Here is a 142,880-nt window from a genome sequence, read left to right on the forward strand (position 1 = left end):
AGCCCCGGTACTTTCTTTTTTTAGGATTTTATTTATTTATTTGTCAGAGTGAGAGAGCACAAGCAGGGGGAGCGGCAGGCAGAGGGAGAAGCAGGCTCCCCACTGAGCAGGGAGCCCGATGTGGGACTTGATCCCAGGACTCCAGGATCATGACCCGAGCTGAAGGCAGACACCTCAGGGACTGAGCCACCCAGGTGTCCCATTTGGTGGTTTCTTATAAAGTTGAACATAGGTTTGTCATATCACTCATTAATCCCACTCCTGGGCATTTACTCAGGGGAAATGGAAACTTGCGTGCCCATTGAAAACCTGTATGAAGATGTTCACAGCGGCATAATTTACATTTGCCAAGAATAGTTAATGACACAGACATCCTTCAGCTAGTGAGTTAACTGTGGCCCGTCCTATAACGGAATACTGTGCCACAATAAAAAGGAACAACTGATTAATTCCATCAACATGAATGGATCTCAAAGGACTTCTGCTGAGTTAAAGAAGCCAGCTATAGGGGCGCCTGGGTGGCACAGCGGTTAAGCGTCTGCCTTCGGCTCAGGGCGTGATCCCGGCGTTATGGGATCGAGCCCCACATTGGGCTCCTCCGCTATGAGCCTGCTTCTTCCTCTCCCACTCCCCCTGCTTGTGTTCCCTCTCTCGCTGGCTGTCTCTATCTCTGTCGAATAAATAAATAAAATCTTTAAAAAAAAAAAAAAAGAAGCCAGCTATAAAGACTACACATTATTGGAGTCCATCTATAGCACTAGTGAAAAGCAAAACTATAGGGTCAGTGGAGGCCAAGGGTTCGGGGTCCCAGGAGGGGATGACAATAAGGAGCAGTACAAGGGAATTGGAGGTGAAGGGACTGTCTGGTGTAGATGTAGGGTTGTGGATACTTACCTGCATTTGTATATCCCTTAGATTGCTCCACCACAAAGTTTGATTTTGCTATATATATAAATTTAAAAAAATAATCAGCTCGATGTGGGCAGAAAAATGAAATGCAGACTACAGCAAATGACTCTAACGGTACTGTGGATTAATCGTGTGGCCACACTAAAGCTAGCAGGGAACAAAAGACTGTGAGAAACGGTTTTGACCTGATAATCCAAGACTAAAGACGGAAAGTCCTTACACAAAAACTGGGCTCTGGCTGTTAGATCTGTTTCTCCCACTGGTTTGGATTAGCAACTCTAAAACTACTGGAGGGGATTATGCGAAGTGAAGTAAGTCAGTCAGAGAAAGACAATTATCAGAGGGTTTCACTCATATGTGGAACATAAGAAATAGCAGGGAGGACCACAGGGGAAGGGAGGGAAAACTGAAGGGGGGGAATCAGAGGGAGAGACGAACCATGAGAGACTCTGGACTCCGGGAAACAAACTGAGGGCTTTGGGGGGTGGAGATGGGCTGGCCCGGTGATGGGTAGTAAGGAGGGCACGGATTGTATGGAGCACTGGGTGTTATACGCAAACAATGAGTCATGGAACACGACATCAAAAGCTAATGACGTTCTATACGGTGGCTAACTGAACATAATAAAAAATAAATGAAACTACTGGTATATAAACGAGTTGAACAAGGAGAAAATGCACTGTAAATAAGAGCCAGTTTCTCGCTGATGGAGGAAAAAGTTTATAAATAAGGAAAGAGGGAGATGAGAAGGACCACCGTGGTGCCGGATTGAACTTGAAGACACTGACGAGGAGCATGGGTTTTTTAAATGCGTACACAGAGAGGCACAGAGATATGTGCAGGCGTGTAGATAAACGAATCAACATCCATACATGGTTCCTAAGTGTAGCTACTGAAAGAAATGAGAATCAGTGACATCTCACCAGCAATGGGTACGTGGAGTACTCAGATCTCTTTTTTTAAATTTTTTTTTTTAAGTAGCCTCCATGCCCAACGTGGGACTTGAACGCATGACCCTGAGATCTAGAGTCACGTGGTCTACCAACTAAGCCAGCCAGGCGCCCCTCAGATCTGTTTCTAAATACCATTTTCTGTAGGTGGAACCAAGGATCCTTGAGGAACTAACTCACTCCAGGACTGGGTCAGAGTAAATGCAAAATGAGGCTGGAGTATCTTATAGTGCCAGAAAATAACCAAGCACTCAGACAATGGGGCACGTTGAGAGGACCCAAGAGAGACCTGAAAGGAAACAACTTTATCAAAAAAATGAAATGTTGAGAGTGCCTGGGTGGCTCAGTCAGTGAAGTGTCTGCCTTCAGCTCAGGTCGTGACCCCAGGGTCCTGGGATCGAGTCTCACATCGGGCTCCCTGCTCATTGAGGAGTCTGCTTCTCCCTCTGCCCCTCCCTTCTGCTCATTCTCTCTCTCTCTCTCTCTCTCTCCCTCTGTCAAATAAATACATGAAATCTTGAAAAACAAAACAAAAAAACCAAAGTGTTGAATTACAACCCAAACGTAAAATAAACAGCCATGGGACCATATGGGTATAAGCCAATTCCTCTTCCTCACCTCCATTTAAAATTTTTTAATGTTTTCCTAAAGATTCAAAAATAAAGTAAAATTTCTTAAGAGTTTGAAGTCCTCCATCTATTGGCCATACCTTCTGTCCTTTTATTTCATCACATCTGGTTCTCGAACTACCCCCAACCGTGAGACGGGCATGTGTGTGCGATAGTGACCTTGCTCTCTTCACACTGAAACACACCCCACCTCTCCCTACGCCCCGCCTCTCCCTCAGCCTCCCCTCACTAATTCTTACCCATCTTTTCTAAGACTCGGCTCACACGTGGCATTCACTGGGAAGATGTCTTTGAACCACCCAACGCAGATGTGACTTCCACATCTGTGAGTTTTGTTGGCGGAAGACCCCCAGCCCCCAGAACACGGTTCCTAGCCCGGGGTAGGTGCTTGAGAGGTACCAGCACAATACATCAATCACTGAATGAAGAAAATGGCATCATGAGGCCTCAGCCTTCCAGTTTAATTCAGGGTAAGTACATTGAGCGTGACTTCTTCGGTTGACTTAATTCAGGCTAGATTCATTAAGCATGAATTCTTCCGTTCACTGCCTCCGTATGCAACAGAAGCTCCTTCCAGGGCATACCCCTGGCATGCGAGCCAGACAGTTTCTCTTCCTCCGCAGGCACACGCTTGTATGTGAATCACAGAAATGGTACCCTTCGCCGTGCCTATAACCTGGAGAAAGAACAGAAACTATTTAGTTTTGGAAGAAAGCCTCAAGCTCCCCATACAGGGGAAGAAACAATTCAGTCTAACCAGGAACCCCCAGCCGTCATCACTCGAGAATGTTCACTGTCCCATGCTCCTCCACCCAGCCTTGTCTCTCCGGCTTGCTTGTTAAACAGGAACACAATGCCGGTCTTTGAGAGCTTGTCAAGAACAGAGATTTATGATGTTATGTGGAGGCTGAAATCAAAGACTTCAAATACCCTTGGGTTGATAGACCTCAGAGAGGCTACTGTGCCCCCGGAGACCGATGATGGGATTGTCAACGTCCTTTGGTTTTTATCTTCCTGGGACAGGATTCCGCTGAGAATAAGATGATACTACAGCTCCCCGTCTGGGGAAGGAACATCTACACACATATCGGGTCAAATATAAAAGTGTGCACAGTGTGCCCCAAAGCATTTAAGGAGTGTCACCAGCTCTCTGAAGTTCACCCCTAATGCCCAGGCTTAGAATCCCCATCTTCAGGATTATCAGCTATGTCTTAAAAATAAGATTAAAGGTAGAAAATTCAAGTCCCTAAAAGAAAAGACCCAGAATAATCAGGGGCACTGGCTGAGGTAAGAGAGGTTTCCAAAAGAGGGGAAAAAATCCTACCTGATTCAAAGCCAGCCCTGAGGAAGCCTTCTTTTCCTGCCTCTTAGAAGCTGGGAGAGAGAAAGCCTACACTCAGCCTGGAGAAAGAAGGGTCTCCGTGCTCCCTATTGCCCAGCCTGCCCACATTGGATCATTACTAGAAGTCACCAACTTTGGACCCAGGCTCAGACTAGTGATAGGGCCATACTCACCCTTTGTGAATAACTCAAGGGTGGGAGGCAGGTTCACTCCCTTACTTCACCCCATTCATGGGTCCCAGGTCTGTTCACACTTTCTTCAACATGCCCCTCGTACTGGCCAGTAGTCGGAACGGGGCTTTTAGCAGAGCGCTTTCATCAACCTGCTTATCGTGGGCTCTTGCACCCTATCTTCTCACCACATGGTCCAGGCTACCGTGAAAGGCCTCCTGCCCATCCTGTCTTCATCACAGCAGCTGTGACCATAGCAGGCAGCTCTGCCTTCGGGGCTACCCACCCCTGGGAACGCTAGTATCTCTTTGCCCTAGCTCTGTCACCAAGAGTCACGCTGTGAGCAGCCCCGTAAGTCTCTCCTTATTCTTCCCCAAAAACATTCTCTCACAGCCCTACATAATCTACTCTTCTCTGCTCTTGGATGAAACATCAGCCCAGTGAGGAAACCAAGGTTGGGCCATTATTCTGAGTGATGCAACAAAACCAGTCATCACGCCCGCTGGGTCCACAGTGAACGGACTCTTGAGGACCGAAAGCAGAAAGGAGGAGGACGGTGGCTTGGGGGCAGACTGCCCTACCCAGCTCCTGTCCCCTTGGCTTCTCATGGGTCAGTTCTGTGAAGTGGTGCTTCAGAAGACACAGGAGCCCCAAGCAGTGAGACCCAAGAAGGGACTATTTGATTGGGTGGATTTATTCATATAAAGACAGAATATTAAAGGAGGAGAGAAGTAGAAGTGGAGGATTCAGGTGTGTGAGCGCCACACACAACATGGCAGTGAAAGAGAATGGCTGGCTTTCTGGAGGAAGCAAGGTTCAAACTCTAGGTGACCTGCCGGACCCTCATGGCGCTCACCCAAGCAAGCCGATTGTCTCCCCCCAAATGCAAGTAACTGTAGTTCTCTGTAAAGCCTCCGAGCTCTTCCATGACACTCAGCGCTTATGTGATGTCAGGAATGAACACCAGGCAGGCAGTGGGGCCCCTGTCTCCCTCTCTCCCTTTCTTCTTGCCACCCCTTGCTCAAGACATGGAGCAGAATACACCTTCAAGTTTCTTCCAAAATGCCATGGCTCTAAATACATGAATTGCCTCCTTCTGGAAAACCTCTAAGTTTCCTCCTTTCCTGCTCTTACAGCCAGTCACTACTCATGGTCTCTGGAGAAGGAGGTTGGCAAACTTTAGTTCAAACACATCTCAGCAGGGGGAAGCTTCAAGAAAGGAGAGCAAACCTGTAGGAATGTCATCAGATTGGACAAGAAAGCAGGTCACGGTTTAAGGGGACGCCAAAGAGGGTTTACCTGGCATTGCATGAGAGATGAAGAGGACGACGAAGATGAGGAGGAGAAATACTTTCATAGCGTCGAGTCCGTGAAGACCGCTCCGAAGTTCCTTGAAAAGAGAAGACCAAAGCTGTAATAGGGCTGGATAAAAAGTCATTTAGAGCCTCGTCTTTTATAAGTTTGAATGAGGTGACTAAACACGGAAGAGAATGTCCATTGTGATCAGAGCACTAACTGAAATATATGGTGGACAATGGATGCCCGTAAAATAAACAAGGACAGCAATTAGCGACGTCTGGTACAGGGCTGGGGTCATTTCTGTCATTAGCATTTAACAAATCAAGGCCCAAGGAAGAACAGGAATGGTAGTAAAATGAAAATGCCTAGGATTCATGGAGCATTTACTCTATGAAAAACCTGGGATGGTTTGTATGACCTTCTTCCTGGTTATTCTCAGGGAACGGTATCATCTGCCACCACAACTCCGAGGACAAACACAGTCACAACAGGACCTTGTATTTTTCCAATCATCTCTCTAGTGCTTTGTAGAAATCACCTCCCTCCGCTTATGACTCACCTCCCAAGGCCCTATTCCCCCTGAAGAGGTGGTCCTTCTGGTCTCCAGAGATCTGAAATCTTTTCTGTGCCCAGCCATGTCATGCGTTCTTAATAAAGACGGGTCCTGCCTCATCTGACCAGGGAAATTCTCCTGTTCCAGCGATGACCCTGCTGATTCAGGTCCCATCCCGGCCACGGTGATGTCTCATGACTGAGACAACCTCGTGCTCTTGGCTCTTGTCCTGCCAAGCAAACAGAGTTTCCAGCGTAGGTGTAAGTGGAGGGGCTTTCCTTCTTACCCAAAGCCTGAAGAAGAGCAAGTTCTCTTCCCAAATTAGGCCCTTGTCTCGAGGCAGGGGATTTAGTGCAGCCCACCTCCCCCATTTTACTTCACCTGCTGCTTCTCTTCTCTGTTCCTGGGGTCTGGCTAGCTGACCTGACCCAGAATGTCACGGAGCTCAGGAAATCCTCACCCAGAAAATCTTGGGTTCCTCAAAAAACAATGATCCCCCTGATTCTGAAGGAACCGTGGTCTACAAGTGTCCTCAGGAGTGGCTGACTCAAGGATTTTCATACCTTTCCCTCTTCTCCCTAGATAATGGTTGATAACTTGCCTTACATTGACATACGTAAGTAGAAGCAGTCAAGACGAGCATACTGAAGGGGATTATTATCACTTTCCTGAAGCCAGAAGCAAAGCAGCTTTCCTTTATGCAGGTCCTAAAAGGACCCCTAAATGTACACGCCAGAAAAATTAGACCGGAGATATTTAGTACAGTGATAAAGCTTGATTTGGTAAAATCAAAATCAGAGTCAGAAGTCTGGGTCCAGATCTGAATTCTTTCCTGCTGCAAGATATTCCACTAGCCTCTTTACGTAAGGATTGGCTCTTAGAATCAAGTAAAAATTATAAATTTTAAAAGAATAATAAGTTGACTAATAATCACTTCCCATAGACTGGTGATAATTTAGGCATCAGGGCTTAAAAATAAAGGTTTTTATGGTATTACCCAAGCCAATGTAAAAATTCGCTGTATATAGCAGCAATGTCCACAATAGCCAAACTGTGGAAGGAGCCGAGATGCCCTTCAACAGACGGATGGATAAAGAAGATGTGGTCCATATATGCAATGGAATATTACTCAGCCATCAGAAAGGATGAATACCCACCATTTACATCGACATGGATGGAACTAGAGGGGATTATGCTAAGTGAAATAAGTCAAGCAGAGAAAGACAATTATCATATGGTTTCACTCATTTATGGAGCATAAGGAATAGCAGGGAGGACCACAGGGGAAGGGAGGGAGATCTGAAGGGGAGGAAATCAGAGCGGGAGACAGACGGTGAGAGACTCTGGATCCCAGGAAATAAACTGAGGGTCACGGAGGGGAGGTGTGTGGGAGATGGGGTAACTGGGTGACGGGTATTAAGGTGTGGTGATGAGCACTGGGTGTCATACGAAACTAATGAATTGTTGAACACTGCATCAAATACTAATGATATAATATATGCTGGCTAACTGAACATAATAAAAAAATTCGCTGTATAAGGAAAATGTATAAGAATAAACAAGAATATTTTTATAAAGAGTGACAATGACGTCTTCCACTACCAGTTATTATTGTTTATAATGACAATGACAATGACGTCTTCCACTACCAGTTATTATTGTTTATAATGACAGTGAGGCTTGAAATATGTGGCAGAGCCCCCCACAACAGAAAAAAGCACCAAAACAGAGAAGCCACGAACAGACCAAGCAGACACAGACAAGCAGTTTATGATAAAGATGGCCTTTATGTGAGCAGGGAGGGAGGGCAGTGGACTGTTTCTCTGATCAGTCGTGTAGAGTTGATGGACTGTTCACTTGGAGAAAAACTATTTGATAATCAAAGTGGAGGCATGAAAATAGATTATAACTTTTTTCTCTATAATTTTTAGATGTTTGAGTCTTTCATACAGAACAAGTATGCATTCCTTATATAACTGAAAAAAATAAAAAAGTAATACTTATTATGGAAATTCCTAAAATGTCAGAATGATTAAATATGTTAGGATTTTTAGAGTCATACTGAATGTGTCCCCTTAAAATTCATAATTCCCAGAGTAATTCCCAGAATCATGAAGCCTTATTTTCAGCATGATGGTATTTGGGTGGCCTTTGGGGGGTGATCGGGTCCCTGTAGAAGAGACCCCAGAGAGCTCCTTGTTTCTACCATCAAACAGTCAACCATCCATGAACCAGGAAACGGTCTCTCGCCCATCAAATCTGCCAGCCCCTTGGTCTTGGGCTTCCAGCCTCCAGAGCAGTGAGAAATAAATACATAGGCTGTTGTTTAGAGGCCACTGGTCTATGCTGTTCTGTTACAGCGGCCCAAGCAAACTGAGACATGTACCCCATGCAAAATATGTGATCTCTGTGTGATTGATGATACTGTTTAAAATGTTACCTGCAATGGTGAATCTCTAACACTTGTCCTCTGGCTGGATTAGTTTTTGCTTACATATTTTGAAAGAACTTTTAAGTGCTTACAATTTAAAAAAAAAAAAAATTTTTTTTTTTTTTTTTTTTTTTTTGAGAGAGCACAAGCAGGGGGAGCAGCAGGCAGAGGCAGAGGGGAAGCAGACTTTCTGCTGAGCAGGGAGCCACATGCGGGGCTCGATCCCAGGACCCTGGGATCATGACCTGAGCCCAAGGCAGACGCTCAACTGACTGAGCCACCCAGGCGCCCAACTGCTTATAAATTTAAAATGGTTACATCTTCCTGGTTGATTGAAATGTTATGCAGTAACCGTCTCTTTACCCAACAGGGTTTTTCTGGTGTGGTGTCTATTTTCCTGGATTATGCTACCTTTTCATTACGATGCCCCTAGTTCTCTCCCTTTTTTCTTAACATTTCCAAGTCCTGAAACTTTGTGTCTCTTGTAAATAGCATGCAGCTGGCGTGAGTTCTCTTCCCCAGTCCAATCATTTCCATCTTTCCATTGCTTACATTTATTGTAATTACTAATACATAAAGATTATTTCTAACATTCTTACTACTTGTTTTCTTTTTCTATGCTGTTTTGCCTCTTTTTGTGCCTTTGTTAATGGATTTCTTGCTTCTTTGTTTTCTTTTCCCATTTTTTTCCCTCTACTGGCTTGGAAGTTACATACTAAGTTTCTTTTGTGTAAGAGGTTGTGCTTGGAATTCTACCATGCACACTTGGAAAAGTCTAAATTTCACATATTATCCTGTCTCCTGATCAATAGAAGAACCTTAAGATTCCAGTTGTGATCACCTCCTTGTAACTCATAGAAACACAGAAAAGAATGGTGGTCACCAGGTGTTGGGGGTTGGAGGACACAGGGAGATGTCAGTCAATGGTCATAAAGTCTCAGTTATGCAAGATGGGTAAGTCCTGTGCAGTTGGTGCAGGGAATTACAACTATTAATTATTAATATTAACAATATTGTACTGTTTATTGTAAATTCGCTGAGATGGGCATCTGGGTGGCTCAGTGGGTTGGGTGCCTATCTTCAGCTCAGGTCATGATCCCAGGGTCCTGGGCTCGAGTCTGGTATTGGGCTCCCTGCTCAGTGGGGAGCTTGCTTCTCCCTCTCCTTCTGCTAGTCCCCCTCCTTATGCTCTCTCTCTCTCTCTGTCAAATAAATACATAAATAAATTTCAAAACTAACGTCACAGACACCAGGAATAGTCAAGTCCTGTAAGCTCTGTAGGCAGACTGCATGGGAAGTCAGTGCCCGTGAAGAACGGCAGAGAAACTCACATGTGTATCTGGATATCTTTACAAACACTGGTTTGCAGCTGGTGAAAGTCTGTTGTCCATGTACACACATGCACTGAATTTTCTTTAGCTGTTCATTCATGGGGGACCAGGTTGTACAGATGGCCCTCGTTATTACTCATCACAATTCCTGCCACACTCCTTTCTTTTTCCTGTGACTGTGTAGGTTTTGGACGGATGTTAGTCAAACTTATCTGTCCTCTTTGTCCTCCAGCTTCCCGGTCACCCTGCACGACCTCCTGCCTCCCCTCCCCACCACGTCCAAGTTTGCTTTGTGAATTGCAGAAAGCCACAGCCGTATCTCGGTTGGCTCCCTCTGCAGAGGCAGGACAGGGACCTTCGTAGTAGAGCGGTGGCTTGCCCTTGGGGTTCCTCTCCGGATGGTCTCTCGGTACACCTGCGTGTGGCCAGCACCACACCCCTAGCGCTGGGCTCCCTCGATAGCACCTTCCCACGGAGCACCTTACCTGCTGCACCAGGGTCCCAGGACCAAGCCGTGTCCTCACATCCCCTCACCCCACTCTAGGGGATCCTTTCTTACCAGCCTCCCTACGATTCTTGCAGAAAACTATAACTTCCCTTCCACGTGGATAGAATATTACAGACCAGCCAGAAGAAAAGTCTTCGATTATGCTCCTTTAACTGATGGTGTCATCTTGTTATTTAACTAAACCGAGTCTGGGTTCTACATAAATTGTGTGTGAATGGAAATGCTTTGCAAAGTTCAAAGCGTGATATAAATTGTATTCTTACATTGCGTCCCTCTCACTGACCACCCTTCATGGAAGATCGTAATGATACAATAATTGTTAGTGAGACTTGCAGGTTGTTTGCTTTTATTTCGACGAGGGAGCCATGCTTTGGGTTGCAGGGTCAGGGCTCCTTGGCTGCCCTACTCCCATCAGCTCCTCTTGACTTTGCAGCAAACAGTGAACGCCCGGCAGGGACCTCGGAAGGGCTCACAGTTTGGCGTCCCTTGCTTCAGGCAGATCCCACCACGAAGGTAGCAGGGTCTTTCAAAATTGAATGCCCTGGTGCGGTCTGCAAAATGCAAAGGTGTTAGTATGAAGCTCAAGGCGTGGGGAGGACGGCCGTGGGGAGGACCACTGGAGAGCTCACGGATGGAAGCCCTGTCTCCCAGCCCAACACCGACCACCAGCATCTTGGCCCCAAGACCTTCCCCTCTCATTCTGCCACAAGACATCACTGTCGGTGACAAATTGCCCTTCCTGAGGTGGGAACAACTGGGCATTAACTGGAGGGGGACCTGTGCCACCCGGTGCCCCTTGCTAGTCCCCCCAGCCCCCGCCCCCCGACACCAACCCCTGCTCTCACAGAACTGTCTGAAGGAAGCCTTGTCCCGCAAGATTCAAGGTCACCGCTGAGAACTGAGCGGCAAGCAGTCCCCAGGCGGGCGTGTCAAGGATCTTTGTCTCCCACAGGAGATCCAACCAGTTCAGCCGCAGGGGGGGGGAGGGAGCAGGAGACAAGGACCCAGCAAGCCCTTTGCACAGGACGTGTTAAAGTCCCTTCTAGGGATTCTTAACCTTGTCAGGAAGTTATTTTTGGGTGTAGAGACGGCCTCCGTGCAAACCCTGGGTGCTTTACTCTTGGCCTGTGGTGGATTGGGGAAAGGACAAAAGAAAGCAACGACAAGGACGGGCATCGGGGCTCGTATTTACCGGGCAGTACCTGCAGGACCATGAAGGCCGCGGTGAGGGCCACGTGGAGGAGTCTCATGGCTGCAGAGCTGAGCTTCCCCAGGCCTGGCGGGAGAAGGGAGGGCACAGAGTCAGAAGCCCAAGGTCCGGTGGCAGACGGAGCCACAGCGGCCCAGGGCCTGGCGTAGAGATGGACTCGTACTGCCTCGGCCCCGCTCCTCGTGGGGGGGGGGGAGCGGCCACAACAGCTCCCCGAGCCCCAGCCTCTCGCCTTGGTTTTCTCTCAGCCTGTGGGGTGAGGCACCGCTATAGGTTTTTTTTTTTTTAATCAAGTTTTTATTGTAATTCCAGTACAGTTAACATACAATGTGCTGTTAGTGTCCGTGTACAATACAGTGATTCCGCACTTCCTTATATCAGCCCGTGCTCATCGCGACAGGTGCACTCCTCAGTCCCCATCACCCGGTCACCCACCCCTCACCCACCTCTCCTCTGGTGCCAGCAGTGTGTTTCTTGGTTCGTCTCTCTTTTTTCCCTTGCTTGCTTGTTTTGTAAAATCCATTCAGTGGGCACTTGGGCTCCTTCCATAGTTTGGCTATTGTAAATAATGCTGCTATAAACATAGGGGTGCATGTATCCCCTTGAATTAGTACTTGGCATTTTTGGGTAAATACCCAGCAGTGCGATGATGGGATGGTAGGGTGGTTCTATGGTTAGAGGCACTGCTATCTGACCACCGCAGGCGAGGCTGGCATCCATCCAGGCAAAGCCGAAGCTGCAGCCCAGGGAGGCGAGTGGGGGGCCGACAGCCAAACTGCTACAAAAGGAGAATCAAGAGAGTTCCTCACAGGTAAGGACGTTCACTAGAAAAGAGTTTGAGGCAAGCTGACTCGATGGTCCAGGGCTCCTTACAGATCTAGAATGGGAGTGGCTTGGCTCTAACCCTCCCAGACAATCCGTGTTGAAGGAAGACAGAGTTCATGCTGGTTAAAAATCTGGGGGAAAATAGGCCCAATTATTTCTAGGATTAGAATTTTATCATTTACTTTCACTTTAATCAATTACTTTTCTGATTATAAAAAATAACACGTACACACGGGAAAACTGTAAATAATAGAGAAATGTAAAAACTGAAAGGTAAAAACAACCCATAGCCCTACCTTTCAATTTTAACCACCATTTACAACTCAGAGTACTTCTGTTCTTTTCCCTTGGGAATTAAATTATGAAAATATTTTTTAACTTTAAAATATAAAATTATACTTCATAACCAGATCCATTGCAGTTTTTTCCCCACTACAAAATTATCTTGGACATTCTTTAATGTCTATTCAAATACATTCGCCTCACATATTTGTGTGACTACACATATATCTTTAGAAATTCATAAGACTCTTAACTTTTGTATAAATCCCTAGACATGGAACATCAACCTACCCCCCGCATTTCAAGTTTTATGGGTGTTGCCTGTCTGCCCACTCGAGAAACCACTGTAATACTTTATCTACTTACTGACAATGTGTAAAAATACCTTTTAACTGTTGATATTCTTATCAGTACTGGTTATTATCAATTGCTTCAATCTTTGCAAATCACATTAATGAATAATAGGATTTCCTGTTTGCTTTATTTAATATATCTTTTTAACATTATTTCTGAGGTTGAGCATTTTTTAAAAATGTTCTTTGTTTATTTTTTCTCTTGGTACCTGTTTATACAGTTCGCTTGTTTCTCTATTTTCCTATTCATCTGTTCTTACTGATTTCTGAGAACTCTATGTTTATTTAAGGTCATTAATCCTTTAACACATGTCTTGCAAAAACTGGTCCTGGCTTCCTGTTTGCTTTGCTCCCACTCATCTAGCAGCCAGAATTCGTGGCTACTTTCAATGATTGCTTTTTACTTTGCTCACGTTTGTTTTTTTCTCAAAGGTATTTGTTTTGTCTGTTTCCCTAATTATGTCTGTATTCCCGGTCAGTTTCATCCTCAGTTCTTTGGCATAGAGATGGAAATTGTTCTGACAAGCTGTGACAGATGTGGGTTCCCAGCAGTGACATGAAGATGGGATCATGCCCCGCCCAGAAATACAAATTTCCAGAGCGCACCACGATGCCCCCACGCTCTAATCCTGTGCTGCCTCGGAGGAAAGGCACGTGTCTGAGTTCATGTCTCTGTTCTCTTAAAACACCGAGTCTTGCACAGAAGAGAAACAAAATCACACATGATGGGAAGGGACGGGACCAGGGATGGACAACGACCAGGCCTACCCTGATGCGACAATACCGACAATACCGGGAGGAGGGGGACACCCTGGAGAAAGCAGATGGGCCATTTGCACACTTCACCAGGTGTCAAATGCCCGGAAAGGCTCAGGTTGTGGGGTGCATTCTGTTCTTGTCCACTCTTCCAGGTGTCTCTTCTTGTGCCCTGCTTGCACGGTGTTAACTGGCATTAATACCATGGAATAATACTCAGACGGAAAAAGAATGAAATCTTGCCATTTGCAATGACGTGCATGGAGCTAGAGAGTATAACACTAAGTGAAATAAGTCACTCGGAGGAAGAGAAATACTATATGATTTCACTCATATGTGGAATTTAAGAACCAAAACAAATGAGCAAAGGGAAAAAGTAGAGAGAAGCAAGCCAAGAAATAGACTCTTACGTCTAGAGAACACACTGATGGTTCCCAGAGGAGAGGTTGGTGGGGAGATGGGGGAAACAGCTGATGGGGATGAAGGCGCACCTGTCATGATGAGCACCAGGTGATGTATGGAGATGTTGAATCTCTATATTGTACGCCCGAAACGAATATAATACCGCATGTTAAATAACTGAAATTTAAATAAAAACTTTAAAAAAAGAAAAAGAAAACAAGTTCTATGCTGATTTTTAGCGGTGCAGAGATCAAAGGTCAACTGTATAATCTTCCTAATAAAATGTCTTAATGTGACATTAAAAAAAAGTCAGACCTCCCCTCTAGTCCTTGTTGGGATTCACGGCCACTCTTCAGTGAGTCAGTCTTACAAACTGACTTTTTAACTACTTCATCAAGTTAAAAACAAGTTCATTGCTTTGTTAACTGACACTGCATTGAAATGACAGGTTTTATTTAAGAAAATCTGGTGGTGGATGATTGAGTCTTTCGAAGAACAAGGTTTCAGCTCCAAGTTTTTGCCTTTTTTGAACGTATGCTTCTTGTGTCCTTCAAAACATTCCTTCGTCTAGATCCAGAAAACTTCCTGTGACTTCATTTCTAGAGATCTTACCACTTTCTCTGTGTTTGAGTCACATTCTTCTCGCTTGGCATTTTATAACTGGCCCCTGTTTGCACAGAAAATGCTATTGGTGACACACAATGGTTCTGTCACTTGCCCCCCTGGCTGGACTTTGATTGATGACTTCTCAATGGTTTTTCAAGCATAAAATCATAAATCTGCAATAATTATGATTTAACCCCCTTGATTCTGAGGTACAGACTTGCTATTTTTCTCCTCTCATTGACTTGCATAGACTCACAATCATTGGAGCCTTCAGAGATCGCCTCGCCCAACCCGCTTGCTGAACAGACGGACTAAGATATGCTCCCTCATTGCTTAATAGGGTCAAGATAATGTCACAGCCAAGCCTGCAGGAGACGCCCCTCATCGTGCAGGATTCCTTCCCAGTCACCACAGTGCAAATTTTGCCTTATTTCCCCCCATTTTCTTCTTTCTTGTTCTCTGATTCCTCCCTCTCTGTGTCAAAGAGCAACTTCCTTAATCCCAAAAACCAAACAAGATTTTTCAAAAATAGATTTTAAAAGAAGGTTTTTTAAAAAATAGACGCCTCAGTAGTTTTTTGTTACACGTGATTTCTTCCATGAAAACCTTTGATTTTTCTTCCAGGACTTGATTATGAATTTCAACTCATGCATTCAGCACAGGCTGTGGTTTCTGGCCAGATGTCCCTGGGGGTCAGAACCCAGGCTGTGTCCAGTGAAGGGAGGGAGAGGGTTTTAGGGACAACACTATCACTCAGTCTCCTGTGACCCCGGGACTGAGTCCCCCACTCTCTCAGGGCCCGGAGTTGACATGAGCTAGTTTATGTCAAGATTTCCATTTGACAAGTGAGATCCAGAGAAAGTCCACTTTGGGTCTAGGAATTCGGACTATTATGGTTTATAAGCTTTGAGAGAAATCTCTGGAGGATGTAGGGAAGGGGAGAAAAATTTGTCAAAAAGAAGGGGGATTGCTATTTTTAAGGAAAGAAAGTAGAAATGAAGGGAGGGAAGAGGACAGGAGGAGAGAAGGAGAGAAAGAGATCATGGGAATTTCATAAAACGCTTCCTGGCCCCGAGTCTGCTCCCCTGGCAAGGTGCCTTCCGGAAGGGCAGGCCACAGAGCAGATGGCCCAGGTAAGCACTACTGTTCTCTTCGCCACAAAGAGAAAACAAAATCCTGGCGGTTCTGTTCTCAGCCCAGTCGCTGGCCTGCGGAGGTCTGAGCTGACTAGCACGGTCCTGAGCAGACAGGTCTCACTGAATGACCCTTCTCTGTCTCTCACTAGAAAACTAGAACCGTCTCCTTGATCGTGAACCAGCTGGATGGCCTATGAGCTGTTGACCCATATGTCACCTAGGAGCCCACGAGGTCTTGAAAATTTGAGACTGGGTCTGTTTACCCTTCGTCTCCTCAGTGTTGAGTTCCTCAGTATAAATCAGACAGAGAATAACTTTAGCTTCAATAGGAATAGGGAACACTTTCCACAAAGCCACAGAAACCTGGAATTCACCACAGGTTCCTGGGCTAACACACCACCTGTCTGCAGATGTTCACCAGGCCCTTCTCTTCTCTGCTCTGAAGGGCCTCCGACCCTCGCTCCTCAGATCGGGGAGTTACTGCCCCCCCTTGGAGCACACCCCACTTGGCAATGTTCTGCTTCCAGTGAGAATCCAGGCAGGTGGCCTTTCACGCTCCCAATATTTTACCTTAGGTCAGTTTAAATGAACTAAACTACATCGTCTCACACCTGCAGAGAGGTGGCTTTTGGTCTTCGGCCTCAGAGCTGAAAGTCTGAAAATTAGCACCCATGTGTCCAGCGACGGGTAACAGGCATCGTGCCCTCCCCGCGAGCAGAGCACGATGCTAGATGCTCTCCATGCCCCTTGCATCTCGTCCTTGAGGCAACGCTTAGAGATAGGGGCTCACAAGAGATTCTAGAGATGAGGCAACAGGGCCACACAGTGGCCAAGCAGGAACGGAACTCCACTCTGAGTCAAACCTGTGCTCCCAGCCATCGTGCAAATTCACTTCATGCAGCCTAGACTCTCCCACAGAAATAGCTCAGGGGTCTCGAGTCTATTACGCAGAAACTAGGCAGATGTTCAGATTTGGGATGGTAGTGTCTGGTTCCAGCCCTGCCTCTGACTTCCGAGTCATGTCCCCTCGATCCCTCACCTAGGAAATCACGGGACTGGAGTAGGTGGTGACATCCCAAAGTGCCCTCCTCACTTCTGAGAGGCCTGCGTGGACCCACGGAAGACAGTGAAGGGTGAGAAGGTGCTTGCTGGGCGGATGGGACCCTCCTCCTGAGAACGGGGAACTTGGCCTTGAACACAGAGCCCTGTCCCAGATCGTCCCGAGTCTGCTCCCTGCCGAGCACTCACTCACCTCTTCTCCCTCCTGTGGGCAGTGAGGCGGCTTCCTCAAGCTCTTCTTCATTCTCCAGAGCCTGTTCCCGGAGGTGCCCCTACTGGCCTGACCTTGTTCCGATCACACAGCGCTAGTGAACCAGAGAATCCACTGAGTGGGTCATTTCCAGAGGAACGGCACGCTCCTGGCCGAGAGCCAAGGGCCAGAGACAGGTATTCCTATTAGCATCGCTAAGTGTGGCTTTCCCCATGGAGGCCTGGGCCAATCAGCAAAAGCTCTGGGGGACGGGAGCCCACGAAGCTGCCAGAGGACTCAGCGTGTCCCTGCTTCTCAGGAAGGTCCTGGGGGAGCTACTTGGCCACACCAAGAGCTGAGCGGGCACCCTGGTGTAGGAGGCCGGAAGGGCTCAGGGGCCAGAGTGCTGCCTCAGAGAGCACGTTGCAAGAAGGGGAACTAAGACCGTGAGAAGTAGGAGACATGGAACAGATGAGAAGGGGGGGAAATCAACTTCTATGAAGTTGTGGGACTTCATTAGGGCTAAGATTGTAAACAAATGGAAAATGTAAGATCTCTGCAGAAGGGAGTAAATTGAAAGGAAATAGTGAAACATAGCAGAAGCCAAAAAACTTAAAATACGTCTAGGAGACGGATACTGAAAGAAAGCATTGCGCTATGATCAGACCAAAGCTATAGCCACAGAGGTGAAGTCGGAGGGCCGTGGGGCGGGCGGGAAAGTCATCGGCCTGAGAGACGTGAAGTGTTGTATCTTCGCGGCTTGGTCAGTGCGCAGACGGTGCTCTGGAGGAGTGCATTTGAAATAAGTGGACACAAAACAGTTTGGGTCAAAAACCACAGAAAAATCATTTGGGAATATTATTAAAAAGTGCTCATAAGGGGATGCCTGGGGCTCAGTGGGTGAAGCGTCTGCCTTTGGCTCGGGTCATGATCTCAGGGTCCTGGGATGGAGCCCCGCATCAGGCTTCCTGCTCAGAGGGGAGTCAGCTTCTCCCTCTGCCTCTGCTCCTCCCCGTGCTCGTGTTCTTGCTCACTCTCCTCTCTCTCTCTCTCTCTCTCTCTCTCAAATAAATAAAATGAAATCTTTTTGAAAAGAGTGCTCATAAAAGAAAATATATCATTACTGAGTCCAGTTTGGACTCACCAAGGGCAACACCGGAGTCAGAATACCTGGGTTGTGGCTGCAGAGACACCACTTGAGCAAGTAGTTCTCAGCTGTGGGCCTAGTGTCTCATCTGAAAAATGAGAAGACTAAATTGGAATTTCTGGGCATATTCACAGGAGTGGCCCAGCAGTCAAGTGAGAGGAATTACAGAGACAGAAGTCAGGTGGGCGCTACCAGCACTCCCCTGATTCTCCATTTCTACCTCTCTTCTTGCCCCATTTCTAAGGACACAGTATGCTCAGCTCAGCTCCATTCATCAGGAAAACCAGTCGCTCTGATCCTGCAATTTGCCAGTTACTTATCCAGAACCAGGGCACAAACTGAACAAAATATGATCTCAGAACGTGAGGGGCCTTGGGCTTGCTTAAATGAATTAACTCTGTAACAGTTCATGGCTGTAAAGTATAGTAAGCCCAAGGGGTCTTACAGGAAGGAACACTTGTTGCCCTTTCTGTGTCATGGGAGTGGGGGCAGTGGGGTGAGAAACTGGGACATTTTTGCTAGGGGGTTAACACTTGATCTCTGTCCTAAGAGATGAATTGACATTTATGAGGCGGGCACAGTGTGAAGCTAGTCCAGACAGAGGAAGACCACGGGCAAAGATCTAAAGACACAGAGGTCGATGTGAACTTGGGAAATCACAAGTATGCCCTTCGGCTAAGGTACAGGAGAAAGGAAATATTACAGGATATACAGAATCAGATCTTGGATGGTTGCATTTGTCCTGTAAGCAAAGAGAAGATGTTGAAGGATTTTAAAGAAGAAGACGACATTGTCAAATGTGCAATTTAGAAATAACTTGGTGGTAGTATATAAGACGGATTCAGGAAGCCCGGTAAAGGACTATTCCCAACCAGAAATTTCTTTTTAAAGTGGGAAAATAAAGATGCAGAAATTCTCTCAGGAAATCCCCAAAAGAAGAAGAAGAAGAAGAAGAAGAAGAAGAAGAAGAAGAAGAAGAAGAAGAAGAAATAAAAGTATAAGCTTCATTATCTGCAAAACTAGTAGATATCTATTACTCCAAAATAAGATAAATAATAATGAAGTGTCTGGATGTGGCTGGATGGGAGGGAGACAAGAAAGGCTACCTGCGTGTGGGGGTCCCAGATAATGCTATCAGAGCACAGTTGTACGAAATCATGCCTTCACCCCAAAAGACAAACCAACAATCCCTTATCGGAAAAGGGTGGGATCAGGTGAATGAGTGGGTACGGGAGAGTCTCTGAACCCCGACTGCACCACAGTTCAAGGAGCTGGAAGGACGTACTGAACAAGGAGTCACACGAGAGTCCGTAGTTGCAGCCAGCAGTCTGGTTACAAGGCAGCAGGATTGAGTCTGGTTATGAGAAGGAAGATGGCACACGGTATCCCGCCCTGATTGATTAGCCATTAAAAGAACGTATTCATATCTAGAATCCTGTGTCGTGGGGACGACTCCCAGGAGCCTGAAACCCACTTCTGTCTACTCCCTATAAATACCTCTTAAAAATAGATAGATGCTCTGGGAATATTTCACCTGGACAAAGATGAGTCATCGTCAAACCAAACAAAAGCTCTCCAAAGACGTTACCCAAAAACATGTTTTTAAGTGATGGAGGAACAGGAGAAACAATTGGTAGAATAGAAACGCCCCGCTGAAAATATTGCCGTGAAATGGACAAAAAATCTGACCTAACAGCGCGCCCGAAGTCGATGAAGATGATGAAGCAAGGACTTGATCTGAAACAGAGCTAACGCACCAGTCAGAGCACCTTAACTCCGGAAAGAGGAGCTTATGTAGAGCCAGGGGAGGCCGTGAAAGACGGAAATAAAACGGCGACAGATGGGAGGCTCACAGGAGACACTGCTCGGTTTGGAGACGGAGCCGAGGACAGGACGGAGCAGAGGGGGTAAAATGTAATGGGAATACATCAGAGTTCACGTGGGTGAGCAGAAGAAACGACAGACACGGCAGAGAGAGGAGGGTCGCCATTCACAGAATCAGTGTCTCTAAGAAGTCGTTGGGAAGACTTTAAAGAAAATTTTGAAAAGCATTTTCAGGTGATTAGAAGACTCCAGTCTACAAAATTAAAGTGATATCTCAAGAAAATTTGGCACAGAGGAATCAAGAACAAGTTCTATCTTAATATCTCTATAAAACTTCTGGATTTTTAATATAAAGCATCTTCAGAATAGCAAGGCAAGACAAGTGCCGATATTATCAGGAAGGTCCAGACTTGTGGGAAGTGGCCTTTCACGCCGGAAGACAACCAGCAATGCCGGCAAAGCCCTCCAGAACAGCAATGTGAGCCCGTAAGTCTTTGACCCCAACAACTGTCTTCCGTTATAAAGGCAGGGGCACTGTTAGCCCAAGGACTCCAGCGGTACCGCTCCAGTGCGGGGCTCCACGTGGGGAGGCGTGCGGGGGGCCTGACGGCCGAGAAGGAGGCGCCGTGGATACAGGCGATGGGAGTGAAGCTGAGCTGGTGGAGGCTGGGGCTGCAGACCAGATGACGCGATGACGGTGCAGGACCCAAGGCAAGTGTCACAGAGCTGAAATGTGGGATTCCACTTGCCAGGGATGTGAAGGAGGGGGAGACAATGCCCCTTGCTGCTCTCCCCCTGCTTCTCTAGCTGGAAATCAGAAGAAATCCTGTACACGGGAGAAATCAGTGATCACATACCGAAGTAGAAGAAAAGTGATATTCTCAACTAAAATTGGGTAGTAGAGGGGGGTGGGAGGAAGCGAACATTGCTCATTAGGTCACCGTACACTATGGGGAACCCACAGAGAAAAAGTTCCATTGATTCCTTTAAAATTGTAATGGAAAAAGGTACCATTTACGATATCAACACAGAAAATATTTAGAAACTTAATAACGGATGTGTAAGAAATAGATGAATAAAACTTTTAAATTTAGTGAGGACACAAAATAAGATATTAACAAATACAAAGGGATACCACATTCAGAGACTGAGAACTTCCAAATCATTTTAAGTCAAATTTTCTTACACCTATCATCTGTCATCTATCTAGCTATCTTCCTATCTCACAAACGCAATAAAGAAAACCGAACGGATTTTTATTCATTAGGAAAACGGACTCACTCAGAGTAAATCCGCAATCTTCACGCGTCCGCCTCTGATGTGGCTACGCTCCCCCGGATCCTGACTTTCTGGATTTGCTGCTCCGGGCTTTCCAGGATTCTCCAAGGCTGTGTGGAGCTGGGAGGACCCCCTCCCTGGGCAAACCTCGAAGTCTAGCTTTTGCTACGCCTGCTCCTGTCTGTGGTTGCCAGACCCCAAATTCAGATCCCAGAGACGCTCTTCCTCCACACCCCGGCTGCTGGATCCAGCACAAGTCTCAGAACAAACCGAAGCCCTCCTGATGCAGTGTAGACGCAGGATGCTTCTTCTGACGTTCTGCCTGGAAACTCTAGCGCCCTACGTGACCGTCATCAGCTTCTTTCTGCAGCACTGGGAAGTTGGGAGTCAGGGCCCGGGAGAAAGCGACGCAGACGTGTCAGAAACGGTTCTGTAAGCAGGATCGTATCCCGACCAGAGCACTCGATACTTCCCAGCACACCTCGGGGCTTGTGATGATTCGTTTCCCCCTTCAGGGTGCCACGGATCTTCACGTCTGTAACGTGTGGATATGCCCACATTCGCATTCCCGTGCCGCCAACGGCCTCCGGGCTTCCTGACCGCCTTCTCCAGCCTCCGCCCATGGGGAGCCTCGGCCTCACACCTTGAAAGTTTGGGCAACAGCCTTTTACTTCTTTTCTCGGTCCTTCCTCTGTTGCAGGCTCACATGGGGAGAGGGGAGGGTCTCCTTCCTTTCAGGACACCCCAGAGGGCATGGCTGGCTCCCTCCAGAGCCCCCAAACTAGACTGAGCTCGGTCATACTGCCTAGAGAAGGCCACACTTCCCCAGAACGAAGAATTACACTGAACACAAAACCAAACAAAACAAGGTTGGCTGTTACCCTTGATGAGGGAACAGAAGGCAAGCTGAGGACAAAGCAGAAGCTGACACCCTGCAACCCCGCCCCCCGACCGATGTATGCAACATTCCTTGGCACTCCTGGCTGGGAGAGAGAGCGAGGAACAGGAGAAAGGAGACTCTGGTGGTCTCATCTGTTACAGACCAGGGAGCTTCGACTCCTGAAGCTGGGGAGCCCCTCCTGGAAAACGAGTCTCCCCACCAGATAGACTCTGCACTTTCTGGAGCCAGATAATGCACATAAATATATATTATATATATTCATGCATGTATTTACATATATTATACATAGTACATGATGAGGGAACAGAAGGCTGACTGAGCACAGAGCATAAACTGACACCTCCCCCTCCCCCCACCCCCACTCCTGGGTGGGACCTGTGTGACATTCTTCCAGGAAGCCCCCAAACATCTTCATGTGAATGCCTTGCTAGAGGGAAATACAGCCTTCACTTGACAATGGCCAGGCCTCCTGTAGCCTGTGAGTCTTCTTTAACATATGAAAGGACTTTCTCAACCTCCCTCTTTCCTCACCTCCCCCAACCTCATAGTATATAACAGCCACCCCTCACAACCCGGGGCAGCAGCTCTTTCTGCCCATGGGTCCTGTCCCCGTGCTTTCATAAACTACCATTTTGCACCAAAGACATCTCGAGAATTCTTTCTTGGTCATCGGCTCCGGACTCCACCCCACTGAACCTCACCGCTATTCCAAAACCACATCAGTGAGACTGAATGAGATCAGTCATCTGAGGTCGTCTGCGGGGGCACGTGATCTGATGAGCGCTGGGTGTTACACGCAACCAATGAATCGGTCAACACTACATCAAAAACTAGTGATGTAGTCTATGTTGGCTAATTGAACTTGATAAAAAATAAATACATAAAAAAGAAGAAAGAAAGAAATAAAGTCGTCAGCACATTGCCTAGAACCCAGTGTTAAACAATAGCTATTGTGAGTTAAGGCAAAAACTGCCCTCTAGGACTTTTTATTTTGACCCAAGTGTTATTTCCACCCACGCTTTCTTTCCAGCACTTTGCTTTAGGACACGTTAGCATCTCTTTCATTTTTTATTGTTTTTTACAATGATTCAGCTTAATTCTGGGGGTGGTGGGGAGGAAGGGAGTTCAAAATGATTCATGCTTTTTTAAAAAGTAAAAAAGTTCAGAGAGTAAGAAAAAAGCGTAAGTGATGTGAAATCCCAGTTGAATGTTTAACATCTTTTCAGACACTGAATGTACTTACACATTTCCTCAGTGGTACCACAGAATGTATGCTGATCAATACCTGCTTCATTCATTCAATAACCAGGCAAGGACAATTCTCTATGACAATAGGTCATATGGTCATACGCATTTGGATACATTACCATGTCTGCGGCTGCAAGAAATTGCATCCTCAGAATATTCCATGATTTATTTAGTAAATCTCCTATAACACATATTTAATTGATCCCAGCTTTCAAGTGTTATGAGCAATAACATGATGAATATTTGAACATATTTGTTGTGAACTGTCCAGTTAATTCCTTTGGACGAATTTCTAGAATTGGTATTACTAAGTCAAATGGTATATATTTTTTAAGTATGTGTATAGTCAAATGCTCCATAGGAAAATTTGCACGAACTCACAGTCCCAACAGGAGACCATCAGCATTTCTCTTTCTCCATGTTCTCCCCCCAAACTAGGTCATAACAACCTTTTCAAACTTAGCCAGTCTGAATCTAGAGGTTGAAAACCTTTTATAAAAATCAAATATTTAAATTGCTGTGTGGGTGTGTAACGTCTTCCCACACACAGCAGAAGATCACAGTCCAGTAGCAACCAAAACCTCAAAGCAAACTATGCCACCGCATCCAACCACAACAACGAAGCCCAAAAAATACCTAGAAAAAACCATAAAATATATTTGCATGACTTAGATGGAGAAAAGATACAACTATCCCCTGGATAATAGAGAACACGTCCATGTCAGGAGCACAATTTCCTCAATGGTAAAGAGACATTATTATAAGCCACCTATTCTCTATATGAATATATAAATTTAATTCAATTCAATCAAAACCCAAATGAACTTTCTAAAAACAGATCAAGGGGCGCCTGGGTGGCACAGCGGTTAAGCCTCTGCCTTCGGCTCAGGGCGTGGTCCCGGCGTTATGGGATCGAGCCCCACGTCAGGCTCCTCCGCTGTGAGCCTGCTTCTTCCTCTCCCACTCCCCCTGCTTGTGTTCCCTCTCTCGCCGGCTGTCTCTCTCTCTGTCAAATAAATAAATAAAATCTTTAAAAAAAATAAAAAATAAAAATTAAAAAAAACGGATCAAGTATCATTTCTTTTAGTTCGCTGGGAACGATGTAAACATCTGACCCTAGCTGGGAGCGCAACTAAGAGGGAGAGCGAAGACATTAGTCCCAAATTATTTTATAAGAATAGCCACAGTACAGAAGTTCGACAGTGAGGAACAGTGCGGAAAGGGGCACATTAGTTCAACTAAAAGGAATAGAAAGAGAACCATGTAAGTGAGAATTTAGGATTTTAAAGGAAGAGGGGAATTTCGGACATGTTAATCACTAGTTTAAGGAAACAGTAAACATTTGACCGGGAGAAACAAAACGTGATCTCCAATGCATTCCTTATATCAAAATACACTCGATCACAGAGGTTCATGTGTAAAGACAAAATCAATTAAAACACATTTGTGATTTTGATATAAGGTAGAATTTTTTTTTAAGATTTTATTTATTTATTTGACGGAGAGATAGACAGCCAGCGAGAGAGGGAACACAAGCAGGGGGAGTGGGAGAGGAAGAAGCAGGCTCCCAGCAGAGGAGCCTGATGTGGGGCTCGATCCCATAACGCCGGGATCACGCCCTGAGCTGAAGGCAGACGCTTAACGACTGCGCCACCCAGGCGCCCCTAAGGTAGAGTGTTTTAAGAATGTCACAAGTATCAGGAACCACAGAAACAAAGAAGTTGGACGATGTAAAATTTCAAAAACTCCTTACTTATAGCACATTTAAGCAGATTTTAAGCTGCTCTATGTAAAGCAAGCAGTGTCTGTAAACATGGTCATGAAGACGGAAATAGAAAAATATGGAGAACAGACATAAGAACTCAGAAAAGTGAGTATTCGGGTGCCTGGGTGGCTCAGTCGTTAAGCGTCTGCCTTCGGCTCAGGGTGTGATCCCAGCATTATGGGATCGAGTCCCATGTCAGGCTCCTCCGCTGGGAGCCTGCTTCTTCCTCTCCCACTCCCCCTGCTTGTGCTCCCTCTCTCGCTGGCTGTCTCTCTGTCAAATAAATAAATAAAATCTTTAAAAAAAAAAAAGAAAAGAAAAGTGAGTATCGTGAGACTATTTTTATAGGGACACAGAGCCCTATGGATCAATAGAACAAGAATGTATAATCATAATGAATTATTTAATTGTGCAAGAAAAAGTTGAATTAGCAAACACGGGTATCTATTTAAGAAGAGATTGAAATGAACTGTAACCCACCCAGGAGTTTTCTGTTTTAAATGTTTCCAGTAATTCTTTGAAACTTAGTTCTTAGGGACAGACTTTCGTCTATGCAAAAATCTTTGACATCCCGGAAGTATTTTGTTTCCTAAGGTTTTTGCAAAGTCAAAACCAACACAAATAGTGAATCAACCAAGAGCAGAGACAATTGCTCTTTTTTCTGTTGTCATTCTTAGTGTGACCCAGAAGTCTGGTATTTCGGTAAAGATGTGTCACTGGAGTTACGTGAATTGCGTTGAACTTCCTAAGCCCCAAGTCAATACCTAGAGCCCATGCTAGACTTCCCTTAGCAAGTGTCGCTTACGGTCCTGTCATACAGTAAAGTGACAAGTGTCATTTCTACAGTGTAGGACACCTGCCCCAGCCCTGCCAACTGCATGGCCAATGGCCAGCACGCACCGTAATACATCTCTAGTGAGCCCTGCCTTTACCTATGAGATTGAAATTAGACCCACAGCAGTCAGCTCCGTCCTTCCGCCAGGTGACCGTGGGCAGGGTGATGTGCAAGAGCGTCAGAGCCGGAGTCGGAAGACCTCAAAAGTCACTCGAAAACGATGCCTCATGCTCCATGGCTGCCATCTGGAAGCCCACACTGTGCCAGGAACCTCACCACCATTATCGCTTGAATCCTCAAATGATCCTGGGAAGGAACCTCTGTCATATAAGAACTAGTATCTATCCCTCTTTTGAGCATTAGGAAAGGGAGACGGGGGTGCCTGGGTGGTGCAGTCGTTAAGCGTCTGCCTTCGGCTCAGGGTGTAATCTCGGCGTTCTGGGATCGAGCCCCGCATTGGGCCCCTTGGCTGGGAGTCTGCTTCTTCCTCTCCCACTCCCCCTGCTTGTGTTCCCTCTCTCTCTCTGTCAAATAAATAAATAAAATCTTAAAAAAAAAAAAAAGGAAAGGGAGACAGGTTACGTGGCTTGTCCAGGGTCTCAAAGTCAGGACATGCAGAGCCAGACTTTATGCACACACCACTGATTCTGACCCTGTCACTCACCTGGCAGGTCGGCCCCCCTCTCTGAGCCTCAGTGGGGTTACGGGATAGCCCTGGGGTCTTCTCAACCCCCCATGAGTAGGTTCATGCTCTGCTCTGGCGACTTCTCACAGAGGTCTGGGGATGGGGCACAGTTCCGGCGCAGAACCTGGGCTGTCAGGAAACCGGAGAAGGTCAGGGAGCAGGTCCCCCCACTACCCACCTACACCCAGTTTAGATGCAAACAAGACTGTTCCGATCCACCCAGGGACAAGGCCTCTGCTCGCTGCTGCATCTTTGCTTGGAGACGGACAGAGTCTATGACACAAAGAAGCAGACTGGAAAAAATGGAAAAATTGCCGGCCTTTCACCTTGCAGTCGGTCTGCAGGCTGTCCGGGCTCCAACTCAGTCTCACCCGGAAGGGCTAATTCGCAGAGGATTCTGGGAATTAGAGTGCTGCCCTCAGTTTACCTAGAGGAGACTTGGCTAGGGCAGGAAGAGTGCAGAAAGAGAGTTCTGGCAAGATGTTAATATACAGGTTCCCCTGGGCAGGCGCAGGGAACCAGGTGGCAGATGTCAACCCTCGAGGACTTCTAACCACCTGCCAAAGCTTCCCAGGCACCACAGTGCCTTTGAATATGAAATTCTTAACTGCAAAGTCCACACGAGGCATTCAGGCCCTGATCAAATATCATTCAAATGTCCATCTTTTGTAACAAGTCTCATTCCCTGGGTAATCTCTTTAAACGTAGGGTGCTAAAGACTGTCCATTTTAGAATGACCTCCAAATTTATATCTTGATCTCAGGCCACCCCAGACCCAAGCACATCTTTTCTGGATATGGTCCTGAGAATCTCACTCCTTGTGTCCAGAACTAAAGTCGTGACCCTGCGTCCCCCACCCCTGCCCCTCCCCTGGCCGCTGCGTCTCAGAACATGAAGCTGAGCACGACCAAAAACATTTTCCTAATACCTCTCATCCCATGTTCTCCATCGGCAAATGCCATTGTCTCTCCCTTCAAAATACACTCTGAACTGGACCTTCTGCCACCACCATCTCTTGTCACCCGGGCTGTCCTAATTAGCGTAACTGCTCTCCCATCTGATACTTGGGGCCACTGCTGTCCTGTTTCCTGCTCAGTGGACACAGGGAGATGTGTCACTTTCCTCCTCAAAACTTGGACATGGTTTCCCATCCCACTTAAAATCTCGAGTACTTACCACGATCTGCAGGGACTGTGAGACTGGCTCGTAATTACCTCTGTCCTCCCCTCCCACCTCTCTGCCTCAGTGCTCCGCTCCAGCCACACCCCGGCCACCCGGCTTTCCCAGAGGAGACTGTTAGGGGCTACACTGAGCTCCCCCCAAATTCCTGTGTTGAAGTCCTAGCCCCACTACTTCATCACGTGGCTACTTAGAGTCTTTGAAGAGGGAATCCAGTTACAATGAGGCCATCAGGATGGGCGCTAATCCAATACGCCTAGGGTCCTTCCAGGAGGACATCAAGACGCTGACCCATTCCGAAGGACGAGCATCTGAAGATTCAGGGGGAAGACGACCGTCTACAAGCCAAGGAGAGGGGCCGCAAACAGGTACTTCCCTCAATGGCCTCAGAAGGAAACAACCCTGCCAATACCGTGATCCCAGACTTCCAGCAGAACTGTGAGAAAATAAATTTCTGTTTTTTAGGGCCCCTCAGTCTCTGGGTTTGTTACGGAGCTCTGCTAGCTGATACGGATGCCGTCACTCAGGGGCCCTGCACTCGGGTCAGAGCACTGGCCCTGGCTTTGGACAAGAGCAAATTCTTCAGCAATGGTCTGTAGTCCAACAGTATGTATGACGCGAAGGGGTGGTGCTGTTTAAAGGTGCCTTCTTGCCAGGGGTCATGAAACATGCCAACAGCACTACCATAGCCTCTCCCGAAAATCCTTGCGGGGAATGCTGCCTTGCCTTCATCCCCCCAACCCCCCAAATGCTTTTCACAAGTTCTATAGTGAGGCACAAACATTATTTAAGTCTGTGATCCAGAAACATCCCTGAGCTGGTCCACAGAGCACCACGGTTCTCACAAGACAAATCTCTGAACTATGTAGTAGAGACAGTCCCTTACAGATGGGGAGGCTGGGACAGATCCCAGAACTATCGGGAGAGACGATGAACGGGAAGCAGTCATGGCTTGTACGTGGAGGTCAGAGAGAGGAGAGCATTGACGGTGACCCATGTCCAGGTGGTGGTCACGTCCTGCATCAGCCTGGGGCTTCAGGGAAGCAGGACGTTTTGGAGGTCAGAGGCTGGCTCAGGTTTGGGCATGCTGCGAGAGCGGCCTGCGGACGAGGTATAGGTCACTAATCGTGTTGGAAAGAAGGGCCCAGGACGCTGCAGACGGGACAGGCCTCATGGAGTTCCCGGACCACACTGGGTGCCGAAATTTATGTACTTCATGCTGCAGGATGAGGGACTCCTGTCCTTGGCCACCTATGCGCAGTGGCTTCCCCCCGAGACTCCTCTCCCGACCTGCCAGCCGGCTATTCGTCGAGCAAGGAGTTCTCTGTGTGCTGACCGAAATTCATGGGACCCTAAGTGCCACATGCATGCACAGCCAACACTCGGTACCCTACTGCTCTGTTTCTTTCCTTCAGGACCCTCAGCGAGCATCTGACATGGTCCCGTTTTTGCAGCTCCTTGCTTATGGCTTTCTTCCACAGGCTCCAAGTTCCCCGAGGGCAGGGGCGGGGGGTTCCAGCTGTGCCGGTCTACCCTGTGTCCCTGCTGAAATGCCACGTTCACATTACATAGCTATCCCCTGATGTTCGGGTAAAACACGGGCCCCAGTCATTCTGGGCCCACCCACAATGGGAGCTGAAAAGCTGTATCTTGCTTTTCAAAATAAAATCAAGTCTAAAAAATTGAGGATTAAAGCCATTTGGCAATTTTCCATTCCTTCCTTTGCAGTTTGGATTCAAATGTTTAAAATTCCGAGCACAAGGGGCATCTGCGGGGCTCAGTCAATTACGTGTCTGCTCAGGTCACGATCCCGGGGTGCTGGGATCTGAGTCTCACTGTGTCTGTCTCCCTGATCGGCGGGGAGCCTGCTTCTCCCTTTCCCTCTGTCCCTAACCCCGCTCGTCGTTTCTCTCTCTCCCTCTCAAATAAATCAATAAAACTAAAAATAAATAAATAAAATAAGATAAAATAAAACTGAGAGCACAGACTGGGCATTCAGTGTGGGGAGCCCCGATCTGACAGTGCAGAGCGGAGAGCGCCATTCTGGGCTCGTAGCCCAGCTCTTAGCACGTCCTTTCCCGTGTGAGCTTGAACACATCGCCTCCTCCCTGTGCCTCTGTTGCCCTCCTTGTAACAGGCATAAAAATAGTACCTCCTTACTGAACAATGTAACAAACTAACGCCCCACCTGCCAGGTGCTGGGATGGCACAGTGCTGCCTGAACGTTTGCGACTGGCGTCACCATGATACCACCATTGCTACTACCACCAGCTGTGCGGGTCCTACCCTGAGCTCCTCCTAGAATGTGTAAATCCCACAAAATTCCATTGCCATTTTCACCGGAATTTGACTACTGACTTCTGTGGTTTTCTCTGCTCCCCCTGCCCTTAGGAGCTGAATGGGACCAGCCTGTTTCTGTTGCTCCTTCTGGAGAAGTCTCTCAGACAATTGCAGCCCCTGGAGGAGAGCCCCAGGGACACTTGGTCTCCTGCTTGTTCTGCAGAGGGCTTTGCTCTGCCGTGATCTCAGCCACAAACCTTACCCGCTGTTCCCTGGAGCAGAATGTCCACGAGCCACAGCCTCCCCCGCAGCCCCAACCCTTCCAAAGCCACAGAATCCTCGGCAAATGAATAGTCATTCACATCGTGTTTTAAAATGTAGGTTTTATTATTATTTAGACGTGGTAAGGCCGACAGATCAGGAGATGACTGCCATTGTAAATGCAGTTTGTTACTCACAGCTCTCAAAGGGAGGGGGCCACGCTGGGGGCTGTGAGGCGCCTCTGGGTCAGTCAGGAGGCAGAGGCCCAAGGGAAGAGCATGACAAAAGCCTTTACGGTGCCTTTGACAGGAAGGAACAGGGGAGGCCGGGGAAGCGGGTTTCGGATTGGGAAGTCTGAATAACCAGCGGGCTCTGGAGCCTGGGGGCTGCCCCTTGTTGCCTGGCACCTGCGCTGGGGTGACGAGGGCAGGTGGAGGGGGCCCAGAGCCTGAGAGTCGATAGAGGAGGTGGTCAGGCTGTGGGCTGGCATCAGCTGGTCCGCACACGAAAGCCGTTGGAGTAGTTAACGATCTCCAGGAACCAGTTCACCGGGGTGGGGGGGTGGGGGGGGTGGGCAGGGCAGGTCCTCCAGGGTCAGCCAGGCCCCAGGCGCCAAAATACCAGAACGCAGACACTAGAGAGCATGGCTTTTACTGCCTCGAGTATGATGTGGAAAGCACGGCTCTTCCTCTGTGTAAGAAAGGGGACCACCCGCTTTCTTCAGCGGCCCGCCTGCCTTGTGGGCAGCACAGCCTCCCCGTCTTCCCAGACCCTGGGTTTCAGGTGCACAACCCCTGAACTTCTGTGTGCCATCCAGGCCATGCCTCGGACTCCCGGGTCACCTCCAGAGATGACGTGCAGGATCTGAGCCCTTCTTTGTTCTCCGTGTTGACAATAAGTCAGTTTCAAGGAAATGTGTCCAGTCCCTGCATTGGCAGAGCACAAGTGGGGTCACTGGCTTGTGAGTGGCCAGGACACAGGGCTCGATCCTCCCGGAGGCCTGATGCCCACTGTGACACCGAAGGTCGTGGGGAAATAGTGTTTAAAAATGAACCACGATGGAAAGCTATGTGAGTTGCTAGTTCAAATACGGGAACACACCCATCGGGATACCAAACCTGGGGTCTTTGCCCTGCTAGGAGCTTGTGCTGACCTCACGGCCAGATCTCGAGCAGAGTTCTTCCAGGTGGGGAATGAGCAGGGGGGTCGGAGAGGAAGCAAGGCAACTTTGGGGCTCGACAGAGACGTGCTGATTCTTGACAGTGAGCTGGGTGACACTGGTGAACACATTCGTCCACGGAACATTCAGATCTGTGCTTTTCGTGTTACGCAAATTCTGCTTCAATTGAAAGCTGTCAAATAGAAAGTATAAGCCTTGTAAAAATGTCTGTTACGTCTAGAATTAAAAGTGAATAATCGAATAGGCCGGGGGAGGAGGCGGGTCAAGTATCACGTCTATTTGAGTTCTCACGGAAATCTCTGGAGAATTAAATGACTTTCTTAAGTGCACTGCAGAGGCCAGGTTTCTCGCTGCTTCAGTTTTGCCCACACAGCAGAACTCTTCAAGACCCTTGGCACCTTTGCTTGTCTGCCCTGGCGGGCCCTGGCCTGGGACATGGACGGGATCAGCGGCGGAGCCCTGCGTCTGCAGAGGCCCCGGTGCAGCTCTGAGACCACAGGCTAAGAACAGAAGAAAGGGGCAGCTTGTCTACACCCACCAGCCCAGGACACAGCTAGCTGCAGGTGGGGACCTGGAATCTGCCCCCAGGACAGCCCAACGGAGTGAGGGGGCAGAGGCCACGTTGAAGACACAGGCTGTGAGAGCCCCAGCAGGGAGGCCGTCATAGGACACCCACCTCTCTCCTCAGCCGGACACAGCTAACGGAGACCAGGTGCGTCCTCTCCATCCCGCTCCCACCTGCTCCTCACACACCCCGAGCCTCCTCTCTGCCCGGATCGTTTTGCACCTGCAACCCCGGCAGTGAGCATGTAGAGAAGGCCCTCTGCAAACAGCATGGGGTCACGGTGATCTGCAATAGTGACACAGCCCTTCACCGTTTCACACACCCTCTGCTGCGGGTCCCGTCGCTCCCTTCTCTACACCCACCTGCGAGGCAAGTACAGCCTGGGTACCGCTTCCGAGGAGACCACACATAGGCTCATGTCAGGTCTCCCCGCAGCCCGGCTGCCGGCAGCTGTGGGGTTTCTCCTGCTTCCTGCACACCCCCCTTCTCTGAGCACTTACCCCAAGGCGCTGGGAGGAATGCACGGAGGGACACGGGCAGTGCGCTAACTCACCTGGAACCGGGGTCTCCAGGTGCTCGGTGCCCCGTGACCACTATGCACACCATTCTCCCTCCCCAGGACAAGACGGGCCAAGGGGAGGTTACAGGAAGGGGGGGAGGGGGTAAGGGAGAGAAGCCACGAGCAATGGAAACCTGTTTCCCAGCACCGACATCACTGCGCGTGGTACCACACAACTTAAAATCGTAAGAGGGCCGGCTGGGGGGCACAGTCCCTTGACCATCCAACTCTTCACCTTGGCTCAAGTCTTGATCTCAGGGTCGTGAGTTCAAGCCCCACACTGGGCTCCGTGCTGGGTGTGGAGTCTACTTAAAAACAATAAATAGGGGCGTCTGGGTGGCTCAGTCAGTGGAGTGTCTGCCTTCGGCTCGGGTCATGATCCCGGGGTCCCGGGATCGAGTTCTGCATCAGGCTCCCTGCTCAGTGGGGAGTCTGCTTCTCCCTCTGCCTCTGCCCCCACCCCTGCTCCTGTGCTCTCTCTCTCTGTCTCTCAAATAAATAATTAAATCTTAAAAAAAAATAAGATGAAATAAAATAATAAGAAAACCTCAAGGGTTCTTCGAGGGATCTTCAGCATAGACTAAAACAGCGACAGTCAACTGGGACGGCGTGTATGAGAATGAGGGGAATTGCTGATATCAACATACTCAAGGTTATAGTATTATCTATATTTGACAAATGGAAAAAATTGTTTTTATATTACAACCTTCAAGGAAGTTTGGACCAAATCTTAGCTGATGAAAATATGCAGCAAATTCAATGATTCCCAGAATCATTGCGTGGAAGACGGGAGGATCTAAGTGTGGGGTTTTCATGTTTATCAAAAGGGATGTGAGCTTTTATGGCTGCAGGAGAGAGAGAGGAAGGCCATCCCTGGTGGAGTGTCCGCGAGTCTCCTACCACCAGGGGGCGACAGCATGCCCCACGGGCCCAGACTCCTCTGGCCCCTTCCCTGCACCACGCCAAGGATGCTGGATGGTTTACCACTGTGCCCACTCAAATGAAGGCAATTTTGGGGAAAACAAAAGAATCTAAAACCCGAAGGGACCTTCGGTTGGAGAAAAGACACTACCACAAATCCTGGCAACACCGCCCCTCCCCCCTCACTGGCCACGGAACCCGGTTCTGCCCACTGCCTCCTCTTGGCAACCACATCCTCAGAGCAATGCTTCCTAGACGTTCCCTGGTGACAAAATTTTCTTTTGAGTGTTTGTGCCAATGCATCAATTAAGAAAAAGTAGTAATACAAATCAGTCCTATTTTTATTATTAGATTCAACAAACATAACATTTCAATAAATGCATCTTTACATGTATTATAATACATGTATTGTAACAAATTATTACATGTATTACTATTATTATTATTATTACGATAAATATAATTTCAATAACCAGAACGAACATAACAGAAAAAAAAAGAAAAAGAATCTCTACACACTCACGCTGTTCGCTGGAAGTGTGTTACAGGCATTGAACAGAGGCGATCATTGTTCTGCCGTAACGTTCTGTACTTCCTCAGCAGGGAGCAAGCAGAAGGCATGAGTGACACCGTGATTACCCGGGGTACAGACCCATAAACACAGGCTCCCTCTGGACCTGAAGTCTGCTTTTTGCTTGTTAATGTTTACCCGAATGTGACGATAGTTCTCCTGGCAGGGAGTACTTGGATCTAAACTATTCCTATGCTTTGTTTCAATACGCTGATTAAAAAAAAAGTCTCGTGGGGGTATCCACAGGAGTGGAAGCAGAAGTGTCAAAAACGAGCAAACCCGTCAACAAACAGAATGTTCTTTTTTAATGTTTGTGCAAAAATGCAGACAGTTACTCTGTATTTTTAGATGCCTTCAACCCTTCCACAGTTCCAGTAAGTCGTGGTTTAATTTGAATTATCTTTCCGAGAAAGAAACAGATTCTGGACCTGTATTTCCTATGCACTGATTTTAGTTGAAGGAATTTAAAATTGGAACGCTCGACCTGTACCAAACATGGTGGTAACTTTTTGCTGCTGTGAACTTATGAAAAACATCATAAGCACCTGTAGAGGCCTGTTTTTCCAGGCGTTTAACTTTAATTTTTGTCCTTTATTCTCATTACCCGAAAGTATTTTTTAATATTTTATTTATTTATTTATTTATTTGAGAGAGAGAGAGAGAGCATGAGCAGGGGGAGGGACACAGGGAGAGGCAGACTCCCCGCTGAGCAGGGGATCCCAGGACCCCAGATCATGCCCTGAGCTGAAGGCAGACACATAAGCAACTGAGCCACCCAGGCGCCCCGTTGCCTGAAAGTATTACGATCATTAAAGCCATGGCCTCTACTGCGCAGAAGCTTGCTGCTTTGGTGTAGGCCCAGTTTACTTTTGCTTTTGTTTCCCTCGCTTCAGGGGACAGATCCAGAAAAATGTTGCCACAGCTGCTATCTGAGAGGCCACTGCCTGTGCTCTCTTCTAGGAATTTGATGGTTTCAGGTCTCACATTCAGGTCTTTGATTCATTTTTAGTTTATTTTTGTGTATGGGGTGAGAAAGTGGTCCAGTTTCAATTTTTTGCATGTAGGTGACCTGTTTTCCAACACCATTTGTTGAAGAGACTTTTTCCCGTTGGATATTCTTTCCTGCTTTGTCAAAGATTAAGGAAACACTCAGCAAAACTAAAAGGCAACCTACTGAATGGGAGAAGGTATTTGCAAATGACATAAAGGTTAATATCCAAAATCTATAAAAAACATATACAACTCAACACCCCAAAACAAATAATCCAATTAAAAAAATGGGAAAAAGGCATCAACAGACATTTCTTCAAAGAAGACATCCAGATGGCCAACTGACACATTAAAAGACATTCAACATCCCTCATCATCAGGGAAATGAAATCAAAACCACAGCGTGCTATCAGCTCACACCGGTCAGAATGACTAAAACCAAAACACAAGAAACAACAGGTGTCGGTGGGAATGCAAACTGGTGTAGCTGCTGTGGAAAACAGTATGGATGGTCTTCAAAAAGTTAGAAATAGAACTACCCTGTGATCCAGCAATCGCAGTCCTGGGTATTTGCCCAACAAATACAAAGCACTAATTCAAAGGGCTACATGCGCTCCTGTATTTACAGCAGCATTATTTACAATAGCCAACCATGGAAGCAGCCCCGGTGTCCATCGATAGATGAATAAATAAAGAAGATGTGGCATATATACAACGAATATCACTCAGCCATACAAAGAATGAAATCTTGCCATTTGCAACAACATGGATGGAGCTAGAGTATCATGCCGAGAGAAATAAGTCAGAGAAAGACAAGTCCCTTGTGATCTCACTCACATGTGGGATTTAAGAAACAAATGAGCAAACGAGAGAGAGAGAGAAAAACCAAGAAACAGACTCTTGACTACACTACAGAGAACACACTGATGGTTACCAGACGGGAGAGGGCTGGGGACAGGGATCGAGGAGTGCACCTGTCGTGACGAGCGCTGCCATGTACGGAGGCGCCGAGTCACTGTATTGTACGCCTGAAGCTAACGGAACGCTGTAAGTTAACCATACTGGAATTAAAATTAAAGAAAAAAACAAACCAGTGTGTATATCAGGCAAATAAGCAATTCTGGCTGATCAGTCACAACATAAAGTGACTAAATCTGTTTGTTAACTTACAGAAAATTTAAGTGTTCCATCGGTTCGATGTTTTTGACAGAACGTTTCCTCTTGAAAACTGTAATTTGCGTGCCATTGCTTATGAACACCTTTGAGATTCTTAAATGCTAAAGACAATAATCTCAGATTTACCACACGGGCCTTCACACGACTGCATCGCCAGTGAACCAGTGTCAATTGTCCCGAAGACGGTGGGGAATCATGTCCCCTTTCAGCTACGAAGAGCTAGAGATTTCTGCTACTTCAGAGAGGACATGTTACATCTCAGAAATCTGGAGGGGAGACTATGGCACTCTACCAATAAGAGGAAAATGGTAGTTTAATCGAATTCAAGAAAAATGACATTACTAACTCTGGAAAGTGATGTCAAGTTGACCTTCTTCTCTGATTGGTCTACTATGAGGCCCATATAGGTAAAAATGATTTCACTCATCTGTGGACGATTTCTTCATTAAATAACACTTCTTAGAAGCTTCCAGACCCTCTGGTTTGTTTTGCTTGGTTTTCCCTTCTGTAACAAGAAAATTTTGAACCATGATTACTATTTTGCTTTTCCATCACCCTCTGTGAAATCCGTCACACACAGTTTAGTTTGTTTTCATGTGGTTATGTTTTTGTTTTTGTTTGGGGGTGCCAAGCAAGGAGATTAATTTTTTTGAGGATTCAGATGAGAGTCAGCACAGGGTCTGTGTTCTGACGACGTACCTGGGATTTGTTTGTGATAATCAGATGTGACGAGACGCGCAGACAGGATACGATTGTCAGGAAGGAGTAAGCTCCTTCTCACAGCTCCCAAGAGACAGGAGGCACAGGGGGCCACGCGGGGCCCTCTGGGGAAGCACCAGGGTTGGTAAGGACGGGGAGAGAGCAGAGCATGGCCGAGAACCTTTATTGGAGTTCTCATGGGAAGAAAGAAGGGATTCGGGACGGGTAAGCTGAGTGAGCCTAAGGTTGAATGGTTGTACGATTTGGGTGGGTTCTGCGCATTAGAGCTGACCCCTGGCTGCCTGGTGCCTGACCTCCACTGACTGAGAACAGAGGGAGTACTTGATGAAGAGAAGACTAGTATGTGGGCTCGGCATGGGTTGGTTTGTACGTGAACAGTATACTCGTGGGACCCCGTTTGCACACTCTAGGACTTAGCTAGCCCGGGGAGGGCAGTCTGTCCAGGATCAAGGCCTCATATACCAGATCATCAAGAATAAGCAGTAAGAAAGTGTAGTCAATAGATTCTCAGTAGTAACACTGCCTCCGCTCAAATGCTTCCAGTGGGGGCCACTGAGGAAGCTTTATTCCCTTTCCATCTTGTGTCATCCTGTTAAGTCTGGGGGCACTAAAAAGGTGACACCAGGCTTCACTGACAGAGTCATGTGTCTTCTCCGTCATTCCGTCAGTGTTTGCTGAGGCCCTGTGATGGGCAAGGCCAACGGGGGCTCCTGAGCCAACCCCTGCCTCCCAAGAGCTTTCCCGAGCTTTCTCGGGGTGGCCAACAGGAACGTCTGCAGTTCCTACGTGGCCCGGCGAGGGCTTACAGGGAGCATGGGCAAGTTGAACCGAGAGGCCCCTACGAGGGACACTGAGCTGAATTCCGAAGGGCGTGCAGCTAGTTTGGGGGTGCGCTTTGCACGCAGAGTGAGGGACTACGGCGGGATGGACGGCAGGGTGTGTGAGATCAGTTGTCGTGGTTTCCAAAGTCAGGAATACTCTCCCTGCCGGGATGGAATGAACTAGGATGTCTCATCAGGGAGTGGGGTGCTGAGCTGAAACCCTGACTTCCCTGTTTTCCCTACTGCCATCGAAAACACTTTTATTCTCACTGACCAAAAAAAAAAACAAAAGTATCAGGGCCTGTCGTGTACCAGGGACTCCCTTAGCCGCCGATACTACGCTGACGAGCAAGAAGGCCAAGCCCCCTGCCCTCTGGGAGCTCCCGTATTTCGGAAGCAAGAAGCGTCTGCCCGGTGGGACACACAGTCAGGGGGAGAAATGAATAGTTAGCAGTTCAACAAGGAAAGGTCTAATAGAAACAAACATAGAATTGAATGTGAGGTACAGACGCGAGCCGCCAAGAACAACAAGCAGGTCCAGGGAACACAGAGTGAGGAGGGTGAGTAATCCCTGGAGTTCAAGGTGTGCTGCGCGGAGACAGGCAGGGCTGTGAGCCCTGGGGCCATGTACCAGTGCCGCGGTCAGGACAGCTGCGCCCCGGTCGGAGGGCCAAGGGGCCGGGCCAGGGAGAGCTGCAGACAGACCGGCACACGGCCGTCGGGTACGTGCGGAGGGGCACAGCCTTGGTGTACCCCAGGAAGAAAGGGCAGGCAGGGACAGAGGGCAGGGCCTGAGCCTGTACCATCTTGAAGGCCATAAACAGGCATCAGGAAAAGTCATAGGTGAGTCATCAACAGGGAAACTGCACGACCTGATTGACATCCTGGAAATATCACTTTGGTTGCTGGCTGGAAAGGGGTTGAAGAGAGAAAGGATGGAAGTAGGGGACCAGTTAGGAGGCTGCTGCGGACCAGGGGGATGATGACACCTGCACTCAGACCCTTCCCCAGAGACAGGAAGACAGAGTCTGCTGCGCGGGGGAGTCACAGCCATGACGCCACACACCAGTAAGCAGCAGGCCCAGTTCAGAGACCCCATTCTAGAATGTTCTGTTTACATCATCCCTTCCAAAACTTCCTCTCTCTGGCCTTTACCTTAGGGTGAGTAAGTAAGTCAGTGGTCCATACCTGGTGGCTCATGTTCAGTCGCCTGCATTGGGTGGCCCATGTTTGTGGCACATGTCCACTGGTCCATATTTGGTGGCCCATGTTCACCAGGCTATGTGTGATGGTCCATGTTCAGTGTCCCATGTTCAGGGCCCCACGTTTGATGGTCTGTGTTCAGCAGCCTATGTTTGGCCATCCACGTTTGGTGGTCCACACTCAGTAGCCCATGTTCACTGGTCTGGTTCAGTGGTCCATGTTCAGTGGCTCATGTGTCACCCTTAGAGGTGAGCTGAGAGTCAGAGGCATTGCCAGGATGTATTCTGATAGAAGGACAGATGCAAGGATAGAGCTGGACAGGGCTAACTAGAGCTCGTCTTCTCAAAAATTTTGAGGTCATTCCAAAGTCAGAGTGTGTAGAGCTCTGGTCCAGTGGCATGATAAGCAAGAACAAAAACTCAAGTTCACATATTCTGTTTTTAATCAATTAGTTTTATTAAGGGGGTTGGTTAAGAAACCAGTTTTTAAAACTATGTTCCCAGAAGTCTTTCTGGTGGAGAGAGATAAAGTCAAAGTTTTGTTTTTTTGTTTTAAATCTTATTTATTTGAGAGAGAGAGAGAAAAAGTACACAAGCAAGGGGAGGGGAAGAGGGAGAAGGAGAAGCAGGCTCCCCACTGAGCAGGGAGCCCTCTGTGAGGCTTGATCCCAAGACCCTGAGATCATGACCAGAGCTGAAGGCAAATGCTTCACGAACTGAGCCACCCAGGCACTCCTGAAGTCGAAGTTGTTAACAGAGGTTATGTTTGAACATGAGTTTCTACACAACTCTTCCTCTGTTTTAAAAGTTAACTCACTGTTCAAAAATAATAGTAAAATGTGTACATATGACAGGATTCTAATACTGCCAATGGATTATGGGCATCATAACGATATTTTCCTTTAAGTTGGTTGCTCCTCAGATTCCCATTAATTTTTTAGTAAAATATTTTTTGGCCGTTCAGCTGCCAAAGTTTGTAAGCACCTTAGAAATCATCTTGACCATTTGCAATGATGTGGATGGAGCTAGAAGGTATTATGCTAAGTGAAATAAGTCAGTCAGAGAAAGCCGAATGCCATATAATTTCCCTCATATGTGGAATTTAAGAAAAAAACAGATGAACATGGAGAAGGGAAGGAAAAATGAAATGAGATGAAAATGGAGAGGGATACAAACCGTAAGCGACACTGAACTCTAGGGAAAAAACTGAGGGTTGCTGGAGGGGAGGTGGGTGGGGGGATGGGGTAACCGGGTGATGGACATTAAGGAGGGCGCGTGATGTGATGAGCGCTGGGTGTTATATGCAACTGATGAATCACTAAACTCTATCCATGAAAATATAAATGAATGAATGAATGAATGAATGAATGAATGAAATTGTCTTGACCTAACCAGATATTCTTCCGGAGGCAGAAGCAGGAACTCAACAGCATAGCTTGTTTTACCATTAGCTGTATGTATGTCCATCCCCCTGACCATTTTACTCATCTGTGAATCCATTGACTTGATCCAAGTGATAGGGTGTGTTTACAGCAGAATTACCGCACCAAGACTGGAGACTCCCAGCTCCACACCTCGCGACCTTGCCACAGCCTTTCAGGCATTGAGCAAGCCCGAAGCCGGCTGGCAAGCCCTTTCTGTGCGGTGGAAGAGGCAAGAGAGCTGAAACAATACTCGTACTTCCTGGATCACTGGTGCTCGGCAGGTAACACTCAGGTGTGCCCGGGGAATTTAGAAAACGTTATTTCAAATCCTACCAGAATTATTTAAATGATAGCAGTCTTGACAATCTTATTTCTACCTCTCATGAAAGGATATGGTTTGAACTGGTTTTTACTTGGTGCTGTTTGGACCATGTGTTCTGAAATGAAATGCGAAAATATATTCACAGCATCCAGAACACAAGTGGCCCCTGATACCCCTCTTTTCTTCCCCGTGGCTCTCCCTTCACAGTAGCTTCCGGTGGGGCCTTCACCCTCTCCACCACGCCCTTAGGAGAGCCTGTCACAGATCCCAGCACCTTTGGGATTTGGCCATTTGCAGATTCTGGGAGGATGTGCAGGGTGTATGCCGGGTGTGGGTAACGGAGGTCTGCAACGGAGGGGGTGTTTCGAGGCCCCCGTGCCCACAGGAGGGGGCTGACTGGGAAGAGCATGGGCCACGGAGTGAGTGGGGTCCAGCTACACAGATGTCTCAATCCAGCTGTGACTCAGGAACCCTGTTTGTTTGACGGTGAAGCCATAGACCTACCTTCAGACGTGAACATTCGGTCCTTCTTTCTGGGCACCGATCATGTAAAAAACACCCAAAGGGTACAAACTCTCAGTGACAAGGTGAGTAAGTTCTGGAGAGCTAATGCACGCGTGGTGACTGAGCTGAAATTAGCTAAGAGGGTAGGTCTTCAATGTTCTTGCCCCCCCCCCCACACAAAGTAACTGAGTGAGCAGAAGGAGATGTGTTAATGAACTTGATGTGGTGATCACGTCACAATGTATATTAAATCACCACCTTGTATGCCTTAAAGACAAAAAAGAAGAAAGCAAATAGGGTGTAGTCCCTGCCTTCCAGGTGTTCCCACGTACATCCCCCAGCATCTGTCTGGAAAGCCTTCTATCAAGACGGAGGTCTCACCTGTTTCTTCCACCAGAAGAGAGGCTCCTGGCTGAGTTCACTCTCCCTGCAAGAGGGAGACGTGGAATGCACACAGCCCGTTACAGCTGCCCTGGGCTTGGGCCGTGGAGCGGACTGCCCCAATTTGCATTTAGTAAAGCATTTTCCCATCTCTTTTGCCATCTGCTCTCAGGCAGAGCAGGCAATGTTCTACGGTAAAGGAAAATAAGAGCGGGGCAGGAAAGTCTCATGCACTCCTGTCACCATCTAGCAATCAGTGACTCAGGCTCTGGCTCTCATTGTCCCAAACACCGAGGCCCGGGGTTCTTGCTGGATGGCCCCTCGAGTCTGGCCAAAGGGACAGAGATGGCCAACGAGGCCACAACCACAGCTCGCCAGGCCACTCACTGTCACTCATACGGGGAAAGCGGAAGCCTGGGGTGACAAGCTCCCAGACGGCACTGTTCCAGCCCCGCCACGCCCTCCATGCACCCCCGAGAGCTCTGCCCTCCTGCCAACATTGGAAACGCAGGCTGGAGGCGGCGGGGGATGAAGTGAGCGGGGTCCTGGGTCAGATGAAAGTGAGGTTCTATCCAGTCACCCTTCGTCTCCCCAAGCCTGAGTCTCATCTCAGGATGGCTCCCCCCAGCCGGCCTATAGCAACGGCCCCAGGCCCCGTCCCCTCTGCCTTCTGGCTACGAAGCCAGGCTCTGCACTCGGCACCCGTGGGTGGAGGACTGGGGCCTGGGGTGCGGTGAGTGGAGGGCGGTGCAAAGCTGGCGGAGAGAGGGAATGCCAGCCGCTGAGCTGTGTGCACGCACGTGTGCATGTGTGTGTGCGTGTGTGTTCACCGAGTGCATGCGTGCAAACCCTTCTGCCGAGCCCTCCCAGTGCTCTCTCCACGTTCTGTCCAGGTTTCAGCTAAAATGCTTCCTCCTTCAAACTAACTCCTCTTTCATCTCCTCATGCTGCTTCATTTTATCACATGCCGATCCTTGCCTGCATATCACACACACGCACGCACACACGCATATCACACACACACGCATATCACACACACACGCACACACGCGCACATGCACACACACGCACACACGCGCACATGCACACACACGCACACACGCGCACACGCGCACAAGCGCACAAGCGCACACGTGTGTGTTTGTGTTTGTTGTCCGAGGTTAAGCTCATCCACTAAAATAAAACATCGAAGAGTCAAAGGACCTGGTTGTCCTTGAATCCACGTGAGTCGACTCAGAAAGACAGCAGGGAATTGGCTCGAGCTCACGCACACACAGGGAGGAGCGGGCAGACGGTCCTCCACAAGGCTGCAGCCCAGGGTCCCAGAAACGTCCCTCCCTGCTGCAGCCCGAGCTGTAGACGGTGAGAAGGCCACGCTCACGCTCACGTGGAGCCTGAGAAATCTCCGGGCTCCTTCCGTGTCACTAACGCCTCCCGAAGCTCACAGGAGTTCCCCGCGGTGGCAAAGCCAGACTCAGGCCACCCCCGAAGGGGCTGCAGAACGTCCAGCCCCTGCAGCTCACTGCCGATGCCCCAGCCAAAGAGGGTCTGAGACACACACAGGGTGATCCGTGGATGCCTTCAAATGAACGGGAGAACTAACGAGGAACCAGTGATATTTATACTGATTAAAATGCAGCGGAGTGGGGGGGCATTGGGGGCGCTCAGTCGTTAAGCGTCTGCCTTCAGCTCAGGTCATGATCCCAGGGTCCTGAGATCGAGTCCCACATCGGGCTCCCTGCTCAGTGGGAAGCCTGCTTCTCTCTCTGCCGCTCCCGCTGCTTGTGTTCTCTCTCCCTCTGTCAAATAAATAAATAAAATCTTTAAAAAATAATAATAAAATAAAATGCACTGGAGAATTAGAAGAATATGATATCCAACACCTAACAATTGTGTTTGGCTGCGGAGAGTAACGTCTGGCGTGTTCGTCTAAGCGGAAAACTTGTCTGTTAACAGTCTGCACTATTTCCTAGCAGCGCAGCACCTTTCAGGGTCGTAACTCATCGTCAGGTGTATTTGTGAAGCCGATTGTTGCTCATGACTTGGGAACGAGAGCAAGAACATGCCCTTCACTTCCCGTAGCCCTTGCCTCACTGCGTGGTGGGCAGACCTTGTTTCCGGTCCCGGCCACCTGCAGGCGGGGCCGCTCAGGGACAGGGGCTGACGGGCACGTCTAGGACACAGGCCGGCACAGTGAGTAAAAAGAAAGAAATCTGTGTGTGGTCCGCTCCTTTGCTAGTCACCCTTGATAAGATCAAGCCCACGACATGCCCAGCTGTTTCCACTGATGGTGCAATGCCTACACCTCCTGGAACCAGGGCAGCCACGGCTCCGACGGCGGGTGCAGTGGTCAAACCACGCAGCTGGGACAGGATGGTAACTGTACTCCTCAGAGCAGAGGTCCTCAGCCGGAGGGATCTGCCTGCTGGAAGACATCTGACAGTTCTGGGGACATTTTTGACTGTCACAGTGGAGGGGGCCCCCAGCATCTAGCAGGGGATGTTGCCCGATGTCCTGTAACACACAGGACAGCCCCCCACAACAGAGGATTATCCAGTTGAAAATGTCCATTATGCTGAGGGGACGAGATGCTGCCTTAAAGCAAAGGGTTCAAGCCCGAGACCTAAGACCATGACCCACCTTTGGACATGTTCCTCTCCGTGGCTCCCCTCAGGTGGTGGCACCCACGCCGGTATGGTCTGGCCGCAGAGCACGGGCCCGGCCCTGTTGGAGGCGAGGAGGTCCAGGGTAGGAGGGTGGCGTGGGAAGTAGGGATCAGCCAGTCTGTCCAGCTTTTTCTGGAACCACAGACTCTGAGGGCGACAAGGAAACTTGTCACCCTCAGACTGGAGAAAAGTCCCAGCAGACTCTGTCCGCCTTCATCTGGAAGAGAGAAGGCTACACTTCTCCCAGGTGGGGGTGCCACTGGGCTCCTCACAATGCTGGCCATCCCTCCAAACCCACCCATGGCCTTTCGGCAGCACGGATACAAAAACAGATTTGAAAGCCCTCTGAACATGGCTGTGGGTTGTACAAGGCACGGCGACCTGCCTGAGTTTCTGGGCGCTCGCAAAACCCTCCCAGAGCCAGCCTCCCTCCAGGGACCCCAGCCCCTGCTGTGCCCACCATGGCTTGTTGCAGGGGCTGAGGTCGTGGCAGGGACTGGGGGAGCTCACGACGATCCTTCCTCGGTGGTCAGAAGGCGAACTTGAGGGGTCACAAGAAAGGCTGTGCAAAATGTAGATCTGAATTACTGAATGAGGACAGCCACTGGACAGCCACGCCACAGTCCACCAACCAGAAACTCTCCGTGATCCGTGTCCAGCGACAAACCCAACTCACTGCATAAGGAGTAGCATGAGCACTTTTGCATGAGGAAAGAGGAAAAAGAAAATCTACGTGTGTCTGCACAGATGTGTCTGCAGAGAAAAGAAGCACAGAACCTAAAAAGAAAATCAACAAATGAGAACAGTATTTACTCCAGGAAAGAGAAGGGGGCAGGTCGTGAACAAATCTTACCTGTATGAATTCTGTACACTTCCATTCTGTCTGATTATTTTATAAGCAGAGCATTATGTATTGTTCTAAAAATTTTAAGGTTAAAAAAAATTACTTTTTATAGGTGGGGCTCAGCTCTGTTTACCCACATATTCCCATTAGCAAATGCCACGGTCACACACAAATGAAAACAGTCCACACGTGGTACTAGCATTTGATATATAAGCATACTTGTTGTGTACTGAGAATAAATGACCATTATCCGGAGACACGAATGGGGTCAGACAACTTCCTAAAAGCCACTCCAGCTCCAGTGCTCCAACCCTCTGGGCCCCCAGTGCCTTTAACCCAAAATGGGGGCTCTTGATGGTCTGGAAGAGAAAGAATTCAACCAACCCCAACTCAGGAGAGCCCAGGGGGGGCCACACTCTGGACAGGTAACAGGAGTCCAAACTCCATTCAGGTGAGGTCCGCACCTTCAGAGAAGGGGAGGAGGGCAGATACCCACACAAAGAATAAAACCAGTAAGACCCACCCGCACTGAGTGCCAGGCCGGGTTCTAATTCTGTCATAACAATTATTTCTTACAACAATCTGAGGCAGTAGGTACTGTTATTGCCACCATTTTACAGATGGGGAAACTGAGGCATAGAACATAACTTGCCCAACCAAGGCCACCCAGTTCCTTTGGGAGGGTAGCACTCTGTGCTGTGCTGACCAGTCCGGAAAGCGAGGAGGAGGAGTGAAGGTTACTGTGAGGCATGGTCTCCGGGAAGGAGGAGATCCGTTCCAGAGCTCGGACTCCAAATGCAGAGGAGGTAAAGGACCTTGGAGATCAAACGGCCCTCAATTTGTTTCCCGGGGTTGTAGAAGCGTGGGGGGGGGGGGGTTGGCCCGGTGATGGGTATTAAGGAGGGCACGTACTGCATGGTGCACTGGGTGTTATACACAAATAATGAATCATGGAACATTGCATCAAAAACTGGGGATGTACTGTATGGTGACTGACATAATATAATAAATAAATAAAATAAAGACAATAAAACAAATGAAACTTAAAAAAATTTTAAAAAAATCAAACGGCCCAAACTCACCTCTCTATAAGCAAGTCACCAAGGCCCAGGAAGGGACCGGTATGATTCTACTGGGGCCCTGGTTGGCGACTCTAGCTTGGTTTTCCAGAAACTGGCAGTAAGCACCCAGCAGCACCTGCTGATTTGCTGTGATTGGACAGCCGGGCTCGGAGCCAGGGAGCTCACGGCAAGGCGGCAACGGTTTCCTGAGGCGCGGAGACCCGGCATTCAGCATTCAGCACTCAGCACGAGCCTGGCCCTTTACAGCTTAACAAACAGGGAGCAGCTTCATGGGGGTGGGGCTGGGGTCCTGGGGGAGGTAGTGCACCCTCTTTCTCCTGCTAAGACGGCAGCTGCTCCGTTACCACTCTGAAACACTTTCCTCTCAACACAGTTACAACATACAACTCGCCTTGGTTCTGAACACTTGGCAAGGAGGGCGGACTTTGAAGTCCACCGAGGGAGGTGGAGAGGGTGTGCAGAGACAGAGTGCGGGACAAGCTGCCTCCCATGGGTCCGGGTGCCCAGCTCGGGGGGGCTCGGCCACAAGCCAGCCTCCAGCAGGGTGAGCTCCTCGAGCGGAGACCAAACTCTGCCTCCACATTGCACACCTGGTGGGGACTCCAGAACCCAGGTGTCCTGCACAAAGATCATTCCTTCTCATCCTTGGATTCTTTCTTCTCGCCCCACTGTAGCTGGGCGCCTCTTCCCCACTTGCCATGTCCTGATGTGCATATGTCTTGACCATTTCTCCCTATCCTTAGGAATCATCGGACCAGAAACCAGAAGGCTCAGCAGACATCCAACCCAGAAACTATGAAGTCTCGGGTAAGTCAGCTTCACGTGGTTGAACCTGTTTCCTCATCTAGAAAATGGGAACCTGGGGACAATGGATCTAGTGTTCTCACCTCATGGCGCTGGGATGATGACTGAACAGTGTGGGTCGGGGCTGTGAATTAGAAGCTTTCTGAACCATGCAGACGCACAAGGCCAGGACGACCGCTGGCTGGTAGGGGGCCTCCAGAAGAAATAGGTGGCTACTTGATGGGATGTTTTTCCCAAACTAAAGTCACTGAAACACCTTATTCTCTGTGGTAACACTACGCCTAGCATGAGAGCTCACCCAGACTCTAAAAATCAGTGACAACTGTAGATGCGTGCGGGAGCAAACCCAAAACCAGTTAAGGATGGAGGCATTTCCAACCAACAAGCCCCCCTGAGCTTTTATTATGGGCCAAATATTGTCATGTGCTTAGTTTGCATAAAACTCAAAGGTGAACTGATCTGATACAAAGGGAATAAATAGACAAACAACTTTAATTCAAGGCAGAGAAATAGTACCATGAGAGACGTATGAAGTTCAACAAAGATCCACAAGGAGGAAGACGTTACAGCTGTTGCTAGGTCAAGAAAGGCTCAGGAGCCTTGAAGGGTGCACAGAATTTCAGCCTGTGTCTCTAGGGAAGGGTCTCCCTGGCCCAGGAAGTAATGCCAATGTATGACGGGCAGGAGAAGCCGGGTGTGGAGGGGAGTAGCGATGTTACAGCAGAGACATAGCGGGAAGCGCAGGCAAGAAATGAAAGATCAGGGGCCCCTGGGTGGGTCAGTCGGTGAAGTGTCTGCCTTTGGCTCAGGTCATGATCCCAGGGTCCTGGGAGCCCCGCATCAGGCTCCCTGCTCAGCAGGAAGCCTGCTTCTCCCTCTCACACTCCCCTTGCTTGTGTTCCCTCTCTCCCTCCCTCCCTCTCTCCCCCTCTCTCTCTCTCTCTTTCTCTCTCTCTCTCACTGTCTCTCTCTCTGCCAAATAAATAAATAAAATCTTTAAAAAAAAAAAAAAAAGGAAAGATAATCCAGGGAAAGTTGCCTAGATTCAAAGAATGGATGTCTCCGATATCCGCTAAAGATTTCAGATTTTCTCTTAGGATAAGAAAGAGTATTTGGGGTTCTTTCAGGCATTGGCCTGCTCAACGGACTCCTTTTGCAGTGGGAGCAGGCAGTCAATTATGATTTAAATTCATGTTTCCTTGCCCAATCCTAACTCACTGCTGTCTGGCAGAAAAGCGCTCTCCCCCACTCAAGTAGGTCGTTAGCCTCTGAAGCCTACACACCAGCGTCTACTCCGTGGGATTAACAGTACCTGCACCATATCGTTGTTTGGGGAATTAATGTGACAATAGCTACGTGAGTCCTAGGCTTGGAGACACACCTTTTTGTCCAAGGGATCACCACCACCTTATCTGGTAGGGACTTCTTTGCAAAACAAACACACCTGCAATGAGGAAATGCATTCCCGAATTATCTCGCAGAAGAAGACTCCATCTGACAGATGAGGAACTCTAGAGGTGGGAAGCAGTGGCTTGCCAAGGTTGCATGGCCACTCTCCCACAGACCCGAGACCAGAGCCCGGTCTCCTCCCTCCTGCCACTAGCTCCCAGAAACGAAACACCAGAAGGTGATGAAAAGTACCTGAGATATCTCTCTGTAGCAGAAGACGCTGGCCCTCCATGTTCATTCCTGTGTCCCATCCCCTGAAGTCCAGAGTGTAAGTGTTGAGGATATGTGCCAAGATCCGCAGTGTTGTTGGCTTGCAGGGAGAGCAGGGAGTCAGGCGCAAGGTCGAGGAAGTCACCTTTTGCTGACAGGACTTTGCCTCAACTCTAGCCCTAGCTCTAGCCCTTCAACCTACTGTGCCTGAACACACAGCTAACTGACCGAGGACTCGGAGCTGGTAACCACCCATTATCTCCTTTTCCCCATCAACCCTTGCCTGGTGTGCGTCCCACACTCCATTTCCATTGCCTTCACGTAACTAGTTATTCCCGGGTTGCTGAAATCAATGGACACTCTTTCAGTCTTCGCCTTACTAAACACCTTCTTCCCGGAAGCCCTTCTTCTTCCCTTGGCTTTCATGACACCACACTCTTCTGGGTTTGTCGCCTCTGAATATTCTCCCATTATTTTGGGTCAGCTGATCCTACTCTACCAGACCATAAACATGAAGTCGCTCAGGGATCTTTCCTTGGACCTCCCTGCTTTCTCTCTGTGCCCTCACTCTGGGGCATTACATGCACCCCTTTGGCCTCAATGATCACTTCAGGGCTGATGGCTGTCCCATCTGAGCCTCCAGCTTACACCTGAGCTCCAGGCTGAGAAATCCCTGCTTGGATGGCCCCACATTTCTCAAACTCCACAGATCCAAGGCTCAACTCTTCATCTGCATCTTGTCCTTGCAAATGGCAGCCCATCCACCTGGGATAATGTTTGCCTGACTCTCTCTCCCCACACCAGACAAACGTTCCAATTCCTCCTCAAAAGTAGCTCTTAAACCTTCCATTTCTTACCATCCTCACCACCACCTAATCCTAGGCTGGATTCACGCAACCTTCTTCTAACTTCCCACCTGCTTCCAAATCAGGCTCCACACAGCAACCAGGCAGATCTTTGCAAAACATATATGGAACCATGTTATTTTCCGTCTGAAAACCTTTCAATGGTTGTCCATCCACAGATGAATAGATAAATAAAATGTGGTATATACCTAAAATGGAATATTATTTGGCCTTAAAAAGGAAGGACTTTCTGACACATGCTACAACACGTGTGAACCTTGACAACATTAGGCAAAGTGAAGTAAGCGGTCACATCAGGACAGACACTGCATGATTCCTTCTCCGTGAGGCTCCTGCAGTAGTCAGACTTGTAGAAACGGGAGGTAGAATGGAGCTTGCCACGAGCTGGGGGGAGGAGGATGGGGTGTTATTGTTTCATTTCATTTTGGGTAGATGAAATATTCTGGAAATGGATAGTGGTGATGGTTGTACAACAATGTGGATGCATTTAATGCCGCGCTGCACAATTAAAAATGGTTAAAAGGGTGAATTCTATGTTGGGTATATTTTACCACAATATGTATTTATAAAAATTGGGGGGGGGGGCACCTGGGTGGCTCAGTGGGTTAAGCGTCTGCCTTCGGCTCAGGGCGTGATCCCAGGGTCCTGGGATGGAGCCCCGCATCGGGCTCCCTGCTCAGCGGGGAGTCTGCTTCTCCCTCTCCCTCTGTCCCTCCCCCTGCTTGGGCTCTCTCTCTCTCATGAATAAATAAAATCTTTTTAAAAAATTAAAAAAAAATTTTTCAACAGTTTCCTCTCGTCCCCAGAGGAAGATCCCCAATTCCTAACGGTGCTCTGAGGCGCGGAGACACAGGCTCTCCGTCCTGCCTGCTGTCCCGTCCCCCACCGCCCCTCGGTCTTCTGCTCCAGCTGTGGGGCCTTCTGCGGCTCCTTCTACGCAAAGCCTGTAAGGGCTCTGTCTCCTCTGCCTCGAACGCCCTTGACCCATCTCTCCCTGCGCCACTCCTTGTGCCTGGATTTCTGCTCACCCTTTAGGTCTTGGCTTCAGATCCCAGGCTCTGGAGGGACTAACCGCACACCCAGATGAGGTCAGGGACCCTTGTCTTCAGAGCTGTTGCCCATGGTCCTCTTCCAGGGGATTTAACACTGCAGAATCATTTCCTGTTTGTACGCCACGCTCCGATCGAGAACTGTCTTGTCCGTCCTCATGTGTGCCGAGCACAGCGTGATGAAAACGCTTCCCATGTGCATTTGTGGGATAAACAGTGCCGTGCAGATGGTACCCCAGAGTCCAATCCTTCCCTCTGTATGGCGTTGCTTCTGGTAAATTCCGCAGACGGTGTGGGGTTGGCATAGAGAGCAACAGGGGGAAGGAGGGGAGGGTCCACTCCCAACCCCCAGTTGGAGCTAAGCCCTCTGCCCCTGCGGCCCCAAGAGGGCTTCCAGGACCATGATTCAATCTAGCCACGGCCATAACCATTGTCCCCAGGAGCCTGGGAGTTCTCTGACCACAGGAACCCAGGCCTTATTCACCTTTGCCTCCCTCAGACCTGGCCCGGATCCTCTCCTAGGGAAGACGCTTATTATTAATATTGGTTGAATAAATAAATAAATAAACGAGAGAATAACCTGTCTAACCTACTTGAGCCTGTTTTTTCTGTGAAAAGGGAATTATTCACTCCCCAAGGCCTTCTTCATAAGGTTGCCATAAAAATGAAAATGGCATTAGGTGTTTCCTTAATTTTAAAATACCACCAAATGTAATATTCATATTTCTTTTTTTTAAAGATTTTATTTCTTTATTTGAGAGAGAGAGCATGTACAAGCAAGGGGAGGGGCAGAAAGAGAGGGAGAAGCAGGCTTCCTGCCGAGTAGGGAGCCCGATGTGGGACTCGATCCCAGGACCCTGAGATCATGACCTGAGCCGAAGGCAGACGCTTAACCGACTGAGCCACCCAGGAGCCCCAGATTCACATTTCTTTACCTACTTTTCAGTGGAGGGGAGAGACCACATTAATTATTATCATTATTATTTAGTGTACTTCATTATTTTATAGAATTTTTTATATTAAAATTATTGATTATAAGATTCACACCAACTTCGAAATGCTAAAATGAAAAAGTGTGCATTGACAAATCGAAGAAATGCATCAAGATGTCTGAGAACATAGAGCACATGGCATTGCGTGGTTTGTGTTTATTGGGGGAGCATATTAAAAAGACAGATTCTAGACTATTACTGTTGGCAATTCTAGTTCAGGGGCTGTTTTGTAAAGACGCTCCAGGCGATTCCAGTGGACTGTCCAGTTGGGAGACTGGTCTCTAAAAAAATCCATAAAATATTCACCCTGTTCTTTTCTAGGGCAGAAACTAAGAATGGTAGAGAGCCTGTCATCTGCCCAAGATCACACACAGCCCGCTAAGCTCTGACTCAGGACTGACCTCCCAGCCCTGTCCCCCCGGGGCTTCCCACCTGACCATCCTGCCTCCTTCTGGCTCCAGCTCAGGCTTTCCCAGGTCCTGAGGACCCCGACAGTTCCCGACTCCTGACATCATTATCTATTTTCGAGAAGGAAAGTCAGTGTACAAATTACCCATGGGAAGAACTGGCTACAGCAGGAAGTGGTCTAGGGGATTTCCGTTGGGCAATGATAGTTCCACACACAAAACTGGTTTTACTTCCCTCAGGGTCTAACAATCCTTTTGCTCCACATACCAAAATACACTCCTTGGGTTTCTGGTATGCTTTCAATGGCCTCTGTTTTCAACCATGTTAACACTGAAAATCAACCCAGCAGGTAGGTGTGGTTGGCCTTAGTGGGAAACAAAACAGAAGTCCCCCTAAATTCAGGATCTCAGAGAGCCCCGTGTATGCTTGCATTCAGAGCTTCTGGAAAAGAAGGCCATGCACAAGAGTGAACAGAGTGATTGGACCTTCTGGGGAGCACTGCCCCCCTAGCCAGGCCAGAGGGGCCAGAACATGGGCTCAGGACAGACACAGACACACCAGAGACACCTCCAGTGGTCCCCATTTCACCGAAGCGTTAGGGCTTTGAAGACATGTCCTCACTCTGCATCTAGTCTCTGTATGTGTGAAACATCTGCTTGTGTTGAGCTGGATTCCTTGGCCCCTTCGTTTCTAACTCCCAGAAACCCTTTGTCAGGCAAAACCTCATTCGGCAGGCCTGACACAGACAGCGGATGTATCTGGGCTGTTCTGGCTGAAGCAGGGCAAGGTCCAGAGCGCGGGTCTCGCTGGGACTCAGTAGAACCCCCAGTCTCCATGGAACACGGGAACTCCGCGGAGAAAACCCTCAAGTGCCTTCCTGCTCGGGAGTCGTAAGGCTACGATTCTAATTGGCAGCACATGGCAATTCTGGGCATCACTTTGGAAAGTTGGCATCCACACCGGGCTCTGTCCTCGGTCCATGCTTGAGCCGGGATGGGCAGGCTTGCGGCTGCCTGCAGGGAATACACTGGTCATGAGCATAAATGTTACCTTCATTAAGTGTGCTTACATTCTAGGGAGGGATCCTGCCCAACCTTCAGTTCTGGTGCAGAAATCAGAGGTATCAGCCCCTCTTGGGAGGACTCCTGGCAGCTGGGGTGCAGGCTGAGCCGTCCTTCGGAGGCCTGCCCTCCTAAGTACAGGGACGCAGAGAGGAGAGGAGAGGAGAGGAGAGGAGAGGAGAGGAGAGGAGAGGAGAGGAGAGGAGAGGAGAGGAGAGGAGAGGAGGAGAGGAGGAGAGGAGAGAGGAAGGTCCTGAATTAGAGATTTTCCTAAACTCTAGAGTTTCTATCGATCTTGCATTTCTTCAAAGTGCACTGAGACTTTACTCAGCCTTAAAAAGAAGGGAAATCGGACACTGGCTGGAGCATGGATGAAACGCGGAGACTTATACACACTGTGTGAAGTTATAGGCACTTCTGTGAAGTTCAGAGCAGTCCAAGTCACAGAGACGGAGAGCGGCGGGGCGGTTTCCAGGGGCCAGGGCAGGGAGAGGGGCAGGGAGAGGGGCAGTGTCTAACGGGCACAGAGCTCCACTTTGAAGAGATGGCTGGTTCTGGGCATGGATGGTGGTGATGGTTGCACGACAGTGTAGATGTACGTAAAACCCTGCACTGTGCATTCAAAAACGATTCACTTGGTTCATGTTATATTTTGTGTGTCTTACCACAATTTTCAAAAATAAATATTTTATCAAAAGTATTCTGCCATAGGGGAACCTGGGTGGCTCAGTCGGTTAAGCGTCCAACTCTTGATTTGGGCTCAGGTCATGGTCTCAAGGTTGTGAGATCGAGCCCCGAGTTGGGCTTTGGGCTGAGCTGGAAATCTGCTCCAGGTTCTCTCTTCCTCTCTCTCATCCCCTCACCCCCTCAAATAAGTAAATAAACAAATCTTTTTTAAGCAAGTGTTCTACCACATATAGAACACAGATAAGCTGTAAATGATAATAAAATAATGATCCAATGATACTGAATAAGAATGATCCAATGATACTGAAAATGTCCACGCGAAAACTGGAAATAAAGCCAGCCTCACGGCAGCGTTATGGCTACTGCCTTTAGAAACTCACGCAGGTATAAGCCCACCCCGCTGTGCAGAGGCAAACGTCCCAGACTGAGAGGGAGCACGCGGCTAGCGAGACCTTCCCGTGGAGGTCGGGATCGCTAGCCATGGGACGTAGAACTCAGGCAACTTCATGATCTCGTTGATACGCGTCGTATCGCTTTAGCTTTTTACAGAATGTGTGTTGTTTGTGTAAAGCGTCCGACGGCAGGGAAGACGCCTGCGCCCAGCACCGTCCTCACAGCCTGCTCCACCTCGTTCAGTTCTGGGTCCATCCCGCGCCAACCACTATTCTCTGTCGGTCTGGGTGTATCATGTAGGGAAACCGGGACGGCAATGCACTCGTAACGTGCAGAAGAGGAGAAGCGAGAGCTGATTCGACACCCCCCACCTGTCAACCACTGTCTCATCTTCAGCCTGGGAAATCCACACGAGCCTCTGGTGGCGTCACGGCTCGTTCATCCCAGCTCACAGAGGAGCAGCTGAGTGCCACGTTCCAGGGACCCTGCCTTTGGGCGGAGGCTCCAAACTGCCCTCCAGTCTGTCTGACTCAGGGGCCGATTCAACCCCCTCCGTGGCCTCGCGTGGCCCTGCAGACCAGACGCACGTGCAGGTATGGACGTCCCCACCTGGACCTGGCTGGGGAGGGGCTCGGGCAGGCTCTGCCCTTTGTTTCCTCCATCCCCGTACCGAGGGGCAGATCCCACAAAACCAGGGGAGACCAAGCCCCGGAGCAGCGCCCTGTCGGCCCAAATCCATTCAACCCCACCACGAAAGGTGGCATCGCATCTGATCCTGGCAGGCTGGGGCCCCAAGGCAGGTGCTGCTACCCAGCGCCGTCCCCCTCCCTCCACCTGCCCTCCCTCACCTCTGCACACAGGTCTCACGCTCCCAGAGTGTGACCAGGACACAAACAGCTCCTGCCTTGGGGCAGTGGCAAGCAACGTGGCCTCTGAGACGTGTCCTAGAGACCTGCTGGCCAAGGACATGAGCCCAGCAGACCATGGTCAAGGTCTGGTGCACGTGAGAACGCAAGGGAAAGGGCTGGAAACTGTGCCCGCTGCTTCTGGGACACGCACAGCCGCAGAACAGAATGCAGCATCCGATAACTGAATAATCGCACAGAATAAAAATGTGCAGAGTGAATACAGGTAGGACGGACTCACGGCCTGCCCCTCCCCGCCCCCCCCCCCAGCCCTTCCCCTTCCCAGTTGTAAAGGCTGTTAACACTGGGTGCTTCTCTTTTTTAGGCTGGGGGCTTTTTTCTTTGCATTTGCATATGTGAGTGCCCTCGCGCCCTCGCACGTGCCCGTGCACACCGATTTTCTTTTTCTTTCTCCCCCGCCCCCCCGGATGAAGGTCCTTAAATCTTGGGTTCCTCCTTGAGGAGACCCTGACTCATGCTTCTCTATTGTAAAATGTGTAATGATTACCATTCTCCAGAAAGCGGTAAGGATGTACAGGGACTGTGAACCCGAGGCCTTCAGACTGTTTTGGCGGGGACACAACTCAGTCATTCGTCTGCTCGTGCATCCTTCCGAACAGTGCCTGGTTGTCTATGCTGGACGCCAAACCCTCCTGGTAGGAGAGAGCGTGGGGCTCCCACACGGCCCCTCCCTCAGCCCTCACTGACTTGGTGGGGGGTAGTAATGAGCATGGAGGGCACGGGACAGTCGCTCTGATGGGGAAGGAGGGTGTGATGGGGCCACTCAGAGGTGAGGAGTGGAAGTCAGGGAGGGCTTCTTAGAGGAGGTGGTAGGGGGACCTGAACACAGCTCACCGACAGGAGCTTCGAGCCCCCAGAGAGCAGGGCATGTCCTTCACCCCTATGGGGCTCAGCACACCGTTGTTATGTCATAAAGATGGAAGTGCAAACAAGTGTGTGTTTAATGAGGAATGATCCAAGAAATACCCACATGAAGTGCGTGGATCAGCCTGCTGCCCAGGAGCAGTCAGTAACTGTGGCTGCTTGTTTTCCACCTGCACCTGAATGGGGGGCAACCCCTCTGCCAGCCTGTGTAAACACCACAAACACCAGCACCGGTGGACCCTGGGAACACTATCTCCATCTCCCTCTTTCACAAATGGGGCAGCTGAAGCCAAGACCGCCCCAGCCAGCAGGGGCCAGATCCAAGGTCTCTGAGCGGAGAGAACAGGTGGGAGAGATACGAGAAGGGCTGGGCCTCCCCAGGAGACGTAGCTTCAAACCTGGCCTGGAGCTTCCAGACAGCTCTGGGGAAGGGAAGCAGGAAGCCAGAGGCTCGCCACAAACACAGACGTGTGTTCTGTGTGTCCCTTGCCCCCGCCGGCCCGGCCCGCGGCACAGCCTCATTTAACCTGCACTCACTCCAGCATACCGCCAGCAAAACAGTCAGGGAGCCAGGGTCTCTGCTCATTTTGCCACCTGTGACCTCCCAGCCCTTCAAATAGATGGACAGCTTGATTTCCATGACGCTTCTTACCAGCGCAAACCGGGGGCTGCTGGCTGTGCGGCTGCTCTCCCGCTTCCAAAGCCGTCTCCCTGACCTGAGGCTCTCCGATGCGGGTGCCTTCTCATCGTGGCTACTGGGACCCTGCCCCTGGGGGTCCCAGCCGCACAGCAAGGCAGCCTGCACCCAAACACCACCATAAACACGTAGGAGGACTGGAAACATCGACAGCCAGTGTTAACGCAGGGCCAAGGGTGAAATCATGGAGCTCGAACCCTCAGGTGCCAGAAATAAAGGAGAAACTCCGCCAGAGGTGAAGGAAAAGCGATTCAGCGGGAGGTGGACAGAAACCGGGGGCAAACGGGACCCCAGGGGCAGGAGGTTAGAATGTCAGTGCCCACTCAGGCGAGGCCAATGTCCCAAATATCTGGCTACAGCCGCCTAGAACCAAGTGCACCCAGGAGGAGTCTGGGGCTTCTCGCACACCCTCCCTGGATGTCAAACCCAGAGGACACTCTGGAATGTTTTGCTCTCATACAAAGTTTTCTGCATTTGGTCGCCCCTCCCTCCCATGCAAATGCTCCCTCCCCTGACTTCCACCCCCATTCTCCTGGTTTTCTTTCATGCTCCCTGAAATGTCTGTCTTCTCTGGGATTTGTTAAAAACCTCCTTTCCTTACAGATTTCATTCACTACCACGGCCTCCTTTACCATTTCTGTGCAAATCACCTGCCTTCCAAGAGCCGACACCTGTCTCTCTGCCACCAGGCAGCACAGCCCACCAGCCTTCACGCCCAGGAATCAGCCTCATGCTAGGAGCAGCTTTAACCAGTGAGTGAGGCTGTGGGGGCATGAATACCCCAGCTTTCACATCCCCTAGCCTGGGGAGATCGGGGGCTTGGCTTCCTGAGGTTCCCCACACAATTCAGCTCGGCGCGTCCCCTGTGGCCTTAATATCACACATTTTATCGGCCATCCCGCCTCCCCCCATTAATTATTTCTCCCCTCACTTATTAATAATCTTTACACCTCCCCATCGCTGGATTCACTCATGCCTCCAGGGAAACCCAAAGCGAGACGCTCCTTATGTGCAAACATTGATGCAAGCACCATCTCCCCAATCAGATGCCCCTCCTCTTTATCCCATCTCCTTATATGACGTCACCTTTATCTAGTCCAAGCCCGAAATCTCGCCCCTCCGGTCTACCGTGATGGCTTGGCTTCAGCATCTTAATACCCCTTGACTCCAAGCTTCCTTCCATCCCTCTTCACGATCTTAGTTAAGACCCTGATGGCTTGGCTTCAGCATCTTAATACCCCTTGACTCCAAGTTTCCTTCCATCCCTCTTCACAATCTTAGTTAAGACCCCAGTTCCTCCACCAGCCTCACCTTGTCTTCCTACGTCCAGTCTTGCTCTTCCCATCCACCTTCCACTTATTTCCTCCGATTCAGATCTTCCAAAGCCTCCCTATCACTAAGGAGAAACCCCACACTGCCCAGTGTGGCATTTAAAAGCCTAAATACGTGTACATGTGCCTCGGGCACTGGCCTGGCCCACCCCCTGCCTGAACCACGTCCCCATCGAGCACCTGCCAAATGCCGCAGTAACGCCCTATCTGCTCATCTGTCTCCCCAGCTAGACCTGTGCAGGACGCCTCCTGAGAGCTGACTCCTCACTGTACCCCACGCCACCAGAAGATCACCCGGCACATCACAGGAATTGAACAAATGCACTCGAACCAGCCAATGGAAGGATCAACGAATTCAAATGCAATAAAGCCTTGTGTATGTTTTTATTCACTCAACATCTTAACCCTTCTCAGTGTCTGAGGATCCCCTAACTTCAGACTCAATGGGAGGCAAAAACCCCCTCGACAGGTGCTGAATATGTGAGGGTCTTGCTTTCCCAGACTCCCTTGCAGCTGGCCCTGTGACTGAGCCTCTGCCACCCGGACCCGGGGCTGGTGGGACAATGGGACCAACGGTGGGGCTCAGGGTGAGAAGGGCAGGGAAAGGGGGCTCCTCATGTCAAACCCGTCTGCCCACGTCTCTGTCTCTGTGTGCCTCGCTCTGTTTCTCTGTTCTTCTCTGTCTCTCACAGTCTGTGTGTGCATGTGTCTCTCTGTCCCCTCTCTGGCAGGGCTGCCGTGGAAGTATCCAGAAGGTGCTGCTTTGGCACAGACGGCCTTTGCCGGTGGTGGTGAAGGCCAGTTCCTGGTGTCTCACGCACAGCGGCCATAGCACACGGGTCTGTATCAGTTGAGATCTGTGGCCTAGTTCGGACACTGTTGCTGGAAGCTGAGCTCCAAGCAGGTTCTGCAGGCCCCTCATCGACCCTCTTGGGAAACTCCTCTCTGTTTAATCAGCCAGAGCTGCTTCTGTTGCTCACACATAGGAACACTGGCCAAGACAGTAGGAAAGCCGTGCATAGAATTACTGGAGAGATTCTAGACAGTAGCTAACACAACATCCCAGTCTGGCAGCTGAAGGACCGGGACTCCAATCCTTGCAGCTCAGGAAGACTCAGCCCCGCTGGAAACCAGGACTTGGGACTCCCCGAGGCCACACCAGGGCTTGCCTTCTGGGAAGCCATAGGTGACAACTTCCTAGGAAGAGACGTCTAGCTGGAGAAAAGGAAGGCTGGACAAGAAGAGATGCACCACATCATACGTCACCAGGGAAATGCACATTGAGACAAGGCGAGAGCGCTCCCCACCCGTGAGCACGGCCCGAATCTGGGAGCGCTGACAACACCCAATGCTGGCCAGGACGTGGAGCAGCCGGAACTCTCACCGCCGGGGGAGTGCAAAACGGCGCCAATTTTTAATAAAATGGAACCTCTTACCATACGATCCGGCAATCATGCACCTCGACATTCACGCAGAGGAGTTGAAAACTTCTGGCCACACGAGAACCTGACACAGGCTTATTGCAGCTGCAGTCATCATCGCCGAAGCTTGGAAGCAACGGGGACGTCCTTCAGCAAACGAATGGAGAAGTAAACCGAGGCTCATTCCAACAACAGAGTACTATTCAGCACTGAAAAGAGAGGAGCTATCAGGGCTTGAGAAGACACAGAGGAACTGTCCGTGCATACCCCCAAGTGAAAGAAGCCCATCTGAAAGGCTGCATACTGTCTGGTTCCACCCACATGACATTCCGGAAGACTCAACGCCATGGGGACAGGAAAGAGATCAGTGGTCCCGAGGGATGGTGGGGAGGGAGCGATGACGACGTGGAGCCCTGAGGAATTTTAGGGCACAGAGACTACTCTGCATGACACTCTCATGGAGAATGCGTGTCATCATACGTTTGTCCACACCCCTAGAACTCACAACACCAAGTGTGAACCTTAATGCAAACTACGGACTCAGGGTGATAATGATGTGTCAGTGTAAGTTCATCAGTGGTAAGAAATGTACCCTCTGTTGGGGGGGGTGCTGATAGTGGGGGAGGCTGGGGGGCACGGAGTAGATGGGAAATCTCTGTACCTTCTCCTAAATATTGCTGTGTACCGACAACTCCTCTAAAAATTAAAGTCTTGATGAAAAATAATTGTTTATGTGATAGAAGAGGCTGGTAGATTAAAAGATTTGAGAGACACACACATTAGAAAGAAAAAGGAAGGGAGGGAGGAAGGAATGGAGGAGGGGAGGAGGGAAGGAAGGACAAAGGGAGGAAAGAAGGAAGGAAGGAGGGAAGGGGGAAGGTAGGAAGGGAGGAGGAGAGGAAGGGGGGAAGGGGGGAATGAGGGAAGGGAGGAAGGGCGAAAGGAGAGAAGGAAGGAAGGAAGGAAGGAAGGGAGGAAAGAAGGAGGAAGGGAGGAAGGAAGGAAGGAAGGAAGGAAGGAAGGAAGGAAGGGAGGAAAGAAGGAGGAAGGGAGGAAGGCAGGAAGGGGGGAAGGCAGGAAGGGAGAAAGGAAGGGGAAAAGGGGGGAAGGGAGGAGGGGAGGAAGGCAGGAAGGCAGGAAGGAAAGAAGGAGGGATGGGGGAAGGGAGGAAGGGGGGAAGGAAGGAAGGAAAGAAGGGCTGGCATTGGTTAGTCAAGAACATGCGCCGTAGAAGCAGAGAATTTTGAGAAAGAGCCTCGGCCTGTGGGAAAGTCCACCCCTGCAGGTTAAGTGAAAGCAAGTGGCTGGGCTTTTGTCAGGGAAGACGGTGCCGTCCGGGGCCATCGCACCAGGAACCCAGCTCCGCGACAGAGCCTGGCACCGGCTGGGGGCTGGGCAGCCACCTGTCTCGGTGTTCCCCCTAGGCCAGGTCCTCGGGCTCTCTGAGCCGCTGTGCCGCGGGCCGGCTCGCCTGGGCTGCCTTCTTCAGGAAGCCCACCAGCATGGCCCAGCGTCAGAAACCAAACAGAACTGGTTGGAGGAGCCAACTCCAGTTTCCAGGCTGAAGGCTGAATCCAGTCGCAGCTAGACAGAGAAAAGTGTGTGCACGTGACTCGGAGACTGCTCAGGGCAAAACGGCACGAGGGGTTATTTATTAGAATTTCACTCCGGATTGCGACACCACCCTTGAGATCACCTCTGCGATTGTGCAAGCTCTGCCCTATAAATGCAGAGACACTCCCGCCTCGGGAAGCCTCTGTCAGCTCGGCCTCCGAGGAGCCTCTCTGCCTACACCGGGCATCCCGGCCCAGCCTGCCAGCCGCCATGAGGGTTCTCTCCTTCCTGCTGATTCTGGGCGTGCTCTTCTCCCACCTGGCCCCAGGTGAGCTTTGAGACCCTGCTCTGGCACCCTCGCCCAGGGCCAGGAACTCGGGCTGAGTTTGAGGACAGCTGCCTCTTGTGTCCTGGGGGACGGCAGGAAAGCATCCCTGAGGTTGAGTGGCTGGCTTGGGCAGACTGCTAGGGGCATGCCTGCTGAGCCTGGGGCCTGGCTGGGGCTATCCCCGGACCCCCCAGGACGAGCCTGCTGGGAGCACCCCAGGTGGACTCTCCCGCCTGCAGGGCAGCCCAGCTGCAGGAGAGACAGACTCAGGTCTCCCTCTGGGACTGTGCTCGGGGCTCCATGCCCTCAGGGCTTGGCAGGGACGCGGGGCCAATCTCAGGAACCTCCAACATCCCCTGTCTCTGTCTTTGTCTCAGACATCTAGAAATCGTCCCCTGTGGAAGGAGACCCCTTACTCCACCTGCAACATGGCCCCCGCACTGAGAGGCCAGCTTCCCATCCATGGCGAGAGGTGTAGGCTGCTGGCCCGGGCTCACCCCAGTCACTGGGTGGGGCCTCCCAGGTGGCCTGCTGTAAGCAGGTGGCACCTGCCCCTCCCACAAAGCCAGCTCACCCTGCACCTTTGACTCACTTCACGCGCAGGCGATCAGGGGTGCTCAGGGGGTCTTCGGTCTTCCTTGGGAAATGCTCGCGTGTTCTGCGGAGTGGGCAATCTCCCCAGGGCACAGGGGGGAGTGCTCTGTCAGGCCGCAAGGTGCCAGCCCCCTGGGTCAGAACAGCAGTGTAAGAGGAGGTGGGACGCTGCAGGTGGAACCAACTGGGGGACAGGTTCTGTCGTGGCCTCGAGCAAATCCTGCATCCTGGGCCTCTGCTGTGTCGTCTGCAGAACAAGGGGGCCGGGGCGGGGGGCACGTAGCGCACGAAGCGCCGTGCTTTCGCGCATCATACAGATCTGCCGCGTCTCCTCCACAAGCACGACTGCACCCCCCAACAGGAAACTGGCCAGGACAGTTTCTGACGCAGAGTTTGAGCTTTCCAGCTGGGGCCCATTCGAGGGCTGGAGCAGTCAACCTAGTGAGTCATCACCGTGTTTTTTCAAAAGAACCGAAAATATGAGTACTTGCCGCACTGCGCTCGCACCGCCGTTTTGTCACACTCTGACCTCAGCTGCATGCGTGGACGTGTGCATTCGTCCCGACGGGCCTAGCAACCTGTCCGACTGACTGCAGTTCGGTTCAAGCTCAGAAAAGCTGGGAGCCACGGGACTGACATGACGTGCAGTCTGTCACCTTGACATGGGACTAGAAGCCTCTCATTCGAAGCAGGGAACGCGAACGTGTTCCTGGAACAGCCCAACTTACGGATCATCCCGCATAGAAATACCAGCTAACCTGGTAGAACACCGAGTGTATGCGGGACTCGCTCGGACGCTGCCGGGAGAAGCTGCCCTGCGACGTCCTCCGACAACACACACGGCCTGTCTGCACAGCACCGATCCTCAGTCTGCAGATGGGACGGGATGAAGTTCACTGTAAGAAGGGAGCAGAGCACTGCTTCTAGAAGGTGCTGCTTGGGTCCCAGCCTCACACTGTGACTCACCCTGAGCCTTCCCATGGGATCAGTTCACTCCCTTTTCTGGAAAAGCCATTAGGGCTCGTCTGCTCACCCATGGGGAAACCGAGGCCCACATGCCCTGAGGTGAATGACAGTTGTGTGGTCACTGCAGGAAACCATGACTGGACGTTCTCTTTTAGCAGTTTTCATCTCTATCAAAAAGAAGAGGGGGTTGCCCCCCTTTTATCTTATACAAATCTTATTTCTGTGAACACAGAATGATGTCCAAATGACGAGGCAGCTCGGGTCCCCTGCATCAGCGGGACGAGAAGCCAGCCGAGGGGTCTGGAAATCAGGATCGTTTGGGCTGTTCACTCACTGATCGCACAAACATTTAGTTAACAGCTGCTGCGTGCAGGCATTGCCCTGGGGAAGAGCCGGGAAAACACAGCTCTCGAGAGCATGACCTGACGTTCTAGAATCAGAGCATGACAAGAAACCCAACTTTGTAATTAATTATCTAATTACCACTGTGTTGTGAAATGCCATTCAGTACAGGGTGCTAAGGGAACGCGTGACCAGGGGACCGACCCGGTCTCAAGGGGCCAGGGAGGTTTCTTAAGGAAGCGGAGAAGCGAAGGAAAGATGGAAGTCATTCTGGTGTTTATGATATTTAAAAAACAAATTTTTTTTTTACTTCCTTCTTGACATTAAAGACTCAGGATGTGTCACATAAAATTCCTATTTTTATCTTCTCTTAAGAACACAAAAGATGAAGACACACTCTGGGCACAGCAGCAGTGAGCTGTAGCAGCTGCCCCCCCCCCCCCGACAGTCACCACAGACCCCACCGCTCCCTGTCACTCTGCCACTTCGCCGACTTTCCCTATCTGCCTGGCTGCTGTGGGCCTGCGGATTTGCGGCCCTGAGTTAAATAAACCAGTGAGAGGACAAAGGGCAGGTGGGCGCGAAGACAAACCAGACAGAAAGGATATCAGGTGTGAAAGCCCAGAGAGGAAGGGAAATAAAACCCCAAAGCTCTCACTTTTACCTTAGCCCCCCCTCCCCAGGCCCACATGGGGAAGGAAGAACCATTATCCTCGTTTCGTGGATGAATAACTTGGCCGAACTCACAGGACAGCTAACACGCAGAGTGGGGACTCAAACCCAGGCCATCCTCAGACGCCGGTGCCGCTGCCCTCCGGGACCGAGTGTGCGGACAGAGGGGTCATGGGGGCAGGAGGCTCGGGCCTCGCTGAGTGGGGTCTTCTGTGGCAGGAAGCCATCCAGGTGTGTGTGGGCCCCAAAGGTTTTTAAACTGGGAGAGGGACAGAATCAGGAATGGCTTTTTTAGAGACTGTATTTGCAGCGCGGAGGCTGATCGGGGAGATCAGGGACGCAGGGACACGGGGAGGACGCTCTATTTCAGCTACACCTTTTCCCAGGGGGTTGGCACTTCCCTATAGCAAAACTACCCAAACCCGCGGAGAGAGGCACGGGCCCGTCCTCAGTATCCTTCCTTCCCTTCCTTCCGGGACAGCATGGGCACTCCTGGGCCTCTGGGCCTCAGTTTCCCCACCTTTAAAATGAAGGTTTGGGCAAAAGGACTCCCCGCTCGCACATTCTGTGACCCTCAGAGTCTGTCCTGCCTTGTCCACACCTAAGTGTCTCACTCTGTGGTCCCCACCCCAACCTGCTTGCCCGAATTCCTTCCACCTGTCTGATCTCTAGCAACCGCCAGCAGGAATGTGTCTGCTGTGGCCTCTGGGTCCCATCAAGAAAAACATGCTCCCTCTTGCCTCAGACACAAGGGCCCCACGGCCACCAAACCAGGCCTCTCAGAGGCACCTGGTCGGCGTCACACGGGAAACTGAGCTGTGCTCACAGAATACCACACGTGAAACTTGACAGCCGAACAACACAGGTCTATGAGAATCATCTCACTGAATGTCCCGGCATCTCTGTCAAGCACGGGCAACTATCATTCCCACTTTACAGACTTTTTCTGGCAGTGAATCTCAAAAAAGTTGACTTTCAAATACCCAGCCTGCAAATAACAAGAACTTGATTCCAGCTCTGGTTCCAAATCCCGTATTCTTCCCACATGCTTCCCCAGACCTCTGGGTGTATCACCAGGCACACACCAGGCACACCAGATCTTAGGAACAATCTAGACAGGAACTGAATTAAAACTCTCAGAAGCTTCGAAGAGGCGTTGCTGATTTTCACAGCAGGAATTGGCGAGCAGGGACCCCATGGGCTCCGTGCCTGCAGAAGAGGGCCTTGGGCTTCAGCTTTACTCCAGTTCAGTTTGGAATTTCCTTACTTGTTTTGCAGGAGTGGCCTGTGTATTTGATTTTTTTCCCCAGATAGTTTAGAAGATTCATAGAGGGGAGCCTGGGTGGCTGGGTCGGTTAAGTGCCCGACTCTTGATTTCGGCTCAGGTCATGATCTCAGGGTTGTGTCGGGCTCGCACTGCTTTTCTCTCTCCCTCTCCCTGTGCTCCCCCTCCCTCTAAAATAAATAAATAAATCTTTTAAAAAGGAAAGAGAAAGAAGATTCATAGAGAGGAAGTTAGATCCTCCCTGGCCGGCACGGATGGCTTGAACAGCAGCAGCTCTCCTAAGCGGACAGGCAGCCTCTGTTTCGATGCCCCAGCAGCAGGGAACCCCCTTGCTCGCGGAGAGCCCTTCCTCTGGCATGACTGCCATCCACCACTTTGTGCTGAGCAGGGACAGAGCCTCAGCTGACTCGCTGAGACCCAGAGGGCTCCGATCACCCGATTCTGCACCTACGACCAGGCTCCTGCCGCTTCCCAGCACCGTGTCCCTGTCCTCACCGCAGAAGGGGCTCTGCGGCCAGCGGGGCGACAATTGGGACCGCGTTCTTAGGCTCCATGTATCGGTGCATTTGCTCCTCACGCCCCTTGGACTGACTGGTCCCACAGGTGGTGTTCTGCCCCCTGACCTTTCTGCGGCAGGTTCTTGGGCAGGAAAGGGGGCGTGGGTCCTGGCTGGGGGTGAGTTTGGGCCTCCTATCTTTTCCAAAAACCCTTATCATTTTGGCAATTCACTCTCGCCTCAGCCTGGTGGTTTTTTTAGCCCAAGAAATTTACAATTTTAGTCAACAGCTCTCCAGTTTTATCTTGCAACGTTGTTCCAAAACCTCACTTGTAGCTGATTGGATGATACAAAGGGACCCTTGGCGCCCACGCTGCTGAGCAGAATGACAGAGAACCAGCTCCCTTAGCAACCTGATACCACACTCGCATTCCTGGCTTCTGTCCCCCATTCTCTGTCCCTGTCCCCCATTCTCTGAAATGCTAAGGCATTTTCTTTCCGTGGCCCCTCTATGCAAAGTCTAAAGATCTCCCTCCGTGCTGGTCTTCCTTATGCCACTTCAGCCCCTCTTCCCCAAGCCACCAGCACCGGCCGGTGCGGGTCACAGGCCCTGTCGGTAGCAGGGAAAGCTGTGGTCCCTGCTTTATGCCGATTTATTTTCTGATGACCCTAAAAGTTCAGCCTCTCCTGTGGCTCTCTGCCCAGAACCATTCCTTCCCCGCTCCTGTTTGCTTCTGTGCAGACCCCCGGCACCCATTTCTTACTGAGTTTCCTGCCACTGAACCCAACCGTCCTTCATTCAACCAACACCTGTTACTCCCCCCCACCCCATGACCTTTGGCTTGCAGCTGCATTGTGGTGGGATTAGGGCAATCCAGCTGTAACTGGCTCAAGAAATGTACTTTTGGAAGAGTCCCTATTTTCGCTGCAAGCATAGAAACTGGCACAAACCTGCTTTCCCAGCAGGCCTGCCTCTGCTCCTTCTCACCCCTCATTATTACCTAGAAGCGAGTTTTCTCTTTTCCACGTTCCTCTGGTTTGTGGCGGCCATGGAATGTGTTGGATCGCATATCTCAGGCCAGCTTCCCGAGCACCCAGACAGGAATAAGTACCAAGTACAGGGAAGTGTTGTTGCCCTTGGGAAAGGGGAGGAGAAGAGCAGGTGCGAGTTACCCACGGAGCACACGCGCAGGGAGGGCACACACGGGGACGGAAGTGGGACGGGGACAGCCGCTGATGGCAGCACAAGGTGCAGGACATGCACAGCTCTGGGAATATGCAGATGACCTTTTCAGAAGCAACTCTTACTTTTCCCCTTCTTGAACTGCAAAATATAACATGCACCCAGAAAAGTGCATAAATGGGAATGTACAACTTAATGAATTGTAAAACAAGTAGCCTGTGACCAGGCTTTAGGTCAAGAAGTAGGACTTGGGGGATGCCTGGGGGCTCAGTCAGTGACCCTATTATTGGGCTCCTTGCTCAGTGGGGAGCCTGCTTCTCCCTCCGCCTGCCACTCCTCTTATTTGTGCTATCTCTGTCAAATAAATACATAGAATCTTAAAAAAAAAACAAAAAAAAAGTAGTAGGACTTGGCCAGCACCTAGGAAATATCCCTCCAGGCTACTCGGTCACCCACCCCTCACGCCTTACCCCAGGGGTAATCACCCCTTGACTTCTATGGTAATGACTTCCTGTATTTCTTAGACTTCCACCAGGTTAAACACTCACGCTGAATAATAGAAAGCTTTCTTTACCCCCAAAACATGAAGAAAGTCTACAACATTGTCTTCTGATGACTCATTTTTCCTTTTTCATTTAGACTTAATCCATCTGGCAGTGGTTTTTAATGTGTGAGTTAAGGGTAAAGTCTGTTTGTTTGTTTCCAACATGACTATCCAATGGTCCCAGAACCAGCTCTAGGGGGAGCGTTTCCCTGCCCGACCCCACTCTTCTCCTGAGTAGCTCGCTAGTCTGCATCGATTCTCCACGCGTGTCGGGGTCCCTTTCTGCACTCTTTATTTTGTTCTATTTGTGGGTCTGTCCTTGCCTCTTTACCGAACAGTCTAATTACAGTGATCTATAATTAGTCTCGAAATCCAGTAAAGCAAGTCCTCCTACCTTCGTCTCCAAGAGTGTCTTGGCTATTCTTGGTCCTTTGAATTCCCATATAAATTTTAGAATAAGCTTGTCAAGTTTTACTGCAAGATCTCTTGATATTTTCATGGTATAGAGTTAAATCTGGAGATTAATTTGGGGGGAAGTTAACATTTGAAAAATAATTAATCTTCCAGTGCTTAAACATAGCATTTCCACTTATTTTGTTCTTCTTTGGCTTATCAAAGAATATTGTATTCCTTATATACAGGAGTACTGCATTTTCTTAGATTTATAACTAGGCATTTGATATTTCGATAGGTGACTTATTTTGGTTTTATTTTATCTGTTGGTTGCTAATACACAGAAGTAAAATTGATTTTTTTATATTGATCTAATGTACAGCAAAATAGTTAAATTTTTTTATTAATTCCTTTTGGACTGTCTGCATATAATGCCTGCAAATAGTGACAATTTTATCTCTTCCTTTTCAAACGTATACTATTTTTCTACCTTCTGTTACTCCCCTGGCTGCTACCTCTAGTAAAACGTTCAATGAAATTCATGGTAGCCGTTATGCTGGTCTGGTTGGCGATCTCAAACGAAAAGTTTTCAATGTTTGAGTATGAAGTGTACTGCTGGTTATGGGTTCTGTAGATTTTCTTTATGAGGTCACGGAAGTTCTCTCCAGTTTCTTATTGGTTAAAAATTTATCATTAATCAGTGTTGAATTTTTCCAACGTTTTTCTGCACCTGTTGGGATGCTCATATGATTTTTTTCCCCTTTAACTGTTAATAGGCATTAACTGATCTTCAGATGTTAAATGAAAGCTTGAATTTGTGAAATAAACAGACCCTGCTTTTATTCTGTTTGCTGATATTTCATATGGGATCTTTGCCTCTCTGGGGATCAGGGGGGTGAGCTGTAGTTTTCCTTTACTTCCCTTGCATTGTGGACCTTTTTAGATGGTGTTATTAAGGCCACGTTGGCATCCCCACCACAACTGGTGAGTGTTCTCTCTCTCGTTATTCTGAGTAAACTCTAGTGAATTATATTTTTCTAAGAATTTTTTTTTAAAGATTTTATTTATTTATTTGACAGAGATAGCCAGCGAGAGAGGGAACATAAGCAGGGGGAGTGGGAGAGGAAGAAGCAAGCTCATAGCAGATGAGCCTGATGTGGGGCTTGATCCCACAACGCCGGGATCACGCCCTGAGCCGAAGGCAGACGCCTAACCGCTGTGCCACCCAGGCGCCCCTCTAAGAATTTTTTTATCTCAACTGAATTTTTAAGTTTAAGTGATTGTTCCATTTTTTCTATATGAATATACAAATAGAAAAATATTTCCAATTTTTCTATTTCCATGAACTATTCAAGTTTTTAAATGCCGAATTATTTTAATTTTTTATAATAATAGAAGGTACTGTCCTTGCCTTCCTTCCTGTCTGCTCTCGGTCTTCACAAGGGAATTCCTTACTGTGAGTTCTGACTAAAATTTGAAAACCCGTGGTCCAGCAATTCTCGATTGTTTATTGAACATTAGATGCATCTAAGGAGGGTTTTTTTGTTTTTATGCCAGTACCTGAACTCCACCCTAGAACAATTCAGTCTATATTTTTAAGAGTATCCCAGCTGACTGACTGTGTATGCAGCGTGGAGAACAACTGGTCTACACCACGATTTCTCAACCTTGTGCTGCTGACATTTGGGGCCAGGTAATTCTCTGTTACGAGGGCTGCTCTGTATATCGCCAGTCTCTGTCAGCACCTCTGGCCTCCACCCACTGGACACCTATAACATCCGCCCTGCATACTCCAGAGTTGTGACAACCCCCAATGTCCCCAAACATTGCCAAATATCCAGGCACCGGACACCCACAGTTCTAGGTCAGATGAGGCAGCCGTAACCGGGATGCAGATTAAATAAGAGGACAATTTCAATCGGTATGAGAACCATCTTTCCAATACGCAGAGACACGTGACATTAGAGTGGATTGTTGGCGGCCATGGCCTGCTGTGTTAGTCAGCTGGACGGGCCAGAACAAAAGAGCACCAGGTTGTTTCCTTCGACAACAGAAATTAATCCTCTCCTAGTTCTGGAGGATAGAAGTTCAAGGTCAATGTGTCAGTGAGTTAGGTTTCTCCCGAGGCCTCTCTCTTCGGCTCGCAGATAGCCGCCTACTCTCCTGTCCTCATATGGCCTTTCCCCTGTGCGTAGACTTCGCTCTACATGTCCAAATGTCCTCTTCGTATAAGGATCCCAGTCCTATTGGATTACAGACTACTTTTATGACCTCATCTAGCCTTAACCACCCCTTCAAAGGCCCTACCTCCAAATATGGTCACATTGTGAGGCACTGGCTAGTGAGGACATCAACACACACAGTGGAGGGGACACCATTCAGGCCATAAGACCTATCAGTGGAGGCAAGCAAAACAGTGGCTTGGTAGTCACTTACCGGGGATATCGTAGGGCGGCTATTGGATAGAGTAGAAGACCAGTCTGGAAATCTTCTGATTGTGAGATTCTGGGATGCTGGGAAGAAGGCAGAATAAAGTCCAAGTGGACAAAACAGTGGAAGCATTATAGCATAGCCATACTTTCTACCTGCCCTGAAAGGATTTCAGGGAAGATGGTGGTAGGAGGGACAGGGGAGCAGGGATTCCTGGCGGAGGGGATGGTGCAACCAGGCAGCATGGGAGTGGGGGGAGCTTAGAACGCTCAGGGAGTCAGGAATGCACTTCAGTGTCACTAAGGCACAGGGGTTGTGTTTGGGCAACAGTGCGATGGGATAGAAGACTCATTTGGGGACTAACGTGAACTCACCGCGTACCTTAAAGCTCTCTGGGCAGAAGGAAACCGCGCTCAGAAGCCTGTTGCTCATCGTCGTCTCCCGTTTGGCCACGGCTGGCATAGACCTCGGACTGTGCAAAGTCTGAGCGAGAAAACTCCTTGCAGTGCTTTGCAAAGAGTCACCTTATCAAGTGTTCTAACGTCACTGTGGCCGCAAGCGTGAGTCTGAAGTGTTTTCTTTCCCTTCTTACAGGTGCTGGCTACCTTACAGGTTTCGGCCAGAGGTCAGACCACTATGTCTGTGCCAGGAGAGGAGGCACCTGTAACTTTTCCCCGTGCCCGCTCTTCACCAGGGTGGACGGCACCTGTTACGGCGGGAAGGCCAAGTGCTGCATGCGTTGACTCTGAGCCCAGCGCGATGGAGAAAGGATGGGGAAGTCCAATGAAGTATTTGTAACCACTGTTTTAATAAAAGAAAATCTTTTTTTAAGCATACCTCTTTCAGACCAAAGTAAATCTTGTTTCCTTTTGGAAGAGGTCGAGAGCGTATGGGGGTTAGGAGCAGAGACGGGCCGGGCTGCAGGGCCCACCCTGCACAGGGGTGGGGGATGCTGACCAGGCTTCTGCCACGTCACCTTCACTGCGTGTCATTACCAAACCAAGGTGTGGGCGATGCGGAGGGTCCCTGGGGGACCAAGGACACGCGAGGCGGGGACCAGGCAGATGAAGCCTCCCCCGGCCTGTTCCGTGAAACAGCCCGGCTGCAGAGCTCAGAGCAGCTGCCTTTTCTCCTTCCGGGGCCGGGGGCCATGGGGTGCTTCACCTTAGCATTGGAGCACCTCCCTTATGGCCACAGAACTCCTCCCGTAACTTCGTTCTCCAGGCCTGGTGTCTGGGTTCCTGCTCCCCAGTCACGCAACCTCGCCACGGGTCCGAGACGGAAGCCTCTCGCCTTCTCATGTCACTTCTTGGCCGTAGACCCCTGTTGGTGAGGGACAATGGGTCCCTTGCCCTTTTCTCTGATAAAATTTTTACAACTCCCAATGATACACACGGTTCTGTCGTCTCCTCAGTGTGGCAACGATGATTTCATACTCCACGTCGATACATCACAAGCACAAATGAAAATCAAACACTGTGAAGACTTTTGCTCCCCTCCCCCAGTGGCAGGTTCCGTCATTAAAAGCCCTGTTTTGTTGGGGGGGGACATGGAGGGAGGGGAGGCTGATTTGTGTCACGGATGTTAACCACCAGGACACCACAGATGGTTAATTCCAGGGCATCCAGGCCTCTCCCTTCCCCAGAAAAGCAAAGAAATAATCCAGGAGCGTTCTATTTGAAAAGAAACCTCAGGCCTGCGGTCAGCTTCCCTCCTCAGGATACGGAAGTCCTCCCTGGCAGCATTCCTTTGGATGTTAATCAAAGACAGATTCCCAGATAAGCCAAGGTTTGGGTTTCCCAAGACCCAGTTCCTCCGGCAGGAAAAAAAAACCCCAAAAATACCACCCTCATTCTGTGTTTATCTCACGTTCTTCGGTTTACAAGGTTGTGGTGATTTTCCCTGCCCAGCAAGGAACTCTTCAAGCGACCGCAAGCCAATGCTCACAGATCCCCGGCCACAAAGAGGCAAGAGGGTGCTATGCCATCACAGCACCATCACTGGAAACAGCAGGCACGGAACCAGAAAGACGAGCACGATTCTTGCAGCCCCTCCCCGCCAGGACATTTGGTCCCAGGGCTCCCATTACTAGGGGGATGGCGCTTAACTGACCATTTTAAGGGTCTGCCCCTGATCACATTCTCATCTGCTCTTGCCACACCCTCCCAATGTCATGCCCTGCCCTCTCCATCCAAACTCCTCTGAGCCTTTGCATTCCCCTGCCCCCCCTGCCCAGGGCATCTGCAGGCTTGCAGCTTATGGACCGGCCGGTACCACCCAAAGCCCATCCTCCTGCGATGAGGCCCTTGCTGCCGCTCGCTTCTGCACCTGAGCGGGCCCAGCCCAGCTAGCCCCCTTCTCCACTCCCCCCGTGATGCACATTCATCTCCCTTCTCCCCACGACTCCCCCCTTTTCAGCGCCCACTTAGCTCACACGGGAATGCGGACAAGATTGCCCGAGCCACGGAGGAGGGAAGATGGTCCCGGGGTTGGGGCCGTGCTTGCTGCGGTCTACAATCCACTTCACTTCGGAGCAGCGGCAAGGGCCGATTTCTGGCTCCTCTGATGGCCTCTGCGTAGAAGAAAAGCAAGTACTGATTTGAGTAAGCTCCACACACAGTCTGGGGTCCAGCTTTACTGCTGTGGCTGTCCCTAAGGAATGAGTGAGTCACGTCCTTTAGAGCTGGTCAACATGCTGACTGCCCCGAGTGAGGCGGCCACCGAAGCAGACTGGTTTTGCACGGTTACCTTTCTGGGGAGCGTCTCCCACCTCCTGACTACTGGTGCTCGTTAGGGTGGCTGATGGAAGGCCGGCCTGCCCTCGGTGCGTCTGCCCACGAGCCTGTCGTGACAATGCAGGACGCACTGTGCTCAGACAGGACTTGCCCGTCAGCACAAAATAACCGGTGAGCACCTTTACCATCTCTGCAGCGTGTCAGCCACGCCGGACACTGCCATCCAACTCCCCAGGAAAGGGCGCCACGTGTGGCCGCTCGGGCTTGCTGTCGGCCGGCATGGCTACAGGAGCTCCATCAGCTACCTGCCAGCGCCCACCCTGGCCGCAGACGTATCTCGGAGGAAGGCGGGATGTCATACACCACATCCTAGGGGCGCCTGGGGGCTCTGTCGGTTAAACCTCCGACTCTGGATTTCAGCTCAGGTCGTGATCTCAGGGTTCTGGGATCAACTGCAGGCCCGGTTCTGCGCTCAGCGTGGAGTCTGCTTGTCCTTCTTCCTCTGCTCCTCTCCTGCTCTTTGTCTATCTCTCTCTCAAATACATAAATAAATAAATGAAATCTTTAAAAATAAAATACACCCTTGCATTGCTTCAGCTTTTCATAGGAAAATCACATGGCCTCATATGGAGACAGCACACCATCCCGATGTCCTTAGCTCGGGGCCCCCAGGGCCCGATGCCCAACCCAGCAGAGAGCTCTGTGATGCAGGGGCAGGGAGCCACAGCATTCTTGTTCTGATGGGCACTCCTACGTGCTAGCTGTGCATGATTTTGTCGGGTTTCCCTGACAGGGGTCTCCCCCAAGAGTCTCCAAGCTTCCCTCCAAAAAAGATGAAGGAACGGGAGGGAACAGAAGCTCCTGGCACACAGTGGTGGTCTTCAGAGTTAAGGCATCTGTGTCCGTCAGTGGTCTGCAGAGAAACAGAACCAACGGGATGCGTGTGCGTTCATATATCGAGCAGGATTCATTCTGAGGAATTGGCTCACACAATTATGGAGACTTGGTGAGTCCACAAGCTAATGGAGGTGAGCCAACAGGCTGGCGATGTAGCAAAGAGTAGCAGTTCACGTCCAGAGGCCGTTTGCTGGGAGAGTGCCCTCTTTCTTGGGGGAGGGCAGTGTGCTAGGAAGGCCTTCAACTGATTGGATGAGGCCCACCCGCATTATGGAAGGCAGTCTGCTACACTCAAAGTCCACTGATTTAAAAGTTGTGTTGTACATATGTTATTGTCTGCTTATTATGTTTTGATATCTAAAAAAAAAGAAAAACAAAACCAACAAGCAAGCAAACAAACAGAAACCCTTCCTGGCTGGGGAGAGACTGCCCCTCCCAGGGCTAGCTGATTCTTAGAGCAAAGCTCCAGCCAGGAGCCTGCCTTCCATGTGTAAACTAACCCAGCCAGAGCCACACTCTTCCGTCTGGCCCGTGCACCCCAGGAAGGTGCAACTTAGTCATCCCAGGGCGAGGTACCAGCCTGCTAGAGGCTACCCCTCTAGCCTCAAGCCTTCTTAAAACGATTCAAACAAGCCGGTCCCAAACTGTGAATCCTGCCCTGCTTTGCCTCCCCTCAGAGACTCCAGTGAGAGCAGTGGCCTCAGTCCTCCCTCCCTCCCTCCCATACCCTGCATCTCCCTGTGCCCCTGCATGGTGTCTGGGCCTCCCGTCTCGAGAACCATGAGTGTAATATATTCTATTTCCTTGAGCCTCTCCCCAGTGTCCATGTGGCTACACCTGACTGACTCAAAGGGAAGAAGAGAGAACACCTGGCATCAAGAACGGCACATCTAGTCACAGCCCAGAGGGGACTTAGGAGATGTCCCCTACTGGCCTGGCTGGCTGGCTGTCCCATTGGGCTCTACCTTCCGGGAAGATTCGGTGGCTGTTGGCGTTCTGGGCATTGCTCTGCTTTGCGTTGCCGAGGCTTCTGACCAGAAATCAGGGACGTCCTCCTCCTAGCGCTCAGATCCCACTTGCGGCCAGCCCGGGCTCAGCGAGAGAAGAAGAGGTCCGGCAGCCCTCCCCAGGGGGCTGGCATCACAGGCTACAGCGATCATGGAGGCCCCCACGGAGGGAGGGTAGAAACGTGTTCTCCCCGTGGCCGGCTCCCTGATGAGGGCTGGGTGACCGTGCAAATGCTGATGGCGATGAGCAGCACGGGGCTACGGGGGGCGTCCTCGTCCACATTCACCTTCCCCGGGTTCTCCCTAACCAGCGAGGGGCACTCCTTCAAGGGAAGCCCGCCACGGCGCCCCAGGAGGGTCGATGCCGCGGGCAAGCCCTTCTCTTCTGTGTGTCTTGTTGCTGTTGCTCTTGGTCCCCCAACCTCATGCGGTGTCCTGTGTCCCTGGAGACGGTGGCTCAGCATTTAATAAAAAAGGGACAAGAGAAGGGATAATTCATCCCGTGCCCCCTAAAGTACCTGAGGGGTTTTCCTAGCTGAATAAACGCACCCCCAGGGTTGACAGTAGCGTTCAAGGAGGTGACTTATGTATAGTGCCCTGACACGCGGCAACGACAGGAAGGGCCGCTCCCTTTCCTCTTCTCCGCCTTGCTCCTGGTGGTGTAGCCATGAGGAGGGGGACCTGTCGTCTTGTCCAGCGGTCGGTGGTCAGGAGCCTGGCCAGCCATCTGCACATGGCCCTCCACCACTCATCTGCCTGGGTCACTAGCAAGCTGGTTTTTCTGCCTCTGTGGGTTGGAGAGCCTCCATCCGTGATGGGCAGGGTCTGACTCAGCGCTGAATCAGAACATATACGCGAGAAGAGAAAAGTTACCTGTCGTCGGAGACTCAGAAGATCACAGAGCTGGAACCAGCACAGCCAAGCGCGAACAAGACCTTGCAAGCCACTCGTGGTGGGGAATGGAAGGAGACCCCGGTCTCAGCCCCGCTCCACCGCCTCCTGGACCCTGACTTCTCCTCCCCTAAAATCATGCCAACATTTTTATTAAGCCATGACATGTTGATGAGAATTCACTCAGTAAACTATCACTGCTTTGAATCAACTCATCAGGTCACAAACCAAAAGCACCAATGGTATCTCAGTCCAACTGCATAATATTTGGAAACTTTGAGTTATTAAAGAATCTCCTTTGGTTGTGAAGATGTAGGCTTGCCTATTTTTAAACTTCAGTCTCACATCCTATGGGATGTTCCTGCCCCTGAGGTGGGGCGTGTGTGAGGGCCGGGAAGGGGGTCCGACCTCAGCCTCTTTCTTCCTCTTACTTAGTCCTTTGGATGGGGGGGGGGGGTTGTGCATAACATTGGCTCTTCCAGAAGAACACACTTTACTCGATTAGCAAGATTTCTGCTCTATTAGGCTGCTGATCGATGCTTCCCTGTCTTGTGGGCTGCACTGGCCGGTTCTCCAGAGGGCCCCACAGAGCTTCCCCTCTCCACCCCTGGCCTGGGACACCAGTTCAGGCTCGGACTCCCCCCACCAGCTTCCATCTGAGGCAAAAGCCCTGGGTCCTCATCTTTTGGTATCTTATCACCCAGTAGGTGGCCCGATATCGACAAGCAATGAGGTGACCTAAGTCCAGCCATTCCCAGCGTCCCTGCCAGAAACATCGAGACCCCTGAATGCAAACGGTCATTATCTGGAGTGCCCAGCCAGCACAGCACCAAGCCGTCTCGTCTTTCCATTCTTCCATGTGCCTGCTCCGTGCCCCAGTGGAATGTGTGCCCTCTCCAGTCATAACTCACTGATGGCCGCACCCGACGACGTCACCCGTCACTCGGCCCACACTTGCAGAAGCGGGGAGGAGGACACACTGGACGTGTGTGCTGCCCACCAGGGGAGGACAGGGTGCTATAGTGCAGCTCTGCAGAGGGCTGACCCTGGGCACGTCGCGAAGATAGCAAGATGCCGAATTTCCTAAAAACACAGCAGTCAGTGGCAACACAGGAAAAGGAGAATCTGACGGGAAAGAGTGATTGTGTATGAAGCAATTTGGACTGACATGATATTAAAAACCAGATGTGCTTCATTGAGATATTGTAACACGCGGGCTGTGTCCATAGTTTGGCTGTTGCAGACAATGCTGCTGTAAACACTGGGGTGCGTGTATCCCTTTGAATTCAGGTTTTTGTATCTTTGGGTGAATACCTACCAGTGCAATTGCTAGATCGTGGAGTAGCTCTATTTTTAGTCTTTTACTGTTTTCCAGAGTGGCTGCACCAGCCTGCATTCCCACCGACAGTGCAAGAGGGTTCCCCCTTCTCTGCATCCTCGCCAACCCCTGTTGTTTCTTGTGTTGTTGACTTTAGCCAATCTGACAGGTGTGAGGTGGTATCTCATTGTGGTTTTGATTTGCGTTTCCCTGATGCTGAGTGATGTTGAGCATCCTTTCATGCGTCTGTTGGCCATCTGTGTGTCTTCTTTGGAGCAATGTCTGTTCATGTCTTCTGCCCATTTTTTAATTGGATTATTTGGTTTTTTGACAGATGAATGGATAAAGAAGATGTGGTATATATACACAATGGGATATTATTCAGACATAAAACAAATGAAATCTTGCCATTTGCAACAACATGGATGGAGCTAGCAAGCAAAATACTAAGCAAAATAAGTCAGAGAAAGACAAATACCATATGAGTTCACTCATATGTGGAATTTAGGAAACAAATGAGCAAAGAGGAAAAAAGAGAGAGAGAGGCAAACCAAGAAACAGACTCTTAACTACAGAGAACAAACCGATGGTGACCAGAGGGGAGGGGATGGGGGGATGGGGGGAACAGGTGATGGGGATTGAGGAGTGCGCCTGTCGTGATGAGCACGGGGTGATGTATGAAACTGCAGAATCACTATATTGTACACCCGAAATTAATACTGTATGTTAACTAACTGGAACTTAAATAAAAACTCTTAAAAAGAAGAAAAAATGTTGTAACACATGAGGAAGAAACAAGCAAGTCATTTTGAGGGAAAAAGAAAAAAGAAAGGGACAGAGGAAGGAAGAGAGAACAGGCATGGATTTTAGACCCAAGTCCTATCATTTCCACAATGATTATTCTTTTTTTTTTAATAAACAACATGACTGGGCATTTGCCACAACAAAGAAAACTGAGAGGACCTTAGAAGCCCCTTAATCTACAGGGCCATAAACATCCTTGAAATCCTGCCACAGTTCTGAGCCCTGAATCCTTCCAGAGTGCGGGGGCTCTACCCCAGGTCTGGGAGGGTTCACACTGCGGGTGAGCAGGAATGCATGTCCACACACAGCAGCATCAACTTTGCTTTCGTTCCACAGGACAACTTACCAAGTGAGGCTCTTAAAATATCTGAATTCAAACCTGCTGCACAAAGGTAAATCGTTCCTGTGTTGCTAGGATGAGGATCCTTTCTCTCTACTCGCCAACGAATAGCCCTCCTACCAGTTGACCAAGGTAGGCAGCAGATGTAAACACCCAGCGAGGCTGGACATCACGGCCGCTCCTGACCCGCCGGCCGCTGGGCATCTGCAGCGGCTCCCCCAACACCCCCCAGCAGAACCTTCCCCGTGACTACCCTTAGTAAACCGCATTTGCAATTCGTTTTTACATCACATTTTGGAAGGAGAAAGCCCTAGGCCTTAAGTTCCGCCTATTAACTCATTGTGCAACTCCGAGCCAGCCCCCGCATCTCCGAGTCAACACCTGAAACCTCAGGTTCAGGTCCTTCTGCAAAGGAGCCAGGAGCCCGGATGAGAACCTTTCCCTCTCGGGCACCATCTAGTGGCAAACAAGGGGAACACGGGCTCCACTGGCCAACAGCAGGGTCCTGGCTGGGTTTTCTCACCGCCTCACAGCCAAAGCTCTGAATAACCACTTCTCCATCATCTGATTTTCCAAAACCAATTCGCTGAATAGACGTTTCCTAATTATGTGCTGTTGCACAACTTTAAATTGTCTCAAACAATCAACAGAGCCCTTTCACCACAAGATGTGAAGGAGAACAAGAGTGCGACTAGGGGGTTGGGGGTCACAGGTCAGCCCTAGGATGGGGGTGGAGTGACAGGTCAGGCACTAGGATGGGGGTGGGGTGACAGGTCAGACACTACCGTGGGGGTGGGGTGACAGGTCAGGCACTAGGATGGGGGTGGGGTGGCAGGTCAGACACCGGGACTGGGGGGACAGGGTGTTAGGACAGACACTGGTGCAAGGACAGCAGTGGGAACCTGTGCAGAGCAGACGCAGGCCTGACCTGTGAAACGGAGGGCAGGAACTTCATCAAGGGCAGCCTCACGTGCCATCGAGTGCAGGGCCCTGAAGGAGAGGTGAAGCAGAGACTGGGGGAAACTGTGGTAGCGGAACCGATACGGGGAAGACAAGGTACAACTAAAAGTTTCACAGTGAAACTAAGCAACTGGGAAGAAGACAGAGATAATCCAGGTAGGGTGTCTCCAAAACAGATCCAGAAACCTCCCGGGGATGGGGACCAGTCAGCTCTCAGAGATTCCCGTCCTTCAACAATTTCGAGTCTCTGCGCTGATCACCTTTGCTGCAATAACACCCCCAAATCTCAGTGTCTTGAGCTTTCTCACCCAGAGGTGTGTCTGCTCCGGCTGTGGGCTGGTTGCACGTTATCACTCATCCGGGACGCACGCGCCACGGGCCGCGGCCGCCTCTGGAAGCTGAGTGCTGAGGGGCTGAGCTGGGCGTCCTGTGGACCGGTCGGGCCCTGAGTCGGCAGGTGGGGGTGTAAGCGTCAGCCACCGAGAGGCACGGCGAAGCATGGCAAGGAGACGACATGTTAGAGCAGCGTATTAGCCATGATTGTCACCTTCCATATTCAGAGGCCTTGACGCTGGGGCCTCGATCACCCTGGAGAGACTCCCGTCCCACGGCTGGTCAGTTCCTAGAGACAGCAAACAACTGCCCAGGGGCTTTTCCAGTGCAAAGCAACCAGTCCACAGCACACACCCTGACCGCCTCCTCTATCGGGCTCTCATGCTCGGGCCCCTCTGCACCCGCCCTAGTCACCCAGGGGCAGGTAGTGGGCAACCGCTGAGGGTACTTTGACGAGCCAGTCCTAAACCCACTTCCCCTGCCTCGCCATGGAAACCACAGTTAAGGCCCTTGCCCACAGTCTCCTGCTCCCTCTACCTCGGGACTGGCCCCGCTACCTCCCCGGAGGCCCCCCTGCCTGGGGCGCCCCTCCTCTTGGAACCAGTGAGAACAAACTGTCCTTTCAATGGTGACTGGCTGCTGATCTGGCTTTAGTGTATCTCAAATGTTCTATCAGTTCACCGTATTTTGGAGCAAGCAGTAACCCTCATGACCACCGTGCCCTTCGAATCAGGGTGGTATCCGGGCCCACGCTGTGGGTGCAGACAGCGTTCGACTCCCCTCGGTGATGCAAGGTGAAGCATGTGCCTCCAAAAGGGACTCTTGGCAAACACAAGGCCTGGAGAAGCCAAGCAAAACTCTGGCTTTTTTTCCCCATTGTTAATCATGTGAGTTTGTTCCCAACACGTTCAATAGAAACTGTACCAGCAAATTCCACCACCTTCCTTATGAGCTCTTACAAAGAAGCAGACCGTAGTGACGTGTTCAGGCCACTGAAGCAGAAACCAGTGAGGGAATCACCCATCTACAGACTCCTCGGGGGCAGTGAGCGAGCCCAGCACGCATCTCTCACTCCTCCTAAGTCTTGTGAACCTTGCTGCATCAGAGAATACACCTGCTTCCCCCTGGGGGCCGTGTCCTGGTCCGTGAAGGAGGGGCGGTGGGGGCACGGCCGTGGCCCCCAATGCACCCCTGGCCCTGCAGCTCCACAAGGGGGATGTTTCCAAATTCATCCGCAGCAAAGCACGCCTGTGAGTTTGGGCCTGGTCTCCCTGACCTCTCGCTCCTCTGTGGCAGTGAATATGCCCCTTGGCAACACACGCCCCTCGTGTTGGCAGCAGCCCCTCCCCCCGCCCCCGCCTGGCTCCTGATCTCCTGCTCCAGCCAACTTCAGATGAAGGCCAGGTAGACAAAGGAGGGGGAGTCTGAGCAAGTCTTTAAAAGGGAGACACACAGCTGGAGAGGACTGAGGTCTGAAATCGGTGGACACTGCAGAGTCCCCCTTCCTTTTGTTTGAATTGATGGCAATTCTGTGGCAACCAGGATGACAGGTGCACCAGGATCGGTCTGGGTCATTTTTCTCTGCTCCTAGTGGCGTCTGAGGTCACGAATCGCCACCAATACCAGAGGAAGATAGGATCACAGAAGAGAAAGCCCATCGCCACCCCTTCCTCCTTCCTTTAGGACAAAGGTGGCTTTTCTCCAGGCTCACCTCGGTTCCACCCATCATGCCCGCCTATTATGGGACGTGGGTTGCTCCAGGCACAGGAGGAAAGACTGTAAGCAAAACTGTGTGATGTGGAGAAAGACGGAAACTATGCAAAGTTCTCAGGATTTACTTCCTCCTCTTAGGTTTGAGGCGTTTCATGGTCTCCCCCACTATGATCACACAATCAGATTTTCTAAGAATCTGCAATCCAGACTCTCCTGTCCATGGATCCTAGGAAGAAGTCCCTCAGGAGCAAGGGAGATGGGGTTACTTTCCTATGAATATTTATAAAGTTCAATGCAACGTCCAGCCTAGGAGCGGTCCTGGTGCCCCTAGAGTTATACCACGGGGTCGACAGAATCCACGCTAGGTATTTCAACAAAGAGAACTCAATGTGGGGAACTGGTTAAATGAGGCGGGAGAAATGTCAAAGCGAGAAAGGAACATCAGCTCCCACCCAAAAGCCTGGGAGAGCAGAGAGAGGACTCTGGGCTTAACCTATGAGGAGCCCCACGCAGCTAGCCTGGGCCTGCTCTGGGGGCCCCTGCAGCCCCTGTGTTGCTTCTGGGCGCTCGGGAAGCCGCAGGCGGGGAGGACACGGCTTCTGGGGCGGAGCAGGAGTGAGAAGCAGGCAGGGCGGCGGCTCTTTCCTCCTTGCCCACGGCTCCTGGCAGCAGAACCGAGGGAGGTGGCTGGTAAAGGAGAAGCATGCCTTGCTGCATCTCAACCCGGGCCTCACTGTCGGGGCTTGAAGAATCGAGCTCAGAGATAACAGCTCCTCTTCCCGGCGGTCTGGCCCACGGAGCCAAGGCAAGCCCCCATCCAGGCACCCCAATCACGGCCCAGAAGTGTGTTTGTACCCACCGCTGCATCGCCAGCCACGCTGATGTGGCTCACAGCGGCGATCTTACTTGTTCCTCATTCTGGGGGCCAGAGGTTTGGGTGAGCTCTGCTAGCACAGGTCGTATGCATCGGATGGCACTGGGCCTGCACGGGGCAGTCTCAGCTGGCCTTGCTCACATCTGGAGGGGGGCTCTGTCTCCCAGAGATCTCCAAAGTCAGGCTCCTACCCTCCCACAGACACAGGGACACGGGGGTAATATCTCCCTCAATGGTTATCCTTGGGAAAGTCTTGGATTATAAAACTGGCAAAGGCTTTTTTTTTTAAAGATTTTATTTATTTATTTATTTGACAGAGAGACAGAGAGAGCACAAGCAGGGGGAGCAGCAGGCAGAGGGAGAGGGAGAAGCAGACCCCCGCTGAGCAGGGAGCCCGATGCAGGACTCGATCCCAGGACCCTGAGGTCATGACCTGAGCCAAAGGCAGATACTTAACCAACTGAGCCACCCAGGTGCCTCAAAACTGGCAAAGGCTTTTAAAGAAAGATTTACATATATCTGGAGCACCTAGGTTAAGAGTAGGACTCTTGGTTTCAGCTCAGGTCACGATCTCAGAGTCCTGGGATGGAGCCCTGCATGGGGCTCCCCGCTCAGCAGGGAGTCTGCTTGTCTCCCCCTCTCTCTGCCCCTCCGCCCGCTCATGCTCTCTTTCCCTCTAAAATCAATAAATAAATCTTAAAAAAAAAAGATTTATATACATCTCAAAGGGACAGAGAAAAAATTTACAGTGACAAATGTTCTCAAGTAATAGATGTCAAGTCTGCCTTGGTCAGAGGCCGGCCCAAGCTTCCTCACAGGACGGGCTCAGGGTGCACAGAGAGAGACCAAGACAGAGACAGAGAGATGCACGGACAGACAGAAAGAGAAAGAGAGAAGGAGGTGCAGGACCTCTTGGAAATCCTACAACCTAACTTCTTGCACATTCTTTTGGTCAAAACAAATCACAGATCAGCCAAATTCAAGGGAGTGAAGACAACGCTTGACTTCTTCCTGGGAGAAGTAGCAAAGTCACATGGCAGAGCCGTGGGCACGGGGCTGGGGGGGGGGAGAGGTAGAGAATCTGTGATTCTTTTGTCCAGTCTAACACAAAAGGGTTGGACGAGGTCGGGTGTTTATACATTAGCAATACACGAGTCTCTAGCTTCTGAGATTTCTGCACAACTCACTCACCATCTGTCATCCCACGGCTATGATTTGGGATGAGAACCACTATTTTCTGACTTAAAGTTAGTTTCCAGGGACAATAAGCTCCTTTTTCCATGATGTTTTCTACTTTTCCTTTCAATACCCTCCCAAAGCTTCAAGGCAGCTGACATTAATGATAGCTCTTATTCAAACTGCTACTGTCCCAAGAGAAATGCCCTCTTTCAAACTTCTAAATCATTGAATTCTTTTTGTAACATACAAAATATGGGATCCATGTATATGCTTCAAATAATACCTGGGAATTAGAAGAAACATTTTTTTCCTAAAACTTGAAATGTTGAGCAAAGTATGAAATACCACAATGATCCCTCCCCCACCATAAACATCCTCTACCCCAATCCTAATTTCTATACCCGATTTCAACTTTATATTCCTTTTCTAGGGGGATGACAGTGCTGCTTCCAATGTGTACAAATTGGGACACACTCCCTTTGCAAGAAAACTAGAGAAAGGAGCATCTGGGGACCGAAAGTTAATAAAAAGAAAGGCTGTAGTAGAGAAAAGGGAACAGGCCTTTGGTCAATGAGGTTTTGGTTAAAATGAAACTGAAGGAATGAAAACCCAGACTTTACAAGTGCACCCTCGAATCGGCGTAGAGGGCAGAGAGTCGAGAGGTGTTCAGGAGGCTTTGATCCCCAGCAGTGCAGCTGATCTCTGAAGGGGGGAGAGACTGAGAAGAGCAGAATTTGTAGTTCTGATGAGAAAACTAGAAACACACTGAAAAGTGAGTGGAAATATGGTCATGGTAGGGTGGGGAGCCTCTTAGGTCAGGCAAGCATTATCTTCAACGAAACAAAGCATTTTATAAACATCACAGGGGAAGAACTGAAGATGTCTGAATTTGTGGCTGTATTTTGGTAAAAGGAAAATAATCACAAGAGTTTTGCACGTTTGCTTGCTTTATAGGTTCACTGGGTGGTCCAACTATTTTTCCCCTTCAAGACGGTAAGTTCTTCAACTGTGGCTTTTTCTATTACAGGGCTTTTGTAGGGAAGGGGGCAGTAGTCTATCTAATTAAACCCGCGTGAGCCCTACAGCAAGATCCTACAGGAAGTGGCAAATGCCCTTGACTCAAGGATGGCGGCTGGAAACTCCCCTCAAATAAAAAGAAGGAATGGTGTGGTTAATCGTTTTAGGAGTTACAGACCCCAAATTCATCGCCACCATCACCATGACTGAAAGCCACTTCTTGCTGAAGTTACACTGTATACGGTCTATAGATAGACGTAGATAGATGTATCCTGAAAGTTTTCCAGTGTGCAGCTTTATTTCCCGCACACCGCAATCTCAGTTAACCCTCAAACCCTTTCGGAAAAAGCTTCTGCGAGGACAGAGATCCGGATGGGTTTGAGGGTGAGATGCAGAGGCCAGCTAACATCCCTTGTGAAATTTCGAAAAGACCAATTAGCGCTTCCGATCCAGGTCCTTCCATCCCAGTGCACTAACTAGTGGTTCACTGGGCTGTCTTTCAGCGGCTCCAGAGGCGGTGACCAGTTTAACCGCCTGGTGACCAGCCCACCTGCAGTCACAACCATCAGGCAGTACTTCTCCAGGGCGCCTTATAAGGTTGGGGAACGGCAGAGAAACTTCTGGCCACGTCAAGGGGCCTGATCTGATTTGTACTTAACCACCGAGGGACCAGAAGACTCAGGGCTGCCCTGCTCTGTCCCCGACTGGGACTCCGCGCCCCCACGGCTCCCGTAGTGGGTTCTGGGGCCGGAAGCCTTCCCGACACCGGCGGCAGGCAGGGGAAGGGGCGGGGGCGAGGAGGCGGGTCCGGCGGGCGGCTGCGCGGAGGATGCACGCGGGGGCCCTGGGGCTGTCCGCCCTGCTGCTGGCGGCCGAGCAGAGCGCGCGTGAGTGCCCGGCGGCCCCAACTGGGCGCCTGCCCCGCTCACCCCTCCAGCCCCCCGACCCATCCGGACGCCCGGGGACGCACGGGCCACCCCTGCCTCAGCAGGCAGCCTGCCCGGGCGGGCGCACAGCTCTGTGCGCACGTGCGCGCACGGTGGCACGCCGCCCGCCCTCCCCGTCCCCGGTGGGTCCCCACGGGTTCACGGCCCTCTCCTGGAGCCTGGGCACGTGTATTCCCGCCGCTCCCTCCAGAAAGGCCTCCTGGACGCAGTCGCGGGGCCGCGGGCCTGAGTGCGCCGTGCGCTCCCCGCCCTCCCCCCCTCCCCGGCCGGCCAGGGGGCCTCGGCGGCGGGGGAGGCGGCCGCGTGGCCCAGGAGGACTGTTATCCGTGGCGGGCTTCAGGACGCTGCCAGACCGCTTGCTGGGGGAGCGCGTCCTGGCCCAGCAAGATGGCAACACTGTTTAGCGCCTTTCTCCTTTGAACCTGTAACTCCTGTGCCAGGAGGAGGCCTCCCCCCACTTCTGCCCGGCTTCCTGCTGAGGGGTTCCCTGGTAGGGGTGGGAGTTTAATGAGCGCCCAGTCTTGAGACCTCCAGGGCCCTGCGCCCCTCCCAGCACGCACTTACTTGGGGACCCCGGCAGGCGCCCTCTCGCAACTTTACCCATGGGGGCAACTTGTTGCCTCAGGGTTGGCGGGGTCTTCAGTTTGTAACACTGCCCTGTGGGTTCCCCTGGGGCGTCCCCACAGCGCAGTTTCAAGGGCTCCCTGGGTCGGACCTTCACCCAGGAGGAGGCCGAGTGAGGTCGGCTCCAAATCTCCCAGGTCCAGTGCCCAGACAAGAAGGCCTCAGGCAACACAGGACACCTCCCCCACCCCCCGTCAGTATCCACCAGAGGTGCTCCCGCAGACGTTGTGGCCACATTCCCTCTCACCAGGGAACCAACGAGGGCCTTAGCATTGCTTGGCCTAGGCAGGGTGGTGACTCCTCCAAAGATGTCTTGTGCTGGAGACCCTGGTTTGCCTTGGCGGGTTGAGAGGGTGGGGAGCAGGAACCCCAGGGGGCTACAAGCTCCCAACAGAGCCTGGCCATTCCTCCTGGCCACTCCTCCCTCGGTCCAGACCTGCAGGCTTCCTACCTGGACCCAGAGCAATGCTGTGTTTCTACTATAATTTGCAGCTCTATGTGCCCATAAATCCATTTTAAACTTTAACACTGGAAAACCCAAGCAACAATCCTATGAAACGATTACAGTGAATTTTTGCACCTGCCAGTGTTGGACAGACACAAGCACCCCTCCCCCATTGCTGCTGATTGAGAGTACAGATCCTCCCTAGATTTGTCTCTTCCCAAGCATCCTCAAAAATTAAAAAAACCAATCCCCAGAGAGGAGGGGATTTTTTCAACACACATACCAGGTGCCAGGTATTTTCTGTGGGTGCTATCCTGTGTGGTCCAACAGCCCTCTGTGACCATGCTGTCTGATGTTTTGGGTCCCCCGGAAAGCCCTGGCACCTTCATCCCCCTGCACACCTGTCTAGAATGCCGCTGGCCGTGGCTGTGCCTGGGCTGGGTCTAGCAGAGAGCCCCACCCGTGCTGGAGACACAGTGCTGGAGGGCCGCTCACTCTCCCCTCCGGCCTTCCACTTACCCTCTCGTCTTTCCTCTTCCATGCTGCAGGCCTCTGCTCCGTGGTCTACTACTTCAGCTCAGGACAGCTGCTCTGGGGGTGGCTGGCCCTTTCTGTGCTGCTGCCTGGCTTCCTGGTCCAGGGCGTGAGCTATGTGTGGTTCCGGGCGGATGGACAGCAAGGTCAGTGCTTGTCGGTCGTGCTGCATCTCCTTCAGCTTGGCGTGTGGAAGCGGTAAGAACAAGCAGTCTCCTTTCACCTCTGGGGTGGGATTTCATAAGTGCAGTGGGAGGCTGTGCATTCCATCCTTAGGGTCATGAAATTCGGGGTTGGAAGAATGCTCCAAGCCACCACTTTGAACCCTGCTCTGATAGGCATCCCCTGTTCCAGCCTGCACGTCCTTGAGAATCTCTGTCATCAGGAAGCTCCTTCCAGAGGCAGCTGTGACCCTTCAAAAGCTTTTTTGTTTTTTGGGTTTTTTGGTCTTTGGCCGAATTCTGTCTTGCTCTTGTTTCAATTTGTAGGTCAAGGCTTTGGAGCCACAGAAAGTGCCTCACTTACGGCAGTTGCATTTAAACCCCTAGTACCTTAGTTGAAGACGGTGACATGGATTTAGCCACACACTAGGCCGTGCAGCTGGCCTGGTGAGATTTGCATCGAGGCTTTATTTCAGAACGAAGCCATTTGAGAGCCAGGCCCGGTTTTTTCCCATAAACAAAGCAGCCTCGATGGGCCCGGTGCCCAGGAGCCTGACCTGTGGCTCACCTCCGCAGGCCAGATACTGTTTTACCCTGGGAGTACCTGGATACCTGGAGTGTCGGGAGACATCTGTCAGTGAGTTTATGTAAATGGAAAATTTCAGCTCTTAGCCACCTCATAACCCCATAGTTGCCAGGAATAAAAAAAGAAAAAGGGAGACACGTTTGGGGATCGTATCAGGGAAGCCGTGCAGCTCAGGTGTTTAAGTCCTAGATGCCAAGGATTGGAAGGGTGTTCGGGAAGTCAGCGCAAGTTTGAGATCTCAGACTGTGCTGCTGGCTGTTCTGGGAGGTTTCTGCCTTCAGCCCAACCCCAGGGCTTTCTCTGGAGGAGCTGAGGTAAGTTTTCGGGTTTCTTAGCTGACTTTGAACAAGGAATGATTCCTCATTCAGAATCAGTTTCAGAAAGGAATGATTCCTCTCCACCCAGTGTAGAGGCTGCCTCCAATGAAGACATCAGGCAACCACCCCAGAGTTCACTGGGCCCCTCAGAGCTGGAGCGCTCCCCCTCTGAAGGCACCAGCGCACATTTGCAACCACAACAATTCTACCCAAAGCCTGGCCTTTGTGTTCAGGCAGGGTGGTTCCTCTTACTCGTGGGAGGAGAGCAAAGATGGTTTTTTCCTCAGACTTACCAAGGATTCGAGGCCCTCCTGGGCACCAACTACCATAGTAGAGATGTCAGCCCCTTCCCTCAGCCCAGCCGAGTAGGAAACCCACGAAGGGCTGGGGTGCCCTGTATATGACCTTGAGGACGGATAACCAAACATTTGATGACTCAGAAGGAGAGTTCAGTGAATGCCAGTCACTTGAGAGAAGCTTCCAGAACAACCACCCAATAAGTTTGCCTTCTGGGGCTGTGTGAAGACCCTCAGGCCCATCCAGTCCAGTGCCTTCTGCAGGGATGGGGCTGTGTCAGGCCCACAATGGTCTGTGTTTGTGCTGTGGGGTCCACCCGGGACCCCACATTCTTTGCTTCTCCATGCTCCCTCAAAGTTTTGTAAGCGGTGCTGTGAGTTTCTGGTAAGTTTTAATACTAAGATGGATAAAGGAGGAGAGTCAGGAAAATTAGGCCTCAGGAAGAACAACTAGTCGGCTGTATTTCTTTCTCTTTTAAAAAATAAGGGGAATTTAAAATAACCCACATAATTTAAAAGGAAGAAAAAGATATGAGAAAGTCAGGAAGAGGAACAATAGGTCAGAAAGCAGGATAAAGTGAAAACGTAGTTGTTCATGGAGAGCCATGAATTTGGCTTTAAGTTTTTTTTTTTAATTCCATTAATTAACATATAGTGTGTTATTAGCATCGGAGGTAGAGTTTAGTGCTTCATCAGTTGCATACAACACCCAGTGCTCACCGTGTCACATGCCCTCCTTAATACCCATCACCCAGTTACCCCAGCCCCAAAGCACAGCAAAGGAAACAGTCTACGAAACCAAAAGACAACCTACAGAATGGGAGAAGATATTTGCAAATGTCTTATCAGATAAAGGGCTAGTATCCAAGATCTATAAAGAACTTATCAAACTCAACACCCAAAAACGAATAATCCAGTCAAGAAATGGGCAGAAGACATGAACAGACATTTCTCCAAAGAAGACATACAGATGGCCAACAAACACATGAAAAATGCTCCACATCAGTGATCATCAGGGAAATGCAAATCAAAACCACCATGAAATATCACCTCACACCTGTCAGAATGGCTAAAATAAAAAACACAAGACACAACAGGTGTTGGAGAGGTTGTGGAGAAAGGGGAACCCTCTTACACTGCTAGTGGGAATGCAAGCTGGTACAGCCACTCTGGAAAACAGCATGGAGGTTCCTCAAAAAGTTAAAAATAGAGCTACCCTATGACCCAGCAATTGCACTACTGGGTATTTACCCCAAAGATACAGACGTAGCAATCCGAAGGGGCACCTGCACCCCAATGTTCATAGCAGCAATGTCCACAATAGCCAAACTGTGGAGGGAGCCCAGCTGTCCATCGACAGATAAATGGATAAAGATATGGTATACACACACACACACACACACACACACACACACACACAGTGGAATACTGCTCAGCCATCAAAAAAATGAAATCTTGCCATTTGCGACGATGTAGATGGAACTAGAGGGTATTATGCTGAATGAAATAAGTCAATCAGAGAAAGTTAAGTATCATATGATCTCACTGATCGTATGGAATTTAAGAAACAAAACAGAGGATCATAGGGGAGGAGAGGGAAAAATAAAACATGGCTCTAAGTTTTATAAACAGCCCAGCAGGCATAAGAAGCTACGTGGTTTGCAGTGTTTCTGAAATTTTTAAAGTAAACCAAACACACAAACAGAAATCCACCTCCTTAGAAGAAAGCTTTGAAAGTTGAAATAGAAAGCAGCCGATCTGCTCCTCATCCCGGAACCGGGAACCGGCCGGCTGGGTTCCCATAAAGAGAACTGGGTGATGAGCAGCCCTTAAACAGCTGAATTTTGCGAGACTTCTGTGTGGCCTGCGAGGAAGTTTCAGAAAGTGCAGTTTTGTGAAAGCACCGGTAGGAGGAGCCAAACAACCGCATTTTGCGGAATCCTGACTGACCCTGAAGACTGGATCACTTTAGGTGACTTTATAAGCTAATGCGGAAACATCTACTGCTGACAGAAAAACTGACGAAACACGAATCTCTTGAGGCAAAGTAGCTTATGAAAAGTGTAAACACATAAAACATATATGTATTTTTTATTCCAAACGCCTCTCATTGTTAATGTTAAGTCTGACTCTATTCAGGTGACCCTGGCTTTAGTGATCACTTGTTTAAACGAAGTCAGTTACTTTTCTCCATTTAGTTTTTATATTTCCAGTATAATGCTACAGGTTGCCAAAATCTTTAAAAAAAATGTTTAAGCCTATAAATTCATTGGAACCTCAGCATGAAGTGATCAAGGAATGCCTAACTCATCCCACACTTAGGGCCTGTCTTGGTTTAGACATTTTTTCTTTAGTGGAAGCTCTAAGTTCTTAAAAAGAAAGTTGAGGTGAACTTTAAGGATATGTAAGGAAGGCAAGCTCAACACAGATAGGTAAAAATTTAATATTTAAAAGTATGTAAAATACTTTCACCAGGCTCCACATCACTGATCATCAGGGAAGTACAAAGCAAAACCACCACGAGCTATCCCCGCACATCTGTCAGAATGGCTAAAATCAAAACACAAGAAACAACAGGTGTTGGCAGGATGCAGAGAAAGGGGAGCCCTCTCACACCGTTGGTGGGAATGCAAGCTGGCGCAGCCACTCCGGAAAACAGTATGGAGGTTCCTCAAAAAATTAAACAGAACTACCCTATGATCCTGCAATCCCGCTCCTGGGTATGCACCTAAGGCTTCGGAAGCAAGGTCTGGGCAAGAGAGTTGTGCACCCGTGTCCATGCAGCATGGTTCACAAGAGCTGAAATGGAGCAAAGCAAATCAGCAGATGACTGGACGAGCAGAATGTGGTCTGTGCACACAGCGGAGTATGATTTAGTCTTTAAGAGGAAGGGAGTTCTACAACACGGGTGAGGCTTGAGGACTTTATGCTAGGTAAAATGAGCCGGTCCCAAAAGGGCAAATACCATATAATGCACTTACACGACGTACTTCTGGTCAACCTCACCGAGACAGAAAGCACAGCAGTGGGACTCAATGTTTAATGGTGGCAGAGTGTCGGTTTTACGAGGTAAGAAGAGTTCTGAGATGGGTGCTGGGGATAGTTGCACACCATTATAAATTACTACAAATTATTAATAGTCTACTAAATTGTAGCGTTAGTTTAAATTATGTTAATAAATTATCAATACCACTGAACTGTACATTTAAAATGGTTCAGATGGCAAATTTTAGGTTATCTGTATTTTACCACGATAAAAAAGAAAGAAATTAACAAAAGGAACAGCCGTAGCCCAAACCTCGAGCTGTTCACTATCTCAGGTTCAACTTCGCCAAAAGGCGTGAAGACGGAGGGCCGCACGCGTCCTCTTCAAGCTGCGGGCCTGTGATAGACGGTTCTAGATTTCTAGATGAAGTGGGTATGTATGGCTTCTTCCTTAAGCTGCCAGTGAGGACAGATCAGAGCTTGCTGGGAAATTTCATTCCGAAGTTGGGTTAACTACTGTGTTTCCAAAGTCCGCTTGGAGCATTTGTTCCTAATGCATCTGGAAATCTTACACCCGCATCCACACCGCGTGATATGCTCGGTGCACATTTGTTCGCACTTCGAGACGTGTGTGGACGCGCATGGTGATGTGGGCGCTGAAGCCTGATGGGGGCTGCAGCTGTAGGCAGGGACCTCAGAGAACAGAGAGAAGGCATTCGCTGTGCTGGGGGAGAGGCTGGAGGGCTCAGGGACCAGCCATGGATCATCACCACCGGGAACTCCTCAAAAATGCAAGACTGCAAGGTGCACCCGCACCCACATCACATCACAGCAGACTTCCCGTGATTCTCCACATGCATCTACTTGACCAGAAATTCTGGGCCTGGGGCCCAGCAACCGGACTTAAATAGGCCTCCGGGACGTGAGTTCCAAAGCTCACGTCTGGGAACCCGGGCGCTGGCACGGGAGCACTAGGGTCAGGGCTGAGGAGGCGGGGGACCCAACATGCCTGAGCATGGGAGGCATGGCCCCCCCAGCAAACAGCCTCCCGCTGCAGAGGCAGAAAGGCTCATGGACATGGTGTGCTTGGTGAGCAGAGTGAGAATCTTCTAGATGGGAGGAGTGTGGCCAGAGACAGATTAGGCCTGGACTTGCCACCAGGGGAGCAATTTGGCTTTTACCCCCCAGGCATTGGAGACCCAGTGGAAAGGTTTTGATGATGATGGTGGTGAAGATGTTCAGTTAGCCGCTGTACAGTACGTCATTAGTTTTTAATACAGTGTTCCACGATTCATTGTTTGCGTGTAGCACCCAGTGCTCCATGCAATACGTGCCCTCCTTAATACCCATCACCGGTCTATCCCATCCCCCACCCCCCCTCCCCTCTAAAGCCCTCAGTTTGTTTCCCGGAGTTCAGAGTCTCTCGTGGTTCATCTCCCCCTCTGATTCCCCCCCTTCAGTTTTCCCTCTCTGACCCTATGATCGTCCATGTTATTCCTTATGAGGTTTAAGCAAAGGAATAACACAGTCAAATGAGGCCCTTAGGGAGATGGTGGTGGGGACAGTAGAGGCGATGGGGCACAGTGGGGAGAGACCAGGGCCAGGCAGCCAGAAATCTGGGCGGGAGCCGACGGGGACCCAGAATGAAGCATCCACCCCAGGGACGGAATTTGACAGGAGCTAGTGGCCAGTCCTCTCCCTTCCCACGGCCACCCCCCGCCCTTGCCTCAGCTGTGATCTGGGCGCCCCCAGCAGTTTCCAGTGATGTCAGCCTGAGTTCCTCCCTCTGCCACGGGATCCAGACATCCCGTTCACAAAACCAGGTGGATTGCATTCCCCCTGGCTCTATTTCTTAAAAACGAGCCCCAAACCCTCAGCTAGACTGGAAGAGGCTCCTGCTGTCCGGCCCCTACGTCACTGTCCCCAGTACAGACCCACCATTTCAGCGGCCTCTTCCTGCCCCGCCGGCCCCACACGTGCTCCCTTAGGCCTTGCTCCCATCTGTCTGTCCCAGGTGCATGTGCCCCTTTGTTGCTGGGAGCCCTCCTGACCACGCTGTTGTCAGGCCCCAGACTCGTTCCATCATGATCCACAGCTCAATTTGACACGATTTTCTTCCTGCTTAGACTTTTCATGGACATAGCTGAGACTTTTCATGGACATTTCTGTCCCCAGCTGAGCCCTGGGCTTGTGGAGAACATCGTTTCTGGAGCCTTCTGTCTCCAGCAGGTGGCAAAAACCCATGAAAATGCACCTTGAACTAGCGAAGGCTTCAGGGAGGGTACGAAGAGGGAGCCTCCCGTCAGGAGAACAGATGATTCGGGACTGAAAGCAAAGCGACACCCCTGGTGTTTACAGTCCTGACCTTCTCTGTTGTTGTTGGGTTTTTTTCCTTAACGTTATGTTTGTGTCAGAGATCACAGCTTCAAAGACTCAGTAAGAAATCAGTTCACTCCGGGATCCCAGATCATGAAAAAGGCACTTCTCCTTAAGCTCCTTTCCTGGGCCCTCCAAACCATGAATAAACCCGTTTATATCCTCAAAGAGGACCCCCGCCTGCCCTGTCCACAGACGTGCTGGCCAGAGATCAGAGCGAGGCCTGAGCTCTGCGCAGCCAGAGCCCTAGCGAGGTCCTTATGGAGGGAGCTTTCAGGGACTCGAAAGGTGCAGCTTGCTTTCTGATTCAGGAGCAGAATTAAGATGACCTCCCTCCTATTTTTTTAACTTGGACAAGAAGGAGTTCACCGTGCCAGATGGCCGTGGTGGGCACGGTGGTCCCTGCCGCGAGCAGGTGTCGTAATCACCCTTGTTCCTGCTCCTGAGGACGCCGAGGGGGGATCTGGGTGCATGAGGAAGAACCGCGAGAAAAGGCGAGGTCCACGGTGCCCAAGTGTGTGTGCCTGGGGAGTGCTTTCATTTTCCTGATCGCTGCACGACTCTTCAGGGGTAAAGGACAGGCCCTGCAGGGCAGGCTCACCCACTGTTGCATCTGACGACTGCAGCGTGGGGCCCGAGCTCAGGGCTCTGGTGCGTGGATAGGGCAGCCTGTTTTCTAGAATGCTGGATGTCTGTCACCGATCGGCCAGGAAAAGGGGTGTGGGGCATCCCGTTGAAGCTGTCGCGGTCTGGCTCTGCCCCCCGGGCCCTTGCTCTTCCTCAGGCATTGGGACGCCACGTCCACTGCTCTGTCGAAGGAGCGGGAAGCCTCCCGCCAAGACCAGCTGCTGCTGCAGGAGGCCGACCTGTCTGCCCTCCGCCTCCTGGAAGCCCTCGTGCAGACGGGGCCCCACCTGCTGCTCCAGACGCATGTTTTCCTCGCCTCGGACTTCACAGATATCGTGCCAGGTGAGAAAAGCCGACCCCCGAGCACGGACCGTCTGAATTCACAAGGGGAATAGAAATGAACGCCTGATGTCGCAAAGCCGGGTGTGCCATGATTTCCCCTGGGCGGCCCGCGCTCACCAGCACGAGATGATGGTTCGAATTGGCTTTTGTTTGGGGCTGGCTTCTTTGGTGGAGGTCATGCCTCACAGTAGAAATTGTAGATGGGTCACATTACCCTGAGAACACCTTGGGAAGATACCCCACACTGTTCCTTCGTAGGATCCGTGCACCCGTTTCTCCTGCGTCCTCAATCGCTGGTCTAACTGGACGCAGCCAGAGGCCTGACCCCGAGAGCCTTGTGCAGACTGAGAGCAGCTCTGATCCCGTGAACGTGTGTCCGGCCTGCATTTGCTACGGCGAAGGCTCACTCTCTGTCTTGTTTTCTCTCGGTCACTTCTTGATTCTCTCCCAGCATCCTCCTCCTCCTCTCTCTTCCCGAGTGTCCACGTGTCTGTGTGCTCACATGAGATACGTGAAAGTCACGACTGCACTGTCCTTCTGTCCGTCCTTATGGTGGGCCTGGCACAGTTTATGTTCCTGTTTTATTTCTGTACCTAAACCTCCTTCCTAGGGTCTGAACAGCAAAGTACATTTGGGAGGGAACCTCACGTTCACGGCCATCTAACGGCTTTGTCGCTGACAGAACTTCGATGGGAGGGCTTAGAGGAGCTGTGCCTCGGCCACTTTTCCTAAAGGGCGTACGAAGGAAGAGCCCCGCTCACTCGCTGGGGAGGAGCGCCCACTGCCCTACGCAGAGGAAGCAGCTCCCACGTGTCCGTGCTGCGTCCTGGGCATAGGCGTGTGTGTCTGTACGCGGAGCTGTGTTATCCACCCATTAGGGCGCTTGGGGAGGGAGGCCCTCTGGGAAGCCAGGTTGAATGAAGAGGTTAGACGCCCCACCAACACTGCTGTTGTCCGCTTCCCTTGCAGGCGTGAGCGCCCTGTGCTCCTGGTGCGCGCTGGCCTGGGCCCTGGTGTGCTATGCTTGCTGCATGGGCTCCATGAAGACGGGTCACCTGTCCACACCGTGGGCCGCCCTCTTCTGCCAGCAGCTCTGGAGGATGGGCATGTTGGGGGCCCGTGTCCTGAGTCTGGTCCTCTTCTTCAGAGCTTACCACGTCTGGGTTTTGGCTTTTGGAGGTAAGCAGAGCTTACAGTCTGGCTGTCAGTGGCCGTGTAACAAACCACCCCAGCCCTTAAGGCCTTAAATCACCATTTACAACCATCAGCCTCGGTTCTGGGGGGCTCCCTGGGCACCTGGGGCGTTCTCACCAGGGTGGGGATCTCAGGTGGGTGCAATAGGATGGCAGGTGTCTGGACTCATAAGGAGGCTGCGCTGGGCTGGCCGTGTAGACGGCGTCTCTGCTCACATGCCTGCACCCCAGCGCACGTCCTGGGTCCTTTCTCCTCAGCAGAGTAGCTGGGGCTGCGGACACGGCAGCTGGGAATTCTGGGAGTAAGCGAGTGGAAGCTGTCAGTCCTCTTCAAACTGGCCTGGCCTTGGGTCAGTGTGGCTTCTGCTGTATTCTGCCTGTCCAAGTGGTCACGGCCAGCCCAGAGTCAGGAGCGTGGAGGAATGGACTCCATCCCCCGTGAGCATCCAGGGAGGGGAGAGCCCAGGGCGCTTCTCTTAGAGACACACTCCCTTAGTTTAGACAGCCCAGCCCTCAGCACCCGGCCAGCTCCGGAGCACGGCCGCAGTTGCTGGGGCCTCCTTGGGAGACCGCGTTCTGTATCACAGGCTGAAAGCTCTTCTGTAGACAAACAGGCAGAGGGTCCCACCTGTCCCGGCCCGATACATATGTGCTGTAATGTTGTGCATCGCTTCTGAAAGCTCTCCATCTCTTTTGAAGGCTGGATTGAGGGCCTCTTCTCGGTTTCGAATAGGGCATCTGCGCTGAGCCAACCCCCACCCCCAGCTCTGGGTCTAGACTCACACGGATGCGAATAGTGGCCACGGGGTCTGCCTGACTCTGCAGGAGTCCTGGGTGTCACTGCCTAGGAGAGGTGTCTCTTCTGGCCATCAGCGAATACACTCGGCAAGAAGGAACAGTGTACTCATGTTCTAAGAGAACAGGAGGCATCAAGAAATATTTACACTTGAGCCTGGAACCAGCATTAATACACTTGTTGGCAGAGAGGAGAAATTCTTTTTTATTATGTTATGTTACTGACCATACAGTACATCCTTAGTTTTTGATATAGTGTTCCATGATTCATTAGTTGCGTATAACACCCAGTGCACCATGCAATACGTGCCCTCCTTACTACCCATCACCTGCCTATCCCAATCCCCCACCCCCGCCCCTCTGAAGCCCTCAGTTTGTTTCCCAGAGTCCAGTGTCTCTCATGGTTCATTCCCTCTTCTGTTTACCCCCCCTTCCTTCTTCCCTTCCTTCTCCTACCGATCTTCCTACTTCTTATGTTCCATAAATGAGTGAAACTGTATGATAATTGTCTTTCTCTGCTTGACTTATTTCACTTAGCATAATCTCCTCCAGTCCCGTCCATGTTGCTGCAAATGTTGGGTAATCGTTGTTTCTGATAGCTGAGTAATATTCCATTGTATATATGGACCACATCTTCTTTATCCATTCGTCTGTTGAAGGGCATCTCGGCTCCTTCCACAGTTTGGCTATTGTGGACAATGCTGCTATGAACATTGGGGTGCATATGGCCCTTCTCTTCACTACGTCTGTATCTTTGGGGTAAATACCTAGTAGTGCAATTGCCGGGTCATAGGGTAGCTTTATTTTTAACTAGAAAGGAGAAATTTTTGAAAGAGATTTTGCTCCTAAAGAAAGATTAGCTGTTTTATTCATTAAAAACAAAAATCAGCTCCAACTTCAGGAAGATATTATTCATCTTCAAATATAGGAATAGAAATCACAGCTGGACCACATACAGATAGATCTTCCCTTTGGATGTGGGGCCTTGCAGCCCTTGAAGCAGTGACTAAAAACTTAGGGAGCCGGGGGTTCATAACTGCCCCCTTAAACACCTCCTGAACTCACAGGCCATTGGGAAGCAATGTTTGGGAGGTGTTACCGAAGCTAGCCTTTGTTTTCTTGTCCCCAAATTGGTTCCCTCCCCTTTATGAGGATCCAGTGAGACAATACGGGCAAAGATAAAAGGGGTGGGTTTTCTGTGCCCCTCAAATCTCCTCTGGGTTTCGATCGCTCTCCCTGGATGCCAAGTCAGGTGTGGTCAGCGCAGAGAGGACGGCTCTGAGGCCCCGGTTTCCGTGTCTGTGCCCCCCCCCCCCCCGGAAGCTGATGTCCTGGGCCTGCCTCCTTCCAGGTGCCCACTGGTTGGCGATGACCTTCTGGCTCGTGGCACAGCAGAGTGACATCATTGACAGCACCTGCCACTGGAGGCTGTTCAATCTGCTCGTGGGGGCCGTGTACATCCTCTGCTTCCTCAACTTCTGGGACAGCCCTTCCAGACATCGGATGGCCGTGTTCTATGTGGCAAGTGGGGTCATGGCTTCTTTAATCCTAAGTTTACTAACTTTCTATGTGCATGTGCGTGTGTGTGCGTGTGTGTGCGTGCATGTGTGTGTGTGTATGTACTTGTGCACACATGTCTGTATAAGAAGGAACAGCTTAGGCCTAGGAAAAATTCTAAAAGGAGTTACTGTCCTAAACAGAGACGACAAGCTCAGAAAACAGTACTGGGACGGCCAGTTGTTCCCCCGTGGTCACTGTAGCAAGAACTGTGTTTTGCAGACACTTCTCCATCTGAGAGCTAGATCACAGCTCAGCTATGTGATGTCACCTACACACTGTCTTTGTTAATCAGCTCGGTCGTTACTGGGTTCCAGGCATGGCCCTAGACCATGCAAAAGCCACGAAGGTGACAGAAGGCCTGTCTTCAGGCTGCTTCTGGCCCAGTAGGGGGGATAAGCTCCACACCCAGATAACCAAACAATGAGGCAGAATGTGGGTAATACGAGGAGACATGAACGGCCTGAACTCACTAGATGGTGAGGATTACTTCCTGTTGGGGTGACCAGAGATGCTGTGGACCGGAAGGCAGAAGCCACGCTGCATTGCAAAGAGCGAAGGAGAGGAAAGGCAGCCAGCACTTCGGAGCACGGGGTCTGGGATCCGGCCCAGATTTGGGACTGTGGCTTGCCCTTCCCTGTTACCAGCCCACTCGGCCGAGGACTGGAACGCTCCACACCTGTTTTTCATCGCACGTTAAGCGCAAAGCCTCTCAGCGCGGCTGTGACGATTGTATAAGATCCACCCACTTCTCAGGGTCCCCTGTGAAGATTTAATAAATAACTTGGCTCACAAGAACCAACAGCTCATGGCCATTATTGATGATGAACGGGGGAGGACGCTTCCAGGGGAGCAGACCCTGCAGGACGGAGCCATGAGCAAACGGAAGGGGCAGGAGGGGCAGCTCCTGTCCAGGAGATGGCGGGTGGCGTGACCATCTCCTGTTTTTAGGAGAGCCCTGAATGGCTGATCAACCCTGCGGGCTATGGGGCCCACCGACCGTGCTCTCCAAGCCTCGATTTCCATGCCTGAGAACCAGGAGTAAGAGTGCCTGTGCGGGAGGATGGAGGATGGACGGCCCTCCCCGTGTGACTTACAGACTCTTTCAGGCTCAGCACAGCCTGCTTATCGGAGCCGGGGGACTCCACTCACGGAGGTGACCTGCCACGTCCAGGGTCACCTGCCAGCCGGTGATCTGGTCCCTGGGTGTCTGGTCCAAGCCTCCTGCAAACACCCCGTAAACATCAGGCCTGCTACGTTGTCCTTACATGGAGCCCTCCATCCCCAGCGGGCACCTTCCCTGGAAGACACATGAGTCCTGACCCTGACAAAGTGACTCCTTTGGGGTAAATCCTGTTGTATTGGCAAAGAGAGCGGTGTTGTTGTGGTGGACTTGTTCCTACGCTCCTACAAGCTCTTGTCTCGTCCTCAGGTCCTGGGAGTGACAATAGAATCATTAGTAACAGCTACCATTTGGATCATCGTGCGCCAGACACTGTTCTAAGCTCATTAACTGCCTTATTTCTCACAGCACTCGATGAGACGAAACCCATTTTACAGATGCAGAAACTGAGACATAAAAAGTCAGGCATCTAGTCAGAGGCAGTATTCGGATCCAGCTGGTCTCATGCTGCAAGGCCTCCAGCAAGCCACACGGCCCGGGCGGTTTGAGCTGAAAGGGCCTCGGGGCCTCTGTGCCCCCACTTCCCAGCCTGGCTGGCTGGCTGAGGCGCTCGGGGAGCTTTTCAAAGTCTATTCCCAGGTGCCTTGCCAGGGATTCTGGCCCAACAGGTCTGACGGGGGTCCTGGAATCGGTGGTTTGGAGGCAGGGTCAGGTGGTGCTGGCCAGCCTAACGGAGAACGCCTCGCCTCGCCTTCCCTTCCCGAGGGGGCAGGCGGCCTCTGGCTGATCTGTGAACGCCCCGGAAAGCCCGGTTTGCCGTCTTGCACTTGTTGCCAACTCACTCAGCTAAGTGTGCACACACAACTTCCTCCGTGTGCTGGAAATGGACTCAGAGGCCGGAGTGTGCACGGGTCGAGCCTCAGCGGCCCCAAAGACACAGACCCACAAACGCAAGCTCGGTGACGGAGCAAACCCTGCAGGAATACAGGAGGCTGAGTGAGGAGCGTCAGAGAAGGCCTTATAGGAGCTGACAGCTGGTCTCGGGGGATGAGCCCAGCCGGCAGGAAGAAAAGGGGGTGAGGGGGGCAGGGGCATTTCGGGCAAAGCTGCCGAAGCAACACGGAGTGCCGGGGACCCGCGGGAAAGTAGAGTGGGTGGCGTCATAGACGAGCAGAGCCCGACCACTCGTTAGAGGCGATGAAACGAAGCTTGTTAAGTCCCTCGCCACAGCGAAGAACTGACCTTGATCTGGTTTGTGGGGCGGTGGACTGGGGGGGACGTCGGACGTCGGAGCCGGGTCAGGGCGATGGAATTTTATCAGAAGTGGGAAAGGGGGTTGACTCTGCCGTCTGGTTCGTGGGTTGGCGTTTATGGGGACGAGGAGCTCACTTCTCACATCGTGATGACAGGGGGCAGTGTTCCTGCAAGTTAGAGCAGGCTGCCGCCCCCCGCCGGGAGGGTTATCTGGAACATTTGTGCTGCAGAGACACAGCTCGAGGTCCTGGAGGAGGCGGTGCCGGGTGGCAGAGGGTTTACACCTCAGAGATGCAGAGGCAGAAGGGACTTGGACGTGCAGGTTTGCAAAGTAGCTAGTCTAAAGGGGTTCACGGCCTCGCTGCCTTTCACTAGATTTCGGCTGAAACGGAGAGTAAATCTTCTGACAGTGTTAGCTTTCAAAGGCAGAAACTGCATTGGGGCCAGCTTGTCACCCTAGGGTGCAGCCCTGAGTTGGTAGGAGCTGTGCGAGTGTTTGTTCAAGTCTCTTAGTGTGTCGGGGGAGGGCTGGTAGACAAAGGCATTTGTGCTACGTGTCTACAGTTTTTACAGGCCAGGCTTGAGGCCGAGGCAAGAGGGCTTAGAGACACCTATCTTGTCAGGTTTGGTCAAGGAGACCATCTTTGTCGGTGGAATGTCCTTGTGTCGGTCAAGGTTCTCAGGGAAACAGAACCAATAAGAATATATAGAGATATACAAGAGGAGATTAATTATGGGAATGGGCTCACACAGTTTTGGAGGCTGATGTAGGCCACAGTAGGCCTTCTGCAAGCCAGAGAACCAGAAAAATGTGGTGTAATTCAGTCCGAGTCCAAAAGACTGAGGACTAGGAGCTCGGATGTCCAAAGACAGGAGGAGATGGGTGTCTCAGCTCAAGAAGAGAGAGAATTTGCCCTTTCTCCACTTTTTTGCTCTATTCAGACCCTCAGTAGATTGGACGAGGCCCACCTGCCCTGGTGAGGGGGTAAGGGTCGTGTTCTTTCCTCAGTCTGCTGATTAAAATGCTAACCTCTTCTGGAAACCACAGACACACCCCAAAATAATGTTTTACCAGCACCCAGGCATCCCTTAGCCAGGCAGGTTGGCCCATCCCAGAAGCCAGCACACTCACTGTGGGAGCAGTGGGTTGGAAGATGACTCTGGAAAGGAAGACTGGGGACGTATTGTAAACAGGCCTGCCCGCGTTGTCAAGGAGTGGGGTTGTGACAACCCTCAGGTGAGAGGGGGTTAGTTCCAGGTGTGTTAGGGAGGGATGACAAAGTCTGATCTGCCCGTGAAACAGATCACCGGGCAGTGGTGTGGAGGAGAGACCATGGACAGGGAATGAAGACAGAGGAAACCGTAGCACCCAGACAGGAAGCAGTGGGATCAGAACCATGAAAATGGCAGTAAGAACAGAAAGAAGCAATGGATTTGAGACAGACTTAAGAATTTGACTCAGCAGGACCAGATGGTTGATGAGATGCAGTTAATTTGAGGAGCGAGAGAAACTCCAAGTTTTGTGGACTGGGCCGATGGGCAGTGGCACTCAGTCCTGAAATAATGTCTGCTGGACCTTTGAAACAGGGCCACCCAGAGCCTGAAGGCCTGGGGAGCGTGGGCATTCTCAGGATGGCTAAGTAGCTCTTCATAACGCTGTCAGTTCTCTCCTTCTTTGACTTTCCTGGAGTTAAAATAGTGCCTGTGAATGACCACGGCAAAGCTTTCTAAGACTTTTGGCCCAACAGTATTACAATTTAGTTTTTCTTCATGCCTTATGCACAGTATTTAAATATACCATCTTCTAATTATTCCAGTTTGTTTACTTAGCCTAAGAAATACATTTTTGTACATAAAAACTGGAAACCAGGGGCACCTGGGTGGCTCCATGGGTTAGGCATCCAACTCTTGGGTTTCGGCTCAGGTCATGATCTTTCGGTCGTGGGATGGAGCCCTGCGTTGGGCTCTGCACTCAGCATGGAGACTGCTTCAGATTCTCTCTCCCTCTCCCTCCTGCTCTCTCTTTCTCAAATAAATAAATAAATAAATCCTAAAAAAAAAAAAAATACCCAAAAAACTAAAACAAAGTTAAGAAGCCCGCCTGGGTGAGGGGTACAACCTTCTGTATGGCTGCCGCCATCTTGGACCACAGAGGAAGGCCCCGTGCTCAGCCAGTAGGAGCGCTATGACCTCAGGCCAAGGGCCAAATTTACCTTTAAAGAGGTAAATCAAAACAATCATACTAAAGTTGTTATAAAAGTTTGTGACGCTAGTTGTGACACTGGAATTCAGTGGCGCTCTGAGCCCTGCAGATACTTTGAATTATTGCATCATGAAACTAACACACACGTGCAGTTAACATGAGGACATGATATACAAAAAGTTGGAAATAAAAGTCTCCTCGTGGGCTATGCCCTTCCATTCCCTGTGCGTTTATGATTCTGCAGGCATTTTAATGAACTGCACTGAGAACGGGGAGAATCCCTTTTGCCAGAGAAGCTCTTTCAGACCTTGACCCTGCCCCTAGGGGGCCCGGTCAGCCGTGGGCACCCCAGTGGGCGTTGAGGACAGAGCCTCCAACACTGATGGACGCTGCTGCAGAATTTAGGATGGGGGTGTCCCCGAGGCCATGTGCACCTGACCAGGGGTGGTGACTCTCCTTTTGGTCCCGTAGATTATGCTGTTGGAGAACATCATTCTTTTGCTGTTAGCCACTGACTTTCTCCAGGGGGCCTCCCAGACCAGCGTGTGGACCATAGCTGGAGTCCTGTTCGGATTTCTGATTGGTAAGGCCCAATGTCGCCTTCTTGTTCCCTCCCTCCCCACCCCAACTTGTCTCTTTACATTGCCCTAACTCTAAGAGCAGGAATCTTCTCAGGAGCGGTTAGGCAGAGAGCAAGGAATGGAGCTCACTGGACTGCCGGAGCAGAGCAGGGACCCCCAGACGTGACACCAGGTCCTATATACCAACAAGAACCCTGGGACGTGGGTGCTGAGTTACCCCCAGTTCAGAGCTGAGGAAGGTGGCACAGAGGAAGTCAGGTAATATCCCATAGGACCAGACATTCTGTAGGTGGCGGAGCTGGGATTTGCGCCCCGCTCCACTCTGGCATCTAGGACAGTGCCTGGGCAGTTTTCCTTAATTAGCTTCGTTTTATGGTGTTAACCTGGTTCAACAGATGGATGTCAGCTTGAAAGGGAGTTCCTGTCTACACCTGGGAAATAAAAATGAAAGCGGGGGAGGAGAGATGTTTTCATTCTCAGTGACCCAGGGCACGGTGAGCCGGGAGCCAGGGACAAGGGTCAGCTCTGGGGCTCAGACAGCCTGAGGGGCTCAGACAGAGCCACCTGCCGATCCTTCTCCCCCTCTTTCTGGAGCTGTGCAAACTCCTTATTCCCAAGTGGCCCTGGAGGGAGTCCTCGGCAAGAAGATGGTGGGTGAGCTATCGTCAAAGGCACACAAGCTTTAGAGCAGACGGCTCTGGCTGACATCTTGAGCTCCCTTGACCAACATCTATTGAGTACCTATTGCATGCCAGCTTGGGTTTGCAACCCAGAACCTTATGAATGATTTGGCCCCATGGAAATGTTACTCATTAAAGGCATGTACTTTGGACTTGCCTGAGGAGGGGGGGGGTTAGGTCCCCTTTTAGACCTTGGGGGGCTCATTATCAAAGACGGGTGACATCACGGTGAGAATTCAGAATAATGTGTAGGAGGGGCTTGAGGGGTGCCCACCGCAGAGCCACCACTCATCCCACAGGAATGCTGTCTCCACTCCCCTGCGGGAGGCCCACTTCGGGACCCCCCACGCCTCATCCTCCAAGAGTAGTCGGAGAGGATCCCAGGGATCATTTGTCCCGCTCCCGCCCCCAGCTCCGCCGCAATGCAGTCTGCCCGCCCCTCGGGTGCTTCCTCCACATCTCTTTCAGCTTTCTTGCTGTTTATGACGGGCGCCTTGAAACCAGGCACTTGATCTAGTACAACAGGAAGCTGGAAATACCGTGGGAGGCACTGGAATGCTCTGTTAAGGAAATTATTGCCGCGGCCAGCACTTCTGATCAAAATAAATTAAACTGACAACAATGTGATTAAGATGTTTATGCACAAAGGAAGTGTTGTTGCTCATGGAAATTCCTTGATATGGGGTTTTTGATGGATATGTTTAACCTTTACTCGGGTCTGGTTTTTGAGGTTTTTCCTTGCCTCCCCTCCCCTAGGTTTGGAGTCCGTCAGCTGGCGTGGGGACGGCTGCATTCTGAGCATTTGATCCAGTTATTTGAAAGCAAAATTAGCATTTCTACCGGACCTCACACACACACACACACACACACGCACACACGCACACACACGTGTAAACACATGCATATGCACACACACATGCGCGCATACACACATGCAAACACATGCATACACACATGCATATGCACACACGTGTAAACACATACATATGCACACACGCACACACATGTGCGCGTACACACATGCAAACACATGCATACACACATACACATGCACACACGTGTAAACACATACATATGCACACACGCACCCACATGTGCGCGTACACACATGCAAACACATGCATACACACATACATATGCACACATGTGTAAACACATACATACGCACACACATGTGCGCGTACACACATGCATACACACATGCATATGCACACACATGTGAACACATGCATATGCACACGCACACACATGCGTGCATACACGCAAACACATGCACACACATGTAAACACATGCATATGCACACACATGCGCGGATACACGCAGACACATGCATACACACACACACACATACCCAGAGCGCTCAGTGAGAGCTGCCCTCGAGAAAGAAGTCGTAGTATCAGTAGGATTAAACATTTTCATGACATTTTTCAGTTTGGAAACATTTGCAGCCTGTGGAAGCTGGAGCCCCCTTAACTTCCCGCGAGCACCCAGCTCTGATACTCCGGCAACAGTCCTGTCTGGACCCCAACTACATGCCCCTATGCAGAATTCCAGACTCTGGGGTTCTCAGGCCCAGGGAGGATGCAGGACTTCAGAGAACATAACCGCGTGCTCTTGTGTTTCCTCTTTTCCAGGCAGTGCGTCGCTGGTAACCTATTACAGCCTGCTGCACCCGAGGTCCCCCGACATCTGGCGCGGCTGCAGCTGGCAGTCCTGTGCCATCGCAGCGGGTCCTGTGGCGGAGAGGCCAGGCAGCCCGGGCACATGCCAGGAGGAAAGTCACGAGTTCTCCGGTCTGGGGAAGGCCCCTAGCCCACTGTGGGGACCGGCAGAGGCCAGGCTGGAAAGCCAGACTGCTCAGGAGGATTCTTTCCTCGGTCATCATCACTGGCTGTTGGTGAAACTTGCCCTAAAAACAGGAAATGTGTCTAAGATCAATGCAGCCTTTGGAGAAGACAGTCCTGGCGGCTTCCGCCCCCCTGCGTGGGGCTGGAACCAGCACTACACCCAGCAGAGGATGCCCCTGTTTTCCCAGCAAGAGCTCCCACTGTCCCCCCAGGGCCCCCTGTCCTCAGAGAAAGGCTCTGAGTTTCAAGGTGTCCCGAACTCAGAAGTGGACCTGTTGGAAACCTCCAGTTTCGTCTCTTTTGCCAGCGACGGTCACCACCCAGCTCCTGCCCAGAGGCAGTCAGCCGCACCGAGGGGGCGTAGCCGGAGGGAAGGAGCCGGAGCTGTCTCTCCACTGCAGAGCAGGGGTGCGGGTGGGCGGAGAGGAGGTGAAGGGCAGGAGAGCTCCACGCTGTACTTCAGTGCCATGGCCGAGGGGGCCCCATCCTCACCCCAGGAAAGCAGGCAGGCAACTCTGCAGACACCCCACTCTGAGACGAGGGCAGAGTCCTCACCCCGGCCGGCCACACAGCCCTTCCCTGCCACCATGGCCGACATCAGCCCCATCCTAGGCCCGGGCCCTGCCGGAAGCTTCCGCCACCCTGCAGGCCTCGTGGGCAGGGCCTGGGGCAGCTCAGAGCGTGGGGAGCAGCAGGAGCCGACGAGGGACCGGAACCTTCCTGCCACTGCTGGGACGCGGACATCATTGCCAAAGGCGAGCCTGCGGCCTGCAGACCAGCCTTTCCTCACGTCCACTCCCAAGTGTGAGGCTGCCCGCGGGGACTGCAGCTGGACAGCCCGGCTGAGGACCAAGCTGACCATCTTCATCTGACCGCAGGCTGGCAACGCAAGCTGATCCCTGGGCTCCGGGACACCCGATCCCCAGTCACCCCTGTCTGGACCTCGGTTTGCACACCCGAAGCCTGAGGGAACTGCAGCGGATTATTTCTGAGCTCCCCTGCGAACAGCACATGCACACGTATGTGTAGGACACGCTTTCCCATCATGGTGTAGGGGAGGGCGCAGGGCTTCCAGTCAAAAGTGCCGGCTTCCTTTTATGAACGGTAGGGTCCCTATTTTATTTTATTTTACTTTATTTTTGTTGCTATGGCTTCTAGGAAACTCAGCGGTGAAGGCCAGAGTTCTCTTTGATTCTGGGCTCTTGTGACAGTTGGCGTCTGCTGACACTGAGGGGTTATTAATCTTTGGAAAATGTATTCTTCCTGCATAATTTATGAAACCTCGTGGGAAGGTGAAGCATGCCGTTTCTGGAAGCCGATGAGAAAGCTGTGCTTCCAATCGTCGACATAACTGAAAATGCAAATGTCATCCTGAGAATCTTCTGGCAGAAAAAAAATATTTTTTTTTGCTAGATACTCAGTCCTCCCCGCAGCCCAGCAGCTCTGAGTCAGGTGGTCCCTCTCCACCCCTGACCTCACACTTCATTACTGCGCTCCCTCCTCCGTTCCGTGTGAGCCGCTACCTGTGATCTAAGCTTTCCCCAAAATGGGCTGTTTGTGCACAGGCATTTCCATCATCTCTGGAAGCCTTCCTTCAGAGCTGGTTAAAAAAGTGTGGTCAGAAAGCACAGAGGCAGAAGGCGGAGCCCGCATGGAGAGCTGGGCGCTGTTTGCGGGCGGTCCTTTCTACCTTTACCAGACACCTCTGGGTTCAGGGACGATAGGACCCAGAGAGGAAGTGAGTGTGACCACACAGTGAGCGGTCAGGCTGTCATTGTCCCTGTTGCTGGCCACAGACACCAATGGCAGATAGCAGGCAGAGGCTCCAAACTCTGGTACAACAGGGACCTATAAGAGCCCCCAGGCCACTGCCTAGAGGAAGGAGCGTCAGAGACAAACCAGAGCTGGAGAGCAGCGGAAGCAGTAAAAACATGGTATCAAAGACCACTGCAGTAGTGGTTAGGAGAAAAATCTACACCTGTACTCCATTGTGGATACAGCACGGACACGTGGGAACTGACGGGCAAGGAGCAGAGTGGGGGTCAGTGGATGGAAATGGACGGAGAGGAAGCCTGAGGAGTAAAGGGAAGACTCCAGCTAACCCAACCTAACAGGACTCCTGCTGAAGGCAGGCCAGGTGGTCCGACCTGTCCTGGGGCCGGTGGGGTCTGGAGAATTTGACCAGATACAGGTGATGAGACCATGAGCATGGAGGATTCTGTTAATATTAACTCAGCAGGATTCTTGCTACAACTGGACAAAGCAGAGGGGAACGTGAAAAGAGACCTCGTTGAAAAGTTCAGGGGAGCCTGAGTGGGGTTTGGTCAAGGGGAGGCTCTTTGTAGGGAGGTGTGGGTGGGGCATTGGTGGTCTGCCCAGGCCAGCAGAAGGCGCTTCTCTGAGCCACGATGTCTGGCCTTCCCCCTCCCGCGCCAAAGGCTCACCAGGGACCAAATGCCCTCGCGTCCTTGAAGAAAGACTTACTGGACAGAGGGGTCCACTTCCCTGCACCACTTGTCTTCATCTTTGTGGTCAGGATGTGCGGGGCACAAGTATGACATTTTTAGAAGGAAAGGCCAAAGCCCTTCAGGTCAAGAGCACCAGGGGCCACCTGGACTTGAGCCAGCTGGGTTCGTGACCCCTCGCAGCCAGAGGGAGTGCGGCCCATGGGGGCGGCTCAGTGAGAGGTGGGAGAAAGGGCTCAGAGGAGCGTGGGCAGCAGACCAGCTCCCAGACGTCAGAGGCCACTGCTTCTCTCCCTGGAATATTAGGAGCAGCTTAACAGCTGCTTGCAAAGCTCAGCGCTCTATACCGGGTCCACTCGATGGCCGTGACTGCCTCCACAAGCGACTGTCGCCCACAGCTTCAAAGCGGGGGTGTCGCTCCCAACGTCTCGGCTCCGAGGTATTTATCTTACGTCTGCTGTCGCACCTGCCCATGTGGCTTTCTGGATTTCTCGAAGGCTACTTCACTCCGTCTTACCCACGAAGCCACGTTGGATGCAAGGAGGGACTACCAGTACCCTTAAGCACTACAGACCAGACAGGTACTGCCCGCACTGCTGTTTCTCAAAAGCAGGGAACCCCGGGCTCTCCAGAACCTCCGGGGAATTAGGGTCCATTCCCGTATTTCTACAGCGGTTGAATGCTGCTCGCGGCCGGCCGCTTCTCCAGCTGTTTGCCCTGGGGAGCAAGAAAGCCGATGGTGGCTCGTGGCAAGCGCTCCGTCAACAGCCGGTAAGTGGAATTGAATTTCTGGGTTTTTCCAGATGTCCAAGGATTGTACTTCCATAAGCAACGCTTCTGAAGAGCCATTTTTTTTTATTTTACTTTTTAAAGTAATCGCTACACCCAACGTGGGGCTCAAACTCAGGACCCCGAGAACAAGAGAGGCACGCTCCACCAGCTGAGCCAGCCAGGCGCCCACTGAGCAAGCCGTTTTGGAAGTGGGTGTTTGTAAAACTGTTACAGACCCCCTGCCTTTGTGGCAGAACAAGACAGCCACTCTTCTGCTCCCGTCGGGTAATCGGAAGTCTGACAAAGGGGCTGCTTGCAGGGTTGGGGGACTGAGTTCCAGAAACCGGGGAGGGATGGCAGAGCGCCCCGGCTGGCTGCTTCTGCCCTTGGGGCAGGGGGAGGAGGCCGTCAGACCCCAGAGAGCACTCTGGCTACAGCAGGCAGACTGACCCGCTCCGTGCTGCCAGTAAGGATGCAGCCAGCCCGTGGGGACCCGCTGTCCTTCCACTCCCACCCTGGCCAGACCTATGCCTGAGGCCGGGGACTGAACAGTCTCCAGAAGTGGGCTCCCGCAGCCCCGTCTGGGGGAGCAGAACACCACCACCATCCCCCCTGACACTTGCCTCCTGCAGACCGGCCCCCAGGCTGTGGCCGTTGCAAAGATGCATCTGCTTTTCGTTGTCTTCTGCGCCCCTCCCTCATGCAAGAGGAGAATACAACAGCTTGTTTCTCTCCACCGAGTTACTAGATTCTGGACTGATGGTGAATCGCTTTCTGTGACCTTTGCTGGCCCAAGGACATAATTCACTGCAGGTACTTCGATGAAGAGGCAGAAAAACAAGTGGTGACAGACGCGATCGTTCTGTAATCCATACAAACATCACGTCGTCAGGATGTACACCTGAAACTAACATCATGTATGTCAGTCATACCTCGAGTTTGAGAAAGCGGAAAAACGAGAAGGGAGGTTTTAGGTCTTCTGCGCTCCCACGAAGTCAGCAGGGATCCCAGAACGAAGAGCACTCTTGAACGCCGTGTCACAGCGGCTTAAGGACAGGCGAGGCACAGCACAGCTGAAACAGAATCAGATCTGACGAGACGAGTTACGTTCCCCGTTAAAGGCAGGGGGCCCGTGTGAGTGTGGATACGACACAAACACGACAGTGGCATATAGCAACGAGCACGTCTATCTCCCTCTCGGGTCTGCAGGCCCTCCGCGGGGCTCTGGCTCACGCTGCCAGTCAGAGTGACCTGGGCTCCACATCCCGGGGGAGCAGCAGTGGACACGCGGGCCAGGAATTCCCCCAGGACAGGGGGGCAACAGGCGACGGTGCCCATCCTGCCCACACTCTGTGGCCTCGACGAGTCCTGTGGCCGAGCCTGACTTCCGTGGAGAGAGGGGTAGAGTCCAGCACCGCGGGCCACTGCCCGCACTTCCCTCGCGCCCCATTTCTCTTGCCCCGGGTCCTGGACTTCGTGGCCGAGTTCATGTTCATCTAACAAGGCTCTGAACTTACAAATCCAAAGACAGATTCCGGACATATCGGTGCTGATGACTCCAGAGGCAGGTTCAGTATTCATGTCCTGCTGTATCTTTTTAGACGTCAAAAAGGAGGTCTGATATACATTTCTTCTCAACACTCCACAGCCTTGTCGGGGGCTCCTGGACCAATGATTTTGGCTCTGGCGTTGGCCATGTTTGCCTTAGTTTTGATTCTGTATTCCTTCCTTTTTCTTGACCCCAGGCAGCATACCAGTTCTTCACGGCGGCTTTCCCAGCCCTCGAAAGGCAACCAGAGCAAACCTGAGAGAAGATCCGGAAAGGGAGACCCTTATAGGGCATTATGCGGGGGCTCAGGTAGGGAACCCCGGCTCCCCAGATGGGCCTCTGACTTCCTTCTCTCCTGCATCCTTTTCTTCTTCCAGCAGAGAGAAGGGTGTTTGCCGAGCAGCCAAGATACCGTGGAAAGGATCGAGGTGCTGGGACCCTTGGCAGCAGCCTCCTGGGGGGGACCTAAACCCCCGTGCGATGCCTTGTTCTGCTTACGCCTCCAAAAGACCAGAGGAGAGGTTAACCTCTGAAATTGTTAGCCAGAATCGTGGTTTGTTTGGTTTTTCACGTTACATTCTGCTGTGCCAACCATGAGTTTTGTACATTCTTTTTGTGCTGTTTCCTGAATACGTTCCGAAGCTAAATGCTGATTATACTTAGGTATTTTAAGCATCAAGAAAGAATTTTACTGTAAACCTCAGTCTGGTTGTTCTCTTTAAAATAAGGCTATTACTTTTCTAGGAAAAACAAAGCTGGGGGCATCACAATGCCGGATTTCGAGCTGTACTACAAAGCTGTGATCACAAAGACAGCATGGTACTGGCACAAAAACAGACACATAGACCAATGGAACAGAATAGAGAGCCCAGAAATGGACCCTCGGCTCTTTGGGCAACTAATATTTGATAAAGCAGGAAAAAACATCCGGTGGGAAAAAGTCTCTTCAATAAATGGTGCTGGGAAAATTGGACAGCTACATGCAAAAGAATGAAACTTGACCACTATCTCACACCATACACAAAAATAAACTCCAAATGGATGAAAGACCTCGATGTGAGACAGGAATCCATCAAAATTCTAGAGGAGAACATAGGCAACAACCTCTACGACATCGGCCAAAGCAACCTTTTTCATGACACATCCCCAAAGGCAAGAGAAACAAAAGATAAAATGAACTTATGGGACTTCATCAAGATTAAAAGTTTCTGCACATCCAAGGAAACAGTCAGAAAAACTAAGAGGCAGCCCACGGAATGGGAGAAGATATTTGCAAATGACACTACAGATAAAGGACTGGTATCCAAGATCTACAAAGAACTTCTCAAACTCAATACACGAGAAACAAATAAACAAATCAAAAAATGGGCAGAAGATATGAACAGACACTTTTCCAATGAAGACATACAAATGGCTAACAGACACATGAAAAAATGTTCAAAATCATTAGCCATCAAGGAAATTCAAATCAAAACCACACTGAGATACCACCTTACGCCAGTTAGAATGGCAAAAATAGACAAGGCAAGAAACAACAATTGTTGGAGAGGATGTGGAGAAAGGGGATCCCTCCTACATTGTTGGTGGGAATGCAAGTTGGTACAGCCACTCTGGAAAACAGTGTGGAGGTCCCTTAAAAAGTTAAAAATTGAGCTACCCTATGATCCAGCCATTGCACTACTGGGTATTTACCCCAAAGATACAGACGTAGTGAAGAGAAGGGCCATATGCACCCCAATGTTCATAACAGCAATGTCCACAATAGCTAAATCATGGAAGGAGCTGAGATGCCTTTCAACAGATGACTGGATTAAGAAGTTGTGGTCCATATATACGATGGAATATTACTCAGCTATCAGAAAGAACGAGTTCTCAACATTTGCTACAACATGGACAGCACTGGAGGAGATAATGCTAAGTGAAATAAGTCAAGCAGAGAAAGACAACTATCATATGATTTCTCTCATCTATGGAACATAAGAACTAGGAAGATCGGTAGGGGAAGAAAGGGATAAAGAAAGGGGGGGTAATCAAGGGGGAATGAAACATGAGAGACTATGGACTATGAGAAACAAACTGAGGACTTCAGAGGGGAGGGGGGTGGGGGAATGGGATAGACCGGTGATGGGTAGTAAGGAGGGCACGTATTGCATGGTGCACTGGGTGTTATACACAACTAATGAATCATCGAGCCTTACATCGGAAACTGGGGATGTACTGTATGGTGACTAACATAATATAATAAAAAATCATTAAAAAAAATAAATAAAATAAAATAAAATAAGGCTATTACTTTTCTGTCCTCCTGAATTTAATTCAGTTTTCCATACTATTTAGGATGACCAACTATCCTGGTTTCCTTTGGGCTGGAGGGTTTTCTGGCTTGCAAGATTTTAGGGCTAACACCAAATAGTCCCAGGCCAATTGGGACGGCTGGTCACCCTGATACCTGTTCGCCCTATTCGATTTTTGCCCTTTAATGTAGCCACCAGCCCAGAAGAGGTGAGAACGTACTCCCCAGTTAAAAGTCTTTGGGATTGTACACGTTTCCTGACATAAATTTCTATACCACCAGATCCCTATCCCCTGCCCTCGTCAATCTTGCAAAAAATCAATTTGACTAATCTCCCCCTTACCAATCAGGCCTACCAAAGTCAATATAATCACCAACTTCAAGCTATCCTGCTCTAAAGTCAAAGCTATAATCCAGATTTTAAGTTAACATCTCTCAGGGAGGAAATCTCCCATGGAAAAATATCATGGAAAAATCCATGACTTTGACCACACAGATACATTCATTATGGCAAGGCTATAATCACAACACTGCCCGTCAGGGTTTCCATTATAAACGGGGTCTGAATCTTGGTGGAGCGCAATTCTTTCCAGCTGGAGTAAACCACGGACAGGTTTTCAGCCCATTGGGGATTTTTCTGATTTGTTTACAAATTGGCAAGGCTGGGGGTGGGGGAGGAGGGAAAGAGGGGGAAGCTGAGGCTGGGAAAGGAATAAACAGTATGGACTTTTGTTCTGTGTTCTTTCAACTGAAATTAAGAAAACACAAACAGCAACCAACCAAGGTCAGTTAAGGGTGTCATGTAGATCTGATAATTCTGGATTTAAAGGCAACACTTGGTCTTTAACTTACTTTAAAAGACTGAATCATTGATAAAAGTACAGAGATTTGCTTTTTTTCTTCTCCTTATACCTTAAGTTCAGTCACCCACAGATGTGAGCTTTGGGCTGTCTGTGCCTTGAGGGAAGCATTGTGATGGGGAGCCCGCGTGGAAGATTCAACCTGGACTCTCTCTGGACTCTTCTCTAGCTAATTCCCTGACTGTCCGTAAGCCTGTCCATCTTCCGGAGCCTGCGGTTCCTCTCCTGTAAGGAAGGGGTACTCTACGTCGGCCTGGCTGGGTCATAGGATTCCTACCCAGGCCCACCACGGCACTGGGTGAACTGACTTGCCCTTCTCTTCCTGTCCATCCCTCATGCTGGCAGCCTCTAGAGAGCTGCAGTCTGATAGGCGTCCTGTGTGGCTAGGGGTCCACTGTTGCCTGAGGCCACGGAACCCGGAGGCCTCCACTACCTGTCACGGAGATTGACTTCTCCCAAAGCAAATGCATGCTAGGTCCTGTTGAAGAATTAAGCTTGTTTTCACTGAAACGTTTCACAGTAACTGCTCCAGAGCCATACAGTTGTTTGGGGGCATCTTGCTTTGGCCTCAGGACCTTGTTTGGCATGAGAGCCAAAAACCTCATCCATGGTTAAAGGGTGGGGCAGAGACCCTTCTCGGGCCTCGTGGGCTCACAGGGTGACCAGCACACACCTTGGGAATCCCAGAAGTGTCCGATCCCTGTGTTCCCTCTCGTCTCCAGAAGTTCTGGGACTCGTGAAGGGAATCGAGTGTACCGGGCGACCGTGTATCAGTTTGCTTTAAATGACAGCCACCGTAAAGTGAACGGTGTTTTCCTCACGTACTCGGATCCCACTTCCCACTCTCCAATGTCTGAAGAATTTGGAGGCCAGTATACGTTCTACCAGTAGTCAGGAAATAACGTCATTAATCTGGGGAATGGAGTCGGGTGGACAAGGGTCCAAGTCGAATTTTGTAGGGTTATGGAATCGTTCAGGATTTTGAATCCTTTGTTTTAAATACCTGTCAGCAAAAGGTCAGTCGGGCTTAGTTTCGACTTGGGTTTGGAATAAATGGCCAATGCCCTCCTCTCTCACCGAACTCATGATCATGTTCCGCGGTAAGCACGAGTTCTGTGTAGGAACCAGCAGCGCGGGGAGAGGGGAACGTGCGGTGTGGCCGTGGCCCGGGCTGACCCTGCTGATGGACACACTCCGCGGGGCGATTGCAGGGGCGGATATGGCGAGTTAAGCACACTTCACACTCCTGTTTTACTTTAAGACGGAATGCCGGGGAAAGCTGGCCTTGTGCCCGGCCGGCCGGGCAGAGCGGAGCGCCCCTCGCTGCGCCTGGAGCAGGCCCCTGGGCCCCCTGCGCTCGCAGGGCCGCGCGGGCTCAGCAGGTGGCGCTGTTGCCTCTGCAGCGGCGGCGGCGGAGCCCGGTCGGCCTGCTCCTCCGTCCAGCGTCCTTCCCCGTGCAAGCTTGTGTCACCTTCAGCCACACACCCAAACACCCCGCGGGGACTGAACCACGGGCTTGTGAGGCCTCGACACACGGTGCCTCTGTCTTTTCTCAGCAAGCCGATGACCTATCCCGGTTGAAATCATGTGCTGAAGGGCTGGTTGAGATCATTAGGCGTTCAAATGCGGTTATTCATTTCCCATTACAGGAATATGACGAATTTCCAATTTCAGCAGCAGCTGCCCTTAAATTGGAAGTCAGCGTTTGTGAAATATCCAGCGTCTTATCCACAAAGCTCATTCTTGAGGCTGGACATACATAATACCTAGCCTGCATTTCGGATGACAGGGCCCACCCGGCTGATTTTTATCATGGGGACCATTACTATTGCCATTACGGAAGAAAAAAGTCCTTTTCTGTGTGTCTTTAAGGACGGTGAATTCCGGAATGTGCCAGGAATCCTATGGTGTTTCCGGCTCCCAGTTTCCGTCTAAATTCCATGGATCGAGAGAGGGCTTTTCATTTCTACAAGATGAGAATTATGCTCTTCTGAGACAAAGGAATATTAGTACTAAAGAGAAATGACCTATGAAGCCATGAGTAGACATGGAGGAACCTTAAGAGCATATCAGTAAGAGCATATCAGTAAGTGTAAGAAGCTGGTCTGAAAAGCCTACACACTGTATGATTCCAACGACATGACGTTCTAGAAAAGGCGAAAGTATGGAGACAGATCAGTGATTGCCAGACACTGGGTGGGGAGGGAGTAATGGGCCGAGCAGAGAGGAGTTTTTAGGGTGGTGAAACTGTTCTGTGTGATACCGTATGGTGGATACGCGTCATTATACGCTTGTCTAAACCCGTAGAATGCACAACACCGAGAGGGACAATGTCAACTGTGGACGCTGGCCGATAGTGATGGCCGGCTGTATGTTCTTCACCGTAACCCTGCACCAGCTGGTGGGGGTGTGGACAGTGAGGGTGGCAGTGTACGTGTCAGGGTGCGGGATGTGGGGAATCTCCTTACTGTCCCTTCAGTTTTGCTGTGAATATAAAACTGCTCTAAAAAATAGTCTATTTTTTTAAAACCTTCTTGATTATGCTCTCTTCTCAGCGATGGACCAAAACTTAATTCTTATCAAACATTTACTCAAGCACCTGTCAGTGTCCAGTGCTGGGAACAGAGGTCCAGCTCTTGGGACCGGAGCCCAGCAGAAGACAGTCACAGGGGAGGCAGGATAGGTTCTATTCAGTCATTACAGGTGCTTTGCTGATTTTAGCGTGGAACCTCTGGATTGTTGACGAGAATCCCTGGTGAGTAGGATACAATCTTGAAAGGCCCTCAGGAGTCACACCACCGTCCTTGGGGATCAGGGGGACATCTCCATGGAAGTCTGGTCAGGTGGTCAGTGCCTCCACATTCAGTCAGCCTCCCTGGCTGTGAATCCCTGCTCCCTTCCTTGTGAGGTCAGTGACTTCATCTCTCTGCATAAAGTGTCCCTCTCTCTAAGGCAAGGGTGACAGTAACAGCCTGCATATTAGGACTGTGTGTCGAATCAAGTAGGGTAAGACCCAAAATGCTTTTAGCCAAGGGTTTGGCATGGATTAAAAACACAGCATTTAGTGAAGATTATTTTCCCAGGTGGCAGCCCTGTGAAGAGAGGTGGGCAAGCCACGAAGTCATTATCTTTGTGACTACATGAAATTACATAACTTTTCTCTGAGATGTTTGCAAGACTCATGTGGCAGCTTTTGTCTGCCCTGGCCTTGCCGGGAGGACATGCCCCACGATAGGGACCGAGATGACGCCAAGCTGGGTCTTGCAGGGTTCACTGTCAACCATCTGGCAGGCGTGTTCAGACTTTCCTAAGGCCAATGTGAAAATCCTATGGGGTCTTTTTGGGCCCAAGGTAAAGTCAAGGATCAGCTCTCATAGAACTTTCTCCTGGAAAGAAAGAAAGGTTACTGGTTTTTTGTTTTTGTTTTTGTTTTTTCCTGTTTAGAGAGTTCCTGACATGCTTCTTCCTGTTTTCCTTCATACTTGGGGACAGCAGAAATGATACACAGCCCCCCCACAATCTCGGGGCACTATGCGCTGGACTGTGATATATTTACTGAGAAATTTTTAATAAATAAACCACAGCCATGAACCCATGTGCCCTTATAAACCAGCCGTTTCTCATGGGGAGAGTTCAGGAGTTTTTATGGAGCAGTACTATGTTCTCATGAGAATTTTATTAGAAATCAGAGACTTGAAATCCATCAAGCAGGAAATTTATGAGGTTACATGGGAACTATCCTTTCATTGTGTCATTCTGGGTTAATTTACTTCTTCATATTATGTTGATTTACTTTGTAAATTTCAGCCATGAACGTTGTTCTGAATTTCTCAGCAGATTCTAGCCAGCTAATTGATTTCTTGAACTTTTCACTTTCCATTTTTATCCTTAAAAGAAGATAGATAATTATTGATGGTCTGTATAAGCAAGCCCCCACATCTGTGGGAAATGCATATTGCTGGTCAGAAATGTGTCCAAGCAGGTCTTTTCAAATGCCAAGGAAGAAACAGAGCTTAGTGGAAAACATTTTTATAACCACTGGCAATTCTTTACGTCTCTAACTTTTCCGCTCAATAGTTTCTTTAAATAACTTTTTTTAAATTGTGTTTTGCGAAGTACCCAGTTAAAATTTCACTTACCAAAAAAACAAAACAAAACAAAAAAACAACTTGTTTATCATCATGTAACCCAACTTGGAAAATAGCCCAAACCCAGAATAGATGTTTGTGCCGGTGAAGTGGAGAGGAAGTGTTCTAAGCAAGTGTTTCGTCTGGGCCTGTTCCAGCTCTCCATTAATTGTGGCGTTAATGGTGTGAGGAAGGAGGCCAGGCGGGGACTGGCCTTGAGCAGAGTCAAGAAAGTGAGTGAGTGACACAGGAACTGGGCTTCCCTTAACCAGCTGACCCCTTTGCCGACATTGGAGCCCGACTCCTGGGGTGAAGTCCCCAAATTAGCTAATTTCTCTTAATCTCTAAATTTAATTCTTTTTTTTTTTTTGAAAAAGATTTTATTTACTTATTTGTCAGAGAGAGAGAGCAGGAGCAGTGGGAGAGGGAGAAGCAGACTCACCAAGCAGGGAGCCCGATGTGGGACTCGATCCCAGGACCCTGGGATCATGACCTGAGCTGAAGGCAGATGCCTCACTGACTGAGCCACGCAGGCGCGCCTCTGAATTTGATTCTTAAGTCAGAACTGCGTGTTTCCCGCAGACACTTGCTTTGGGAGTTAGAATTTATTGCGCTGTCACGGTGGCGTGGTTACTTTGTTTTAACCTTTTCTATGCACCCGTGACCCCAAAGCTCCTAGGCACCTAGAAAATAAAAGGAAACAATGCAAGAAGTCACCTGCTTGCTGGCTTCACGTTTCTTGGTATCAGAGAATGATATCAGCCACCCTGCCCGGCTCAGCTCTTCTTTGAACCAATGGACCGTAGTTGTCCTTCCAAAAAGCAAATAATCCTGGTTGCCATTAGCTCATCTTTTCTGAGTGTTGCCCGATGCCAGGCTCTGAGCTACATTGTATCTATTAGCACATTTACCTCTGGAAGCTCGCTGAAGGAGGTCCTATTATTCTCCCATTTCCCAGATGAAGAGTTTGAGGCTCAGGCTGGTGAAGCAGTCTCTCTGTGATCCCACAAGCAGACATGGTTCTTACCCTGAGGGGCCCAGAATATTCGGGCCCACGCTGCTACCTAGGCATTGGGGGGAGCAGACCGGAGATACAATCTCTGCCTTCAGGAAGCTCTTGTTCTAATTTCAGGAATAGAGAACTTGAAAACATAGGCAACACTCAGATCCCAGTGATGGCCCAAGGTGACTCTGTCATTGCGTCTGCCTCCGTGTGGGGGGAAAGGGTGCCCAGATGGCAAATGAGCACAAGAAAAGACGCTCCACATTGTATGTCATCGGGGAAATGCCGAGTAAAACCCCTGCACACCTGTGAGAATGGCCCAAATCTGGAAGCACTGACAACATGAAATCCTGGAGAGGGTGGGGAGCAATGGGAACGCTCATCCGTTGCTGGGGGAAGGCAGAAGGCGCAGCCTCTTTGGAGACAGTTTGGCAATGTCTTACAAAGTCAACATCGTCTCACCATACGATCCCGCAATTGCGCTCCTTGGAATTTACCCAAAGGAGTTGAAAATTTACGTCCACGCAATAATCTGCACGTGGATATTTATAGGGGCTTTATTCATAATTGCCCGGACTTGGATGCAACGAGATGTTCTTCAGGAGGTGAGGGACACATGCATGGTCCATCCAGACAGGGGAAGATTATTAGTGCTGCAAGGAGATGAGCGTCGGGCCAGGAGAAGACAGGGAGGAACCTTAAATGCGTGTCACTAAGTGAAGGAAGCCAGTGTGATTCCAACTCTGTGACATTCCAGAAACGCCACACTATGGAGACAGTAAAGAGATCAGAGGTTGCCCAGGGTTGGGGGCAGGGAGGAATGAATAGAGCACAGAGGGGTTTTAGGGCCATGAATATGCTCTGGATGATATCATCGTGGTGGAAACACATTTGCGCAATCCCATAGAACATGCAAGAGCAAGAGTGACTCCTCTTGTAAACCACAGACTCTGGGTGATGATGACGTGTCCATGGAGGTTCATTGATTATAGCAAACGCACCGAGTGGTTCAGGGTGTGGGTAGTGGGGGAGGCTGTGGACGGGGGTGGGGATATGTGGGAAATCTCTGCATCTTCCATTCAATTTTGCTATGAACCTCTAATTGCTCTTAAAAATTAACTCTCTTAAAAAAACAAAACAAGGAAACAAGAATGTCCTTGACTTTAGGAAATGTTCACTCCCGTGGCTTGGAAGCAAGGCACTTTGAAACAAGGTTGTACCATATCAAGAAACATAAAAACGTATCAAAATAACAAACCTGGCTCATTGATATGCAGGACATATCAGTGAGTGCTGGTAATAAGGTGGAGAACAACAGGAGGACTGCCTGGTGGAGGAGGTCTGGAAGGGCCAGAGGGTGTGTTTGACTCATGGCCAGACAAGGAGACAAAGGCAGGGCCTGGACCAGAGCCTTGACCAGAGCCTCTCACTCAGACTGTGGTTTTTGGGATTTTGCCTCTAGATTCTTACCCCTCCCCTCCCCTGGCCTCTAGTTAGGAGAATTGTTAACCAGTTGGTTTGCTCGAACTCCAGGCAAGCTGTGTTTGGTGATGCGCCAAGGAAAATCCCCACGGAATACAAACCAGTCTCCCGGAACATGCCCAGGAAAGTCCTGCAGGCAACAATCTGTCTTTAGCAAGCAGCCACAGAATCAGGGTCTCCTGCTCCTTCCTCAGAGGTCTGAGGGCCCAGAGTGACAGACGTCAGCCTTTGCAGGACTGTCAGGAAGGGTGACCAGGTGCAGGAAGGGCCTTCTTCCCCCCTCTGCTGGGACATGGGACATTTCCAGCGCCACACGTTGAGGGAAGTCCTCCAGCCCCAGGAGAAACTTCAGCCCCCAGGAAGAGCTCCAGAGAGTGCACCCCCAGATCAGAGGTGGTCCAGGGACAGAGCACTACAGTGGGGTCAGAGGACAACGTGGTAAGCCACGTGGCTCTGACTCTGCCCCAGCCTCCTCACACCCAGCCGGGGGAGGAACAAAGGACACAGGCATCACATCTGAGATCCAACCAGGCTCCCCATGGGGATCCTCACTGCAGAGGGTCCCCAAGGCCCCTGTTGCAACTTGGGCCAGGAAGGTGACCCACTTTCCACTGTCTCCTGCTTTCAACCAATTGTCCTGCTGGGGGCTGGCATGGTGAGGGCTGCAGGGACATTCTTCCTGCCTTGAGAAAGTTCTGGAACATTTGAAAAGGCTCTGACTCAGCAAGAGGCCAAAGGATTTAGGGGTTGAGCAATGTTCAAGTGTTGTCTTCTACAAAAGGTGCTGACTCACCCTTGGATGGCCGGTTTCTCCCAGACAGCGATGATCCCACCCGTCTCTGCCCTTTTCATCCAGAAGGCTGAGCTGAAAGTAAGACAGGGGTCAAAGCCATTGCACCTGACTGATTCCCATCAAACAGAAAACAGCTTCCTCACTGAGAACAGAAACACTGGCCAGAGCCCAGCTGGGGATGAAGCGCTTCTGCTGGAAATCAAGCTAACTCCTTCCATCTGTTCCTGCCCCACAAGGAGCCAGGGTTGGGCACTTAGAGCAGCAAGTTTAAGAAGCATCCACGAAGGGGGCACCTGGGTAGCGCAGTCGCAGTCGTTAAGCGTCTGCATTCGGCTCAGGGCGTGATCCCGGCGTTATGGGATCGAGCCCCACATTGGGCTCCTCCGCTGGGAGCCTGCTTCTTCCTCTCCCACTCCCCCCTGCTGTGTTCCCTCTCTCGCTGGCTGTCTCTCTGTCACATAAATAAATAAATAAAATATTAAAAAAAAAAAAAAAGAAGCATCCATGAAGGTTCTGCTTCCCATGAGCTGTTTTCCTCCACAGGTGACCATCATGGGATGCCCTCTCCCCAGAAGCTTCTGGCAGCCAGGGACCTTGTCGGTCCAGCTCTCCTGCATCCCCAGGGCTTACAATCATGCCTGGAATACCCTGGGCACTCCATACAAGTTTACTGAAGAAAGTGATTGTTTTTAAAATATTTTATTTATTTGAGAGAGAGAGAGGGAGGGAGGGAGGGAGCGGGAGGAGGGAGAGGAGAAGCAGATCCCCACTGAGCAGGGAGCCTGACATGGGGTTCAACCCTGGGACTCCAGGATCATGACCTGAGCTGAAGGAAGATTCTTAACCAACTGAGCCACCCAGGCCTCCCTTAAGTGGTTTTTGTAATGCCTTTGACTCTGCAATGAAATCACAAAGAGACCTAAACTATTCCGCTCTTCGATGATGAGCCCAACGTGAGGAACGCCTCCAGAGCCCGAGGAGAAAGGCCTGTCCCTGTCGCTGACTGAAGGGCCCCGTATGCTGGCAGCCCAGCCTGGGGCTCAAGGCTCGGGGGTGCAGCATGTGCTGCCCAGCACCCCCGCCCCCCATCCAGGCCACCGCGGGCCAGCCTGAGTCACACACGCAATATCTGAAGTGACCCAATCCAACACTCTCCCTTCTAAGCTGAAAAATGAATGGAGGTGACACTCCAGCCCAAAGTCACAGGAGTTAAGGTGGGCTTGGGATCAGAGCCCTGACCCTCTTTCCCATTCCATGTTCCTCACTCCCACATGGCTTCCCCATCCCAGGACCCCCAAAGGCAACATGCTCACTCCCTCGCCCACAACTCAGTCCTCTTCCTGCCATTCGGACTGCTCCCACTCGGGCTGGGTTTGCCCACCGGCCCAAGACGCTGTCCTCTGCACACGGACAATCTTTCACTCCCCCGAAGCTGCCCTTGGTCGGTGCTTCTGACCCGGACGCTTTGCGCATGGGACGTGATGCTGTTACCCCTTGTCTCCCACAACGCGATGCACGGTGCGGGCTCTCTGCTTTCACTCCTGTAGGCTTTGCCCTTGAAAGGGGAGTCCTTCCCATCTTGTCCCACTTCTGTAGGAATTAGGAAAGTGGTATAAACATATGGCCCCGGGTGTTACTCGAACCGTGGGGAAAAGGGGTGAGGCAAAATAGGTTTTACAATAATTTCCTATCCAGTTATGGGTTTGTTGCATGTGAATATTTTCATAATTTCCTTTGAACCCCATGCAGTTCTCCTTGCGGAGGGCAGGTTCAGGAATCCTCATCAAATTCTTCTAGCACCTTCCGAGTCTCGAGTTGAAGGCGTCCTCTAGGTTTCTCCCGTGGAAAAGGTTAACAGATGCGATAGCGTCTAACTGACAATGGGCGTCAAGATTCTTACAGAAACAATTACTCTGGTCAGCTGCACCTTTTCAGTCATTCATTTCTCATTGATTTGTTTAGCAAGTTCTATTCCAGTTCGGTTGACTTCTGTCTGGATGGAGGGCGGGTGCCTGCTGCATACACCTTGGATAGCCTCCGTCTGGACCACCGGTCAGAGAAAGCCTTTCTTCCTCTCCTTTCTGTCCTATCCCAAGTCAGTCCTTATGCAGAAAAAGAAGGAAAACACCAGCTCTAGGACATGTTTACTGCGTCCCAATCACAGAAACCATAAGCCTTGTGATAATGTGTAATGATGCCCTTGGCCATACCGTCTTCTAACGCTTCAAAATTTACACAACTTTCTTCTACTTTAGCCATCTCACAAAAAGATCCATTTTTATTTGAAAATTTGCATAGTATTTATAAATGCAGGGCAGAAAATAAAATACATCAATGAGCAGCAGAGACCTCCACGGAGGGGGAGGGGGCGGCGGGAAGCAGACAAATTCTTAGGAAAGTTCCCAGCTCTGGGGTCAAGCAGGGCTGCTGACGGCTGTGGCCCAGACACCTGCCTTGGGCCTCCGTCTCCCCACCCAGAAAGTGGGCCTCCTCTAACACCTGCCCTGCGGTGAGGGTGTCAGCAATGCTGAGATCACATAAGCAAAGCTCCTACCATGGTGTTTGGCGTATTAGAATCACGATAAATATTCACGAAAACAGCGCGATTGAAATATGTTAGTGATAAACCTCAAGCCGGACATTGGTTCCTTCCCTTCTGTGGGTCATCTGTGCTTTACTCATCGGCATGGCCCCTCTGGTTCCCCCCCCCACCGTCTCTCACCCCCCCCATACAGGTCAAGAAAAGGCTTTGCCATCGGGGTTGGCTTAGGTCCCCCTGTCCCCTCGGCTGGCCTGCCTCCCGCAAAACACCCCTCCCACGGCTGTGCCCGGCGCCCGCCTCATCGCAAACAAGAAGGTTCGAGGACGTGCTGATTTGTACACTCAGTCCTCCAATTGGCTGGTCTCACTCTGTGCACGGAGGGCTTCATTTCCCTTGGGCCCCCAATTTCAAAGCCTCCATGGGGCCTGGGCCCTTTTCCAGATACCCACACGAATGGAGCTTGGAATTCTCACAAAGTCTAACGAAAACGTCCCCCTGGCCGAGGTCCGGGTGTCGGCTGGCACGAGGGCCGATCTTGGGAAGGGCGGCATCAGCTGGGAGACCTGGACGGGGCTGTCACAGGGCCTGCCCGAAACAGTCGGCAAGAGTGGCCGGGAAACACTTCCTCTGACCCTGCGGACACAGGAGGCATTGCGAGCTGGTGTTAGTGCGGGGGCAGAGACCCCCGCCCCGGCCCTGCTCAGCCCCTCCACGGCCGTCCTGTCCTCTGCCCACCAGAGCTCTCGGGTGCAGCACTGCGCGGCTGCCCCTTCTGCGAAGTGTCTCGGGAGTTCTGGCAAATCAGCTTGGCCTGGAAAGTGGAACACCGGAGGAGTGAAACCCCACCACGTGGCCCCTGTTCACGCATGGGACTGGTATGCAAGGAGCAACCTCACGAGGTCAGGCTGGGGGCGGCTCTTGGCTTGAATTCAAGGGGGGCGTCCATGAAGCTCCTGGGGGAGGAGAGGAGGAGAGTGGAACAATCAAAACTTCTCTCTCAGTTATGGGGTTTTTGGCGGCGGTGGGAGGGCGGGGGCTCTGCTAACGTCCACAGGCGACTATACGCACCTAGAATCAGGTCACGTCTATCCCATTCAGTCATAATCGTGGCTGTAGTTTAGTGACCCGGGCACCATGCTCGGGACACACGCGCGTCATCCCAACTTAATCCTCGAATGGGCCCTACTAGCCTCATTTTACAGATAACGAAACGGCTGTTTAGGGAAACCAAGGGATTCACCCAATGTCCGAGCTGGCAGTTGGCAGAATCAGGACCAGAGCCCGGCTCTGTCTGACCATTTGCCTCTTTCCTCACCAACCCCCAGCGTCTCCTCACGGCCCCCGACGGTCGCCCACCCTTCCCGGACCCACTCACCGTCCACAACGCGGAGGGTGTGCACATTCACGTCTTCCGCCCGAGGTCACCTGCACCTCCCCTCGGCTTTACATACGTGCTGTACGGATTCTTGAAAACCCTCTGAGGGATCCCCCCAGCCGGGGCTGGAGCCACCAGGCCGCCTCACATCACCAGCTCACCTGCGAGCCTTGGCTGGAGACGCGGCCCCTCCATGCCCGGAAAGAGTGTACATAGACCCAGCATGTTGCCAGGCTACGTTTCAGACAAAGGCTGGGTTAGATGGTTAAATATTTGGGAAATCGGAGAACTGAGATTTTAGACAAAGATTTGATTATCTGCATCCAAAAAAAAGGTCTATACGCGAAGTGGATTTAATGGAATCCGTTCTGATTGTGATCGTCATCAGGGTTTGTACAGCTGTTCCCATTCTCCTCTCCTTCAGGTCGCTCGGAGTGACGCCCCTTCCGAGGTAAAGTGTGGCCAAGTATGGGCTTTGGCCGGTGAAACTGAGAGCAGAGGGTGTGTGTCACTTCTGGACGAGATTTTAGGTTACCGGGTCTGTGGCTGCATCCCCTTTCCTGCCACAGCGATCAAGGGAGCATGTGTTCTGGTGGGGCTCCCATATGCCCGGACCCCTGTGGGATTCCCAAACGCAGGGACACCTGCCAACTCTGCCAGACAGGCAGCCTGAGCAAGAAAAACACTTTGTGTCATAAGTCCTCATACTTTCATGTTTGTTGTCATTACCGTAGTGTACGTCTCAATGCAGCCCCGGCCAGCAAGATCAGAGTTATGTCAACTGAGATATACAAGCCTTACAGATTTTCAATTTCAGATGGTGAAAAGCTTCTGGAGAGGGTTTTCAAGGTACCCTAAATGCATATCACCAAGTGAAAGAAGCCAGTCTGAAAGGCTACGTACTGACTGATCCCAACTGTTCGACTTTCTGGAAAAAGCAGAACCGTGGAGAAAGTAGAAAGATCAGAAGTTGCCGGGGTATGAGGCGGGATGCGCTGGTGGGAGTTCTCGTCCACGGAGAGCCCTCCGTATGATGCCGTAGTGATGGGTCCCTGCCGTCAGGCACTCGTTCAAACCCACGGAGTATGCAACAGCGCGAGGGAGCCCCAGTGTAACCGGGGACTCCGGGGATGACGGCGTGTCCCTGTAGGCTCATCAGTCCTCATGAAGGTCCCACCCTGCAGAGCTGCTGATAACGAGGGAGGCCGTGCGTGTGGGAGCGCAGGGGTTCCTGGGAATCTTAGTACCCTCTGCTCTATGTTGCTGGGAGCCTAACACTGCTCTTAAAGGGGGACAAGTTCTGGAAATGGATAGTGATGTCGATGCAGAACGATGTGAATGTGCTTGATGCCACTGAACTCTGCGCGGACACACGGCTCAACGGGAGCTCCTACAACTCCACACAAGGAAAAACCTGATTTAAAAATGGACAGAAGATCTGAATGGACAGTTTTCCGAAGAAGAACGATAGCTGGGCAAGAGGTAGATGGAAAGATGCTCCACGCCCCTTATCAGCTGGGACATGCACATCGAACCACAGGAGCCGTCACCTCCCACCTGTCAGATGGCTGGGATCAAACACACGAGAGACAGCAGGTGTTGGAGAGGCTGCGGAGACAGGGGAGCTCGTGCGCCGTGCTGGGCATGCCGGCTGGTGCAGCCACCGTGGAGAGCAGTGTGGAGGCTCCACAAACAACCACAGATGCACGTGCTCTGTGTTCCAGCAACCCCACCTCTGCGTATTTGTCCAAATACTATTCAGCCATCGAAAAGAAGAAATTCTGCCCATTGAAACAACAAGGATAGGATGCTAAATAAATAAATAAATAAATAAATAAATAAATAAATAAATAAAAATGAAGACTTGGTCAAGGCACCGGTGGAGCTTTCACACCAGTCCACATAAATCAGGTAAGAACCATACGTGATTCAATCATAAAGAAAGGCCAGCACCTGCGTATCCATTGACATCACCTGTCTCTGCGTCCAGTCTCCTGGCTGGTCTCGTGGTCCCGTGGTTAGCACACCTCCGAGCGGGGGCGGAGGGCAGCCACTGGGGCGTCCTGACAGCCGCTTCGCAGGACACCACAGAACACAGTGCTGGGCAGCCTTCGGGCGTCTGAGGAGCGTGACCACGACCCTGAGGTGGACGGTCGCAAGCAAGGCGGTTTCCTGGAGCCAAGGCCAAGCTGCATGGACGCGGGGCGGGGACTTTGCCGGGAGGGACAAAGCTGAGAGTGGCCGGGGAGCTGGAGGTGCCTCCCAGGCCGCCACCGCGGTGACCAGCGGAGCATCCGCGCTGGGTGGTGGGGGGAAGTCAAGGGGCCGAGGGTCGGGGGAAGGCCCTGCAGTGCCGGATCGGAGGGTGGGGACGGCTGGAGGGGGCTCGAGAGGGAGCGAGCCGGAGGGAAGTGTGCAGTGCTGGACGCTGGGATCTGGACGGGCGGCGCCTGTTGGAGTAACAAGGCCACGGGTGTGACGGGCACGAATGGCCGAATGGCCGAGTAGGAAGGCGGACGCCACCCAGAAGAAAGGAGTGAGGGGCCGGTCAGAGATGCTCTCCCAGGAGCACTCCCTGCGGTGGCCGACAGTGTAGGCCTCACGCACGCGCTCCTTTACCCGGTTTCAAGGAGACTGAGCTCCCCAAGGGCAGGGACCCGGCTGTCTGATGCGCAGTAAACGAGCAGGGCTTCTGGGGCACAGAAGTGGTCGTTGACTGAGTGAATGAAGTTGGGTTAAACCAGTCAGATGGGGTGGAGGCAGCGGCTTCCCAGGCAATCCCAGGGTCCCCGTGGTTAGCTCTCCTCCCATACACCCGTGGGAAGAGCAGTTATTCGATCCTGGTGACAACGGCCTCTGTTAGCATTCAGGAGTGAAGACGTCGGGAGGAAGCTGGTTTTAACCACCTCTCTGGCTGACGAGACGAGCTCCAGCTGGGGGGTCACCGCACCGACTCCCTGGCCTGTGGGGTCTGCGTGGAGTCAGGCACAGGCGAACAGACAGAATCACAGACGGAAGTGTGTGTGATCGAGGGAGAGAGAAGGGACGGGCAGGCCCCTGTCGGTGTTGAGTGTGAGAGGGAGCTCACGTGCGTGTGTGCATGTGTTCAGGTGTGAGGGGTGTGTTTGAGTGTGTGTTCGCTGTGCACCTGTGAGTGTGACCATGGGGATAGGTCAGAAGACAGCCAGTGGTGAGGGAGCGGGAGGGACTGACTGGTGAAGAAATGCAGGGCCAGCGAACTGAGTAGAATTTCCCTAAATCAGGACCAAGAGGGAAGGGAACGTGATCACAGCCCGCAAACATCCGAGAGGTCTAAACAGCAGGAAAGGGAGTTATTTTGCCTGGCACGCGGAGATGCAAGTGGGAGTAAGGGATGTAATGAAGGAAGGGGAAATGCGGCCTCACCGTCCGGAAGACTTCCCCATCGCATCCCACCACAGACTTGGGGCGCTGTCTCTGGTCTCCAGAGCTGCCCTCCTTGGGCTGCACCAGGAGGGAAGCGCTGGACAACGTGGCCCAGGAGCCTGGAGGGGGCACTTCTCCCCGGGAGGCCTAGAATGCCCGAGGGAGAGCTGGGACCGAGGGGGCTCCCGGGCCCAGCAGGTGCTCAGGGCAGTAGCCACTCGAGAGCCCCAGGGCCACTTCGCCAGCACTGGTGGACTAGACAATGACCCTGGGGTCCCCACCTGTGGGCCGCACCCTGAGCCTGGATCACAGAGGCCTGCAAGGGGAGTCCCCATGGTCCGCCCGGCTCACCTCCCGCCTGCCAGCGGGCATGGGGTGGGTGGCTGTTTGCCTCTTGAAAAAAAACAGGGTCATTTCCTGAAACAAAACGAGGCAAACCTCAGCCAAGTCCGTCAGTAATTCCTACCACTTGCCTTTCGCCTCAATGCCAACGTGGAAAACTACTAGGGCTGGAGGAAACTTTCCCATATCTAAGCTCTTGTATTTGATATATAAAAAAGGACACAGGGATCCCAGGGAGACCGTGCTTCCCCCGAGAGCTGGTCCTCACCTCCCACCTGTACCCATCCTTCCGCCCCCACCACATACCTCTGCTTCCGAATGGCATGCTTATCCTTCCTTTGTTTTTTGGTCTTTTTCCAGTCCCATGAGCTGAAGTAATTTTAGGGAAAAAACACTGATTACAAAGGACAACTCTAGTGACGAGACATGAAGATTAATGCGGAGGAAATGCCCGACGGCACGCGGGCCTGGGGGTCAGTGAGGTCTTGAAAAGGTAACAACAGCCAAGAGGTAGAAACACCCCAAGTGTGCGTCCAGGATGGAGGGATAAACAGGATGTGGGGTCACCATACAACGGAATATGAATGAGCCTTGGAAAGGAAAGCGATCCCGACACCTGCCGCATGGATGGGCCTCGAGGACATGACACTTGCTGAAAGAAGCCAGTTCTGTCAGGATATGTGCTGTGTGATGACACTTACAAGAGGTCCCTGGAGTAGCCAAGTTTTAGGGACGGAAAACCGAGCGGAGCTTTCCAGGGGCTGGCGGAGGGGGAACGCAGAGTTAGTGGTTAATGGGGACAGAATTTCCGTTTGGGAAAATGAAAAAGTTCTGGCGGTGGATGGCGGTGATGGCTGACCAAAAATGAGAATGCACTTAATGCCATTGAACGGTACGCTTAAAAATAGTGAAAATGGGAAATTTATGATGTGCATTTTTTTACTATCATTATAAAAGTAAATAAGAAAAGAAAGAGAGGTGCGCTGTTCTAAGTGGTCTTTGGGGAGGCCAACATCCCGGGAGCATTTATCAAGGGCAGCAGCCCGTGCCAGGCTCAACACGGTGCCCACTGCTTGGGTTCGACACGCACCACACCCTGGATGTCCTGGGGGCCGCGCCTCCTCCGGGGCGGGCAGACCCTCTGATGCTCCGCACCCACCCTCCCACCAGGTGATGCCGCAAGACCAGGGTACCGGGAGCTTTAGGAATGGTACTCGCTGGACGTCAATGGGCAGTTACCATCATAAAAGCCAGTGCCACTGAGGGCCTACTGCGTGTCAGGGGCTCTCAGTGCATGTTTCATATTCAAAACAAGCCTGGAGGTAAGTATGCTTAGCCCCCATATTAGGTTACAGGCTGAACTGTTTCCCCAAAAATTCATATGTGGAAGTCCCGACCTCTGGGCCCTCAGAATGTGACCTGATTTGGAGAAAGAGTCTTTGCAGAGGTGCTCAAGTTAAAACAGGGTCATTGGAGTCCACCCGAATCCAGGGTGACGTGTCCTATTGTTTCCCAGGACCTGCTGTGACAAAATACCAGGCCCGAGGCTGGGGCTTAAACCACAGCAGTGTGTTTCTCAGTTCCGGGAGCTGCAAGCATTGGATAAAGGTTCTGGCCGATGTGGTTTCTCGTCAGGCTGTCTTCCCGGCTTGCAGACGGCTGCCCCCTTGCTGTGTGCTCACATGGCCTTTCCTCTGTGTGCGTGCACGCGTGTGCGTGCGAGAGACACAGAGAGGAAGTGCGCTCTCTGGTGTCCCTTCTCAATAGGACACTAATCCTATTGGATCAGGACCCAGCCCTCTGGCGCCATTGAACTTTAATTGCTTTCTTAGAGGACCCATCTCCACATACAGTCACACCGGGGCTTGGGGCTTCACCATGTGAACTTTGTAGGGACACAGACCTTTAGTCTCTAACACCGCTGTCCTGATGAAAAGGGGGACGTGGAGCACGGAGACCGACACACAGACAGGGAAGGCTGTGAAGAACTATGGAGAGGAAACGGCCCTCTATGAGCCAGTGAGAGGGGCCTGCGACAGAGCCTTCCTCCCAGCCCTCAGAAGGAACCAACCACGCTGACACCTCGCTTTCACACGTCCAGCCTCCAGAACCGTGCTGCAAACCCCAGTCTGTTACAACAGCCCCAGCAAACGAATACAGCCGAGAACGGTGAGGCTGGGCATGGTCAGTGATTAAGAGTCACGTAGCCAGCAGGTGGCAGGGCGATGATCCAAATCTGGTCCAGTGGAGTGCTCGTGGCTCTCAGGCACGGGTGTGGGGAGCCCTGACTTGCAGCCTCTGCCAGTTAGCGTGGTGTTCACACCCGCCCCAGCTTCCACCACAGCGTCACCGACCAAGGCATTGGGAAGAAACATGCACAGGCAGCTTTCAGCTCTCCACAGCGGATGCCAGCTCCAGTCCAACCCTGCCCGGCATCTGTGTGGTCTTTCCTAGCCCGTCCTACTAACACATGCTTTTTTTACATGCAAATTTGCACACAAATGCTTTTACATGCATGGCTGGATAGGATGGAAGCTGGGATACAAACTGGGGGATTATTTTCCTATTCCCTCCCCTTACACTGTGTTAAAAGACGAAGGACTTCGGCAGCTCTGACTTAGCAACCCTGTGACTGTGCCAGGTCTTGGACACCTCGCAGCTTCTCTGACATCATTTATTTGAAATGGGGTGGGGGGATGGGGAGATGTTGGTCAAAGGGCACAAAGTTTCAGTAATGCAAGAGGAAAGACATCTGGAGTCCTAGAGCATGCTGGTGATGGTTAGCAATACTGGACCGTGTACCTGAACTTCGCTAAGGGGAGAGATCTTAAATTAAGTCCTCTCAACACACGTGCCCCGTGCTAAGTGGGCAGAGGTGATGCATAAGTTACTTAGTGCGACTGTGGTGGTCATTGCGTGACGCAAACGTATGTCGGAACATCACACGGTACATCTTAAATACATACAGTTTGTATATGTCAAAGGTACTGTAATAAAGTGATTAAAATAAAATAATAAAACAACACAAAGGGGGAAAAGCAGTAACAGTTACGAAGATAATTGAGCCAGATAAGCTCTGCCTCTTGTTTTGGAAGCACTAAATCAATCAGCCATTTAAGCTGTGTCTCTGCGGCATGAAATCTAGTGGGTCCTGTGCCCTTCGGGTTACATCATCGTAAAATACTGCCTCCGTTGTGTCACACAGCGGCACCAACAGGCGTGTCAAACGCTCACGGCAGCAGGAGACCCCAGCTCCCAGGAGAGTGTCCCCCTGCCTGTAAGCCCGCAGGCAGCAAGCTCTTTGGAGGCTGCCAAGGGTCTGGTCTGGACTTGTATATCTTTCTCCTTCCTTTAGCTTCTCTCGGCTTCCCTCAGCGTCTCTCTGGGAAGTCCCTGGCCCTGGAGCACGCCCCCGTTACCCGCTCGGGCACAACCGCGTCTCGGATGCGTGTCTAGACCGTCTTTTCCGTAGCAGCTATGCCTCCTGCTCGACTGCTTTACAGCAAAGTCACGGTCTTTGTTGCGCTCACCGGGAGACAAATAATCTGGAAGCAGCATGACAAATCCCATCCCATACTCAGATTAGAGGACCTTGTCAGGCACCTTTGGGGGACCAGGAAGGGTCCCATTTCTCCCTGTCCAGACAGGATTCTTCGAGGTGGCGAGCGGAGAAGCTGAGGGAAAGCCATGTTTGCTGCAGCGGGCTGGCCCAGCGCAGGCCCCTGAATGGCCAAAGCACAGCCCACTCTCGCCTGCAGGCGCCCGGCAAGGATCTCCTCAGGCTTGGTGTGTGCTGAGGAAGAGCAAGAAATGAGCTGATGGTAACATAGTACCAGGCACAACAGAGAAGTTGCTTCGGAAACGCCAGCTGAACGAACGAAGGGGTGAGTGGATGAGCGGATGGATGTCAGGTGCACAGATCAGCAGAGTCATATCCTCGTCAACTTCCCAAAGCAGAAGGAGTACGTGTGTCCGCGCAATAACCCCTTCGAGCCATCGCTGTTGCCAGCACACGACAGGGATGAAAGAACAGAGGACTGGCTGCACCATCTCCTGTCTCACGTTTGCCTCGGTGCAGACACAGGAAAAGAACAGCCAAGGCCGAATGTCCCCAGTTCGCTGTGGAGGGTGACGCGGAAGTCGGCGCAGCTGATGGCTTTGGTTCCCAGCGTGGGGCTATTTCAGAGCCGTGCACAGCCTACCTAAGACCCCTGGTGGAGCATCTCGGATGCATGGTGGTAAATTCCGATCTAGGGCAGGGACTTTATTTTCACATAACCGAGCGATACAGCGTTCCATTTTATAGGGAAGGACTCAACGTGCAGGCTGGAGGTTTATGGAGTTCTAGTGCCTGTCCTCACGTAACTTCTCGGTCTGTATCAAACACTCTTAAAAATGAAGTTTTATGATTGTCGTTACCGTAATAACTGGAACCAGAGCACTTAAATTTTTCCTGAGATTAACACTTAGGGAGATGATCCTAACGGATGCAGGAAAATTTAGATGAATGTGTTGAGTGAACTGGTTTTTTCTATGAGGGCAGACAGCACACTCACCAGCTACAGCTGACATCGGTGACAAGTGCATGCTAACGGAACCACGGATACTCGTGTAATTCATATAGTATAGTTCATGTAACTCATACATCTTTATGTAACAGATGTGCAACTAGAAGATTTATATAGTCAATAGTATATATACAAAATACTACTTGTAACAAAGGAATCTTGAAATCTTTAGTAAACTTACTATTTAAAGGCATTCTACACATTTTTAAAGTGAACGACTGGTATTTTGAAAGGAGACAATGATTTTCTAATTTTTTTTAAAGATTTTATTTATTTATTTGACAGAAAGACAGCCAGCAAGAGAGGGAACACAAGCAGGGGGAGTGGGAGAGGAAGAAGCAGGCTCATAGCGGAGGAGCCTGATGTGGGGCTCGATCCGAGAATGCCGGGATCACGCCCTAGCCGAAGACAGACACTTAACAACTGCGCCACCCAGGCGCCCCAGTGATTTTCTAATTTATCTGCTTTCGTTCATCCAGGAAATGATGTATGCGTGAATCCTATTACTTTATAGGCTTTGGTCTGCACGGCAGCCTTGCATGTGTTTATCTATTTTTAGAAACTTCACCTGAAAATGGGGTTGCTGCATTTGGCAGTAGGTTTTTCTTTGGTCCAACAATTTGGCTACCCATAAGAATTGTTCATTGGACCTAAGAGAACCTCAACTTCTTCACTTACTTTTATTCTCTAAGGAGTTAGAATCCCTGATTAAATCAGTTAAAGCTCCTTACTGAGCCTACGTGGGTTTCCTCGGACAGCCATACCAAAGTACCATGGTCTGCATGGCCAGAACATCGTCTCCCAGGTCTGGAGGTCCTGGGAGCTGGAAATCCAAGCTCAAGGTGCCAGCAGGGCTATGCTCCCTCTGAAGGCCCTCGGGCAGCTCCTGGTGGTTGGCAGGAGAGCTCCAGAGGTCTTGGGCTTGTGGCTGTAATGTCCAGTCCTCCCCATTCACATGCGCCCTCCTCCCTCCCTCGCCGCGTGTGTATGCATTCTTCGGTGCAATTAGAAACCCTTCTTAACAATCTCCAGTTACTATCTGTTGTCAACCACTGCTGACATTCAACTGGTTTCCACCTCCAGCCTCGACGAGAACACAGTTCCCAATTCACTCTCAAACTCTCAAAAGTGAGAATTTTTCTGACTCCTCTACGAGTTTTTCACCAAAAGTCTTTATAAGCGGTTGCACTGTGGCCTTTGACGCTCACAAAGGCCAGACTCCTCGGAATCCCTCTCTGCTTGGCAACTTCCCCAGCCACGAGGTAGAACACAAGACAAACGAAGTGGTGGCCCAGGAGTGTCCTGGTGGTTATACCAGCCTCATTCTAACAAGTGAGATGCTGGCTTTCCTGCCGTCCTGCTCTCTCATTCCTCAAAACTCCACCTCCTTCCTATGCAATATGTTGGATTTCTGTTTTTTAATTGGCATCCCCAATATCTGATTGCATTAAAATAAGAGCTGTGTGGTATTGCCTGGGACTTAGAGTTCTTAGGACAAGAATGTATTGATCTGAGCCTTAAAGGCTGCAAGGAATAGACATGCAGATGCCACCAGAAAGGGCCCTTGGAAGGTCAGCTGCGGGACACACAGGGTCTCTTGGTTTCTGAGACGGGGGAACGCAGCCAGATGCAGGTAGAAGGGGTGCAGAGGTTCCCCACAACCCAGAACACAGCCTCTCACTGCTTCTCAGGGTTCACCCTCATTTCATATGACTCCAGAAAGAGGATTTGATGTGGTTGTTTGCCATCACCCAATATGGTAGACCGGTATCAGGTGGAAACTCACACCAAGTCCAGTGGAACTCAACTGGCCTTCTTCCAGGTCTGTGCTCTAGTATGTGGGAGGTCTTCTATGTTTCCCCCCCATGCACACAGTACAACCCATAACAGTGTTGTTGGGGGAACCACGTTGCCATCACCATTCTTAAAATGCAACAGGCATCTCCAGGTTCTGAGACTTTTCCAGAAGTCTTTAGGAAAGAGAGTAACTCCTCCTGTCTGCCGCTGACCATGTTGCAGGGTGCTGACCTATCTTATCCGATAAGTGAAGTGTTTGACGTATATTGACAAACGTTCTGCAGGTTTGTTCTCACGGTTTCCATAATCCTTTTGCAAATCCGACCCTCGCAGACATGTTGGCCCTTCCTTCCCCTCCCACGTTGTACCACAAAACTTCATACTCCTGGGTTTTATTTTTCGCATGCTAACCCTGTTAGTTTCTATTCCCTCATGCTGCAGATTAATACACAGACACCGGAAAGGAGGAATGCATCAAGATCACGCAGTTGTGAATAACCATTAGGGCAGCACGTTTTCTGTGCGAAGGCTCATTCCTATTCATCCTCGGAGCAGCGGCCACGGTACGAACGAGGGACATCACACTACCAGTGCTTTCCAACTTGAGTCAAACGCCTGTGGTTGGGGAAACATTCAAGTTAGATCGGATGGACTTTCATGTTTCCAACAGGGTCAAGGCTTCTGTGATCAGACTCCAGAGAAATGAACTAGGAAATGCTTCTGACATCATAACGGGCAGAGGACCCCAGGGCTGTGATCTCTCCCGTTAGATGCGGTTTTTCCATGTGGAAAGAAAGCAGTCACCCAGATTGGTCGGCAGCCAGTGGGAACCATCCCCACAGCACAGTAGACGTCACACGTGGAAAATCGGCCTGCATCACACTGTCCAGTCCCAGGAAGGGCATTCTTGAATGAATGGCTCGGCGGGCTGGAACCTTGGAGCAATGGGCTTCCACCCTGTCCCGAGGGAGGCTTGCAATTTAATGACGACCCACAACTGTAAATTTCCTTTGGTTCATTTGCTTGTTTACAATAGGGAAGAGGGGTTTTTTTGGTTTTTTGTTTTTGTTTTTGTTTTTTTTAATGGAAAACCAAGCTAAAAGGGAAAATACTTTTTTTTTTTAGCCTAAAGATGATAGTTTCCCATTCATAGAAAAACATACTAGCTTAACATTTGCATTGATGTCCTTGGACTTTCAATGAGTCCTACTGTCTTCAGGCAATAAGAGCAAATATTTATCAATCACTTGTTATGTGTCAGCCGTAATGCAGACCTTCACCTGATCCCCCCAACAATCCAGTGAGGAAGGAACTGCTACCTTTTCCCCATGCTGCAAATGAGGGGACCCAAACTCAGTGAGACTGGTATCCAGAGCCAACCAGTAGCAACCGGAAGCCCACGCTCGTATGACCACAGGGCATGGGAGAGAACGTCCACACTTCATAGACCTCCTGCCTGTGCCAGATTCACTTAAGCTGGAAACAAGCATGTTTTAATAGTAACCCTAAGAATTATGAATTGTTGCAGGTTATACAGGGGCCCCCAACCCTGTTTTAATAACATTCTGTAGCGTTTTCCTTCCGAAGACCTTCTTCAGACCTCGCCATGTGCTTTCGGGGACATGATTCTCCACTGCTCTGCGAAAACACAGGGGTGACTGGACAGGGAATGGCTGAGACTTGTTTCCTCTGAGTCTCTGGCCTCTGAAATCCCTGTCCACCCCAGGACTCCAAGGCCAGGCTCTCTGTGATTCCCCTCTTTGCAGCTCTTGCAAACTGTCCCTTTGCTTTAGATTTCCGGCCCATATCTTTCCCCTGGCATCCAGAGAGAAAGCAGAACTATCTATTTCTAGGTATTTTGCACAGAATGAAAACCTGCCCATCCCTCACGTGTCCACGGACCTCAACCAGTTGTCCCCGCGAGGACCAGGCTCCCACTGAGAGATGAAAGCCCTGTGCCACCCAAAAGGCAACCCTTGTAACCCCAGTGGGAGAGCTGGCGCCAGGGGACTGGGGTGCGAGATGGAGGACATGGGTGGCTGGGGCCAGAAGTGTGGGGTGGGTATACACAAGCCAACTGCTGTTACCGCTGCTGTGTACCGTGGGGGCCATTCCCGCCTCCACATCACCTGTGTCGGAATCACCCGGCAGGTGTTTGAGACAGCGAGGTTCTGCGATCCTCTCAGACCCACTGACGCAGCCTCTGCAGGATGGACCTGGGAGATTCAGTGACCGGACGGTCAGGGACACTAACTCCGTCCTGTCCCCACAATGGGCAGAGAGCAGAGCTGGTGGAAAACTCCGCGTCTGTCCTAGCAGCAGCTGGGAGGCAGGAGGGGAACGGGAGGGATGCAGAATGGCACACACCCTGCAGGTCAAGCCAGGGCCTCCCACCCACAGCTTCTCCTTAAAGCAGGGCCCGAGGCAGAATGGCAGTCCTGGGCCCATGGGGTCTACAGTGCTGCCCCCACCCGAGTGCGGGGCTGACCTGGACCAGGTGGCATTAGCGCGATGCCAGCAGCCCACATAGGCGTGGGGTTGTAGCTGCTTTTGTTTTGCTTTGTGCATTTTGGGATTGAAACTCGTGGCTGAGGGACAGGGATCAACACCTACTTTCTATTCCCAGCTCTGCCTCGGCCTCAAGCCGCAGAGAGCCCAACACCAAAGGGGCACCTCTCGCGCTCCATCAGGTGGGGACGCCACCCCCGAGGTGTGTGACCCCAGCCTGGAGAGGGCTGCGGGAGAGAGCGAGAAGGGATGTCAAATCTAGAAGCGATTTTCAGCAGGAACAAGGGGAAAAGCGCCAAATACATATGCACTGAATCTGGAGGCCAGTCTGGGACACAGTCTGGAGCCAAAATAATGGTCACAGAAGTGGGAACGCTCTCCGTGAAGATCAGCACGGGTCTAGCCACCCCCGCCCCACCCTGCAAAGTGCAGGAGAGCTGAGAACCGGGCGCCCCCAGCCCAGGCCCTGGGAACCCACTGCTGTCTGTGCCAGGGCTGCATCGGCTTGTTTTTCTGGGGGCCTGGCCTCTGGGGCGTTGCGTCCCCCACAGGAAATCCGGGCTGTTTATGCCTCTGGGGCCACGGGAGGGGCTTTTCCCCGCTGGCACTGTGTTTACAAGGCTGGTTGTAAACCCTTCAGAGCCGGCAGGCGGGGCCCTGGCTGGGCAGAATCCGGCCACGGATTTCATGCTCCTGGTGCACCGCGTCCTTCTGGGCACAACGCTGTGACTTTCCACCCGGGCTGGCGCAGCGGCGGCGGCAGAAGCAAGCTGGCCCAGAGGCTGTGAGTCTCGCATCCTCCCCGGCCGCGCCTGCAGGAGGCCCGCGGGCCCAGGGAAAGCAGGAAGGTCTGGGGAGCGGTATAAAGAAACAAGGTTCAGCTACCGTGAACTTGATTTTGGTCCCCTTTGATAATGGTCTTCTTATCTAATAAAGGATGGAGGCTGTTCCTCGCCCCCTGAAGTATCACCAGTTTGTTCTCCGCTGCCTCTGAAGTTGAACGAGCCGACAAGTAGCCCCCAAAGTTTCGATCACGTGCCTCCGGGGTTGCTTCAGGCTGATGGGGTGGCGGATCCGGGCATCCCGGCCGCTCAGTCACTCCCCTCCTGCCAGGGGCCGGGCTCTGCCCTGTGCCGCCTGCAGAGCCAAAACCCCGCTCCCGTCCATGAGTCCCACCTCACGGGAGAGCAAGCAGCTTGTGTTAGAACAAAATGCCACAGACTGGAGGCCACAGTGGCACGCATGCGTCTCTCTCCAGTTCTGGAGCCTGGGAGTCTCGAGGTCAACGTGCCACAGATCCCCCGTCTGGGGAAGGCCAGCATCCTGGTTCACACACTGTCTTCTTGCTGCGTCCTCACAGCGTGGAGAGAGCCAGCTCTGGTCTCCTCCTCTTCCTATCAGGATGCTAATTCCATCACTTGAGCCCTGTCCTCATGACGTCTTCTAACCACTCACCTTCCAAGGGCCCCGCCTCCAAATATCATCACACTGGGGGCTAGGGCTTTAACAGTAATTTTAGGGGGACACATTCAGTCCATAGCAACCTGGTCATGGGTTGTTTAACAAACAGTGATCCCGTTAAGGAGGGGGATCAGCTCAGCCTGGGGAAGACAAACCCCTGAGCTGGGTTTTGAGACATGTGTAGGAGTTTGTGAAGGAGGAAGTACATTACAGACCATGGGAAAGGGGATCCCACCCAAGGGTTTAGTAGTAGCAATTATTCTTAATTGTTCAGAGTAGAACAACGAACAAATCCATCCCATAAATCACTCCTCTGCAAAGCACTGAACTCACTCAAAAGGGAGTTCCTCAGTGAACAGCGCTGAGAAGTGAGTCCTTACAGACTCTCGAGCCACCATTCTGCTCTAATGGACCTTCAGAGATCTCCAGACGGGTGGACAAGTATTGAGTTGAATGTCAACACTACGAGGTATATAGGTCTCAGCTATTTTAGGATGGCAGGGAGATTTAAAAGTCTCAAGTCAGCTCTGTCGGGCACAGGCTCCGTGCATACGTGGTCTGCCTGCAGTGGTGTCCTGAACTGGGAGTCAAATACAGGTGTGGAGGGAGCACGGCCGGGGACACGGAGACAGGCAGGCCAGTCCTGCAGGGGCCCCAGCAGTGTTCAGAGATGACGGGGAAGTCACGGGGAAAGACGTCGCTTGTCTGATGGAGCACATACATTCAGGCGTGAGCCCTACCACAGACCAGGTGGCTTCAACAGCGGGAATGTGTTTCCTCCCAGTCCTGGAGGCTGGAGGTCCAGGGTCAAGGTGTTGAATCTCAGAGGTCACTCTCCTAGACATGTATATGCCACCTTCTTGCTGTGTCCTTGCTGTGTCCCACCGCCCCCCCCCACAGTGCACACGTGTCCCTGGGCTCTCTTCCAATTCTTATAAGGACATCCGTCAGACAGGATCAAGGCCCAACCCTGATGACCTCGTTTTACTTCTGTCACCTCCTTTAAGACCCTATCTCCAAATACGGTTTATTCTGAGGTCCTGGGGGTTAAGACTTCAATACATGACTTCGGGAGGACACAGTTCCCTAACAATCCCCACGATTCCAGCACCAAGCACAAGCACCCAGCAGGCTGGTGGGGGAAGGGCTGACATGTACTGATTCACTCAACCAAAGCACCTTTTCGCTTCCACTGGACTCCCCTAGGAGCTGGAAAATTGGGCTAACCTGTCAACAGTGGCTTCACAGAGACCCCACACGAATAGACACTTTCAGAGCGGGAAGATCTGTGAATTTGGTGGGCTGGGCTGCGAATTTGGGCGGGTCTGAGTGCCAGGGAAGGAGGTGGTCAGGAGCGCCTCTGCACACAGCTCCTTCCCGGAGAAATGCCTGCCTCGCGTCCCACCGGCTGTTCATCCCCTGGGTTTCACCTTGACCATGCACACAGAACGAGACTGCCCAGTGGACAGACGCCCCAACTGGAGCGGACACAGATGGACTCACTGTGCACCCCGAATCAGTCTTTGCCCCTGGGGTCACCTGTGGCAGATACAAACAGAGCCGGCTGTTCGCTCGTTGTCCACACTTGCTTTCCTCATCATACACGCACTCCCCCACCGCGGGAGCCTCCCTGAAGAAGCTGAAGCAACAGCAAGTGGAGCAGCCCTGGAGGAGAATGGGAACGGCACGGCCTGTCCTTCCTGGGTTCTGGCTGAGCTGGGACAATGAGGTCATGCTTGTCCCAGTCACAGCTCCCCCGAAGGAAGACACTTGGTAAACAGGAAGAACAAGTGGAAAGCAGAATGAACCGGCACCAGGAAGAATCCGCGGCTCCTTGGGGCCAGTTTCGGTCCTGCCCGGCAGGTCTGCTCTGCAGAAAGAAGAAGGCCAGCCTGTGTTTCTCCACCAGTTACGTGTGGGTGCTGCAGCAGGCCACCGAGCCACACTTCCTCCGTGGGCAGAGCCCCAGCCCACCTGTCCAGACAGCTTCTCCGTTCAGTGCTGGTTGCCTTTACAGCCGCAGGAGAGCTTGCGGGTTAACTGACCTGTGCGTTCAGCATAGATGCAGGAGGTGACCCAGGGTGGGGCTGCCTTACAGCCTGAACCAAGGTGGGCGCAGATCGGCCTCTCCACACGTCCAGGCGGTGGCTCTTCTCCAGGGCGCCTCAGAAGCCCTGGGGAGCGTGGAGAAAACCCTGGTTGTGGAGTCAGGCCAGCAGGTGTGGCCCGGCCCCACAGCGAACTCCTGCAGTGACTTTCCCACCTTACTCCCCTGTGCAGGTCTATTCATCCCAGCTGTGAGGCTAGGATGCCCTTCTGTCCCCTTGGGGTCCCACGAGAAACGAGCAGGCGAGTGCCCACAAGTGCTAGCCCCGGCCTGGGCACATGCCAGGCACGATCTAACGTCCTTTCCTTCTCTTTTCTCTGCCCCGTTCTCCCCGCGGCCACACGCCTGCCAGCTGTCACTGTCACGGGCATGTTCTCTCCACGCCGAGACCCCCAGCCTTTCTTCACGTGTGCTGCTGGCCCGAAACGGCCCTCCCGCTCTGCTCTCCGCCTGCTGAGACTCTGCAGGACAGCACACGCGCAGTCACCGGGCGGCGGCTCCTCCAGCGGCCGCTTCGTAGCGTCGGGGGCACCCTCGGCCGCCTCTGGGCCGAGTGGCCTCGGCTGCACGGCGTGAACCACCGCGCCTGCTTCGTAAGGCCGCGCGGATGAAGCAAACACGCGCACCGCCGGCCGCGCGATGGGCACTCGGGGGACGTGACCGTCGCTGGTGGCGGGACTCCTCAGCTTCAGCTCACGCTCCACGTGCTCTGCGAGGCCGGCTTCTTCCCGGGAAATGAGGGGCCGTTACATGCAGCTGGACACTCCCCAGGTCTCGGGGCGCGCGCTTGGCGGGTCGCGCGTCCCCCGCTGAGCGGTGCGCAGAGATGGTGGCCGTGCTTTGGAAATGGGAGGCCGTTGCTAGTCTGGCTCAGGACACACAAGGTCCACAGTAGCCCTGAGCGCCTGGGCTGTCCCGCCAGCCCCACGGGACCATGCAGATGGCGCGTCTTCCAGGAGCAGCACTGGAACCGTCGCCATCCTTTTGAGCCGTGAGGGCGCATCAGTGCTGGTCCTCCTGCGTTCCAGGAAGATGCCAGACACTGACCTTCAAGCTGACAGGAGTGTGGCCGAGGCTGTCCCTCAGGGAGGACACAGGCGAGGTCCCAAGCTTCAGATGTAAAGGGAGAAGTATGACGTGGTGCTGTCCCTGTGCCTTCCCCGCACATGTAATCGAACACCCATGTAAGCCTTGAGGGCCAGCCTGGAGGAGGAGGCCAGTCGAGAGGCGGGGAGGGGAGCCGTATCTGTGGCCTACGAGGCGCCGGGCCTGGACCCACCAGTGCCCTCTGCGGACCGCCTGCCTCTCAGCGGCGCGGAGCCCGGGAGGGAGACTGAGAGTGCGGAGGCCGGCGGCGGAGCTCCTGCGCGGCAGGAAGGGCCCGGGCGCTGCGCTCTCAGAGGCCGCCACTCCTGCGGCCCAGGCGAGGCCGAGCGCGCCCCGGGCGGAGCCTACGGCACTGTGTCTCCGGGCCTCTCCTTGTTGCCCGTGAACAGTTGGACACGGCTGTCCCAGCCAGGGCTGTGTGCGGGGGCCTGGAGCTGCTCCTCGGAGGAGCCGGGCGGGAGGTCGGGCCGGGGCGGCACCACGTCCGCGGCCTGGTCCCTGCGTGCGGGAGGCACCGGCCGCCCCGCTCTAGCGGCGCTCGGATTCTCGGGCAGAGTGTCAGGGGC

At 51.2% G+C, this 142,880-nt stretch overlaps 2 protein-coding genes and 1 long non-coding RNA gene across 4 annotated transcripts; 2 read left to right on the plus strand and 1 right to left on the minus strand.

Annotated features, from left to right (window-relative positions):
* Positions 1-43,277: 43,277 nt before the first annotated feature.
* LOC148107644 (uncharacterized) lies at positions 43,278-67,028 on the minus strand. Of its 2 annotated transcripts, XR_015721986.1 has the most exons (4): positions 66,669-67,028; positions 59,446-59,639; positions 44,321-44,493; positions 43,278-43,479 (listed from the first exon to the last, which is right to left on the minus strand). It is a non-coding gene; the product is annotated as an uncharacterized LOC148107644 (long non-coding RNA). The 2 variants fall into 2 exon arrangements; XR_015721987.1 differs by lacking the exons at positions 43,278-43,479; positions 44,321-44,493 and adding an exon at positions 58,914-59,000.
* DEFB1 (defensin beta 1) lies at positions 61,120-71,053 on the plus strand. Its single transcript, XM_045810863.2, has 2 exons — positions 61,120-61,312; positions 70,812-71,053. Exons 1-2 carry the CDS (start codon positions 61,255-61,257, stop codon positions 70,958-70,960), a joined length of 207 nt encoding a protein of 68 aa, XP_045666819.1. The 5' UTR covers positions 61,120-61,254; the 3' UTR covers positions 70,961-71,053.
* A 14,033-nt stretch (positions 71,054-85,086) lies between these two features.
* XKR5 (XK related 5) lies at positions 85,087-110,854 on the plus strand. The gene is made up of 7 exons (XM_045810873.2): positions 85,087-85,172; positions 86,850-87,033; positions 94,341-94,525; positions 95,495-95,704; positions 97,865-98,034; positions 103,122-103,233; positions 105,547-110,854. The coding sequence occupies exons 1-7, from the start codon at positions 85,115-85,117 to the stop codon at positions 106,629-106,631; spliced, it is 2,004 nt and encodes a 667-aa protein (XP_045666829.2). The 5' UTR covers positions 85,087-85,114; the 3' UTR covers positions 106,632-110,854.
* Positions 110,855-142,880: the final 32,026 nt, after the last annotated feature.

Source organism: Ursus americanus, chromosome 27 (genome assembly GCF_024610735.1).
Source record: "Ursus americanus isolate L20-20 chromosome 27, mUrsAme1.1.p, whole genome shotgun sequence".
Lineage (NCBI taxonomy): Eukaryota > Metazoa > Chordata > Mammalia > Carnivora > Ursidae > Ursus > Ursus americanus.

What these genes read in the sequence shown, in the direction of transcription:
- DEFB1 (XM_045810863.2), top strand. Translation starts at nt 61,255, where the DNA reads ATGAGGGTTCTCTCCTTCCTGCTGATTCTGGGCGTGCTCTTCTCCCAC. An exon ending in CTTCTCCCACCTGGCCCCAG is followed by an intron (nt 61,313 to 70,811) that starts GTGAGCTTTGAG and finishes CCCTTCTTACAG; the next exon opens with GTGCTGGCTACCTTACAGGT.
- XKR5 (XM_045810873.2), top strand. Translation starts at nt 85,115, where the DNA reads ATGCACGCGGGGGCCCTGGGGCTGTCCGCCCTGCTGCTGGCGGCCGAG. An exon ending in GGCGGCCGAGCAGAGCGCGC is followed by an intron (nt 85,173 to 86,849) that starts GTGAGTGCCCGG and finishes TCCATGCTGCAG; the next exon opens with GCCTCTGCTCCGTGGTCTAC. An exon ending in GGATGGCCGTGTTCTATGTG is followed by an intron (nt 98,035 to 103,121) that starts GCAAGTGGGGTC and finishes TTGGTCCCGTAG; the next exon opens with ATTATGCTGTTGGAGAACAT.